The following is a 144179-nucleotide window of genomic DNA, read 5'->3' as shown; positions in this document are numbered from 1 at the left end:
TCCTACAGCCTGCGACCTGATCCTGTCTGCTATGACATTCACGAATATGATTTTTCAGTTTATAATGATTTCTAATGGTCTCATGTTTTATGTAGTCTTAAACATGATGATCCCGAAAGGATTATTTTTATATGATTTTGTCATGTGTTTTTTTCTCATGGACACAAGTTTCTGGCAAACCGCTCTCCTCTCAACTTATTACTGTGCAAAACTGCTCAACTTTTCCCACCATTTATTCCAATGGGTAAAAAAAATTATATCAACTTCTGCAAACCTGCTTTTGTTGGTGTCGGCAGGTTTCTGCTTTGTAATAAGCCTTCCTTTTATTTGGACCATTCATTTTGACAGTCAAGTAAATGTGACGCAGCCTTTAGGAGGCATGGATTATATTGTTGGTTTTAATGACCTCTTTAATATCTTGAACATAGTGTTGGGTTGCTGTTTGCCCTTTACTTTGACTTTCACCTGCATCACGCTCAGCGTAGGATCACTTGTGAAACACGTCTGGAGTATCAGGAGGAATGCTCTCCAGGTCAGCTCCCCTCCGCAGATCGGTGGTCTAGTGCGGGCAGCCAGTACCATGGTGCTCTGTGCATTGCTGGATTTGGTTTGCTGTGTGGAAATTGTTGATCATGTTTTAGCAAACTTTAACACTGGACACCTTGCGGACACAATTAGGTGGGTGCTTATAGCATTACATCCTACAGTTCGTTCCATTGTTCTAATATTTGGAAACCCCCAGCTGAAACAACAGCTGGGCGACATGTGTGTGTGTTTCCCCTTGTGCCGGTGAAAGTCTATTGGTAAAATAAGTAAAAATACATTTACAGCACACACTGGCAACATTCTGCTGGAAACCATGACTTTTACAGTGAAGTGCATTAGAAACCCCCTGTTTTTTAAGCCATCTGTCCGTGTTTTAAAGGCCAGGAAGGGCAGCATTGGGCATTAGTTTAACTGAAGATATGTCCCATTCACCACCCATCAATGCAGATATGTTTGTAAGAAGGTAAATGGCAGTATCAGCCTGGGCTCCCACCAGCCCGCGCCCTCAATGCATTTTGTTACTCCCTTTGGACTAAGCTCTGAGGGGCAGAGTAAAATGGGTTGGGGCGTGGCCTAGTGGGATCCTAGGCTGAGACTGCCATTTATCTTCATACAAGCAGGTCTGCATTGATGTGAGGCAAATGGGACATATCTTCTGGATGTCTGGAGCCGAGACAAGTTGATCCCCTGGCCGGCACTCATAGTGGTGGCTGAAGGATTACTATCCCTTGTAGTCTGAGTGGCACACAATTCCTTTTATCAGTTCGCATTGGGTGCTAGTTGTATGGTGATACTTGGTCTGTGAAATGTGAAGAGCTTTGTTCACTTCAAACTCATGCTGACCCAAACATTATATAATAAATAAAAAAACACTGAATTTAAAAATTCAGAATACTTTATTTTTCCAAATGGGAAATTAATACATTTATATAGAGATATATTTAGAGAGAGAGAAATTCAATCTTTATTGCTACAGCACAGATCAAATGTCAGCCCATAGATGATTCAATTTTTTTCCTTCCACCATGAGTAGAAGGAAAGAAAATTGCTTGACTCTCCCATCAACATAGTCAGTGTTGATGGGGGAATGCCTCCCACAGGTCTATTGTGTTCTACTGCCATGGATCTTTCCCGAATTGGGCCAGATCAAGGCTATCCGATCTGGGGGTGCAGTAAAAAAAAAATCAGGAGTATAATGTCAGCAGTGTGACGGAGATGCTATGAATCGTTATTTCCTGTTCACTCAGTGTTCTTCTGTACCATGAATCAAAACCTGGAAGTAATGACTAACAGCTAGTGCAGAGATTCAGGAGTGAACAGGGAATGCTAGTATGTACAAGGCTCTCATCGACTTAGAATGAAAAACAGAACCTGTGCTCCCTTATACCAGGCATCCTTATCAAGTTTCCCCTTACATTAGGAGTCCTCATCAGAGTCCCTCTTACATCAGCTCCCTCAGCAGCACCTTCCCTTACACCAGGGTCCTCATCTGAGTCCCCCCTTACATCAACTATCACCATCAGAGTGCCCCCTTATATCTACTATCCCCTTCCAAGTTCCCCCTTACATCAACTATCACCATCAGAGTGCACCCTTATATCTACTATCCCCATCTGAGTGCACTCTTATATCTACTATCCCCATCCGAGTGCACCCTTATATCTACTATCCCCTTCAGAGTGCACCCTTACATCAACTATCCCCATTAGAGATCTCTCTTATATCTTCTATCCCCATCAGAGTGCCCCCTTACATCAACTATCGCCATCAGAGTGCCCCCTTATATCTACTATCCCCATCTGAGTGCACCCTTATATCTACTATCCCCTTCAGAGTGCACCCCCTTACATCAACTATCCCCATTAGAGATCTCTCTTATATCTTCTATCCCCATCAGAGTGCCCCCTTACATCAACTATCGCCATCAGAGTGCCCCCTTATATCTACTATCCCCATACGAGTGCACCCTTACATCAACTATCACAATCAGAGTGCACCCTTATATCTACTATCCCCATCAGAGTGCACCCTTATATCTACTATCCCCATCAGAGTGCCCCCTTATATCTACTATCCCCATTAGAGATCTCCCTTATATCTACTATCCCCATCAGATTGCCCCCTTATATCTACTATCCCCATCAGAGTGCCCCCTTATATCTACTATCCTCATCGGAGTGCTCGCTTATATCTACTATCCCCATCAGAGTGCTCCCTTATATCTACTATCCCCATCAGAGTGCCCCCTTATATCTACTATCCCCATCAGAGTGCTCCCTTATATCTACTATCCCCATCAGAGTGCCCCCTTATATCAACTATCCCCATTAGAGATCTCCCTTATATCTACAATCCCCATCAGAGTGCCCCCTTATATCTACTATCCCCATCAAAGTGCTCCCTTATATCTACTATCCCCATCAGAGTGCTCCCTTATATCTACTATCCCCATCGGAGTGCTCCCTTATATCTACTATCCCCATCAGAGTGCTCCCTTATATCTACTATCCCCATCAGAGTGCTCCCTTATATCTACTATCCCCATCAGAGTGCCCCCTTATATCTACTATCCCCATCAGAGTGCTCCCTTATATCTACTATCCCCATCAGAGTGCTCCCTTATATCTACTATCCCCATCAGAGTGCTCCCTTATATCTACTATCCCCATCAGAGTGCACCCTTATATCTATTATCCCCATCAGATTGCCCCCTTATATCTACTATCCCCATCAGAGTGCTCCCTTATATCTACTATCCCCTTCGGAGTGCACCCTTATATCTACTATCCCTTTCAGAGTGCTCCCTTATATCTATTATCCCCATCAGAGTGCCCCCTTATATCTACTATCCCCTTCAGAGTGCCCCCTTATATCTACTATCCCCATCCGAGTGCCCCTTTATATCTACTATCCCCATCAGAGTGCTCCCTTATCTACTATCCCCATCAGAGTGCTCCCTTATATCTACTATCCCTTTCAGAGTGCTCCCTTATATCTACAATCCCCTTCGGAGTGCACCCTTATATCTACAATCCCCTTCGGAGTGTACTCTTATATCTACTATCCCCTTCAGAGTGCTCCCTTATATCTACTATCCCTTTCAGAGTGCTCCCTTATATCTACAATCCCCATCGGAGTGCTCCCTTATATCTACAATCCCCTTCGGAGTGCACCCTTATATCTACTATCCCCATTAGAGTGCTCCCTTATATCTTTTATCGCCATCAGAGTGCCCCCTTATATCTACTATCCCCTTCAGAGTGCTCCATTATATCTACTATCCCCTTCAGAGTGCTCCCTTATATCTACAATCCCCTTCGGAGTGCCCCCTTATATCTACAATCCCTTTGGAGTGCCCCCTAATATCTACTATTCCCATTAGAGTGCTCCCTTATATCTATTATCGCCATCAGAGTGCCCCCTTACATCTACTATCCCCATCCGAGTGCCCCCTTATATCTACTATCCCCTTCAGAGTGCTCCATTATATCTACAATCTCCTTCGGAGTGCCCCCTAATATCTACTATCCCCATCGGAGTGCTCCCTTATATCAATTGCCGCATCAGAATGACCCTTACATCAAATGAGCCCATTACAGTCCCCCCTTACATCAACTGTCCCCCTTCCTCATGGATCAGTGGATGCACTCTTAGTGACCTGGGGGGGCACAACAGAAATCTGTGTGTGTGTGTGTGGGGGGGGGGTACCCCACTCCTGGATCCGGGCCTGTTCCCGGATGTTAGAATACAATGATTACAGCTTGCAACTATAGCTGCTGGCAGTGACCGCATGTAAAGCAATCCAACAGGCTAGTTATATCTAAGTCAAGTGATAAATTCAGCCTGTCTATACATGGATCGAAATTCATCCGGACCCGCTGAACTGGCCGAATTGTGATTCATCTATGGGCGGCTTTAGTAAAATCAACATCATGTTTTCTTTTTCATATTGAACATAAACCCATCATGATGTGAATGCTGTGATGCTAATGATTTGAATCTGAGATACACAATTTGTTTGGAGATGTCATGACCAGGGGCGGACTGACCATTTGGAAACTCGAGCACTGCCCGAGGGCCCGGGGTCAGTAGGGGGCCCCATGAGATGCCCCTGGTACCTTTTTCATAGGCTTTTTTGAGTTTGGGCAAGGACACAGGGGCCCCATGATCCCCTATTGCCCGGGGGCCCCATGAGTTGTCAGTCCGCCCCTGGTCATGACAGGTGGAAGCAAAATCATAAACCTTGATGATGTGAACTGTACAGTATTGATCTACAATAAGAGGCTTTAAGTTGGGTCAATGGCATCTTTAATTTTTTAAATGTATATAATTAATAAACATAAATAATATCATTGTTTAGTGTTAAACTTCAGCTATAACTGACCTAAAGATAGTGCAATAAGGATGATGTGTTAAGCTAAACTCAGCAGAGAAAGTAAATAAAAAGCCTTAGTTTAATTGAATTTGGAAAATTTTGTTTTACATAACAGCCTAGGTCAGTGATGGCGAACCCGTGGCATGCGTGCCACAGCCGGCACGCCGAGCCTTATCTGTGGGCACGCCAGGAGAATACCATATTTTTCGCTCCATAAGACGCACTTTTTTTCCCCCAAAAAAGGGGGGAAAATGTCAGTGCGTCTTATGGAGCGAATATAGAGCGGCCGGTCCGGTATTTCCACTGCCGCCGTGTCAGAATACCGGGCCGGCCGCTCAGCTCTGCAGTGGGACCGTACCTGTCCCTCTATCCAGCGGCGCGCTGTCTTCCCGGCTTCTGTAGTGTGCGTGACAGCCGGGTGCCAAGTGCGCATGCGCAAGAAGCGGTGCTCTTTGTGAATGGTAAGGCGGTACCTGGGACACATGACAGATCCCAGAAGCCGCCGGACCAATCACAAAGCGCAGTGCTTCTCGCGCATGCGCACTGGGCATCCGGCTGTCCGACGAGCGCCATTACAGAAGCCGGGAAGACAGCGCGCGGCTGGATAAAGGAACAGGTAAGATCAAAGAACAACTCCGCGGAAGTAAGAGCGGTTACCTGTCAAATTCAGGTACCCGCTCCCCCCCCCTCCCCAAAGGTCAGCATTCATCTGTACTGTCCGCAGTCTCTGGTCATCCCTGTGCTTTCCGCAGTCTCTGGTCATCCCTGTGCTGTCCGCAGTCTCTGGTCATCCCTGTGCTTTCCGCAGTCTCTGGTCATCCCTGTGCTGTCCGCAGTCTCTGGTCATCCCTGTGCTGTCCTCAGTCTCTGGTCATCTCCTGTACTGTGTCCGCAGTCTCTGGTCATCCCTGTACTGTGTCCGCAGTCTCTGGTCATCTCCTGTACTATGTCCGCAGTCTCTGGTCATCCCTGTACTGTCCGCAGTCTCTGGTCATCTCCTGTACTATGTCCGCAGTCTCTGGTCATCTCCTGTACTGTGTCCGCAGTCTCTGGTCATCCCTGTACTGTCCGCAGTCTCTGGTCATCCCTGTACTGTCCGCAGTCTCTGGTCATCCCTGTACTGTGTCCGCAGTCTCTGGTCATACCCTGTACTGTGTCCGCAGTCTCTGGTCATCCCTGTACTGTGTCCGCAGTCTCCGGTCATCCCTGTACTGTCCGCAGTCTCTGGTCATACCCTGTACTGTGTCCGCAGTCTCTGGTCATCCCTGTACTGTCCGCAGTCTCTGGTCATCCCCTGTACTGTGTCCGCAGTCTCTGGTCATCCCTGTACTGTGTCCGCAGTCTCTGGTCATCCCTGTACTGTGTCTGCAATCTCTGGTCATCCCTGTACTGTGTCCGCAGTCTCTGGTCATCCCTGTACTATGTCCGCAGTCTCTGGTTATCTCCTGTACTGTGTCTGCAATCTCTGGTCATCCCTGTACTGTGTCCGCAGTCTCTGGTCATCCCTGTACTGTGTCTGCAATCTCTGGTCATCCCTGTACTGTGTCCGCAGTCTCTGGTCATCCCTGTACTATGTCCGCAGTCTCTGGTCATCTCCTGTACTGTGTCTGCAATCTCTGGTCATCCCTGTACTGTGTCCGCAGTCTCTGGTCATCCCTGTACTGTGTCCGCAGTCTCTGGTCATCCCTGTACTGTTAATTAGTTTGCACTACTGTACGAGTTGTTTTTTCTAAACCAAAAGCTTGATATTCAGGTTTCATTCCAGTGTTGGCACTTTGAAAGAAATAAGTTGGTTTTGGGTTGCAGTTTGGGCACTCGGGCTCAAATAGGTTCGCCATCACTGGCCTAGGTGAAAAAAAGGAACAAGTCAAATGAGTTAACTTGCTAAAAATGATTCATATTATTATTATTATTATTATTATTATTTGCGAAATTGCTACCCTGCACTGTGAAGCTTGTTAACAATAATTAACAAAATTGATGCTAATTAAAGTACAATTGATGTCCTTGGTGCAGCAAATATCAGTCATGTTATACTGCTACATTGTGTCCACAATCCTAGGATATTTGGATTTTTTTTTTACTAGTGAAATATTTTACAGGTCTTTAAATTTGAGCAAGATGTGTTACCGTATCAAATTCATTTATGCTAATAGTCATTTTTTAAATACATTTTGTCATTTGCTAATAATATTAGTAAATTATTATGATAATATAATAATAATAATTGATAATATTTCATTATTCCAAGTCTCAGAGGATTAGTTGGATTAGTCAGATTTGATTAGATTGATTACAGAGCTGCCGACCAATCAGTACCACATCATGTAATGCAGGCCATAGATTGGGCGAAAATCGGCCGATTTTTCCTTTAAAAAAATTGAAAAATCGGTCGTTTAAGCGGCCGACGTTACCAGCAACGGTAAAAAAAAATCGGCCGATTTTCATCCCATCTACAGCCGGCAAAAAGTGTCCCTGCAGAGAGCTCTGCTATTTCTTTGACAGTTCCTTGACATTTATAGTGGTTGCAACATTGTATCTATTTGTATCCATTTAGGATACAGATGTTTTTATTCGGAAACAAATAGATACAATGTTGCAACCGCTATAAATGTCAAGGAACTGTCAAAGAAATAGCGGAGCTCTCTGCAGGGACACTTTTTGCCGGACTGGAATTCCTCTTCTTCTTCATCCTCTTCTTCTTCATCCTCTTCTTCTTCTTCCTCTTCTTCTTCTTCTCATCCTCTTCTTCATCTTCCTCTTCTTCTTCATCCTCTTCTTCTTCATCCTCTTCTTCATCCTCTTCTTCTTCATCCTCTTCTTCTATCCTCTTCTTCTTCTTCTTCTTCATCATCCTCTTCTTCTTCTTCCTCTTCTTCCTCTTCCTCTTCTTCTTCATCCTCTTCTTCCTCTTCTTCTTCCTCTTCTTCTTCTTCATCCTTTTCTTCTCCATCCTCTTCTTCTTCATCATCCTCTTCTTCTCTTCCCCTTCTCCTTCTTCCACTTCTTCTTCATCCTCTTCTTCATCCTCTTCCTCTTCATCCTCTTCTTCCTCTTCTTCTTCTTCTTCTTCATCCTCTTCTTCTTTTTTTCTTCTTCTTTTTGTCTTCCTCTTGCAGGTCACTGCTCATGCGCAGATTTTTTTATCGGTAAAAGATCGGCCGATTTGCCCACCATTGCCGCGAAAATCAGCCGATCGGCAAAATCGGACGATTTTTTTCCAACTTTACCGATAAAAAAAATCTGCCAAAATACCGAAAAACGGCTGAACATTTAGCCTACTAACGATCCAAAAATCGGCCGATTTTCGACCCATCTATGGCCTGCATAAGTCTCCTAGATTGTAAGCTCCCAGGATCAGGGCCCTCCTATCCCTCTTGTATTGAACTATCTCGTTGCTGTATATTATATTGTAAAGTGCTGAGCAAACTGTTGGCGCCATAAATCCTGTATAATAATAATGTAAGTCTATTGATTCTAAGTCTATGACAATCCAGACAATTGAAGGGAAAGACGTTAGGAGTCTTTGAACCACTGAAATGCCAGGATGGGGCCGCCATGTGCACTACTATATATACCCCCTGCACTTATATACTGTATGCCTGTCCCATGCCTCATCTATTCTGTTTTTGCATTTCATACTATGTGACGCATGCTTAATAATTTGTCTGCATTTACAGTAAATGGATTGCTGGTTTGTTAGATTTAGACCTTTTACTAATATCAATAAATTCTGGCTGTGTTGAGTTTATTAATTTTCTTTACCAGTTGATATTACTACCTATATTAACCACTTGCCCTCCAGAGGATTTTCCCCCCCTTCCTGACCAGGCCATTTTTTGTGTTACGGCGCTGCGTTACTGTAACTGACAGTTGCGCTGTTATGCAACGCTGTACCCAAATTAAATTTACGTCCTTTTTTCCCCACAAATGGAGCTTTCTTTCTGTTGTATTTGATCACCTGTGCGATTTTTATTTTTTGTGCTATAAACAAAAAAAAGACTGACAATTTTGAATTAAAAAACTATATTTTTTACTTTTTGCTATTAAACATGTCCAGTAAAAAAATTTAAAAATCAAATTTCGTCATAAATTAGGCTGAAATGTATTCTGCTTTCTGTCTTTGCTGAAAAAAATTCCCAATATGTGTAAATTATTTGGTTTACGTGAAAGTTATAGCATCCACAAATGGTGGTATACAGTATACATTGGCATTTTTTTTAAAACTAGTCAGCGACTTATAGCGGGACTGCGGGACTGTGGCAGGCATTCTGGCGCTGGGGGGGAAACTGACTAACTGCCACTGACATCCTAATGACACTAATACAGTGATCAGTGCTAATAAAAAGCACTGACACTGTATTAATGGCACTGGGCAGGAAGGGGTTAACATCTGGGGTGATCAAAGGGTTAACTGTGTGCTGCTTTACTAGAGAGCCATGCTGTGCAGAGAAATACACAGCAGAATGTCCTTGCTGGCAGGATAGAGACCTTTGCTGTTTACAAACAGTTCTCTGCCCTGTCAGTGTTCCTCGGCTATTGCCACGTGCCAGAAGGGAATCTCATTTTGGACCCAGTGATTGACATCTGTATCTGCCAATGGCGGCAGGGGTAGGGCAGCGAATGAACTCACCCCCTACCCGGAAGTGCAAATCACGTATATATACATGAGTTTACGCAGCCCTGCCGCCCTGTAGCAGTATTTCTGCTATAGGACGGCGGGCAACTTAAATTGTGAAATAAATTGATTTGGGGTTACACTACAGACATCAACAACTGTTGAACTTTAACCTTGGAGCCTATGATAAAACTGTTGCTGTCATGACCATGTCAAAGTCTTCCTCCAGTTCCTGATAACTTACAATGGCACCTTATAGTGCACAAGATTCTTCAGATTGCTTTCCATGGACACCTACTAGAATCCTACTTACCATAGACATCAGTAGACACCTACTAGAATCTTACTTACCATAGACATCAGTAGACACCTACTAGAATCCTACTTACCATAGACATCAGTAGACACCTACTAGAATCCTACTTACCATAGACATCAGTAGACACCTACTAGAATCCTACTTACCATAGACATCAGTAGACACCTACTATTTAGGTCTACAGCATCTTTATTTATTATTCTTACTAAACCCTGAACCCTGCATTCACTATATCCGCTCTCCCCGAACCCTGCATTCACTATATCCGCTCTCCCCGAACCCTGCATTCAGTATATCCGCTCTCCCCGGACCCCGCATTCACTATATCCGCTCTCCCTGGACCCTGGATTCACTATATCCACTCTCCCCGGACTCTGCATTCACTATATCCGCTCTCCCCGAACCCTGCATTCAGTATATCCGCTCTCCCCGGACCCCGCATTCACTATATCCGCTCTCCCCGGACCCTGGATTCACTATATCCACTCTCCCCGGACCCCGCATTCACTATATCCGCTCTCCCCGGACCCTGCATTCACTATATCCGCTCTCCCCGAACCCTGCATTCACTATATCCGCTCTCCCCAGACCCCGCTTTCACTATATCCGCTCTCCCCGAACCGTGCATTCAGCATATCCGCTCTCCCCGGACCCCGCATTCACTATATCCGCTCTCCCCGGACCCCGCATTCACTATATCCGCTCTCCCCGGACCCCGCATTCACTATATCTGGTCTCCCCGTACCCCGCATTCACTATATCCGCTCTCCCCAGACCCCGCATTCACTATATCCGCTCTCCCCGGACCCTACATTCACTATATCCGCTCTCCCCGAACCCTGCATTCACTATATCCGCTCTCCCCGGACCCTGCATTCACTATATCCGTTCTCCCCGGACCCCGCATTCACTATATCCACTCTCCCCGGACCCCGCATTCACTATATCCGCTCTCCCCAGACCCTGCATTCACTATATCCGCTCTCCCCAGACCCCGCATTCACTATATCCGCCCTCCCCGGACCCCGCATTCACTATATCCGCTCTCCCCAGACCCCGCATTCACTATATCCGCTCTCCCCAGACCCCGCATTCACTATATCTGCTCTCCCCGGACCCCGCATTCACTATATCCACTCCCCCGGACCCCGCATTCACTATATCCGCTCTCCCCAGACCCCGCATTCACTATATCCGCTCTCCCTGGACCCTGCATTCACTATATCCGCTCTCCCCGGACCCTGCATTCACTATATCTGGTTTCCCACAGATCACAGACCATGGAAATGCAATTACACAGGTCTGCAAAAAAATTTTTTTTCAAGATCTGTTTTGGTTATTTCACGTAATCTTTATGTTTTTTGGTGAAATGACCTCCATTTTGTCATAGGACATCACGTTTGCTGACAATTTAGGTAACTGTTAAATAAGGCAATACCTCAAAATAAATGGAAATAGACTTTAAAAATTAAAGTTTTATTACAATTTTTTCATGAAAATCCTTTTTTGAACTGAAATGAGCTCACCTACACACACTAAACTCCATTCTTCTTCCCTGTGAGGCTCCTCTCGGTGCATTTACGCTTGTGAGTAGCATCTGGAATGTCTCTCTGAAGCATCCAACAGTAGTCTGCCATCATTGTAAGGCTCCATTTTCCCTGGTATCTCCTTTCCATCTCTTTAATGTCTTGGTGGAATCGTTCGCCTTGTTCCTCACTCACAGCTCCCAAATTTTCAGGAAAGTAGTCTAGGTGGGACTGGAGGAAATGCACTTTCAAACTCATCAGGCAACCTAAAGCTTGAAATGCTTTCAGCATTCGTCCGATGATCTTTTTGTAGTGAGGATCTTTGTTATTGCCTTGAACAGGAGCCAGGCGCGCATGCGCTTTATCAAGTCTTGATAAAGCGCATGCGCGCGAAACATGTTGTCCCGACAACCGGCCTCTTCCTTCTAAAGCTGCGGCTCCAGTGAAAGTTCCCCCCCTCCGTCTCTCCACATCGTGGTGAGGTCATTTGGGAGGCTGTGACGTCGGATACATGTGGTCCCTGCACTGACAGGCTTTCTACTCTCCACTGCTTCCCTCTGAGCGGACGGGGCGTCCATCTTGGAACCTGGCTTCTTAAAGCCACAGGCTGGTTATCTATCTATTTTTTACCATATGAATTACTAAAGGCACACCTCCATATAAGGTGTATTACTTTTATCACAAAACTACACAGCGCCTGGTTCCTGTTCATACTTTCTACAAACCGATGTGTTGTTACCATGGCAGCAGTGAGTTTTTTCCCCACTAATCACAGTTGACAAATACCATTCACTTATTTCCTTTGGGACACATCTGTGCGCTTTTATCCAGACCGCTCTTCTATGAATGTGAGTTAGGGACCTTAGATTGTAAGCTCCCTGAGGTCAGGGACTGAAATGTATGCAAAATAAATACACTATATTGCCTAAAGTATTGGGCCAGCCCTCCAAATAATTGAATTCAGGTGTTGCAATCCCCTCCATGGACACAGGTGTATACAATCAAGCCCCTACATGGTGTTGGGTTGCTGTTTGCTCTTTACGTTGACTTCTACCTGTATCACACTCAGCGTAGGATCACTTCTGAAACATGCCTGGAGCATCAGGATGAATGTTTTCCAGCTCGGCTCTCCTCCACAGATCGGTGGTCTAGTCCGGGCAGCCGGTAACATGGTGGTTTGCGCATCGCTGGATTTAGTTTTCTGTGCGGACATTGTTGATCAGGTTTTAGTAAACTTAACAGTGTAGATATGGTAGCCACAATTAGATGGGCAATTCAACCATTATATCTGACAGCTCGTTCCCTTGCTCTAATAAATGAAAAACATCAGTTAAAGAAAAGCTGAGCAAAATGCGTGTCTCCTCTTGAATTGGTAAAAGCAAGTCTAATGCTAAGATATACGAAAACTGTAAAAGAAGATCATCCATTACCATTCGCACTGCTAGTGACTCAGATGTTTGCTCTCTTGAAATGTTACATTAGTTAAAGAATCTTCAGCATCTGATACATTTTAAAAAGGGAAAAGACTGTTTACTTTGCAAGGAAATGTGTATGGCTTCAGGTGCGATCTTCATATGTAAAGTATTTCATTTGTAATGTAGACTCAACAACAAAAAGTCAGAGGAAATCTCTTGTTAGACACTTGTCATTGGAACAGGGATCTCCATTGGAAGATTTACCCTCGATTCCTGTTCTGGTCACAACTCACAATTTTGTATTTCATTCTCTGTCCAAGGGCTAATGGTCACCAGGATAAATAGAGAGGGTAACTCGTACCAAAGAGACACACACTCATTCCATATCGAGGGCAGGAAGCTCAAGATGGCGGTTTGAGCTTTCTGCCCTTGATATGGGACAGAATATAAGGAACCGCCTCTCAGACGTCTTGATCCCTTGAGAAAAAGTCCAGGAAGTGACAAAACGCGTCGGGACACGTGACGTCTGACGCACTCACGCAAACAGGAAGTGAGGTCATGGCCATTTTGAAAGTGGGAACCTGCTGGTTTTCCATACCAAGGACTACACCTGTATTGTTCTGAGCACTGGAAGTTGAGTTTCTTCAATTATAATGTAAGAAATCGTATTAAAGGTTAATATTTTGATTACATACAGATGATTATAGAATATACCTGCTGATTATAGAGTACCGCTATCCATTTGTATAAAGCCTGTCATTTTATTCATAAGGGTAATTATCCATTTTTCACCAGTTGGAGGAGATCACTTGATATTTCACTGTTATGTGTTTGAAGTATTCACTATCAATTTCCATTATGTGGAGGTGATCACGTATGCTCATCATTTTGGGAATTGTTATGTTCACTATTAGATACATTGTCACGAGTATAAAATAATTTTTTGGATATACAGATATTATTATATTAGATATATATATTTTTTTTTTCATTCTCACGTGTGAAGTCTGCACGTTACGCAGTTTGCATGATACACTTTTTGTCACGGATTATTTGTATTAATTTAAAGGGTAATACACTATCATAAGTTTTTATTTTTGAGGTTCACAAGGATTTTGTAAAGTCTGCACTGGATGATCTACACGTTCATTTGGAAATATTTGCACAGAGACATTTGGGAATACTTTTTAGGAAGTTTTATAATAATTTTTGTGACATTTTTATATTTATTTTATATTTTTTTGTTTGGACATATATTTAAAGTTTTACATTTATATTTATGTGGTTGGGATATCTATATACTGTTTGTGTATATTGGGAAGTAACTATATTTAGAAAAGGTCTTGTGAATGGACTGTTCCTGACCTCATCACACCCACAGACCAACTCTGGACATGAAGATGGAAGGAACAGTCCACCGTTGGACGTGGGGGAGCATGGTTTTCCGGGGGGATCGAAGGATCGAGTAAGTAGCCTTTCAGCGCATATATTTGTTAAAACAAGCAGTTAAACAATGCAGGGCGAGCACAGCCCCACTGCATGGGAGATATTTTTTTTTTAATGTAATTCTGTTTTAATGTTTGGAGAACACATTCGTGCAAAAATTATTTTAAGCTTAAAATGTCTAACTTGCTGATATGATAATTGATTGAGATTAGAGATGAGCGAATCGAAGTAGCCGAAGTGGAATTCGAGTCGAATATCGGAAAAATTTTGATTCGCGCCGAATCCGAAAAATAGCCTAATTCGGACGCGCGAATCGAAATTTTTCCGAAAATGGCGGCTGACATGTGCGGCGACGGAGCGGGGATGTCTGGGAAGGCGCGCAGACAAGGCGCGCTGACCCATAATGCATTCCTCAACGACATGTGATCGCATCAGCCAATCAGCAGCCAGCCAGCCAGCACTGTGTAATGGTCGAGCTATAAACCATTACTCAGGGACACAGAATTGTTAATGAGGGCCACAGAATCGTTACTTAGGGACAAAGAAACGCTAGTTAGGGCCACAGAATTGTTACTCAGGGACAGACAGAATTGTTACTGAGTGCCAGAGAATTGTTACTTAGGGCCACAGAAACGTTATTAGGGCCACAGAATTGTTACTCAGGGACAGACAGAATTGTTACTGAGTGCCAGAGAATTGTTACTTAGGGCCACAGAAACTTTAGTTAGGGACACAGAATTGTTACTCGCACAGACACAGAATTGTTACTCGCACAGACACAGAATTGTTACTGAGGGCCACAGAACTGTTACTTAGGGCCACAGAATTGTTACTCGCACAGACACAGAATTGTTACTCGCACAGACACAGAATTGTTACTGAGGGCCACAGAACTGTTACTTAGGGCCACAGAATTGTTACTCGCACAGACACAGAATTGTTACTGAGTGCCAGGGAATTGTTACTTAGGGCCACAGAAACTTTAGTTAGGGCCACAGAATTGTTACTCGCACAGACACAGAATTGTTACTCGCACAGACACAGAACTGTTACTGAGGGCCACAGAACTGTTACTTAGGGCCACAGAATTGTTACTCGCACAGACACAGAATTGTTACTTGCACAGACCCAGAATTGTTACTGAGGGCCACAGAACTGTTACTTAGGGCCACAGAATTGTTACTCGCACAGACACAGAATTGTTACTCAGGGCCACAGAACTGTTACTGAGGGCCACAGAATTGTTACTCGCACAGACACAGAATTGTTACTCGCACAGACACAGAACTGTTACTGAGGGCCACAGAACTGTTACTTAGGGCCACAGAATTGTTACTCGCACAGACACAGAATTGTTACTTGCACAGACACAGAATTGTTACTGAGGGCCACAGAACTGTTACTTAGGGCCACAGAATTGTTACTCGCACAGACACAGAATTGTTACTCAGGGCCACAGAACTGTTACTGAGGGCCACAGAATTGTTACTCGCACAGACACAGAATTGTTACTCGCACAGACACAGAACTGTTACTGAGGGCCACAGAACTGTTACTTAGGGCCACAGAATTGTTACTCGCACAGACACAGAATTGTTACTCGCACAGACACAGAATTGTTACTCAGGGCCACAGAACTGTTACTGAGGGCCACAGAATTGTTACTCGCACAGACACAGAACTGTTACTGAGGGCCACAGAACTGTTACTTAGGGCCACAGAATTGTTACTCGCACAGACACAGAATTGTTACTCGCACAGACACAGAATTGTTACTGAGGGCCACAGAACTGTTACTTAGGGCCACAGAATTGTTACTCGCACAGACACAGAATTGTTACTCAGGGCCACAGAACTGTTACTGAGGGCCACAGAACTGTTACTTAGGGCTACAGAATTGTTACTCGCACAGACACAGAATTGTTACTCGCACAGACACAGAACTGTTACTGAGGGCCACAGAACTGTTACTTAGGGCCACAGAATTGTTACTCGCACAGACACAGAATTGTTACTCAGGGACACAGAACTGTTACTGAGGGCCACAGAACTGTTACTTAGGGCCACAGAATTGTTACTCGCACAGACACAGAATTGTTACTCAGGGACACAGAATTGTTACTGAGGGCCACAGAACCATTACTTAGGGCCACATAAACGTTAATCAGGGACACAGAATTGTTACTGAGGGCCACAGAACCGTTACTTGGGGACACAGAAACGTTAATCAGGGACACAGAATTGTTACTGAGGGCCACAGAACCGTTACTTGGGGCCACAGAAACGTTAATCAGGGACACAGAATTGTTACTGAGGGCCACAGAACTGTTACTTAGGGCCACAGAATTGTTACTCGCACAGACACAGAATTGTTACTCAGGGACACAACTGTTACTGAGGGCCACAGAACTGTTACTTAGGGCCACAGAATTGTTACTCGCACAGACACAGAATTGTTACTCAGGGACACAGAACTGTTACTGAGGGCCACAGAACTGTTACTTAGGGCCACAGAATTGTTACTCGCACAGACACAGAATTGTTACTCGCACAGACACAGAATTGTTACTGAGGGCCACAGAACCATTACTTAGGGCCACATAAACGTTAATCAGGGACACAGAATTGTTACTGAGGGCCACAGAACCGTTACTTAGGGCCACAGAATTGTTACTCAGGGACACAGAATTGTTACTGAGGGCCACAGAACTGTTACTTAGGGCCACAGAATTGTTACTCGGACAGACACAGAATTGTTACTCAGGGACACAGAATTGTTACTCAGGGACACATAATCGTTGAATTAAAGAGTATGTCAGACAACATGCAGAGGAGTGGCAGAGGAGGCAATGTTTTAGGAGCGAGCAGACGTGGCAGCAGAGGAAGGGGTCGAGGCAGCACTATTCGCAGCCAGAGGCCAGTGCTCCCGGTGTCATCCAGCGGTCGTGTCTCCACCGACAACCCTGCCGTCATTGATTGGTTGGCTCGGTCGTCTTCCTCTTCCCAGGTCACCTCTGACACCTACAGCCAACGGTCGGTGGGTACGTCAGACACAACCGTTAGTTGGCATGGCCCGGGAGCAAGCCCACTGAAATCACATGTCCTCTACCTGCCCCTGTCCTTTGCTGTTCCCTCACCAAGCGAAGTATCGCATGCTGTGGGCTCAGCCCCACTGTACAGTGAGGAAGAGCTAACAGAGGGCGGTCAGGAACGGGGGGAGACATCGGCCTTTTCAGCAGCCAGGTGAACAAGTACTGGCGAGGAGAGTGGCTCGGTAGCCGGTCTAGAGACAGGTCTGTCTCCTGACCCACACGCAGCCGAGGGGGCTAGTAGTGAGGCGGAGACCGTACTTGATGATGAGGAGGTTGATCGCACTTGGCTGCCTCGTCGTCATCAGGCAATTTCTTCCGCATCATCAGGAGAAGAGGGTGCCAGCTTGGCAGCGAGCGAAACAGTCAGTGGGTTGCCCAGGAGGCAGCAGGGTCGCATCAGTGTCAGTGGAGCCAAACGTCCACGGAGTAGAGCACCAGCTCCACTGCAGCCTACCACCACGGCCAGTAGTGGTGCCGGTGCGCACGGAGGAAGTAGCAGTCAGCCAGTGAGGAGTAGCGGGGGCAAAGTTTCCTACTCGGTGGTGTGGCAATTTTTCGTCAAGCCGCCCGAGGAAGTAAACGTAGCCGTCTGTCGACTATGTGGCCAGAAAGTCAAGCGTGGCCAGGGGGCCCATGTTGGGACTACAGCGTTGCGTCAGCATATGCAGCATCACCATTCGGTGGCCTGGGAAAACCGTGATAAAGATACGGCGGTTCTGCCTGCCCCAGCCCCCGCTCCATCACCCGCTCCGTTACTTGCTCCGTCACCCGACGTCGTCAATCACCCTCTATCAGCCAGTCAAGGCTCCAACACCTCTGCTGAGGAGAGTTGTCGCTCGTTGGCATCTTCCGCTCGTTCAGATGCTCCTTCTCCTGCTACTCCTCTTCTCGGATTCCGTCAACAGTCTTTCTTGGAATCCGTTTCCAAGAGACAACAGGTTGCGAGCACGCACCCGACGGTGCAAAAGCTGAACGTCCTCCTGTCCAAGTTGCTGGTGCTGCAGTCCCTCCCTTTCCAACTGGTGGACTCAGCACCTTTCCGAGAAATGATGGCTTGTGCCGCGCCGCGGTGGAGAGTGCCAAGCCGTCATTTCTTCGCCATAAAGGCAGTGCCAGCCCTGCATTCACATGTAGAAGAGATGGTGGGCCATATACTGTCCCTGACATATACGGTCAGGGACAGTATATGTCATTTACGGCCCACTGGGTGAACGTGGTGCCGGCACAGCCGCACCAGCAACTTGGACAGGTCACGACGCTTTTGCCTCCACGTTTGCACGTCCTTGGTCCAGCAAACATGTCCGCCTCTACCACCTCTTTTTCCGCCGTGTCCTCAGCCGCCACCCCCGTGCCAAGTCCCATTACCCGACCGGCATATCACATGTGCAGGGCGCAACGGTGTCACGCTGTGCTGCACCTGGTATGCCTTGGCGAACGTAGTCACACAGGGGAGGAACTTCTGAGTGTAATGAACAGAGAAATCGACAGATGGCTGTCTCCGCGCAAACTGAAAATCGGAACCATGTTGACCGACAACGGAAAGAACATGGTGTCTGCTCTGCGTCAAGGAAGGTTGTGCCATGCGCCATGCATGGCTCACGTGTTCAATCTGGTTGTCAAGCGGTTCCTAAAATCCACCATCCCACTGCAAGACATCCTTAAAATGTCACGTAAACTGTGCATGCATTTCAGCCATTCCTACACCGCAAAGAACACCCTCATTGAGCTGCAGCGGCAGAACGGAATTCCAAAGCATCGCCTGATCTGCGACGTTGCAACAAGGTGGAATTCAACCCTACACATGTTAGACCGCCTTTACGAGCAGCGAAAGGCCATCACCGATTTCCTGATGTTACAAGCGGATAAAGGTACTCCCCTGTGTAACTTCGATGTCAGCCATTGGCAGCTCATGCGTGACACCTGCCGCTTGCTCAGGCCCTTTGAGGAGGCCACGCTATTCGTGAGTCGGCAGGACTATGGGATGAACGACGTCATTCCTCTGTTGCACGTCCTGGAAGAAATGCTGTTAACAATGGCTGGTCAGGGTGCGGTAGACGTGGCGCACAGATCTCAACGCCACATGACCCCTGTGGGGCCAGGACAGGAAGAAGAGGAGGAGGTAGAGGAGGACATTTGTGCTCAGGAATTATTGAGTGAAATGGGTGGTTTTTCCACTCAGCGGACAGGAGTGGAGGAGCAGGAGCATCTGGTAGAGGAGGAGGAGACAGAGGACCCAGACGCACCGTGGCAGTATGCTGTGGAGATGGAGGCAGGGAGTCCCTCGCATTCCTTGGCGCAAATGGCCCATAGCATGCTCGGTTGCTTGCGTAGCGACAGCCGAATAATAACCATCAGACAGAGGGATGACTTTTGGCTGTCCACCTTGTTGGACCCTCGCTATCGTTCCAAAATGGTGGCCTTTTTCACACCTGCTGAGAGGGAGGCCAAAATTACGTACTATAAAAACCACCTATGTAGTCAGTTGGTCTCTGCCTTTGTGCGCCAACGTCCATCCTCAGACACTGTGGGCCCTGTGCGCTCGCGTTCCGCTGCCATGGCAGCAGGGGAGGGGTGGGGTGGTAGGAGCAGTGGCAGCTCCACCAGCAGCGGCTGCCTCAGTCTGCAGTCGATGATGAGTAGCTTTCTTCACCAGCGCAGTGAGGAAACTACTAACCAGCCGCAGCAGCAGCAGCAGCATCAGGTGGACCTGGAGCAGGAGCTCAAACAACAGGCTTGGGCCTACTTGGACAGCACCCTGCCAACCGAGGTAGACAATCCCCTTGACTACTGGGCAACGAAACTTGACCTTTGGCCCCAACTAGCTGAATTTGCCCTTGAAAGGCTGTCATGCCCGGCTAGTAGCGTGGCATCGGAGCGCGTGTTTAGTGCGGCAGGAGGTATTGTAACTCCGCGGAGGACACGACTGTCCACCCAAAGTGTGGAGAGACTCACGTTTGTGAAAATGAATCAGGCGTGGATTAGTCTGGATTTCAAACCACCAGTTCCTGACACAACTGACTAAATCCGCCATGAATCATGCCACAAACATGTGCCACTTTCAGGTCTCCTCACACACTGCTGGTGTGTTCCATTTTTTGTCATAGGGTGCTGGCAGATTACGGGCCTCCCATAGCTGCTGCCAGGCCCCTAATATGCCATGGGCCCCTATATACCGCCTCCTCATGCTGCTGCCAAGTCCAGAGTCTCTCATGGATCCCTGTACGGCCTCCCATTGCTGCTGTCTCCATCGCCACACTCTGCCATGTGCCACTTTCAGGTCTCTTCACACTGCTGGTGTGTTGAATTTTTTGACATAGGGTGCTGGCAGATTACGGGCCTCCCATAGCTGCTGCCAGGCCCCTAATCTGCCATGGGCCAATATATACCGCCTCCTCATGCTGCTGCCAAGTCCAGAGTCTCTCATGGGTCCCTGTACGGCCTCCCATTGCTGCTGTTTCCATCGCCACAGTCTGCCATGTGCCACATTCAGGTCTCTTCACACTGCTGGTGTGTTGAATTTTTTGACATAGGGTGCTGGCAGATTACGGGCCTCCCATAGCTGCTGCCAGGCCCCTAATCTGCCATGGGCCCCTATATACCGCCTCCTCATGCTGCTGCCAAGTCCAGAGTCTCTCATGGGTCCCTGTACGGCCTCCCATTGCTGCTGTCTCCATCGCCACACTCTGCCATGTGCCACTTTCAGGTCTCCTCACACACTGCTGTTGTGTTGAATTTTTTGACATGGGGTGCTGGCAGATTACGGGCCTCCCATAGCTGCTGCCAGGCCCCTAATCTGCCATGGGCCCCTATATACCGCCTCCTCATGCTGCTGCCAAGTCCAGAGTCTCTCATGGGTCCCTGTACGGCCTCCCATTGCTGCTGTCTCCATCGCCACACTCTGCCATGTGCCACTTTCAGGTCTCTTCACACTGCTGGTGTGTTGAATTTTTTGACATAGGGTGCTGGCAGATTACGGGCCTCCCATTGCTGCTGCCAGGCCCCTAATCTGCCATGGGCCCCTGTACCGCCTCTTCATGCTGCTGCCAGGTCCAGAGTGTCTCATGGGTCCCTGTACGGCCTCCCATTGCTGCTGCCAGGAGGCAGCAGGGTCGCAGCAGTGTCAGTGGAGGCAAACGGCCACGGAGTAGAGCACCAGCTCCACTGCAGCCTACCACCACGGCCAGTAGTGGTGCCGGTGTGCACGGAGGAAGTAGCAGTCAGCCAGTGAGGAGTAGCGGAGGCAAAGTTTCCTACTCTGCGGTGTGGCAATTTTTCGTCAAGCCGCCCGAGGAAGTAAACGTAGCCTAATGTCGACTATGTGGCCAGAAAGTCAAGCGTGGCCAGGGGGGCCATGTTGGGACTACAGCGTTGCGTCAGCATATGCAGCGTCGCCATTCTGTGGCCTGGGAAAAACGTGATAAAGATACGGCGGTTCTGCCTGCCCCAGCCCAGGGTTCCATTTTGTCATAGGGTGCTGGCAGATTACGGGCCTCCCATAGGTGCCGCCAGGCCCCATATCGGCCATGGGCCCCGTACCGCCTGGTCACGCTGCTGCTGGTCCCACAGTGTGACCTGGGTCCCTGTATGGCCTCCCATTGCTTCCACTCTGCCATGTGCCACTTTGAAATGTCCTCACACTCCTGCGGTTGTCCATTTTGTCATAGGTTGCTGGCAGATTACAGGCCTCCCATAGGTGCCGCCAGGCCCCATATCGGCCATGGGCCCCCGTACCTCCTGGTCATGCTGCTGCTGGTCCCACAGTGTGACCTGGGTCCCTGTACGGCCTCCCATTGCTTCCACTCTGCCATGTGCCACTTTGAGGTCTCCTTACACTCCTGCGGTTTTCCATTTTGTCATAGGTTGCTGGCAGATTACAGGCCTTCCATAGGTGCCGCCAGGCCCCAAATCGCCAATGGGCCCCCGTACCGCCTGGTCACACTGCTGCTGAGCCCACAGTGTGACCTGGGTCCCTGTACGGCCTCCCATTGCTTCCACTCTGCCATGTGCCACTTTGAGGTCTCCTCACACTCCTGTGCTTTTCCATTTTGACATAGGTTGCTGGCAGATTACAGGCCTTCCATAGGTTCCGCCAGGCCCCATATCGGCCATGGGCCCCCGTACCGCCTGGTCACGCTGCTGCTGAGCCCACAGTGTGACCTGGGTCCCTGTACGGCCTCCCATTGCTTCCACTCTGCCATGTGCCACTTTGAGGTCTCCTTACACTCCTGCGGTATTCCATTTTGTCATAGGTTGCTGGCAGATTACAGGCCTTCCATAGGTGCCGCCAGGCCCCAAATCGCCAATGGGCCCCCGTACCGCCTGGTCACACTGCTGCTGAGCCCGCAGTGTGACCTGGGTCCCTGTACGGCCTCCCATTGCTTCCACTCTGCCATGTGCCACTTTGAAATCTCCTCACACTCCTGCGGTTGTCCATTTTGTCATAGGTTGCTGGCAGATTACAGGCCTTCCAAAGGTGCCGCCAGGACCCAAATCGGCCATGGGCCCCCGTACCGCCTGGTCACGCTGCTGCTGGTCCCACAGTGTGACCTGGGTCCCTGTACGGCCTCCCATTGCTCCCACTCTGCCATGTGCCACTTTGAGGTCTCCTTACACTCCTGCGGTTTTCCATTTTGTCATAGGTTGCTGGCAGATTACAGGCCTTCCATAGGTTCCGCCAGGCCCCAAATCGGCCATGGGCCCCCGTACCGCCTGGTCACGCTGCTGCTGAGCCCACAGTGTGACCTGGGTCCCTGTACGGCCTCCCATTGCTCCCACTATGCCATGTGCCACTTTGAGGTCTCCTTACACTCCTGCGGTTTTCCATTTTGTCATAGGTTGCTGGCAGATTACAGGCCTTCCATTGGTGCCGCCAAGCCCCATATCGGCCATGGGCCCCCGTACCTCCTGGTCACGCTGCTGCTGGTCCCACAGTGTGACCTGGGTCCCTGTACGGCCTCCCATTGCTTCCACTCTGCCATGTGCCACTTTGAGGTCTCCTTACACTCCTGCGGTTTTCCATTTTGTCATAGGTTGCTGGCAGATTACAGGCCTTCCATAGGTGCCACCAGGCCCCAAATCGCCAATGGGCCCCCGTACCGCCTGGTCACACTGCTGCTGAGCCCACAGTGTGACCTGGGTCCCTGTACGGCCTCCCATTGCTCCCACTCTGCCATGTGCCACTTTGAGGTCTCCTTACACTCCTGCGGTTTTCCATTTTGTCATAGGTTGCTGGCAGATTACAGGCCTTCCATTAGTGCCGCCAGGCCCCATATCGGCCATGGGCCCCCGTACCTCCTGGTCACACTGCTGCTGGTCCCACAGTGTGACCTGGGTCCCTGTACGGCCTCCCATTGCTTCCACTCTGCCATGTGCCACTTTGAGGTCTCCTTACACTCCTGCGGTTTTCCATTTTGTCATAGGTTGCTGGCAGACTACAGGCCTTCCATAGGTGCCGCCAGGCCCCAAATCGGCCATGGGCCCCCGTACCGCCTGGTCACGCTGCTGCTGGGCCCACAGTGTGACCTGGGTCCCTGTACGGCCTCCCATTGCTGCTGCCAGGAGGCAGCAGGGTCGCCGCTGTGTCAGTGGAGGCAAACGGCCACGGAGTAGAGCAGCAGCTCCACTGCAGCCTACCACCTCAGCCAGTAGTGGTGCTGGTGTGCACGGAGGAAGTAGCAGTCAGCCAGTGAGGAGTAGCGGGTGCAAAGTTTCCTACTCGGCGGTGTGGCAAGTTTTCGTCAAGCCGCCCGAGGAAGTAAACGTAGCCTAATGTCGACTATGTGGCCAGAAAGTCAAGCGTGGCCAGGGGGCCCATGTTGGGACTACAGCGTTGCGTCAGCATATGCAGCGTCGCCATTCTGTGGCCTGGGAAAAACGTGATAAAGATACGGCGGTTCTGCCTGCCCCAGCCCAGGGTTCCATTTTGTCATAGGGTGCTGGCAGATTAGCGGCCTTCCATAGGTTACGCCAGGCCCCATATCGGCCATGGGCCCCCGTACCTCCTGGTCACGCTGCTGCTGGTCCCACAGTGTGACCTGGGTCCCTGTACGGCCTCCCATTGCTTCCACTCTGCCATGTGCCACTTTGAGGTCTCCTTACACTCCTGCGGTTGTCCATTTTGACATAGGTTGCTGGCAGATTAGCGGCCTTCCATAGGTGCCGCCAGGCCCCATATCGGCCATGGGCCCCCGTACCGCCTGGTCACGCTGCTGCTGGTCCCACAGTGTGACCTGGGTCCCTGTACGGCCTCCCATTGCTTCCACTCTGCCATGTGCCACTTTGAAATGTCCTCACACTCCTGCGGTTGTCCATTTTGTCATAGGTTGCTGGCAGATTAGCGGCCTCCCATAGGTGCCGCCAGGCCCCATATCGGCCATGGGCCCTCGTACCTCCTGGTCATGCTGCTGCTGGTCCCACAGTGTGACCTGGGTCCCTGTACGGCCTCCCATTGCTTCCACTCTGCCATGTGCCACTTTGAGGTCTCCTCACACTCCTGTGCTTTTCCATTTTGACATAGGTTGCTGGCAGATTACAGGCCTTCCATAGGTTCCGCCAGGCCCCATATCGGCCATGGGCCCCCGTACCTCCTGGTCACGCTGCTGCTGAGCCCACAGTGTGACCTGGGTCCCTGTACGGCCTCCCATTGCTTCCACTCTGCCATGTGCCACTTTGAGGTCTCCTCACACTCCTGTGCTTTTCCATTTTGTCATAGGTTGCTGGCAGATTACAGGCCTTCCATAGGTGCCGCCAGGCCCCAAATCGCCAATGGGCCCCCGTACCACCTGGTCACACTGTTGCTGAGCCCACAGTGTGACCTGGGTCCCTGTACGGCCTCCCATTGCTTCCACTCTGCCATGTGCCACTTTGAAATCTCCTCACACTCCTGCGGTTGTCCATTTTGTCATAGGTTGCTGGCAGATTACAGGCCTTCCAAAGGTGCCGCCAGGACCCAAATCGGCCATGGGCCCCCGTACCGCCTGGTCACGCTGCTGCTGGTCCCACAGTGTGACCTGGGTCCCTGTACGGCCTCCCATTGCTCCCACTCTGCCATGTGCCACTTTGAGGTCTCCTTACACTCCTGCGGTTTTCCATTTTGTCATAGGTTGCTGGCAGATTACAGGCCTTGCATAGGTTCCGCCAGGCCCCAAATCGGCCATGGGCCCCCGTACCGCCTGGTCACGCTGCTGCTGGTCCCACAGTGTGACCTGGGTCCCTGTACGGCCTCCCATTGCTCCCACTCTGCCATGTGCCACTTTGAGGTCTCCTTACACTCCTGCGGTTTTCCATTTTGTCATAGGTTGCTGGCAGATTACAGGCCTTCCATAGGTTCCGCCAGGCCCCAAATCGGCCATGGGCCCCCGTACCGCCTGGTCACGCTGCTGCTGGTCCCACAGTGTGACCTGGGTCCCTGTACGGCCTCCCATTGCTCCCACTCTGCCATGTGCCACTTTGAGGTCTCCTTACACTCCTGTGGTTTTCCATTTTGTCATAGGTTGCTGGCAGATTACAGGCCTTCCATAGGTTCCGCCAGGCCCCATATCGGCCATGGGCCCCCGTACCGCCTGGTCACGCTGCTGCTGAGCCCACAGTGTGACCTGGGTCCCTGTACGGCCTCCCATTGCTCCCACTATGCCATGTGCCACTTTGAGGTCTCCTTACACTCCTGCGGTTTTCCATTTTGTCATAGGTTGCTGGCAGATTACAGGCCTTCCATTGGTGCCGCCAAGCCCCATATCGGCCATGGGCCCCCGTACCTCCTGGTCACGCTGCTGCTGGTCCCACAGTGTGACCTGGGTCCCTGTACGGCCTCCCATTGCTTCCACTCTGCCATGTGCCACTTTGAGGTCTCCTTACACTCCTGCGGTTTTCCATTTTGTCATAGGTTGCTGGCAGATTACAGGCCTTCCATAGGTGCCACCAGGCCCCAAATCGCCAATGGGCCCCCGTACCGCCTGGTCACACTGCTGCTGAGCCCACAGTGTGACCTGGGTCCCTGTACGGCCTCCCATTGCTCCCACTCTGCCATGTGCCACTTTGAGGTCTCCTTACACTCCTGCGGTTTTCCATTTTGTCATAGGTTGCTGGCAGATTACAGGCCTTCCATTGGTGCCGCCAGGCCCCATATCGGCCATGGGCCCCCGTACCTCCTGGTCACGCTGCTGCTGGTCCCACAGTGTGACCTGGGTCCCTGTACGGCCTCCCATTGCTTCCACTCTGCCATGTGCCACTTTGAGGTCTCCTTACACTCCTGCGGTTTTCCATTTTGTCATAGGTTGCTGGCAGATTACAGGCCTTCCATAGGTGCCGCCAGGCCCCAAATCGGCCATGGGCCCCCGTACCGCCTGGTCACACTGCTGCTGAGCCCACAGTGTGACCTGGGTCCTTGTACGGCCTCCCATTGCTTCCACTCTGCCATGTGCCACTTTGAGGTCTCCTTACACTCCTGCGGTTTTCCATTTTGTCATAGGTTGCTGGCAGATTACAGGCCTTCCATAGGTGCCGCCAGGCCCCAAATCGCCAATGGGCCCCCATACCGCCTGGTCACACTGCTGCTGAGCCCACAGTGTGACCTGGGTCCCTGTACGGCCTCCCATTGCTCCCACTCTGCCATGTGCCACTTTGAGGTCTCCTTACACTCCTGCGGTTTTCCATTTTGTCATAGGTTGCTGGCAGATTACAGGCCTTCCATTGGTGCCGCCAGGCCCCATATCGGCCATGGGCCCCCGTACCTCCTGGTCACACTGCTGCTGGTCCCACAGTGTGACCTGGGTCCCTGTACGGCCTCCCATTGCTTCCACTCTGCCATGTGCCACTTTGAGGTCTCCTTACACTCCTGCGGTTTTCCATTTTGTCATAGGTTGCTGGCAGACTACAGGCCTTCCATAGGTGCCGCCAGGCCCCAAATCGGCCATGGGCCCCCGTACCGCCTGGTCACGCTGCTGCTGGGCCCACAGTGTGACCTGGGTCCCTGTACGGCCTCCCATTGCTGCTGCCAGGAGGCAGCAGGGTCGCCGCTGTGTCAGTGGAGGCAAACGGCCACGGAGTAGAGCAGCAGCTCCACTGCAGCCTACCACCTCAGCCAGTAGTGGTGCTGGTGTGCACGGAGGAAGTAGCAGTCAGCCAGTGAGGAGTAGCGGGTGCAAAGTTTCCTACTCGGCGGTGTGGCAAGTTTTCGTCAAGCCGCCCGAGGAAGTAAACGTAGCCTAATGTCGACTATGTGGCCAGAAAGTCAAGCGTGGCCAGGGGGCCCATGTTGGGACTACAGCGTTGCGTCAGCATATGCAGCGTCGCCATTCTGTGGCCTGGGAAAAACGTGATAAAGATACGGCGGTTCTGCCTGCCCCAGCCCAGGGTTCCATTTTGTCATAGGGTGCTGGCAGATTAGCGGCCTTCCATAGGTTACGCCAGGCCCCATATCGGCCATGGGCCCCCGTACCTCCTGGTCACGCTGCTGCTGGTCCCACAGTGTGACCTGGGTCCCTGTACGGCCTCCCATTGCTTCCACTCTGCCATGTGCCACTTTGAGGTCTCCTTACACTCCTGCGGTTTTCCATTTTGTCATAGGTTGCTGGCAGATTAGCGGCCTTCCATAGGTGCCGCCAGGCCCCATATCGGCCATGGGCCCCCGTACCGCCTGGTCACGCTGCTGCTGGTCCCACAGTGTGACCTGGGTCCCTGTACGGCCTCCCATTGCTTCCACTCTGCCATGTGCCACTTTGAGGTCTCCTCACACTCCTGTGCTTTTCCATTTTGTCATAGGTTGCTGGCAGATTACAGGCCTTCCATAGGTGCCGCCAGGCCCCAAATCGCCAATGGGCCCCCGTACCACCTGGTCACACTGTTGCTGAGCCCACAGTGTGACCTGGGTCCCTGTACGGCCTCCCATTGCTTCCACTCTGCCATGTGCCACTTTGAAATCTCCTCACACTCCTGCGGTTGTCCATTTTGTCATAGGTTGCTGGCAGATTACAGGCCTTCCAAAGGTGCCGCCAGGACCCAAATCGGCCATGGGCCCCCGTACCGCCTGGTCACGCTGCTGCTGGTCCCACAGTGTGACCTGGGTCCCTGTACGGCCTCCCATTGCTCCCACTCTGCCATGTGCCACTTTGAGGTCTCCTTACACTCCTGCGGTTTTCCATTTTGTCATAGGTTGCTGGCAGATTACAGGCCTTGCATAGGTTCCGCCAGGCCCCAAATCGGCCATGGGCCCCCGTACCGCCTGGTCACGCTGCTGCTGGTCCCACAGTGTGACCTGGGTCCCTGTACGGCCTCCCATTGCTCCCACTCTGCCATGTGCCACTTTGAGGTCTCCTTACACTCCTGCGGTTTTCCATTTTGTCATAGGTTGCTGGCAGATTACAGGCCTTCCATAGGTTCCGCCAGGCCCCATATCGGCCATGGGCCCCCGTACCGCCTGGTCACGCTGCTGCTGAGCCCACAGTGTGACCTGGGTCCCTGTACGGCCTCCCATTGCTTCCACTCTGCCATGTGCCACTTTGAGGTCTCCTTACACTCCTGCCGTTTTCCATTTTGTCATAGGTTGCTGGCAGATTACAGGCCTTCCATAGGTGCCGCCAGGCCCCAAATCGCCAATGGGCCCCCGTACCGCCTGGTCACACTGCTGCTGAGCCCACAGTGTGACCTGGGTCCCTGTACGGCCTCCCATTGCTCCCACTATGCCATGTGCCACTTTGAGGTCTCCTTACACTCCTGCGGTTTTCCATTTTGTCATAGGTTGCTGGCAGATTACAGGCCTTCCATTGGTGCCGCCAGGCCCCATATCGGCCATGGGCCCCCGTACCTCCTGGTCACGCTGCTGCTGGTCCCACAGTGTGACCTGGGTCCCTGTACGGCCTCCCATTGCTTCCACTCTGCCATGTGCCACTTTGAGGTCTCCTTACACTCCTGCGGTTTTCCATTTTGTCATAGGTTGCTGGCAGATTACAGGCCTTCCATAGGTGCCGCCAGGCCCCAAATCGGCCATGGGCCCCCGTACCGCCTGGTCACGCTGCTGCTGGGCCCACAGTGTGACCTGGGTCCCTGTACGGCCTCCCATTGCTGCTGCCAGGAGGCAGCAGGGTCGCCGCTGTGTCAGTGGAGGCAAACGGCCACGGAGTAGAGCAGCAGCTCCACTGCAGCCTACCACCTCAGCCAGTAGTGGTGCTGGTGTGCACGGAGGAAGTAGCAGTCAGCCAGTGAGGAGTAGCGGGTGCAAAGTTTCCTACTCGGCGGTGTGGCAAGTTTTCGTCAAGCCGCCCGAGGAAGTAAACGTAGCCTAATGTCGACTATGTGGCCAGAAAGTCAAGCGTGGCCAGGGGGCCCATGTTGGGACTACAGCGTTGCGTCAGCATATGCAGCGTCGCCATTCTGTGGCCTGGGAAAAACGTGATAAAGATACGGCGGTTCTGCCTGCCCCAGCCCAGGGTTCCATTTTGTCATAGGGTGCTGGCAGATTAGCGGCCTTCCATAGGTTACGCCAGGCCCCATATCGGCCATGGGCCCCCGTACCTCCTGGTCACGCTGCTGCTGGTCCCACAGTGTGACCTGGGTCCCTGTACGGCCTCCCATTGCTTCCACTCTGCCATGTGCCACTTTGAGGTCTCCTTACACTCCTGCGGTTTTCCATTTTGTCATAGGTTGCTGGCAGATTAGCGGCCTTCCATAGGTGCCGCCAGGCCCCATATCGGCCATGGGCCCCCGTACCGCCTGGTCACGCTGCTGCTGGTCCCACAGTGTGACCTGGGTCCCTGTACGGCCTCCCATTGCTTCCACTCTGCCATGTGCCACTTTGAAATGTCCTCACACTCCTGCGGTTGTCCATTTTGTCATAGGTTGCTGGCAGATTAGCGGCCTCCCATAGGTGCCGCCAGGCCCCATATCGGCCATGGGCCCCCGTACCTCCTGGTCATGCTGCTGCTGGTCCCACAGTGTGACCTGGGTCCCTGTACGGCCTCCCATTGCTTCCACTCTGCCATGTGCCACTTTGAGGTCTCCCCACACTCCTGTGCTTTTCCATTTTGACATAGGTTGCTGGCAGATTACAGGCCTTCCATAGGTTCCGCCAGGCCCCATATCGGCCATGGGCCCCCGTACCTCCTGGTCACGCTGCTGCTGAGCCCACAGTGTGACCTGGGTCCCTGTACGGCCTCCCATTGCTTCCACTCTGCCATGTGCCACTTTGAGGTCTCCTCACACTCCTGTGCTTTTCCATTTTGACATAGGTTGCTGGCAGATTACAGGCCTTCCATAGGTTCCGCCAGGCCCCATATCGGCCATGGGCCCCCGTACCGCCTGGTCACGCTGCTGCTGAGCCCACAGTGTGACCTGGGTCCCTGTACGGCCTCCCATTGCTTCCACTCTGCCATGTGCCACTTTGAGGTCTCCTTACACTCCTGCGGTTTTCCATTTTGTCATAGGTTGCTGGCAGATTACAGGCCTTCCATTGGTGCCGCCAGGCCCCATATCGGCCATGGGCCCCCGTACCTCCTGGTCACGCTGCTGCTGGTCCCACTGTGTGACCTGGGTCCCTGTACGGCCTCCCATTGCTTCCACTCTGCCATGTGCCACTTTGAGGTCTCCTTACACTCCTGCGGTTTTCCATTTTGTCATAGGTTGCTGGCAGATTACAGGCCTTCCATTGGTGCCGCCAGGCCCCATATCGGCCATGGGCCCCCGTACCGCCTGGTCACGCTGCTGCTGGGCCCACAGTGTGACCTGGGTCCCTGTACGGCCTCCCATTGCTGCTGCCAGGAGGCAGCAGGGTCGCAGCTGTGTCAGTGGAGGCAAACGGCCACGGAGTAGAGCAGCAGCTCCACTGCAGCCTACCACCACAGCCAGTAGTGGTGCCGGTGTGCACGGAGGAAGTAGCAGTCAGCCAGTGAGGAGTAGCGGGTGCAAAGCTTCCTACTCGGCGGTGTGGCAAGTTTTCGTCAAGCCGCCCGAGGAAGTAAACGTAGCCTAATGTCGACTATGTGGCCAGAAAGTCAAGCGTGGCCAGGGGGCCCATGTTGGGACTACAGCGTTGCGTCAGCATATGCAGCGTCGCCATTCTGTGGCCTGGGAAAAACGTGATAAAGATACGGCGGTTCTGCCTGCCCCAGCCCAGGGTTCCATTTTGTCATAGGGTGCTGGCAGATTAGCGGCCTTCCATAGGTTACGCCAGGCCCCATATCGGCCATGGGCCCCCGTACCTCCTGGTCACGCTGCTGCTGGTCCCATAGTGTGACCTGGGTCCCTGTACGGCCTCCCATTGCTTCCACTCTGCCATGTGCCACTTTCAGGTCTCCTTACACTCCTGCGGTTTTCCATTTTGTCATAGGTTGCTGGCAGATTAACGGCCTTCCATAGGTGCCGCCAGGCCCCATATCGGCCATGGGCCCCCGTACCTCCTGGTCACGCTGCTGCTGGTCCCACAGTGTGACCTGGGTCCCTGTACGGCCTCCCATTGCTTCCACTCTGCCATGTGCCACTTTGAGGTCTCCTCACACTCCTGTGCTTTTCCATTTTGACATAGGTTGCTGGCAGATTACAGGCCTTCCATAGGTTCTGCCAGGCCCCATATCGGCCATGGGCCCCCGTACCTCCTGGTCACGCTGCTGCTGGGCCCACAGTGTGACCTGGGTCCCTGTACGGCCTCCCATTGCTTCCACTCTGCCATGTGCCACTTTGAGGTCTCCTCACACTGCTGGTGTGTTCAATTTTTTGACATAGGGTGCTGGCAGATTACGGGCCTCCCATTGCTGCTGCCAGGCACGTAATCTGCCATGGGCCCCCGTACCGACTCCTCATGCTGTGACGTTGCAACAAGGTGTAATTCAACCCTACATATGTTAGACCGCCTTTACGAACAGCGAAAGGCCATCACAGATTTCCTGATGTTAAAAGCGGATAAAGGTACTCCCTGTGTAACTTAGATGTCAGCCATTGTCAGCTCATGCGTGACACCTGCGCTTGCTCAGGCCCTTTGAGGAGGCCACGCTATTCTTGAGTCGGCAGGACTATGGGATGAACGAGGTCAAATCGGCCATGGGCCCCCGTACCGCCATAGGTACGCTGGCAGATTACAGGCCTTCCATAGGTGCCACCAGGCCCCAAATCGGCCATAGGCCCCCGTACCGCCTGGTCACGCTGCTGCTGCTGGGCCCACAGTGTGACCTGGGTCCCTGTACCGCCTCCCATTGCTCCCACTCTGCCATGTGCCACTTTCAGGTCTCCTCACACTCCTGCTGGTTTCCATTTTGTCATAGGTTGCTGTATGGCCTCCCATTGCTGCTGGCTCCACCGCCACACTGTGGCTCCAAACACTGGTTTTGGCCCCGTGACTGGCCAAATGAGTGAAGTGTGCAGTGATTCTAAGATCGACGGCACTCATCTGCATGTCATACTGACTGACAGTATTATTTCTCTTCCCCAGCAGACTCCAAGGGCATTTAAATTAAAGGTACAGTGTTCTGCACTAATATTAAGTCTCTCTGAAGCCTAGAAACACCCTTTTTTAAGTTAAATTCACAGCGAATTTATTCGACTCGAATCGAATATTGTCCACGAATTCGCCGAATCAGTCGAATCGAATTTTTCATTTCTTCGCTCATCTCTAATTGAGATCATTGCATAATATATTTGCACTGCAAGGAAAATTAATTTTAATAAAATATAATGAAAATCAATTCTGCACATTGGACAGGCCAATAACAAGAACTTAACCTGTTAATGTGAAATATTCAACACACATCAGACAAAGAAAACAAAATAGAATTTGCATCCCTGGATATCTCACACTCACCCATTAAGGCACAGAGAACAGATACAAGCACACTATGTGTTAGTGATTCAACAGACTGGAGATCGTTCTGAAAGTCTTTCAACACCATGAAGTGGTCTTTGGGGATTTCTATTACTCCTATCATCTTGGGTGCAGCAGGAATCATCCTAAATCTTTTATTATTGACTATTTACCTCAGAGATTGGTACAGAGGAAAACGTCCTACAGCCTGCGACCTGATCCTATCGGCTGTGACATTCACTAATATGATTTTTCAGTGATAATTGCCGATGGTCTCATATTTTATTTGCAGTCAAACATGATGATCCCGCAAGGATTTTATTTATATGATTTTATAATATTTTTTTTTCTCATGGACATAAGTTTCTGGCAAACCGCTCTCCTCTCAACTTATTACTGTGCAAAACTGCTCAACTTTTCCCACCATTTATTCCAGTGGATGAAAAAGATTATATCAACTTCTACAAATTTGCTTTTGTTGGTGTCGGCAGGTTTTCGTTTTCTAATAAGTCTTCCTCTTATTTGGACCATTCATTTTGACAGCCCAGTAAATGGGACACAACCTATAGGAGGCAGTGATTATATTTTTGGTTTTGGCGGCCTCTTTAATATCTTGAACATAGTGTTGGGTTGCTGTTTGCCCTTTACTTTGACTTTTACCTGTATTACACTCAGCGTAGGATCACTTGTGAAACACGCCTGGAGTATCAGGAAGAATTCTCTCCAGTTCAGCTCCCCTCCGCAGATTGGTGGTCTTGTGTGGGCAGCCAGTACCATGGTGCTCTGTGCATTGCTGGATTTGGTTTGCTGTGTGGATATTGTCAATCATGTTTTAGCTAAATTTAACAATGGAGATGCTGTGAACACAATTAGGTGGGTGCTTATAGCATTGTATCCTACAGCTCGTTCCATTGTTCTAGTATTTGGAAACCCCCAGTTAAAAAAACAGCTGGGCGAAATGTGTGCGTTTTCCCTTGTTCTGGTGAAGTCTTGTTGCTAAAATAGGAAAAGATGCATTTCCAACACACAATGACAACTTTCTGCAGACTTTTATAGTGAATGAGCTGGCACGTTAGAAAACCCCCATTTATTAAGCCACCTGACCACATTTTAATGGCCAGGAACTGTGTTATTGGTAGCTAGTTGTGAGTGGGAACAGCCCCATCTGTTTTCTGGGTCCAAGAAACGTGGGCAAGTTTGGTTTGCTTCAAACTCAAACTGATCTGAAAATGAAGCTCATCCCTATTTTTAATATAACATGCACAGATGACATAATTAGGTGGGCACTTATAGCATTATATCCTATAGTTTGTTCCATTGTTCTAATATTTGGAAACCCCCGGCTTTTGGAAATCTCCCAATTTTTAAGCCGCCTGGCCATATTTTAGGGGCCAGGAATGGCATCACTGGGTGCCAGTTATTATGATAATGAACATGTCACGAACCGCTGGTGGTGTCTCTAGCAGCCCACAGCGCGGGCTTCCTCAGGGCGTGGGGTCTAAGTACCAATCTGCTTATTCACCAGGGCCCCTGATGGTAGGGATGGACTTGGAGCAGACTGAGACCAGGTCGCGACCCCTGAGTACGTCCAGCAATGGTAGAGAGCACCGTCAGAGGTGTGCGGGGAACGGAGCCTGACGTGAAGAGGCTGGCAGAACTAGTAACAGGGACAGATCTGTGTGAGATGGATGGATGGATTGCCTGGGTAACGTAAGGCGTAGTCAGGCAGGCCAGGTCAGCAATGTGCGGGCAGCGGGGTACCAGAGGAGTAGGCAGAGAATGGTCAGGGTCACAAGTCGGGTTCAGTAACTAGCGGGCAGCGTGGTACAGAGGATCAGGCAGAAGGATGGTCAGGCAAGCCAGGGGTTAAGCAGGAGACAATCAGCAGGGTCAGGTACAATGCAGAGGTCGGCAACAGAAGATTCACAGGATCAGATATCAGGAACAGAGCAATAAGACCAAACGGCAATTTGACATACCTCTGTTCTGTTTAAATAGCCCGCCCTGTGCTGTCATTGGTGCCAGGTGCATGTCTGCGATCGCGAGTGCGCATGTGTGGCCGTTGCGATCGCCCAGGTCCCGCTGCTCGCTGGCTAGGGTGCACCGGTGTTGTGCGCATGCGCCGCCCAGCGTATTGCGGCAGAAACACCGATCCCTGACAGAACAGCTGCATCTGTTTGCTTGGTCTGTGAAATGTAACTGAGCTTGGTTCACTTCAAACCCTTCCTGACCCCAATATGAAGCTCATCCCTAGTTTGAATATGACCTTCTTAGATCTAAAATGGACATAAAGTTATGGCAACTCAAAACTGGCATGCAATATATTTTAACATTTTCTTGTTCAATGTTTTTATTGATTCATATTCATAATACAATGTTCAGGATACAAGCACAGTAACTGAAGACACATTGGACAGTACAAGGTCCATTAAATACAATTATTTAATCTAAGGTAGCCAGAGATGGAAAAAACCCCCAAAAAACTGTGGTCACTAACTTAAGTAACAAAAATGAACAAACCTAGATGGGGCAACAAAATGGTCAAGGATAACAATCTCTATGGACAGCGACTAATAATAGAGATATATGGTTGAACAGAACTAGGTATCAATGGAGTTGATGGGTGGCCAACTGGAGAGACTAAGTAGCTTAAAAGTGATCAAAAATTTCAGGAGATTTGAAAGAAAGAAGAAAAAGAGGAAGAAACAAAGAGGGAAAAGAGAAAGGAAGGATGGGGGTGGGTAAGTCTCCCAGGGATCAGGTGGCTCTTGGCTGTAAGTAGATAATACCGTGCTAATGGGTGAAGGGCCATCAGAATTGCAGCAAAAGGGTGGTGTCAAAGTGTTGGGAATGATAGTGATCAACTCATGATTGCCAGATTTTGGCATAACGTGTCAACTTGTCACATAAGACTGCCACTAGCTAAGGATGGACCATAGCTAGTGTAAATTTAGATATTTTCGCAATGCAAGCTCAGACAGAATATTTGTTTTGGGGAAAAAAAATTATAAAAAAATCATATATATTATAAAAAAATATATATATATATATTATTATTATTATACAGTATTTATAAAGCGCCAATAGTTCACTCAGCGCTGTACATTACAGAGGGGGACAGAACATGTGACAGAACAATACCAATACAATGCAAAACATGAGGGGATGGAGGGCCCTGCTCTTTCGAGCTTACAATCTAGAAGGGACGGGATAGTGGTACAGGAGGAGATAGCTGTGGGGGATGGAGTGGTAGGAAGAGTGGAGGAGGTCGGTCAAGTTAGCAGGGGGTGGGGTAGGCTTCCCTGAAGAGATGGGTTTTCAGGGTGCGCCTAAAGGAGAGGAGAGTAGGTGATAATCTGATGGGTTGGGGAAGGGAGTTCCAGAGGATGGGTGACACCCTGGAGAAGTCCTGGAGGCGGGCATGGGAGGAGGAGACCAGGGAACTAGAGAGAAGGAGGTCGTGTGAGGAGCGGAGTGTGCGTGTTGGGCGGTACTTGGATATTAGGTCAGTGATGTAGTTCGGGGCAGTATGGTGGACGGCTTTGTACGTCAGTGTTAGGATTTTAAATTTGATCTGTTGCGCAATCGGAAGCCAGTGGAGGGATTGGCAGAGGGGGGTGGCGGAAACGGAAATATATATATATATATATATATATATATATATATATATATATATTTACAGAGAGAGAGTCTTCTTCACTGCAGCACAGATCAAATGTCAACACTTAGTAAAATCAACATCATATTTTCTTTTTTTACATTGTAACATAAACCCACCAAGATTTGAATGTGGTGACACAAATGATTTGAATCTGAGATACACAATTTGACAGGTGGAAGCAAAATTACAAACCTCCATGCTGTGAACAATACTGTATTGAACTATAGTAAGAGGCTTTAAGTTAGGTCAACAGAGTCTTCATTCAATGTTTCTAATTTTCTATAATTATTCAACATAAATGACATCACTTGTCAGTTCTGTGTTGAACTCCGGCTACCACTGATATACAGATAAAGCTTTAGGAATAATAGTTTCAGCTCGCCCAACAGAGAAAATTAAAAAATGAATTAGTTTTGCATCATTTTGACATTTTTATTTTAAATAGTTACCAATCAATTAAGGTAACTTGCTAAAAATACATTATAAGGTGTTTTTTTCTGTCAGATTGGCATCCTACACTTGCTTGTGTGTTGACAATCATTACAAAGATTAACTAAAGCAAAGCTGATTAAAGTATGATTGATACCCTAAGCACAGCAAATATCAGTTGTTTTGTATCATGTTAGAAAGCTACATTGTCTCAACAATTCTAGGATATTAGGATTTTTTTAAAATGTATTTGTGAAATATTCTTTAAGTCCCTTAAAGGTAAAGTTCACCTTTTGATAAAAAAATTATAAATTATAAAAAAATGTGTATTTATTATTTTTTGCTGCAGAATCCTGTAAACCATTGCACCAGTGATCACCAGCATTTCTGCATGCCCGTACAGAATGTAAGGGCAAGCAGATATACCGACAGGAAGATTTATTGAACTACTATGGTGTAACAATCATGCACACAGGGAGAGGCGCGGTATCCGATTTTGTTCCAAACCTCTGCATTTTGGTATCTCTCCCCAAAACAAATCAGTGTCCCTCCTCCGATTTCCCCCCTCCCTCAGGAATGCAATCAGTGTATGATGCTGAGCACCTGCCTGACAATCCTTTGCCCAAATAAGGTAATTGGCTTACTGTTGTAAGAAGATACCAATTGATTTTGGGTAGAAAAGAGGCTGTTATGTTTGGTGTGTAGAGAAAGAGAGTACGAGAGATCTTATGCGTGTTAACATCTAGCAGACAGAGAAAAAGCAGAGTCTCCTGCCCTGTAACAACAAAACTAGCAGTAGAGACAAGAAGATCCTTTGTGGCTCATAAGACTGGAAACTGCTTAACCCCAGGCATCTTTGTGGGCAAGTACTTATTTACCTAAACGCCTTTCTGTTATCTGTTTGCTGTACTGATGTGCTCTGCATATATATATATATATATATATATATATATATATATATAGGTTACATCTTTTTTCTGTAAATATTTCTACTGCACCCTTTTGAACTTTTAGTAATAAATCTTACTTTCTGAAAGTGTTGAACTGTTTCTATAGCTCTTTAATGTAACTTACGAATCCCTGTTGCTGAAGAGCTCTACTATGAGTGTTTAACCCTCTGTATAACCTGTGTGTGGAGATAGCGGTATACCGACGATTAACCAATCATCCTAGTGTATTGCTGAGTTTCCTCTGTCTCTGTACAAAAAGGAGGTGGTGGCAGTGTGAAGGGTTAATTGCGTAATTAACCTGACCCAGTAACAAACGTTCCCAGGCTGCAGGTGTGTCAATTGTGATCTAATTAGCTGGAAAATCGGTGTGCAGGGTGCAGCTGGGCGTGGCATTGTTACGCATGTGACAGCGTGGTTTTAGATTGGCTAGTCCTTCAGTCATGAGTTTGGTGAGAAGGTCAGGGGTCTGACGCGTGTTCGTCACATATGAGTGATCCCAATACTAGTTAGGAAATGCAATGAGGAGCAGATAATATCTCGGTTCACATCTGTGCGGGTGGTGCCACTGTGGGACCCGCACAAATACCTGCAGCCACACCACCCTCACAGAGGAATGCGATACCCGCACTGGAAATCGCAACCGTTCTGGGATCCTCGGTTCCTGTATGGGCTGTGATTTCCCAAGTAGTGCAAGGACTTCTTCCCTGCATGTCCCGGGGCGCAGGAGTCCATTCTAATAAATGGGTTCTCGTTCCCGTGCAAATCGTGGCCCACGCGGCCACACAGATGTGAATCAGTTACAGTTATTCTAAAAAATGAATGCCGGTGTGCAAACCAAGGATGTCTTTTGTCATTAAAGTGGGATGTTGAGTTATGTCAAGTATGAAAAATCCTTTCCATCAGAATAATACAATCTCATCTGGTCATTATCTGTGAAGCAGAAACATCAGAAGATCTCCATTGAAGAACTATTGCCCGGTGTGTGGCTACGCAGATCTTACCAATGAGTTCCTCCAGAATATACGGAATAGGGGCAAAAAAAAGGTGATTAGCCATTGTTAAGGTGATTGATCTTCTTATAATCTGGGGCGACACATTGATCACTAGTAGTAGGTACTAGTTTATCACATGAGCAGAAAAATTTGAGAAAGAAATACGGGGTTGAGCAGCCACAATGTGAATGGACTCACGGAGCATGGCTCTGGAACAAGCCCACACAAATGCCCCCCTAGCAAGAGGCTTGTTAGGATGGGTACTTGGCAGGAGGAGGAGCCAGCAGGAGCATCATCAGGGGAGGAGGAGGATCTGGGCTGCTCTGTGCAAAACCATTACAGATCAGGTAAGTATAACATGTCTGTTATTTTTTTATATGGGTTTTCAATAGACATGTGCAGAACCAAAAATGTGTTTAGTTTCGGATCCATTTATTAAGTTACTAATTTTGTTTTGAATTAGTACAAAAGTTTGTTTTGTTTTATTTTATTTGTTTTGCTTTGCTTATTCGTTTTTAACCAGATTCAATTCTTTACAATGGATTTCAATCTAATCAAATTTGAATAGGATCAAATTGAATCAATCCGAATTCACTGTGCAGAATAGCTTCACATTTTGGAAGAAGGTTAAATTCTTTCTATTTTATTCAATTTGAACCTATTCTAATTTTTTTTACAATGTTATTCTTTTATTTTCTTCTCTATTGTATTCTTTTCTATTCTATTTTATTATATTGTTTTATTTTCTATTTTATTCTGTTCTGTTTTACTATATTCTTTTTTATCTTATTCTGTTTTTTGAATTTCAGAAGACAGCTATATTCTTTCTTTTTTATTCTATTCTATCTTTGCTTTTCTTTTCTTGTCTTTTCTTTATTTTTTAATATTCTAGTCTATTCATTTATTTTCTATTTTATTGTATTATTTTATTTTTTGTATTCTATTCTATTCTATTCTATTCAATTCTATTCTATTACTATGTGTTCTATTATATTTTATTTTATTCTTTAATTTTTTTTTATTATATTCTACTTTATTCTGTTCTGTTTTACTCTATTCTTTTCTATTCTAATCCATTCTATTTGTTTTATTTTCTATTCAGTTTTCCTATTCATTTTTCTCTATTCCTTTATTTTCTGTTCTATTCTTTCTAGTCTTTTCTGTTCTATTATATCCCTTTATTTTCTATTCTATTTTTTCTATTCTATTTTATTCAGTTTTATTTTATGCTTTTTGAAATTTGAATTTCAGAAGACGGCTATATTCTAATACACATGGTCTTTGAAGGAACTCAGCAATCATTAGCAATATGTTTATATTTTTAATTTGTTCGAGATTTTGTCGTGGAATTTGATTCAAATTTGTTTCAAATTGTGGACAAACTTTTGTTTCATTTTTTTTTAATTCATTTAAATTTGTTACAATTAAAATTCAGAAATTCAGATGCATATGAACCTTAACAATGAAAAATTTGTCCAAATTTTGATTCATAATGAAGTGAATCGTACATGTCTAGTTTACAATCACTTTAACATGTAAGTGCAAATTTGAATGCGCATTTAAATTGTTACACTTGTTGATATAATTATTGGCTGAAATTCTTCCATAATATATTTTCACCTCGTGGAAAATTAATTTTAATAAAACATAATCATAATCAATACTGAACATATTAAACAAATCTGTAGCGACACCTTAGCATGTTAATGTTAAATATTCAAAACTCATCAGGCAGAGGAAACAAAGTGAGAATTTGCATCCCTGGCTATTCCAGGCTCACCTATTAAGAGGCAGAGGAAAGAAACAAGAACACTTCTCAGTAGTGACTCAACAGACCGGAGGTCTTCCAGAAAGACTTTTCACATCATGTGGAATCTGGAGATTTTTACCATTTCTATCATCTTGGGTGCACCAGGGATCATCCTAAACATCTTAATATTGATCATTTATCTCAGAAGTTGGTGCAAAGGAAAGCGTCCAACAGCCTGCGACCTGATCCTGTCGGCTGTGACATTCACTAACATGATCCTTCAGTTTATAATAATTGCCGCTGGTCTCATATTTTATGTACCGTCAAACATGATGATCCCGGAGGGACTTTATTTATGTGATTTTATAATGTTTTTTTTTCTCATGGAAACAAGGTTCTGGCAAACCGCTCTCCTCTCAACTTATTACTGTGCAAAATTGTTCAACTTCTCCCACCATTTATTCCAGTGGGTGAAAAAGATGATGTCAGCTTCTACAAATCTGCTTTTGTTGGTGTCGGCAGGTTTATGTTTTCTAATAAGCCTTCCTCTTATTTGGACCATTCATTTTGGCAGTCCAGTAAACGTGACAGAACCTTTAAGAGGCATGGATTATGTGGTTGGCTTTAGTGAACTGTTCAATCTCTTGAACATGGTGTTGGGTTGCTGTTTGCCCTTTACGTTGACTTTTACCTGTATTACACTCAGCGTAGGATCACTTCTGAAACACGCCTGGAGTATCAGGAGGAATGCTCTCCAGCTCGGCTCCCCTCGGCAGATCGGTGGTCTAGTCCGGGCAGCCGGTAACATGGTGGTTTGCGCATTGCTGGATTTAATTTTCTGTGTGGATGTTGTTGATCATATTTTAGTAAATTTTAACAGTAGAGATATGGTAGCCATAATTAGATGGGCAATTATACCATTGTATCCTACAGCTCGTTCCGTTGCTCTAATAATTGGAAACCCCCAGTTAAAAAAACAGCTGGAAGACATGTGTGCCTCCTGTTACTCTGGTGAAAGCAAGTCTATAGCTAAAGCCGGCCATGGATAGTTCAAATCTTGGCTGGTTCAGCAGAGATGGGGTAAGATTCGTGCATGGGCAGGCTGGTTGTACTGAAATCAATCCATTGATCGACTTCAGTATAACCAGCCTTTCAGATTTTTGGAATGTGACTGCTGTCGGCTAAAACTGCCAGCAGTAATCATCATGCCAACGGGGAAGCCTGCCCCCGCCGGAAGAACACTCTAGCCTTGACTGTGTTGATGGGGGAATCAAGTGATTTTCTTTCCTGCAACCCGTAGTTACAGAAAAGGAAATTGAATCATCTATGGCTTACCTAAGATATATACACTCACCGGCCACTTTATTAGGTACACCTTGCTAGTATTGAGTTGGATCCTCCTTTGCCTTCAGAATGGGCTTCATTCTTCATGGCATGGATTCAACAAGGTGTTGGAAACATTCCTCAGAGATTTGGTCCATATAGACAAGAGTTACTGTTCTACACCTTTCTATCATCTCAGACCAGTCTGTCCATTCTCTTCTGACCTCTGACATCAACAAGGAATTTTCCTCCACACAGCTGCCACTGGATATTTTATCTTTTTCGGACCATTCTCTGTAAACCCTAGAGATGGTTTTACATGAAAATCCCAGTAGATCAGCAGTTTTTGAAATACTCAGAGCAGCCCATCTGGCACCAACAACCATGCCACATTCAAAGACGCTTAAATCACCTTTCTTCCCCATTCTGATGCTTGGCTTGAACTTCAGCAAATTGTCTTCACCATGTCTAGATGCCTAACTGCATTGAATTGCTGGCATGTGATTGGCTGAATACTAATTTGTGTTACCAAGCAATTGAACAGGTGTACCTAATAAAGTGGCTGGTGAGTGTATGTGGTAACAGAGCAGTTAGGCATGGGTACATTTTTTCAGTACGTGAGGGTAGCCTGGGGCAGGAAATATGTCATTCACACTATTCACAAGGTGAAAATAAATAAAAAAAATCCTGATGAATGAAAATGAATGCAGCCACCGCATGTAAAGGTGAGTAAACTGCAACATATTACATTTCTGTTTTGGGGAATTAGATATACTTTAAATACCATTTATAGATGTTTAGCTTGGTATTATCAAATGATACACTTGTATTGATCTGTATTTTGCTGACAAATATTATTTCTATATGATTTTCAAATAATTTAGTTGACCTTAGTTTAGGCCTTCTTGCAACCTATTGTTCTGTGAAGTTGTATAATCCATATCCTCATGCTATTTGCCTATGGGGTTTTTTTTTTGTTATAAATATCTATTTAATAGGTTAACACATGTAGCCAGTTTTGGAATGTCACAGAAAATAACTTTACATTTTTTGTAATCTTTTTGAATAATCAATACTTCTACTTCATAAAAAATACACCCAGCAGTACTCAAACAAACAATATTCAGAGTCGGGTCATAAATACGCAGCAATAATTGACATCTATAGTGTATATATCAATGCAGAGCGTTTTACATACAGTATGTTAGAACATAAAAAAAGAAAGAGCAAAACCATCCAAAATGTCTGGGAACAAGGAGGGGGGTGGGGGGTGGTTCCCGTCAGTGGTGTTGGGCATAATATCTCTTGGATGTTAAGACCACTGAATAGAAAACAGTGGGCTCTCTAGATCAATAAAGCCTAGACTGGTCTGAGTATAAAGAAGGAGGTTGGTCTCTATAATAAAGATGTCTAGAGGTTAGGTGCCTAGGTTTTGTATATTGGTCAAAAGTGGTTGTATGGTTGTTGGGACTTTTGCTTTGGTGGAGCATCCATATTGTCCAAATGACAAAAAAATGATCTTATTGGTCTCTCATAGAGAAGAACCGATGTTTGGTCTTCATAATGGTGTTGACCTTATTATTCCATTCAGCATTGGTTAGCAGATGGGACTTCTTCTAAACCGATGTTTGGTCTTCATAATGCTGTTGACCTTATTATTCCATTCAGCATTGGTTAGCAGATGGGACTTCTTCTAAACCGATGTTTGGTCTTCATAATGGTGTTGACCTTATTATTCCATTCAGCATTGGTTAGCAGATGGCACTTCTTCTAAAGGGTTGGAATACGGGGTTTGCCAGCATTAAATTGGAACTATAGGCAAAATGTTTATTTTCATTTTAGACAGAGTAAGGAAGGGTTACATATGGTTTTTTCCATCTGTGCCCCATTGTGGAGACTTCCCTTTACTTCCTGTCACATAGCCAAATAGAAGGTGAAAAGAAATCCCTGCAAATGAAGGGAATTCCTTGGGGCCCCCCAGATTACCAGATCTAGTGTTCCCATTGGAAGATCTATTACTTTTCTGGGGACAACCCAATATTTGGGGTTTTCTTTTACTTTTAGTGACGGTGGTAAATGGGACAAGTAGAGAGGGTGAAATCTCCTTAACGGGAGTACAGACAGCAATAAAAATCGGACAAGCATTCTAATCCATCTCCACTCTATCCAAAACTAAAAAAAACACATTTGCCTTTAGTTGTACTTTAGGTGGTATTATAACTCTCTCATTAAATGTCATTTGCCGAGATGTGTTGTGAAGTGGGTACACTGAAAGATAAGCTGAGAGTGGGCTTTCCAAGATTTGGTTTGTTTTAACCTCAGTCTAGAACTGGGTGAGTGTGGAACAGTCCCACCAAATATGTAAGACAGTACCTTGTGGACTGCTTCATCTCCAACAAAGGTCTTGTATATGTGTACACTGGGCGCTCTATACCATCGATTTATTCATTTATGACATGATTCCCAAGTTCTTGTGCTAAAAGGTCTTACATATGTATGTATATCCTTTTACATTTAATAGAGACTCTGTACCATTGGTTCATTAATTTATAACAGGATTTCTGAGTTCTTGGAATAAAGAATGTATGCTCATGTTTGACATCTGCTCTACAGAGGGTCTCGAAAAAGGGACAGTGTGTTCAAGCATCTTATAGTTGGAGAGGTTTGGTTACAAAATTGAGCAATTGTATATATCTCCAATGATCCATTGGGAATTGTCCAAACCTCTTAAGTCATTGAAAGACTGAAGTTTCCCACAACTCATGAATTTGAAAAAGCAAGTTTCTCCATTTACACCCCACAAATGAAAGAAAGCTGGGGATTTACCCAGGGTGAACTATGGGAATCCCCATAAAGGTAATAATGAGGAGGGTTGGGAGAAAGAAGTACCAGAATTTTAAGAGTGTGTTGTGTTAGAGAGGATGTGATTTCTGAGAGCTCAAGAATTGCTTTTTTAACACCATTTTCAGTCAAAAATGTAATTTTGTTATTTTCCTTGCCAATAAACATGATGTACTGATTTGCAACATATTTGTACTTTTGATTACCTTAAGCTAGGTTATGCCTGACTATATATTCTCTGTTATTATGTCCACTCTGTGTTATCTAACTGCTTCATTTACTTTGGTTATGCTGTACTCAACTGCCAAATACATTTCACAAATGCTTGTACCACATTGTTTTATGAAAAAAAAAAAAATCAATAAAATTGTATTTAATGAAAAAAAATTTTTTTTTTGTAAGACCATATATAAAAACTTTTGTTTGTCCTAAAGATATATGTATTACTTTATTGATTTAAACAGGTCCATAGCAGAAGTGAAGCAGAAGTGAAAAAATGGGCCCAAAGGTGGTTTAAAATTTTCAGAGGTGAAATGGTTAAAATGTATCCTGTTTTTTTAGGCAGTTTTACATATGCTTGTACTACATTGTTTTATGGAAAAAAAAAATCAATAAAAATGTATTTAATGAAAAAAAAAATTTTTTTTGTAAGACCATATATAAAAACTTTTGTTTGTCCTAAAATATATATGTATTATCTATTACTATTTAAACAGGTCCATAGCAGAAGTGAAAAAATGGGCCCAAAGGTGGTTTAAATGTTTCAGAGGTGAAATGGTTAAAATGTATCCAGTTTTTTTTAGGCATTTTTACATTTTTCACATATGTTAAAATTTTGCATTTTTTCCTTAAAAATGACTTATAACCCCTAAATATTGTATGCTTTTCTGGAAACAGAGGCCCTGGAGAATAAAATAGTGGCTGCTGAAATTTATCACACACAAGCTCTAAGGAAAAAATCACTAAAATGAATTTTAGTGCACATAAACGTATACACACCCATTTTTTAATAAAATAAACAGTAAAAGATAAGGTTGTGTTGAGAAAATAGATACCAAACACGCCAAGACTCAAAATTACTTGCCCCTAAGAAATGATGACAAACTACGATTCCTAAACGTTTTCATAGATAAAGCATTAATGATGGTCCTAGAATTATTTCTCTCACTCTGACATTCGTGGGGATAACATACATGTGTTGTGCAATCACTGCATACATATGAATGCAGAACCTTTGCACATGTATGCATACAGGGGAGGGCAGGGTGCTATTCAATTTTTTTTAATGACTTTTATTTATTATTAAAATCTGTTCTTCTCCACTTTTTCATTTAAAGGAGATGTACAGCCAAAGCTTCTTTGGCTGTACTTTTCCTGTGGATCATAGAGGTGCAGTTTGTTCTGCACTCCTGTGACCTATTTTCAGCTGACAGCAGGCTGGAGCTCGCTGTCGGCTGACATCACTCATTCAGTCCAGACTGGGGAAAGATCCTGACTTTAAAGCCAGAATCCACCCCAGAGTCTGGAGCGGCACCTGACTCAGCCTCTTAGCAATGTGTGAGAGCTAGCCGCTTCTTCCCCCTCCACAGCCCAGTGCTCCAGTAAGCGTGGTGGGGGGGAGAGCAGAGAGTGGTGACTGACAGTCCTACCCTTAGAGCCGGTGGGGGATAGATGCAGCATGGAACCAATGCTGCATCCACCAAGTAAATATATCTGGGCAAAAAAAAAGGCCCTACTTCTCTTTAAACTTTATTTCTATCACAAGGGAGCTAACAAACCCGCATGTGATAGCTTTGGACAGGTGACAGGTACTCTTTATGCAGAAATCAAGGGTCTGTTAGAGTCCCAATGTCTCCCCTGCCCTTTAGATCAGCTGAATTGTGCTTTATTAGGTGCCTCCCTGACTGTAACATCCATGGAATGAAAGCTTTTAAACCAGAAGTGAGGAAATTGTCATCTTCTCCAGCTTCATTCATTACAGAGAGGATCAGAGATAGGATATTACTTTCTGTCCTCTGTATTTACTGACCCTGGCAGTTTACTGTGGTCCTTGGCTCTCTGGTGGAATGGGAGAGCCTGGGAACCACTGTAACTGTCAGCAGGGAGACCTTCTCTGTAAAAGTGATCAGGTGGCTGTAGAGCTGTCCAGGTCACTTTTAGTAAACAACTAATCTCCGGCTGTAAAAATTACACCCAGATGATGGCTGTAGCCATGGTTTTAGTATCACCACTTGTTGGCAGGCCATACACCAGGTGGTCAGCAAATGGTTTTTCCTAAAGATATTTAAGAAATAGAAAAAAAACTGTGTCCATTGTGGTTTGTGTCTTTACGTTGCCTATATGACACACAACATTACAATTAGTTTGCAGGTTCTATTTAGTCATTTGATCTCTGAACCTCGGTATTCACATTTTATATGTATTCAAAGTCAGCCTAGTGATATTATTTTGAAAGATGGAATCTACAGGTGGATTTTACATGGTCAGGAAAGATATGAAAAAACTAAGATCTCGCGGTCTTATAGTGGTGGACCTTCTTCATGGAAGATATACCACCAGAACCACCAGAAGGCATTGGATTGTCCTTTCTATCGGAGGTTAGTATAGTAGCTGGAGTTGGTCTTTCTTTTTCTTTTGAGAGTTATGGAGGATCCATGCATTTTTGGCTCAAGCTTTACTTGGGCTTTAAGAAACACCAATATACTTACAACATTCATAATGAATATAGCTCAACTAAAAGAGAAGTGAATGTAGAAGATATAAAAACCCAACTGCCCATCCTCATTAACCCCATTCTTTGTCTAAAACAACACATATACAGTATATAGCCATGGCCCATCAATCCAGCAAAGAGAATTGGAAATGCCAAAATCAGCAAAGGGCACAGAGAGTAGAAGATGTTGTTGGGTCAATAAAAAGTAAATCTTTAGGATAGCAAGGAAGAGAGGAGCAGTTTGGATTATTAAACTTTATTACATATTATTATTATTATACATTAAGTACATTTAGCATTTAAATTTGTAAACAGAATAAAAATAAAACAAGTCCATAACAACTTGTCCCTTAGATTTGCCGGTGTCACACAGAGCATTACATTCAATTTGCATGTTCTATTTGAATTTGACCATTTGATCTCTGAACCTCAGTATTCATATTTTGCATAAATTCAAAGTCAGCCCATTGAAATCATTGGAGAAGATGACTCTACAGATAATGTTTACATGGTCAGGGAAATGAAGATAAAAGAGGATCCCTGTGTCATATAGAGGTAGAACGTCTCAGTGGAAGCAACTCTACTGGAAGACATTGGATTCTCCATTCTATCAGTCTTGCAGAGAACATCTCACGACAGAGCTTTCTAAAAGATAAAGTTTATGATCTTTGCAAGATGCTTAGCGTTACCACGGTGATCTGTTTAGTTGTCCTGACATTTGAAGCCATTACTGGCATCTGTTCTAACATCTTTATCATAGTTTCTCTTATCCTTTCTGGTTATAAAGAGAAATATTTTGCACCGTACACCAGCATCATGATTGCTCTCTGCATTTCCAATGTTGGCTTCACCATTGTGATGTGTGCAGGCATTTTAATAAGCTATGGTTGGCCATCGTTATTAGGTGTACCTTACATTACAAACATTCTGATCTACGTGAACTTATACAGCACCACCTCCAGCTCATGGCTTACCTGCAGTCTTTGTTTTTTTTATTTTATAAAAATTGTACAGTTTCAATCCGGATTCTTTGCTTGGGTGAAAATTAAAATTGAAACAATAATACCTTGGATGATAATAATTGTGGAACTCATCTCTTTGTCTGGGAGTTTCTTAGCCTCGTCTAATTTTATTCAAGGATCAACTAAAAATTCAACTGTGGGTATGCCTGAGGTGACTTCAGAGTATGGCAAACTGAGTTTGAAATATGCAGCGTATTTCATAACAATGTGTTCATTCCCGTTTTTCATTTCAATATTAACCATGGCTGTCAGTGCTTGGTTTCTAAAGTGGCACAGTTATCGCATTAAGACAAATGTGGGAGCATCTCAAGCCGGTGTGAAGGATTATCAGAGTGCTGTTCAGACTATGTCCTGTCTTATTATATTCTACGCATTAATATTAATTTCTTTACTAATTATTAATTTACCAATATTTAACAGTCAGAGCTTTGGGACCTGGGTGTGTTTGATGGTGCTTTTCTCTTTTGCTGTAGTTCAGTCCAGTATTCTGATTGCTGGTAATGTCAAACTCAAAGGAACTTTGAAACAAATGTTTACCTGTATGCAAACCACTAAAACAGGCACATAGGGGGTCATTTACTAAACCTGGAGAGTGTAAAATCTGGCACAGCTCTGCATAGAAACCAATCAGCTCTCAAGTTTCACTGACAAAGCTTAATTGAGCAAGTTGAAGTTAGAAGCTGCCATGCACTGCTGCACCAGACTCTGAGTGCTCCACTTTAGTGACTCTCCCCCATAGTTCCATTACATTTGTTGTGAAATATTAATATATATATATATATTATTTTTAATAATAGGAGTTTAATGTTTAGTGCACAGAATGCTGCAGCTCACATTCCATACAGAAACATGTGACCTGATGTTATGTAAATCTACTGGTTCCCATTATGATCATAGTATGCTACAATTCAGATATTATTCTTTCTCACATCCTTAAAAAACATTAAACAACTTATTACATAAATAAATAACATTTTACTGTTAAAAAATATCAGAATTCAAATAAATAAAACAAGATATTTTGAAAAAAAGCAAAGATAGACAATTAATGATTTACTAGCATATCAGATGGGTGAGCGCCAATATTTAATAAACTATGAAAACTTTGGAAAGACAATATTTAAAAACAAAACATTAGTGAGATGGAAACTTTCCTTCCCTTTCCTTTCCTTCCCTTTTCTTTCCTTTCCTTTCCTTTCCTTCCCTTTTCTTTCCTTTCCTTTCCTTTCCTTCCCTTTCCTTTCCTTTCCTTTCCTTCCCTTTCCTTTCCTTTCCTTTCCTTCCCTTTTCTTTCCTTCCCTTTCCTTTCCTTCCCTTTTCTTTCCTTCCCTTTTCTTTCCTTCCCTTTTCTTTCCTTCCCTTCCCTTTCCTTTCCTTCCCTTCCCTTTCCTTTCCTTCCCTTCCCTTTCCTTCCCTTTTCTTTCCTTTCCTTCCCTTCCCTTTCCTTCCCTTTTCTTTCCTTCCCTTCCCTTTCCTTTCCTTTCCTTTCCTTCCCTTTCCTTTCCTTTCCTTTCCTTCCCTTTCCTTTCCTTCCCTTCCCTTTCCTTTCCTTCCCTTCCCTTTCCTTCCCTTTTCTTTCCTTCCCTTCCCTTTCCTTTCCTTTCCTTTTAGATTTGTCAGTGTCACAGAGAACATTAGGATCACTTTGCATGTTCTATTTGAATTTGGCCACTCGATCTCTGATCCTCGGTATTCACATTTTGCATGCATTCAAAGTCAGCCCGCTGAAATCATTCAGGAAGACAGATTCTACAGGTGGATTTTACATGTTCAGGGATAAAGAGGATCCCTGTGCCTTATAAAGGTGGAGCTTCCCCATGTGAGATCCATCACCAGAAGGCATTGGATTCTTCTTTCTTTCAGTCTTGCAGAGAACATCTCAAGCAAAACTCTTACTACAAGCAAAGACTGTGTTTCTTCTCAATATGATCAGTCCTTCCCTAATGATCTGTGTTGGTGTCCTGGCATTTGAAGTCATTTCTGGCTTCTGTTCTAACATCTTTATAATAGTTTCTCTTATCCATTCTGGTTGTAAAGAGAAATATTTTGCACCCTACGTGAGCATTGTGGTCGCTCTCTGTGTTTCGAATGTTGGCTTCACCATGGTAATGTCTGCAGGCGTTTTAACGAGTCTTGTTTGGCCATTAATAATTTATGCGCCTTACATCTCCAGAATGTTCAGCTATCTGGCTCTGTACAGCATTGCTTCTAGCTCATGGCTTACTTGCATTCTTTGTTTCTTTTATTTTTTCAAAATTGTACAGTTTCAACCAGGATTCCTGTCTTGGATGAAGATGAAAATAGAAAAAATAATACCTTGGATGATACTTTCTGTTGAACTCATCTCTGTGTCTGGGAGTTTCCTCGCCTTGCTTGTTTATATTCAAGATTCAACGAAAAACTCAACTATGATGATGGCTGAGGTGACCTCAGAGTATGACAAACTGAGACTGCAATTTTCAATGTACGCCCTAATTATGTGTTCGCTGCCCTTGCTAATTTCTATATCAACTATGGCTGCCAGTGCTTGGTTTCTGAAGCATCACAATTATCACATAAAGAGGAATGTGGGAACATCTCAAGCCGGTGTGAAGGATCAGAGTGCTGTCCGGACTATGTCCTGCCTCATCATTTTCTATGTATTAATATTTTTTACTATGCATATTTTTAGGTTACCAATATTTAGCAGTCAGAGTTGGGGGTACTGGGTGTGTTTGATGGCAATCTTTTCTTTTGCTCTGGTTCAGTCCAGTCTTCTGATTGCTGGTAATGTCAAACTCAAAGAAGCTTTGAAACAAATGTTTACCTGTATATAAACTACTGATGCAGGCACATACTTCTATTACATTCTCTGTGACATATTAAAAAAATAACTGTTTGGTAATTCTACTATGCACCCACTGGACGCTTAAGTAGGTCCACCTTGCTAGTATCGGGTTGGACCCCCTTTTGACTTCGGAACTGCCTTCATTCTTCTTGGGATAGATTCAGCAAGGTGTTGGAATTATTATAAGCAGTATCCTGCTGCAAGTAGCCATCAGAAGATGGGTACACTTTCACCATGAAGGGATGGACATTCCCCTCTGACTCTGACATCAACAACATTAAAGAACTGGAGAAAGTACAGAGAAGGGCAAGAAACTGATAAGAGGCATGAAGGAGCTCAGGAGAATAACGGGGGCTATGATCACCATGTATAATACATAAGGAGGGATATGATCACCATGTATAATACATAAGGGGGGATATGATCTCCATGTATAATACATAAGGGGGGATATGATCTCCATGTATAATACATAAGGGGGATATGATCTCCATGTATAATACATAAGGGGGGATATGATCTCCATGTATAATACATAAGGGGGGATATGATCTCCATGTATAATACATAAGGGGGGATATGATCTCCATGTATAATACATAAGGGGGGGATATGATCACCATGTATAATACATAAGGGGGGATATGATCTCCATGTATAATACATAAGGGGGGATATGATCTCAAGGTATAATACATAAGGGGGGATATGATCTCCATGTATAATACATAAGGGGGGATATGATCTCCATGTATAATACATAAGGGGGATATGATCTCCATGTATAATACATAAGGGAGGATATGATCTCCATGTATAATACATAAGGGGGGGATATGATCTCCATGTATAATACATAAGGGGGATATGATCTCCATGTATAATACATAAGGGGGATATGATCTCCATGTATAATACATAAGGGGGGGGATATGATCTCCATGTATAATACATAAGGGGGGATATGATCTCCATGTATAATACATAAGGGGGATATGATTTCCATGTATAATACATAAGGGGGGATATGATCTACATGTATAATACATAAGGGGGATATGATCTCCATGTACAATACATAAGGGGGGATATGATCTCCATGTATAATACATAAGGGGGGGATATGATCACCATGTATAATACATAAGGGGGACATGATCTCCATGTATAATACATAAGGGGGGATATGATCTCCATGTATAATACATAAGGGGGGGATATGATCTCCATGTATAATACATAAGGGGGGATATGATCTCCATGTATAATACATAAGGGGGGATATGATCTCCATGTATAATACATAAGGGGGGGATATGATCTCCATGTATAATACATAAGGGGGATATGATCTCCATGTATAATACATGAGGGGGTATGATCTCCATGAATAATACATAAGGGGGGATATGATCTCCATGTATAATACATAAGGGGGGATATAATCTCCATGTATAATACATAAGGGGGATATGATCTCCATGTATAATACATAAGGGGGGGTATGATCACCATGTATAATACATAAGGGGGGATATGATCTCCATGTATAATACATAAGGGGGGATATGATCTCCATGTATAATACATAAGGGGGGATATGATCTCCATGTATAATACATAAGGGGGATATGATCTCCATGTATAATACATAAGGGGGGATATGATCTCCATGTATAATACATAAGGGGGGATATGATCTCCATGTATAATACATAAGGGGGGGATATGATCTCCATGTATAATACATAAGGGGGGGATATGATCTCCATGTATAATACATAAGGGGGATATGATCTCCATGTATAATACATAAGGGGGGATATGATCTCCAGGTATAATACATAAGGGGGGGATATGATCTCCATGTATAATACATAAGGGGGGATATGATCTCCATGTATAATACATCAGGGGGGATATGATCTGCATGTATAATACATAAGGGGGGATATGATCACCATGTATAATACATAAGGGGGGATATGATCTCCATGTATAATACATAAGGGGGATATGATCTCCATGTATAATACATAAGGGGGGATATGATCACCATGTATAATACATAAGTGGGGATATGATCTCCATGTATAATACATAAGGGAGGGTATGATCTCCATGTATAATACATAAGGGGGGGATATGATCTCCATGTATAATACATAAGGGGGGGATATGATCTCCATGTATAATACATAAGGGGGGATATGATCTCCATGTATAATACATAAGGGGGGATATGATCTCCATGTATAATACATAAGGGGGGATATGATCTCCATGTATAATACATAAGGGGGATATGATCTCCATGTATAATACATAAGGGGGGATATGATCTCCATGTATAATACATAAGGGGGGATATGATCTCTGTTAGAAGCTTTCCTTAACCTAATACCTAATATCTTCTTATTAACAGTACTAACATAAGTATGAATGAGTTGGATCTTAATAGAATAATTGAGTTATTATATTTATATTTGTTCTAGATTGGGAAAAGTAAGTGATTAGACTTCATAGTTTGTGAATTTATATATGAACATATATCTTGGGTTTCCTTTACATTCAAGCCACATATGGTAGCAATTGGTCTACCATCCTCCCCCATCTATGTAAGAGATAAAGTTACACTCAGACTTTGAGAGAAGTAGGCTGGAGGGTTTGTTATATATATATACATCTGTTTCCAATTATCTTTGTGGGACTACAAGTATATCAGCCCATTTTGAGGAAAAGGTGGGGGCTGGATTGCTCATTTAAGAGTTGAAACAAAGACTTTTTATGCTCACTTTGCTTGAAGCCTTGAGAGACACACACACACTACACACACATATACATATATACAATCTTATTATCAAGAACTTAACTATATTTTTTGGACATTATTTAACCATTCTGTATGCCAATATTTTATTTCTAATTTTATGCAACGTTATTATTAAATCATCTTTTTGAGTAATTGCAAGAAGTGGAAGGACTTTCTATTTGAACATTTCTCATCAATACAAGTTAATAAAATATCGAGACAATACGATATTTTACAGTGGCGAGCCTCCAGTTCGATTCGTTTCCGCCGATCGCTTATTTTTGACTTTTTTCTTCTTCATCTTGCTGAGAGGGAAGAGGTTTGCACACTCAGCAAAATATGAACTCAAGCTTTCAGGAGAAGTAAAGTCTGCAACAGATGAATCGTCAGCATAATCGAGAACCTAAAAGCAGAATTGGTGAGAATTTTGCGCAATTGCAAGCAACGCTGTTCCTTGGTGATGTCATTTCCCGCCAAGAGAGAAAAGACGCGTTATGTAAAGAAAGACCTTCTTAATCGGTAAGTAATGGATTTTATTGATGAATTATCTAGAGAGAGTAAGTTAGAATTCAAGAATCTGTCTACATTTGTTAAAGATGATGAACTTTGGCGGTACATGTATAATGAGTGCTTACAGGCTAATAGTAAGATAGAAAAATCTAAGTTTTCCTTTAAGAAACTGAGCAAACAAATTAGAAATGTAATGAAGTTAGTTAATGTTTTTAACGCCATGATTTTTGATGTTCCTAAGACTGTTGATTGTGTAATGAAGCAAGATCAGAGCAGTGTATGTGCTAATTGCCAGATTTTGACTGAGCAAATAGATGATCTGCAAAGTGCAATTCAAACACAAGACATTCAGTTATCTGACCTGCAGAATGATGTAAAAAGAATTTGTGTGAATACTAAGGCAGAGAAACAAAAATCTTTTGTACCAGAGATCCAGTCTATGGAAGGAGATCCTACCAATCAGGAAGAAATGTGTAAGAGAAAATTAAGGGATAAAGCTGCAAAACTTAATCTTAAAATCCTTGATCAGCTCATGAAAATTTTGAAGGATATGCCAGCCTATGATATGGATGCCGATGCTTTCTATAACATGGAGGTTTATGAAAATTTTTGTAATAATTTTTGTTTAAATCAGGAGCAAAGAAATTTTCTATTCTGTTTATGGCTCCCCAGTGTTATGGCATGTAGATTAATCAAAACGCCATATATTGAGGATGATGAGGAAATGCATAGCAATGCATCAGACCGACTACGTCAATTATTGAAATTTACTACTGGAGAGGAAATTCCTTCTTTGGAAATCTTAGACTCCTTAAGAGCTACGATTAATGATGATCCTTTTGAATTTAAAAATATATTTTCTAAAGTATACAAAATGATATTTAATTTAGACAATGAGACTCCTTCTATGGTAAATGCTTTTGTTAAAAAATTCAAGTATCTTGATCCAGCATCTGTTATTATTGCTACTGGAAAAAATGATTTAGATCAAGCAGCCAAAGTTATTGATACAGTTAGGAGACAACTTAAATTAAACAATCAGAAGAAGGAAAGTTTAATTGTTCAAAATGGAGAACAGAGAGAGACCATGTGCTTAGCCACACCCAGTTATGATGATGAATACGTCACAGGCAGGACGAGAGTCTCAGAGCAGACAGGAAATACTATTTGTTTCTATTGTAAACGATTTGGTCATTTGAAAAGAGATTGTATTCATTATAAATTAGATTTACAAAGAAACGCTTTGGAATTAGAAGACCAAAATATAATTTCTGAACAATCTACTCCTCCATGTTCCAACAATAGTCTGTCTGAGTTGCCTTATGCCTCAGAAGTTAAAAAGATCAGTTCACTGAGAGTCAACAACAGCTTAAATAATATGGTAAACAGTGCTGTTGTCATTAATAGGAATGGTTTACTGCCATTGCCGAAATTAGGATCAGGATCAAATCGAGATTCTTCTTTACTGTTGGAATATGTTGCTCCACATTTATTGGATGAAAATGGAAGGCCCAAATCAACATTAATTGATTCTTCCATGTACGGTAATGTTGGAAGTATTTGTACAGCAACTGCTGACACGTCTTCAGATCATAAATGGCCACATACAGGAACCAATCTTGAATTGGAACAAGTGGTTACATCACATAAAGAACTTTGGAGTCAAAGCAAAAATGATGTAGGTTTGTTTACAGATTTTGAAGTTGTCATTGAAGGTAGAGACCCTAAGCCTCAACCTCAATACAAATTGCCATTAGAATCAATTAATCCAATCTCTTCCATTGTAGATGAGTTTTTACAGCAAGGAATTTTAAAGAAAGTACAATCAGTGGTGAATAATTGTATTTGGCCTATCAAAGTTGATAATTCATATTCTTTATCAGTTGATTTCAGGACATTGAACAAATGCATCACAAATAACAGATCTATTGTTCCTGATTGTAACATAATGTCACATCTGGATGCCAAGGCCAAAATATTCACTGTACTTGAAATTGCCAATAGCCATTTGTCAGTACCCTTAGCTAAGAGTTGTCAATATAAACTTGCCTTTAGCTTCAACAAAGAAACTTATACATTCACAAGATTAGCTCCAGGCTTAGATTTAAGTGATGGGATTGTTCATGAGTATTTGGGAAAAATATTATCTAAATTCTCTAGGCCAGAATGTATTGTCCAGCATGTAGACAAGCTTCTCTTGTCTACACAAAATATAACTGAGCATATCACTCTTTTGTCTGAAATATTTACGTTGTTACATACAGCAGGATTGAAATTGAATACAGAGAAAGTTCAGTTGATGAAAAGACAGGTGGAATTCCTTCATATGCAAATTAGTCATGGACAGAGACAGATGTTGCAAGAAAAAGTTAGAACTATTTCTGCTTATCCAATTCCAACAAATCGCAAGGCTTTGCATCAGTTTTTGAGCGAAGTAAATCATTGTAAAGATTTTATACCCAATTTTGCAGAGAAGTCTAGATCATTATTTGATCGTTTGAGACAAAAAGCTGGTGTGTTAGATCAATGGAATCAAACTGAGAAAGAAGCTTTTGAACTATTGAAATGGGATTTGCAGAATGCTACTACATTAAGTACTGTTGAGTTTTGTAGTAAAGTTCCTTTTGTTTTAGAAACCAATGTTTCCAATAATGCAATCTCAGCAACTTTGTCACAATTAAAAGAAGATAATAAAAAAATAATAGGTTTCTTCTCAAGAACTTTGGCAAATACGGAGAAAAACTTTGATGCACATATGAAAAACTTGTTAAGTGTTTTCTTTGCAGTCAAAATAACTGAATACATTGTGAGATCAAGTAAGATCATATTACAGACACCTGATTCATCACTGAAACTCCTACAGGAAGATGGTTCAACAGACAATTATCGTGAAAATTATCCTATATGGTACAAAACACTGTCATCCAAACACATACAGATAGAAGTAACAAAAAGACCTTTTCAGGAAAACATACCAACACATGTTTGTACAGCTGTAAGTGAGAAGTTTGTACCTCATGTTTTCAACATAGGAACTGAGAAAAGTTTGAAACCAGTATGTATTACTGCAGATCAGTCTTACACTACAAGAAGTGAGCCAATACAAAAAACAGCTACGCATATTTCCAATTTTATAGAGATAAGATCAAAGGCATAATCCTTTGTCATCTCTGGGTTGATACAAAACCTTTCTTTGGTTCTGAAACCAAGGTTTTGAATCATGACCAATAATGGAGATGTAGCGTCCTGTTATATTTATTTTTGTTTATTTCAGGTACTTATATAGCGTCGTCAATTTTACTATTTTATATGTAGTGCTTTTTACATATATAGTACATTCACATAAGTCCCTAACCCTCAAGAGGTGTATAATCTGAGGTCCCTAACTCACAGTCATACATACACATACTAGGGCCAATATAGATAGGAGCCAATTCTCCTACCAACATGACTTTGGAGTGTGGAAGGAAACCGGAGTACCCGAAGGAAACCCACGCAAGCACAGGGAGAACATACAAACTCCAGGCAGGTGATGCCATGGTTGGGATTTACATCAGCAACCCTAGTACTGTCAGGCAGAAGTGCTGCATTCTAAAAAGAACACTACAAGTCAATAAGAAGTGTTATAATCAAAATATGTCTTCCATGTCATAACTAGAAATGTTTGTGATTATGATATGTAATATTAACAGATAAATGTAAGAGGATTAATCAATGTAAAATTATCAATGCCAAAATAATGATACTGCATTTCTGTTACAGGAAATGACCTAAGAGTAACTGTTAAAGGAAGAAAGTTCCAATATTTCTAAACCTTTCAGATGATAATACATTTTCCAAGAAGGAAATTTATTCTGGAAGAAGCTTTGCAACAAGAATTTCATTCATCATTGTTTTTGTTGTTCTTTTTATGTTCAATAAAGTTATTTTAACTTTACAGAGTGCTAGAAGAAGACAAGACATCTCAAGGCATCTCATAGAGGAAGAACTTATAAAACAATTGACTTTTGACTACTGATGAAATAATTCATTCATCATCAGATATATTGGTTTTTTTGTGTGTACATTTTATTTTGACATATGTTTACTATATCAAGATGAGATCAGTTTTCACATGAACATTTGCAATCACACACTATGTATTTTCAGAAGTGAAAGGGTTAAACTTTTGTTACAACAGAGTCACGTTAATTAGTCAGAACATCTGTTGTTAATTAAGCTAGAGATAAGTTTTTTTAAGGTACATATAGAAAAATTTAGGCAAGCTTTACATGTTCTTACGTGTTATATGTATGTTTAAAAAAAAAAAAAATCATTTGATATACATGTATGGATTGAAGTTAGAGAACATATGTTATGGTTAAATGTTAATAAGGTATTTTGAAAAGATGTAGTGGATTATAGAACTATGTGCTACACACATTTTGGAGGGAAAATATGAAACATCTATTTTTTAAGTGACATATTTTAAAGTGTTGTACTATAATGTTACAGTTATACATTTATTAAGGGGATGAATTATTTGGTAAAAGGAAAATAATAAGGGTAAAAATATTTTTATGTGATACATAACAAAAGGTTTATCAAAGAATTTGTTTTCCCATTATAGAATCAAATTAAAGATATGTTCAGATCAATTATCTTAAGATCCAAAAACGCTTGAATGGATACGAAAGTGACGAGAATGTGTATAAATGGATTAAGATAAGGAAAATGATTAAGATTCAATAAAATCGATCATTTTGAGAGGGAAATGTTAGAAGCTTTCCTTAACCTAATACCTAATATCTTCTTATTAACAGTACTAACATAAGTATGAATGAGTTGGATCTTAATAGAATAATTGAGTTATTATATTTATATTTGTTCTAGATTGGGAAAAGTAAGTGATTAGACTTCATAGTTTGTGAATTTATATATGAACATATATCTTGGGTTTCCTTTACATTCAAGCCACATATGGTAGCAATTGGTCTACCATCCTCCCCCATCTATGTAAGAGATAAAGTTACACTCAGACTTTGAGAGAAGTAGGCTGGAGGGTTTGTTATATATATATACATCTGTTTCCAATTATCTTTGTGGGACTACAAGTATATCAGCCCATTTTGAGGAAAAGGTGGGGGCTGGATTGCTCATTTAAGAGTTGAAACAAAGACTTTTTATGCTCACTTTGCTTGAAGCCTTGAGAGACACACACACACTACACACACATATACATATATACAATCTTATTATCAAGAACTTAACTATATTTTTTGGACATTATTTAACCATTCTGTATGCCAATATTTTATTTCTAATTTTATGCAACGTTATTATTAAATCATCTTTTTGAGTAATTGCAAGAAGTGGAAGGACTTTCTATTTGAACATTTCTGATCAATACAAGTTAATAAAATATCGAGACAATACGATATTTTACAATCTCCATGTATAATACATAAGGGGGATATGATCTCCATGTATAATACATAAGGGGGGATATGATCTCCATGTATAATACATAAGGGGGGATATGATCTCCATGTATAATACATAAGGGGGGATATGATCTCCATGTATAATACATAAGGGGGGGTATGATCTCCATGTATAATACATAAGGGTGATATGATCTCCATGTATTATACATAAGGGGGGATATGATCTCCATGTATAATACATAAGGGGGGATATGATCTCCATGTATAATACATAAGGGGGGATATGATCTCCATGTATAATACATCAGTGGTTCATAGAGTGAACTTGGTGTAGTTATTCCCCCTGAGGTCATCACAGAGGACAAGGGGGCGCTCTTTATGTCTGGAGGAAAATAAATGTATTCTCCAAACACGGAAAGGTTTCTTCACAGTAAGAGCTGTGAGAATGTGGAATAGACTCCCTCAAGAGTTGGTTGTGGCCAGCTCCGTGGATTGCTGTAGGAAAGTCCTGGATTCTTTCTTGGATACACAGAATATAACTGGATATAACATTATAAGGGAAAGTTGATCCAGGGAATATCTGATTGCCTCATGAGGGATCAGGAAGGAATTTTTTTCCCTGCAGGAGCAAATTGGATCGTGCTTTGCTGTTGTTTTTTTTTTTGCCTTCCTCTGGATCAACTGTGGGTGTAGGATTAGATCTTTTTTTATGTTTGAACTGGATGGACTTTTGTCTTTTTTCAGCCAGACTAACTATGTAACAAGGCATTTTCCTCCATGCAACTGTCACTCACTGGATATTTTCTCTTTTTTGGACCATCTGTAAACCCTAGAGATGGTTGTGTGTGAAAATCCCAGTAGATCAGCAGTTTTTTAAATATTCAGACCAGCCCGTCTGACACCAACAACCATGCCACGTTCAAAGTCATTAAACCCCCTTTCTTCCCCATTCTGATGCTCGGTTTGAACTTCAGCAAGTCGTCTTCAGCACATCTAGATGTCTAAATGCATTGAGTTGCTGCCATATAATTGGCTGATTAGCAATTTGTGTTACCAAGCAACTGAACAGGTGGACCTAATAAAGTGAGTATATATATATATACAGTCATGGCCGAAATTGTTGGCACCCTTGATATTTTTCCTGAAAATCAAGTATTTCACACAAAAAAGGTATTGCATTAACACATGTTTTGCTATACACATGTTTATTCCCTTTGTATGTATTGGAACAAATATAAAACAGAGGCAGAAAAGCAAATATGACATAATGTCACACAAAACCCCAAAAATGGGCTGGACAAAAGTATTGGCACCCTTAACTTAATATTTGGTTGCACACCCTTTGGAAAACATAACTGAAATCAGTCGCTTCCTATAACCATCAATAAGCTTCTGACACCTCTCACCCGGAATTTTGGACCACTCTTCCTTTGCAAACAGCTCCAGGTCTCTCTTATTGGAAGGACACCTTTTCCCAACAGCAATTTTAAGATCTCTCCACAGGTGTTCAATGGGATTTAGATCTGGGCTCATTGCTGGCCACTTCAGAACTCTCCAGCGCTTCTTTGCCATCCATTTCTGAGTGCTTTTTGACGTATGTTTGGGGTCATTGTCCTGCTGGAAGACCCAGGATCTTGGACGCAAACCCAGCTTTCTGACACTGGGCCCTACAGTGCGACCCAAAATCCTTTGGTAATCCTCAGATTTCATGATGCCTTGCACACAGTCAAGGCACCCAGTGCCAGAGGCAGCAAAACAACCCCAAAACATCATTGAACCTCCACCATATTTTACCGTAGGTACTGTGTTTTGTTCTTTGTAGGCCTCATTCCGTTTTCGGTAAACAGTAGAATGATGTGCTTTACCGAAAAGCTCTATCTTGGTCTCATCTGTCCACAAGACGTTTTCCCAGAAGGCTTTTGGCTTACTCAAGTACATTTTGGCAAACTGTAGTCTTGCTTTTTTATGTCTCTGTGTCAGCAGTGGGGTCCTCCTGGGTCTCCTGCCATAGCGTTTCATTTCATTTAAATGTCGACGGATAGTTCGCGCTGACACTGATGCTCCCTGAGCCTGCAGGACAGCTTGAATGTCTTTGGAACATGTTTGGGGCTGCTTATCCACCATCCGGACTATTCTGCGTTGCAATCTTTCATCAATTTTCCTCATCCGTCCACGACCAGGGAGATTAGCTACAGTGCCATGGGTTGCAAACTTCTTGATAATGTTGCGCACTGTGGACAAAGGCAAATCTAGTTCTCTGGAGATGGACTTGTAACCTTGAGATTGTTGATATTTTGCCACAATTTTGGTTCTCAGGTCCTCAGACAGTTCTCGTCTCCTCTTTCTGTTGTCCATGCTTAGTGTGGCACAGACAGACACACAATGCAAAGGTTAAGTGAACGTCTCTCCTTTTTATCTGCTTTCAGGTGTGATTTCTATATTGCCCACACCTGTTACTTGCCCCAGGTGAGTTTACAGGAGCATCACATGCTTGTAACATTCTTATTTATCCGCAGTTGTGAAAGGGTGCCAATACTTTTGTCCAGCCCATTTTTGGAGGTTTGTGTGACATTATGTCGAATTTGCTTTCTTTCCTCCCTTTTTTTGTTTTGTCCCAATACACACAAAGGGAATAAACATGTGTATAGCAAAACATGTGTTAATGCAATACGTTTCGTGAGAAATACATGATTTCCTGGAGAAATATCAAGGGTGCCAACAATTTCGGCCATGACTGTATATATATATATATATATATATCAGTAAAAGAGGCAATCTGCAGGATGGAAAGGAAGAGGAGAGCAGTTGGGATTTATGGAAAAATAATTGCATTTATCATTTAACCGCTTGCTAAACGCTTCACTTACAAGCACGGCAGCAAAGCGGACTCTCTGTGCTGGATCACGTATCTGATACATGATCCAGCACTTCTGGGTAGGGGGCACAAATGTACCCGCCACCCCGGTTGTGCTGTGATTAATTACAGCACAAGCCAATCAGAGCGTCCCAGCCAATGATTGATGACCGCGACCCACCAATCGGCAAAGTAGATGACAAGACAGAGCTTTGTGATGGTAAACAACACAGAGCTCTGTCCTGACAGCAGGGATGTGCAGAGCAGGTATTAATAAACAGGCACATCCCTTAGGAAAATCAGCACACAGTAAACACACCAAACATTGCTAATCCTTTGATTGCCACTAGATGTTAACGTCTTCCCAGCCAGTGTCATAAGTAGAGTGTTAGTGTATATTATTATTATCACTGATCACTGTATTACTGTCACTGGAGATGTCAGTGTCAGTAAATTCCCACAAAGTGTCAGTTAGTGTCAGGTTGCCCACCACACTATCACATTCTCAGTATAAGTCACTGATCACTGCCTTTACTAGCATGCATAAATAAATAAATAAATAAATAAAAATTACAGTATCTATCCCATAGTTTGTAGACACTATAACTTTCACACAAATCAATCAACATACACTTATTAGATTTTTATTTTACCAAAGACATGTAGCAGAATACTTTTTGGCCAAAACTTATGAATACATTTTATGTTTTGTATTTTTATTAGATTTGTGTTGTAACACAGTAGTAGAAGGTAGAAAATATTCAGTGTTTTTTTAAATTTTGGATCTTTTTTCAATTAGATCCCCCCAAAAAACAATAGTGATCAAATACCATCAAAAGAAAGCTCTATTTGTATAAAAAATATATATATAAATTTCAATTGTGTACAGGATTGCAAGACCATGCAATTTACAGTTAAAGTAGAGCAGTGCTGAATGGCAAAAAATGGTCAGGGGTGGGGGGGTAAAATCTTCCGGTGCTCAAGTGGTTAAATTTGAAGCAGAATAAAGATCCATAACAGCGTGTGTCTCAGATTTATGTCACACACAACATGGCATTTAGTTTGCACGCTCTATTTGAATGTTTTTTCATTTGATCTATGAGCCTCATAATTCACATTTTGCATGTATTCAAACCCATCCCACTAAGAGAATTTTAGAAGATGAATTCCACACGTGGAATTACAAATCCATAAATTCTTAATGAGAGAGACTCCACCAGAAGACATTGAATTCTCCTTTCTCTCAGTCATTCAGAGAACATCCTGAGCAAACCCTTTCCTTCTCAAGATGATTAGACCCACCACAATGATCTATCTTGGGGTTGTGGCCATGGAGACCATTGCTGGCTTGTGTTCTGACATTTTTGTAATAATTTCACTCATTGTCTCTGGTTACAAAGAAAATCATTTTGGACCCTACACCAGCATTCTGATCCCTCTCTGTGTTTCCAATGTTGGATACACCGTATTGATGTCTGCAGGCATCTTATTGAGCTTTTTTTGTCCATCATTATTCAGTGCACCTTATATCCCATACATTGTCAGCTATGTGATCCTATTCAGCACTACCTCCAGCACATGGCTCACTGGCAGTCTGTGCTTCTTCTATTTTATAAAAATTGTACAGTTTAAGCCTGGATTCCTTGCTTGGGTAAAGATGAAAATAGAAATGATAGTACCATGGATGATACTAACTGTTGAACTCATCTCTTTGTTTGGGAGTTTCCTCCCCTTGCTTGCCTGTGATGAAGAATCAGCTAAGAACTCAACTATGAGTATGACTGAGGTGATCCCAATGCAATTCAAGCTAAGCATGAAATTGATGTTTTTTGTCCTAATTCTAATTTCTTTACCTTTTTCAATTTCAATCTCATCCATGGCTGTCAGTGCTTGGTTTTTGAAGCAGCACAGTCATCACATGAAGAATGTGGAAGCATCTCATGGTGGTGTGAAAGATTATCAACGTGCTGTTCAGACCATGTCCTGCCTTATATTTTTTTATGTATTACTATACTTAGTTACAATTATTTTGGGGCTACCAATATTTGACAGTCAGAGTTGGGTGGTGTGCATATGTTTCATAGTTCTTCTTTCTTTTGCTCTGGTCCAGTGCAGTCTTCTGATCGCCGGTAATCCCAAACTCAAAGAAGCTTGGAGGCAAATGATTACATGTGCAATATTAAAATATTCGCATGATTTTAATAACTGAACTGTCTAATATTTTTTAATGTATTAATATACCTTGTTACAATTATTTTGGGACTACCAATGGATGACGGTCAGAGTTGGGTGGTGTGGATGTGTTTCATAGTTCCACTTTCTTTTGCTTTGGTTCAGTGCAGTCTTCTGATCGCCGGTAATCCCAAACTCAAAAAAGCTTGGAGGCAAATGACTACCTGTGCAAGATTAAAATAATCGCATGATTTTAATAACTGTCCTGTCATTTTTTTTATGTATTACTATACCTAGTCACAATTATTTTGGGGCTACCAGTGTTGGTGTGGATGTGTTTCATAGTTCTCCTTTCTTTTGCTTTGGTTCAGTGCAGTCTTCTGATCGCCGGTAGTCCCAACCTCAAAGAAGCTTGGAGGCAAATGACTACCTGTGCAAGATTAAAATAATCACATGATTTTAATAACTGTCCTGTAATTTTTTTATGTATTACTATACCTAGTTACAATTATTTTGGGGCTACCAATGTTGGTGTGGATGTGTTTCATAGTTTTCCTTTCTTTTGCTTTGGTTCAGTGCAGTCTTCTGATCGCCGGTTATCCCAAACTCAAAGAAGATTGGAGGCAAATGACTACCTGTGCAAGAATAAATAATCACATGATTTTAATAACTGTCCTGTAATATTTTTTTATGTATTACTATACCTTGTTACAATTATTTTGGGACTACCAATGGATGACGGTCAGAGTTGGTTGGTGTGGATGTGTTTCATAGTTCTCCTTTCTTTTGCTTTGGTTCAGTGCAGTCTTCTGATCGCTGGTAGTCCCAAACGCAAAGAAGCTTGGAGGCAAATGATTACCTGTGCAAGATTAAAATAATCACATGATTTTAATAAATGTGTTGCAAACAACATTATTTTGTAATTATGTATATAATTCAAATTAATTTGATCAATACATCTTCCCCTAATCCACAGCATGCTTTAGATATAGTCCTGTTTTACATTATCTCTTGTTTAGAAACAATTTATTTCGAAGGTCAGAGTACAAAAAGATATAAAAATAAAATACATCATGCACACAAAAGCAGCCAAAAATTTTACTTTACAAGTGAAAACTGGTTAGAGATTCCAAAGTTACTGCTGGTTGTGAAACCCCCCCCCCCCCCAAAAAAAAAACAACAAGAAAAAAGAAAAGTAAAATGGCAAAGGTGAATGGACAATGGTTTGGGACTCAAATTATTATTATTATTATACAGTATTTATATAGCGCCAAAGGGTTTGCTCAGCGCTGTACAATAGCGGGGGGGACAGAACATGTGACAATACAGTAACAATACAATACAAAAGGGGTTCGAGGGCCCTGCTCTTTCGAGCTTACAATCTAGGAGGGAGGGGATAGTGATACAGGAGGAAGTGGCTGTGGGGGATGGAGTGGTAGGAGGAGTGGAGGAGATCGGTTGTTAGGTGAGGGTGGGGTAGGCTTCCCTGAAGAGGTGGGTTTTCAGGGTGCATCTGAAGATGAGGAGGGTAGGTGATAGTCTGATGGATTGGGGTAGGGAGTTCCAGAGGATGGGGGAAGTCCTGGAGACGTCCTGCAGTCGGGCGTGGGAGGAGGAAACCAGGGAGCTGGAGAGTAGGAGGTCCTGTGAGGAGCGAAGGGCACGGGTAGGGTGGTATTTGGGTATCAGGTCAGTTAGGTAGTTTGGGGCAGTGTTGTGAATGGCTTTGCATGTCAAAGTTAGTAGTTTGAATTTAATGCGTTGGGCCATCGGGAGCCAGTGAAGGGATTGGCAGAGGGGGGTGGCGGATGTGGAGCGGTTGGTGAGGTGGATGAGTCTAGCCGTTGAGTTCAGGATAGACTGGAGTGGGGATAGCAGTTGTTGGGGTAGGCCGGTGAGGAGGGTGTTGCAGTAGTCCAGGCGTGAGATAATGAGGGAGTGTACGAGTTGTTTGGATGGATGTCAACATATTATAGTTACACCAGGATGAACATACATTACAGCTATTTTACATTTTCAGTGCATATAATGCCGTAGTTTATGTTCACTAAGAAAGCACCAAGTGCACTTGACTTAGTACTATGAGCTAATTTTTCAAAAATGAAAGTTTTTAGCTGAGTTTAATGAGATAGGAAAATTACAACATTGTGGCTGAAGATAAAGATTTTTCTGTTTTATTCTGGCAATTCTGACTTAAAAAATTAGGTTTTGTATTAGGCCTATGACACACTACAATACAAGTGTTTTTGGTTGAGGAACATGTTTATCTATGAATACAATCATTTATGAAATCATTTAGGAAAAGTTATGAAATGAGTTTAAAATGTTCCTGCTAGAAAAATTAAAATATCAAAACACTACTTTTCAAAAAAATTATTTTGACCCAGACCTAGGCTACTACCAATTCTCTAATATATTGTATGTTCAAGAGCAAACATTTCACAACATGTGCTTTGGGAAAACTGCTGAGTTATTAAAAAAAAAAAGAAAATTACAATAAATGGGACCTAGAGGAGCCTGGCCTTTGTTAATGTTTAATTTTTGTTTAAGGATTTGGTTCATTATTTATTTATTTTATTATCTTCTTTTTTTTTTTCTTTCTTTTACCTTTAATTTTCACTTTGTATAGGTGAAGAAAATCTTCAAATAAACATAATCTGTTTCTTTGGGGGGGAATGTGTAAAGTACAGGGGCGGACTGACCATTTGGAAACTCGGGCACTGCCGGAGGGCCCGGGGTCAGTAGAGGGCCCCATGAGATGCCCCTGGTACCTTTTTCATAGGCTTTTTTGAGTGTGGGCAAGGACACAGGGGCCCCATGATCCCCTATTGCCCGGGGGCCCCATGAGTTGTCAGTCCGCCCTTGGTAAAGTGACTCTTTCTGGTAAAGAATTTAAGTTTAAAATGTTTAAAATGTTGTAGCTGAGTAGAAAATGGAGCTGAATGTGAGCTGTTAGAATGATGCAACGCAACAAAAAGACTACTACTTGCACCTTGATCGGCATATGCGTTTTTGCTGTGTTTTGCCGTATTTTGCTCACATTTTTACTGCATTTTCAGGGAGTTTTTTTAAAGGACATGCAACCAAAAATGTAATGCATTTTCTATGTGTTTTTGCTGCGTTTTCCATTGATTTCAAAGGGGAGGTGCATGTTTGATGCGTTTTTTACCGCACCAAAGTTGCACCAAAAATGCTGCAAGCAGGACTTTGAAAACACATTGGACCCGCAACAAATCAGTGTGAAGAATTCCATAGAAATCCATGATCACGCAAAACGGACCAGTCTGAAAGCAGCTTAAGGGGCATATTTATAAGGTGGTAAATTTTAGGTCCACCAAACATTTCCTGGTGGTGAATCAATCACTGTCATTAAAACCAGCACACATGCACCAGGAAGATTGACCTGCAGTGAATGTCTGGTGAATGCCACATTAACTAATTTATAAACAAGCCCATGTCTGTTGAATAGTCTGATTCACAAAGAAATGAATTCCTTCTACAGTGAATGTGTCTGGTAGGGATGGGCTTCATGTTCGAGTCGAACTTAGGTTCAGCTCAATTATGGACAATTTGTGTGTTCGACAAATACACGAATGGTACAGGAGTTCGGCTGGCTTATCACCCGCCGTGCCCCACAATGCACTGCGCCCTGACAGTGCTTTGTGACTGGTTAAAGCAATGCACCTGACCACAGCTCAGGTGCAATGTTTTGACCAATCACAGCGTCTGATGATGTTACAAGGGAGCTTTGCGAACCCCCGCCCCTTTGTGATGCTATGACAGTATATAAGAACTGTCATTGGGGGTGCAGCTGTCAGATGGCGGGAGCCAGCGTCGCAAGCAGAGTGATTTTTTTTTTCTTTTGTCTTTGGCTTGCTGGGTAATAGCTGTCATACCCGCTACCCTCCAAAGTAAAATAAACAACAGCTGGGGCATCCAAACCATTTATCCAGGGCATCCAGGCTTGCCACCTCAACCTTCACAACATCTCCAAGATACACCCCTTCCTAACCAATGACACCACAAAGCTTCTAACTCACTTCCTGGTCATTCTCTGCCTTGGCTACTGCAACTCCCTCCTCACTGGCTTACCTTTGTATAGGCTATCCCCCCTCCAGTCCATCATGAATGCTGCTGTCAGACCCATCCACCTTACCCACCATTCAGTGTCTGTCACCCCTCTTTTCCAGTCCCTCTACTGGCTTCTGCTCACCCAACGAATAGAATTCAAGATACTTACAACAACTTATAAAGCCATCCACAACTCGGTCCCCAGCTACATCACTGACCTGGTCTCAAAATACAAACCAAATCGTTCTCTTCATTCCCCCCTGAGACCTCCTGCTCTCTAGCTCCCTTGTCAGCTCCTCCCATGTTCTCCTCCAGATCTTCTCCACAGCTGCTTTCATCCTCTGGAACTCCCTTCCCCAATGTGTCTGACTATCTCCATCTCTGTCCACTTTAAGATGATCCCTGAAAACTCATCTCTTCAGAGAGGCCTACCTGACAACTGTACATGTATTTTGTTCATCAACCCATCCACCACAGTTATTACTTTTTGTATCTCTCAACCTTCCCTCTTAGATTGTAAACTCTAATGAGCTGGGCCCTCTAAATCCTCCTGTATTAATTTGTACTGTAATTGTACCATCTGCCCAAAAGTTGTAAAGCTCTGCATAAACTGTTGCCGCTATATAAATCCTGTATAATAATAATAATAATACACTTAAATCAGACTTACTCTGCCTATAACAGATAAAGTTCACATCAGGTTCAACATTGTGACTAGAGATGAGCGAATCGAACCAGGCGAACCGGAATTCGATACGAATTTCAAGAAAAATTTGCGTCGAATCCGAAATTTTGCCTACTTCAGGTGCGCGAATCGAAATTTTCCCGATCAGCCGGCAAAAGTGTCCCTGCAGAGAGCTCCGCTATTTCTGACATTTCTCTGACAGTTCCTTCACATGTACAGCGGTTGAAACATTGTATCTATTAGTTTCCATTTAGGATACAGATGTTTCAACCGCTGTACATGTGAAGGAGCTGTCAGAGAACTGTCAGAAATAGAGGAACTCTGCACATACACTTTTTGCCGGCTTGGAATTATTCTTATTTTCATCCTACTTCTTCTTCTTCTTCTTCTTCTTCATCCTCATCCTCATCCTCTTCTTCTTCTGAGGATGAGGATGAGGATGAAGAAGAAGAAGAAGAAGAAGTAGGATGAAAATAAGATTAATTCCAAGCTGGCAAAAAGTGTATCTGCAGAGCTCCTCTAAGTGTATTTGCAGAATGTCATTTATGGAAACAAATAGATACAATGTTTCAACCGCTGTATGGAGTGAATGTCCCAGAACTGTCAGAAATAGCCTATTTCTGACAGTTCTGGGACATTCACTCCATACAGCGGTTGAAACATTGTATCTATTTTTTTCCATAAATGACATTCTGCAGATACACTTAGAGGAGCTCTGCAGATACACTTTTTGCCAGCTTGGAATTAATCTTATTTTCATCCTACTTCTTCTTCTTCTTCTTCATCCTCATCCTCATCCTCTTCTTCTTCTTCTGAGGATGAAGAAGAAGAAGAAGAAGAAGTAGGATGAAAATAAGATTAATTCCAAGCCAGCAAAAAGTGTATCTGCAGCGCTCCTCTAAGTGTATCTGCAGAATGTCATTTATGGAAAAAAATAGATACAATGTTTCAACCGCTGTATGGAGTGAATTAGAGATGAGCGAATCGAAGTAGCCGAAGTGGAATTCGAGTCGAATATCGGAAAAATTTCGATTCGCGCGAATCAAAATTTTTTCGAAAATGGCGGCGGACATGTGCGGCGACGGAGCGGGGATGTCTGGGAAGGCGCGCAGACAAGGCGCGCTGACCCATAATGCATTCCTCAATGACATGTGATGGCATCAGCCAATCAGCAGCCAGCCAGCCAGCACTGTGTAATGGTCGAGCTATAAATAGCGGCCATTTTGGAATTCTTCATTTGCCTGCAGTCATTGAACAGAGGCAGACCGCTCTGTATTAGGGACAGAGTTAGGGCCACAGAAACGATACTTGGGGACAGACAAACGTTACTTAGGGACAGAGAACCATTACTCAGGGACACAGAATTGTTAATGAGGGCCACAGAATCGTTACTTAGGGACAAAGAAACGCTAGTTAGGGCCACAGAATTCTTACTCAGGGACAGACAGAATTGTTACTGAGTGCCAGAGAATTGTTACTTAGGGCCACAGAAACGTTATTAGGGCCACAGAATTGTTACTCAGGGACAGACACAGAATTGTTACTGAGGGCCACAGAACTGTTACTGAGTGCCAGAGAATTGTTACTTAGGGCCACAGAAACGTTATTAGGGCCACAGAATTGTTACTCAGGGACAGACACAGAATTGTTACTGAGGGCCACAGAACTGTTACTTAGGGCCACAGAATTGTTACTCGCACAGACACAGAATTGTTACTCAGGGACACAGAATTGTTACTGAGGGCCACAGAACTGTTACTTAGGGCCACAGAATTGTTACTCGCACAGACACAGAATTGTTACACAGGGACACAGAATTGTTACTGAGGGCCACAGAACCGTTACTTAGGGCCACAGAATTGTTACTGAGGGCCACAGAACTGTTACTTAGGGCCACAGAATTGTTACTCGCACAGACACAGAATTGTTACACAGGGACACAGAATTGTTACTGAGGGCCACAGAACCGTTACTTAGGGCCACAGAATTGTTACTCAGGGACACAGAATTGTTACTGAGGGCCACAGAACTGTTACTTAGGGCCACAGAATTGATACTCGCACAGACACAGAATTGTTACTCAGGGACACAGAACTGTTACTGAGGGCCACAGAACTGTTACTTAGGGCCACAGAATTGTTACTCGCACAGACACAGAATTGTTACTCAGGGACACAGAATTGTTACTGAGGGCCACAGGACCGTTACTTAGGGCCACAGAATTGTTACTCGCACAGACACAGAATTGTTACACAGGGACACAGAATTGTTACTGAGGGCCACAGAACCGTTACTTAGGGCCACAGAATTGTTACTCAGGGACACAGAATTGTTACTGAGGGCCACAGAACTGTTACTTAGGGCCACAGAATTGTTACTCGCACAGACACAGAATTGTTACACAGGGACACAGAATTGTTACTGAGGGCCAAAGAACCGTTACTTAGGGCCACAGAATTGTTACTGAGGGCCACAGAACTGTTACTTAGGGCCACAGAATTGTTACTCGCACAGACACAGAATTGTTACACAGGGACACAGAATTGTTACGGAGGGCCACAGAACCGTTACTTAGGGCCACAGAATTGTTACTCAGGGACACAGAATTGTTACTGAGGGCCACAGAACTGTTACTTAGGGCCACAGAATTGTTACTCGCACAGACACAGAATTGTTACTCAGGGACACAGAATTGTTACTGAGGGCCACAGAACTGTTACTTAGGGCCACAGAATTGTTACTCGCACAGACACAGAATTGTTACTCAGGGACACAGAATTGTTACTGAGGGCCACAGAACCGTTACTTAGGGCCACAGAATTGTTACTCGCACAGACACAGAATTGTTACACAGGGACACAGAATTGTTACTGAGGGCCACAGAACCGTTACTTAGGGCCACAGAATTGTTACTCAGGGACACAGAATTGTTACTGAGGGCCACAGAACTGTTACTTGGGGCCACAGAATTGTTACTCGCACAGACACAGAATTGTTACTCAGGGACACAGAACTGTTACTGAGGGCCACAGAACTGTTACTTAGGGCCACAGAATTGTTACTCGCACAGACACAGAATTGTTACTCAGGGACACAGAACTGTTACTGAGGGCCACAGAACTGTTACTTAGGGCCACAGAATTGTTACTCGCACAGACACAGAATTGTTACTCAGGGACACAGAACTGTTACTGAGGGCCACAGAACTGTTACTTAGGGCCACAGAATTGTTACTCGCACAGACACAGAATTGTTACTCAGGGACACAGAATTGTTACTGAGGGCCACAGAACTGTTACTTAGGGCCACAGAATTGTTACTCGCACAGACACAGAATTGTTACTCAGGGACACAGAATTGTTACTGAGGGCCACAGAACTGTTACTTAGGGCCACAGAATTGTTACTCGCACAGACACAGAATTGTTACTCAGGGACACAGAATTGTTACTGAGGGCCACAGAACTGTTACTTAGGGCCACAGAATTGTTACTCGCACAGACACAGAATTGTTACTCGCACAGACACAGAATTGTTACTGAGGGCCACAGAACTGTTACTTAGGGCCACAGAATTGTTACTCGCACAGACACAGAATTGTTACTGAGTGCCAGAGAATTGTTACTTAGGGCCACAGAAACTTTAGTTAGGGCCACAGAATTGTTACTCGCACAGACACAGAATTGTTACTCAGGGACACAGAACTGTTACTGAGGGCCACAGAACCGTTACTTAGGGCCACAGAATTGTTACTCGCACAGACACAGAATTGTTACACAGGGACACAGAATTGTTACTGAGGGCCACAGAACCGTTACTTAGGGCCACAGAATTGTTACTCAGGGACACAGAATTGTTACTGAGGGCCACAGAACTGTTACTTAGGGCCACAGAATTGTTACTCGCACAGACACAGAATTGTTACTCAGGGACACAGAACTGTTACTGAGGGCCACAGAACTGTTACTTAGGGCCACAGAATTGTTACTCGCACAGACACAGAATTGTTACTCAGGGACACAGAACTGTTACTGAGGGCCACAGAACTGCTACTTAGGGCCACAGAATTGTTACTCGCACAGACACAGAATTGTTACTCAGGGACACAGAACTGTTACTGAGGGCCACAGAACTGATACTTAGGGCCACAGAATTGTTACTCGCACAGACACAGAATTGTTACTCAGGGACACAGAACTGTTACTGAGGGCCACAGAACTGTTACTTAGGGCCACAGAATTGTTACTCGCACAGACACAGAATTGTTACTCAGGGACACAGAATTGTTACTGAGGGCCACAGAACTGTTACTTAGGGCCACAGAATTGTTACTCGCACAGACACAGAATTGTTACTCAGGGACACAGAATTGTTACTGAGGGCCACAGAACCGTTACTTAGGGCCACATAAATGTTACTCAGGGACACAGAATTGTTACTGAGGGCCACAGAACTGTTACTTAGGGCCACAGAATTGTTACTCGCACAGACACAGAATTGTTACTCAGGGACACAGAATTGTTACTGAGGGCCACAGAACTGTTACTTAGGGCCACAGAATTGTTACTCGCACAGACACAGAATTGTTACTCGCACAGACACAGAATTGTTACTGAGGGCCACAGAACTGTTACTTAGGGCCACAGAATTGTTACTCGCACAGACACAGAATTGTTACTGAGTGCCAGAGAATTGTTACTTAGGGCCACAGAAACTTTAGTTAGGGCCACAGAATTGTTACTCGCACAGACACAGAATTGTTACTCAGGGACACAGAACTGTTACTGAGGGCCACAGAACCGTTACTTAGGGCCACAGAATTGTTACTCGCACAGACACAGAATTGTTACACAGGGACACAGAATTGTTACTGAGGGCCACAGAACCGTTACTTAGGGCCACAGAATTGTTACTCAGGGACACAGAATTGTTACTGAGGGCCACAGAACTGTTACTTAGGGCCACAGAATTGTTACTCGCACAGACACAGAATTGTTACTCAGGGACACAGAACTGTTACTGAGGGCCACAGAACTGTTACTTAGGGCCACAGAATTGTTACTCGCACAGACACAGAATTGTTACTCAGGGACACAGAACTGTTACTGAGGGCCACAGAACTGCTACTTAGGGCCACAGAATTGTTACTCGCACAGACACAGAATTGTTACTCAGGGACACAGAACTGTTACTGAGGGCCACAGAACTGATACTTAGGGCCACAGAATTGTTACTCGCACAGACACAGAATTGTTACTCAGGGACACAGAACTGTTACTGAGGGCCACAGAACTGTTACTTAGGGCCACAGAATTGTTACTCGCACAGACACAGAATTGTTACTCAGGGACACAGAATTGTTACTGAGGGCCACAGAACTGTTACTTAGGGCCACAGAATTGTTACTCGCACAGACACAGAATTGTTACTCAGGGACACAGAATTGTTACTGAGGGCCACAGAACCGTTACTTAGGGCCACATAAATGTTACTCAGGGACACAGAATTGTTACTGAGGGCCACAGAACTGTTACTTAGGGCCACAGAATTGTTACTCGCACAGACACAGAATTGTTACTCAGGGACACAGAATTGTTACTGAGGGCCACAGAACTGTTACTTAGGGCCACAGAATTGTTACTCGCACAGACACAGAATTGTTACTCGCACAGACACAGAATTGTTACTGAGGGCCACAGAACTGTTACTTAGGGCCACAGAATTGTTACTCGCACAGACACAGAATTGTTACTGAGTGCCAGAGAATTGTTACTTAGGGCCACAGAAACTTTAGTTAGGGCCACAGAATTGTTACTCGCACAGACACAGAATTGTTACTCAGGGACACAGAACTGTTACTGAGGGCCACAGAACCGTTACTTAGGGCCACAGAATTGTTACTCGCACAGACACAGAATTGTTACACAGGGACACAGAATTGTTACTGAGGGCCACAGAACCGTTACTTAGGGCCACAGAATTGTTACTCAGGCACACAGAATTGTTACTGAGGGCCACAGAACTGTTACTTAGGGCCACAGAATTGTTACTCGCACAGACACAGAATTGTTACTCAGGGACACAGAACTGTTACTGAGGGCCACAGAACTGTTACTTAGGGCCACAGAATTGTTACTCGCACAGACACAGAATTGTTACTCAGGGACACAGAACTGTTACTGAGGGCCACAGAACTGCTACTTAGGGCCACAGAATTGTTACTCGCACAGACACAGAATTGTTACTCAGGGACACAGAATTGTTACTGAGGGCCACAGAACTGATACTTAGGGCCACAGAATTGTTACTCGCACAGACACAGAATTGTTACTCAGGGACACAGAATTGTTACTGAGGGCCACAGAACTGTTACTTAGGGCCACAGAATTGTTACTCGCACAGACACAGAATTGTTACTCAGGGACACAGAATTGTTACTGAGGGCCACAGAACTGTTACTTAGGGCCACAGAATTGTTACTCGCACAGACACAGAATTGTTACTCAGGGACACAGAATTGTTACTGAGGGCCACAGAACCGTTACTTAGGGCCACATAAATGTTAATCAGGGACACAGAATTGTTACTGAGGGCCACAGAACCGTTACTTGGGGCCACAGAACCGTTACTTGGGGCCACAGAAACGTTAATCAGGGACACAGAATTGTTACTGAGGGCCACAGAACCGTTACTTAGGGCCACAGAATTGTTACTCAGGGACAGACACAGAATTGTTTCTTGAGGGACACAGAATTGTTACTGAGGGCCACAGAACCGTTACTTAGGGCCACATAAACGTTAATCAGGGACACAGAATTGTTACTGAGGGCCACAGAACCGTTACTTAGGGCCACATAAACGTTAATCAGGGACACAGAATTGTTACTGAGGGCCACAGAACCGTTACTTAGGGCCACAGAATTGTTACTCAGAGACACAGAATTGTTACTGAGGGCCACAGAACTGTTACTTAGGGCCACAGAATTGTTACTCGGACAGACACAGAATTGTTACTCAGGGACACAGAATTGTTACTCAGGGACACATAATCGTTGAATTAAAGAGTATGTCAGACAACATGCAGAGGAGTGGCAGAGGAGGCAATGTTTTAGGAGCGGGAAGACGTGGCAGCAGAGGAAGGGGTCGAGGCAGCACTATTCGCAGCCAGAGGCCAGTGCTCCCGGTGTCATCCAGCGGTCGTGTCTCCACCGACAACTCGTCATCGATTGGTTGGCTCGGTCGTCTTCCTCTTCCCAGGTCACCTCTGACACCTACAGCCAACGGTCGGTGGGTACGTCAGACACAACCGTTAGTTGGCATGGCCCGGGAGCAAGCCCACTGAAATCACATGTCCTCTACCTGCCCCTGTCCTTTGCTGTTCCCTCACCAAGAGAAGTATCGCATGCTGTGGGCTCAGCCCCACTGTACAGTGAGGAAGAGCTAACAGAGGGCGGTCAGGAACGGGGGGAGACATCGGCCTTTTCAGCAGCCAGGCGAACAAGTACTGGCGAGGAGAGTGGCTCGGTAGCCGGTCTAGAGACAGGTCTGTCTCCTGACCCAGACGCAGCCGAGGGGGCTAGTAGTGAGGCGGAGACCGTACTTGATGATGAGGAGGTTGATCGCACTTGGCTGCCTCGTCGTCATCAGGCAATTTCTTCCGCATCATCAGGAGAAGAGGGTGCCAGCTTGGCAGCGAGCGAAACAGTCGGTGGGTTGCCCAGGAGGCAGCAGGGTCGCATCAGTGTCAGTGGAGCCAAACGTCCACGGAGTAGAGCACCAGCTCCACTGCAGCCTACCACCACGGCCAGTAGTGGTGCCGGTGCGCACGGAGGAAGTAGCAGTCAGCCAGTGAGGAGTAGCGGGGGCAAAGTTTCCTACTCGGTGGTGTGGCAATTTTTCGTCAAGCCGCCCGAGGAAGTAAACGTAGCCGTATGTCGACTATGTGGCCAGAAATGCAAGCGTGGCCAGGGGGCCCATGTTGGGACTACAGCGTTGCGTCAGCATATGCAGCGTCACCATTCGGTGGCCTGGGAAAACCGTGATAAAGATACGGCGGTTCTGCCTGCCCCAGCCCCCGCTCCATCACCCGCTCCGTTACTTGCTCCGTCACCCGACGTCGTCAATCACCCTCTATCAGCCAGTCAAGGCTCCAACACCTCTGCTGAGGGGAGTTGTCGCTCGTTGGCATCTTCCGCTCGTTCAGATGCTCCTTCTCCTGCTACTCTTCTTCTCGGATTCCGTCAACAGTCTTTCTTGGAATCCGTTTCCAAGAGACAACAGTTTGCGAGCACGCACCCGACGGTGCAAAAGCTGAACGTCCTCCTGTCCAAGTTGCTGGTGCTGCAGTCCCTCCCTTTCCAACTGGTGGACTCAGCACCTTTCCGAGAAATGATGGCTTGTGCCGCGCCGCGGTGGAGAGTGCCAAGCCGTCATTTCTTCGCCATAAAGGCAGTGCCAGCCCTGCATTCACATGTAGAAGAGATGGTGGGCCAGTCTTTGAGCATGTCGGTCTCTGCCAAAGTGCACGGCAGCGCCGACGTGTGGAGCTATAACTACGGTCAGGGACAGTATATGTCATTTACGGCCCACTGGGTGAACGTGGTGCCGGCACAGCCGCACCAGCAACTTGGACAGGTCACGACGCTTTTGCCTCCACGTTTGCACGTCCTTGGTCTAGCAAACATGTCCGCCTCTACCACCTCTTTTTCCGCCGTGTCCTCAGCCGCCACCCCCGTGCCAAGTCCCATTACCCGACCGGCATATCACATGTGCAGGACGCAACGGTGTCACGCTGTGCTGCACCTGGTATGCCTTGGCGAACGTAGTCACACAGGGGAGGAACTTCTGAGTGTAATGAACAGAGAAATCGACAGATGGCTGTCTCCGCGCAAACTGAAAATCGGAACCATGTTGACCGACAACGGAAAGAACATGGTGTCTGCTCTGCGTCAAGGAAGGTTGTGCCATGCGCCATGCATGGCTCACGTGTTCAATCTGGTTGTCAAGCGGTTCCTAAAATCCACCATCCCACTGCAAGACATCCTTAAAATGTCACGTAAACTGTGCATGCATTTCAGCCATTCCTACAGCGCAAAGAACACCCTCATTGAGCTGCAGCGGCAGAACGGAATTCCACAGCATCGCCTGATCTGCGACGTTGCAACAAGGTGGAATTCAACCCTACACATGTTAGACCGCCTTTACGAACAGCGAAAGGCCATCACCGATTTCCTGATGTTAAGAGCGGATAAAGGTACTCCCTGTGTAACTTCGATGTTAGCCATTGGCAGCTGATGCGTGACACCTGCCGCTTGCTCAGGCCCTTTGAGGAGGCCACGCTATTCGTGAGTCGGCAGGACTATGGGATGAACGACGTCATTCCTCTGTTGCACGTCCTGGAACAAATGCTGTTAACAATGGCTGGTCAGGGTGCGGTAGACGTGGCGCACAGATCTCAATGCCACATGACCCCTGTGGGGCCAGGACAGGAAGAAGAGGAGGAGGTAGAGGAGGACATTTGTGCTCAGGAATTATTGAGTGAAATGGGTGGTTTTTCCACTCAGCGGACAGGAGTGGAGGAGCAGGAGCATCTGGTAGAGGAGGAGGAGACAGAGGACCCAGACGCACCGTGGCAGTATGCTGTGGAGATGGAGGCAGGGAGTCCCTCGCATTCCTTGGCGCAAATGGCCCATAGCATGCTCGGTTGCTTGCGTAGCGACAGCCGAATAATAACCATCAGACAGAGGGATGACTTTTGGCTGTCCACCTTGTTGGACCCTCGCTATCGTTCCAAAATGGTGGCCTTTTTCACACCTGCTGAGAGGGAGGCCAAAATTACGTACTATAAAAACCACCTATGTAGTCAGTTGGTCTCTGCCTTTGTGCGCCAACGTCCATCCTCAGACACTGTGGGCCCTGTGCGCTCGCGTTCCGCTGCCATGGCAGCAGGGGAGGGGTGGGGTGGTAGGAGCAGTGGCAGCTCCACCAGCAGCGGCTGCCTCAGTCTGCAGTTGATGATGAGTAGCTTTCTTCACCAGCGCAGTGAGGAAACTACTAACCAGCCGCAGCAGCAGCAGCAGCATCAGGTGGACCTGGAGCAGGAGCTCAAACAACAGGCTTGGGCCTACTTGGACAGCACCCTGCCAACCGAGGTAGACAATCCCCTTGACTACTGGGCAACGAAACTTGACCTTTGGCCCCAACTAGCTGAATTTGCCCTTGAAAGGCTGTCATGCCCGGCCAGTAGCGTGGCATCGGAGCGCGTGTTTAGTGCGGCAGGAGGTATTGTAACTCCGCGGAGGACACGACTGTCCACCCAAAGTGTGGAGAGACTCACGTTTGTGAAAATGAATCAGGCGTGGATTAGTCTGGATTTCAAACCACCAGTTCCTGACACAACTGACTAAATCCGCCATGAATCATGCCCCTGCCATGTGCCACTTTCAGGTCTCCTCACACACTGCTGGTGTGTTCCATTTTTTGTCATAGGGTGCTGGCAGATTACGGGCCTCCCATTGCTGCTGTCTCCATCGCCACACTCTGCCATGTGCCACATTCAGGTCTCTTCACACTGCTGTTGTGTTGAATTTTTTGACATAGGGTGCTGGCAGATTACGGGCCTCCCATAGCTGCTGCCAGGCCCCTAATCTGCCATGGGCCCCTATATACCGCCTCCTCATGCTGCTGCCAAGTCCAGAGTCTCTCATGGGTCCCTGTACGGCCTCCCATTGCTGCTGTCTCCATCGCCACACTCTGCCATGTGCCACTTTCAGGTCTCCTCACACACTGCTGTTGTGTTGAATTTTTTGACATAGGGTGCTGGCAGATTACGGGCCTCCCATAGCTGCTGCCAGGCCCCTAATCTGCCATGGGCCCCTATATACCACCTCCTCATGCTGCTGCCAAGTCCAGAGTCTCTCATGGGTCCCTGTACGGCCTCCCATTGCTGCTGTCTCCATCGCCACACTCTGCCATGTGCCACTTTCAGGTCTCCTCACACACTGCTGTTGTGTTGAATTTTTTGACATAGGGTGCTGGCAGATTACGGGCCTCCCATAGCTGCTGCCAGGCCCCTAATCTGCCATGGGCCCCTATATACCGCCTCCTCATGCTGCTGCCAAGTCCAGAGTCTCTCATGGGTCCCTGTACGGCCTCCCATTGCTGCTGTTTCCATCGCCACACTCTGCCATGTGCCACATTCAGGTCTCTTCACACTGCTGTTGTGTTGAATTTTTTGACATAGGGTGCTGGCAGATTACGGGCCTCCCATAGCTGCTGCCAGGCCCCTAATCTGCCATGGGCCCCTATATACCGCCTCCTCATGCTGCTGCCAAGTCCAGAGTCTCTCATGGGTCCCTGTACGGCCTCCCATTGCTGCTGTCTCCATCGCCACACTCTGCCATGTGCCACTTTCAGGTCTCCTCACACACTGCTGTTGTGTTGAATTTTTTGACATAGGGTGCTGGCAGATTACGGGCCTCCCATTGCTGCTGCCAGGCCCGTAATCTGCCATGGGCCCCTGTACCGCCTCTTCATGCTGCTGCCAGGTCCAGAGTGTCTCATGGGTCCCTGTACGGCCTCCCATTGCAGCTGCCAGGAGGCAGCAGGGTCGCAGCAGTGTCAGTGGAGGCAAACGGCCACGGAGTAGAGCACAAGCTCCACTGCAGCCTACCACCACGGCCAGTAGTGGTGCCGGTGTGCACGGAGGAAGTAGCAGTCAGCCAGTGAGGAGTAGCAGAGGCAAAGTTTCCTACTCTGCGGTGTGGCAATTTTTCGTCAAGCCGCCCGAGGAAGTAAACGTAGCCGTATGTCGACTATGTGGCCAGAAAGTCAAGCGTGGCCAGGGGGCCCATGTTGGGACTACAGCGTTGCGTCAGCATATGCAGCGTCGCCATTCGGTGGCCTGGGAAAACCGTGATAAAGATACGGCGGTTCTGCCTGCCCCAGCCCAGGGTTCCATTTTGTCATAGGGTGCTGGCAGATTACGGGCCTCCCATAGGTGCCGCCAGGCCCCAAATCGGCCATGGGCCCCCGTACCGCCTGGTCACGCTGCTGCTGAGCCCACAGTGTGACCTGGGTCCCTGTACGGCCTCCCATTGCTTCCACTCTGCCATGTGTCACTTTGAGGTCTCCTCACACTCCTGTGGTTTTCCATTTTGACATAGGTTGCTGGCAGATTACAGGCCTCCCATAGGTGCCGCTAGGCCCCAAATCGGCCATGGGCCCCCGTACCGCCTGGTCACGCTGCTGCTGAGCCCACAGTGTGACCTGGGTCCCTGTACGGCCTCCCATTGCTTCCACTCTGCCATGTGCCACTTTGAAATCTCCTCACACTCCTGTGGTTTTCCATTTTGACATAGGTTGCTGGCAGATTACAGGCCTCCCATAGGTGCCGCTAGGCCCCAAATCGGCCATGGGCCCCCGTACCGCCTGGTCACGCTGCTGCTGGGCCCACAGTGTGACCTGGGTCCCTGTACGGCCTCCCATTGCTGCTGCCAGGAGGCAGCAGGGTCGCAGCAGTGTCAGTGGAGGCAAACGGCCACGGAGTAGAGCAGCAGCTCCACTGCAGCCTACCACCACAGCCAGTAGTGGTGCCGGTGTGCACTGAGGAAGTAGCAGTCAGCCAGTGAGGAGTAGCGGGTGCAAAGTTTCCTACTCGGCGGTGTGGCAAGTTTTCGTCAAGCCGCCTGAGGAAGTAAACGTAGCCTAATGTCGACTATGTGGCCAGAAAGTCAAGCGTGGCCAGGGGGCCCATGTTGGGACTACAGCGTTGCGTCAGCATATGCAGCGTCGCCATTCGGTGGCCTGGGAAAAACGTGATAAAGATACGGCGGTTCTGCCTGCCCCAGCCCAGGGTTCCATTTTGTCATAGGGTGCTGGCAGATTACGGGCCTCCCATAGGTGCCGCCAGGCCCCAAATCGGCCATGGGCCCCCGTACCGCCTGGTCACGCTGCTGCTGGGCCCACAGTGTGACCTGGGTCCCTGTACGGCCTCCCATTGCTTCCACTCTGCCATGTGCCACTTTGAAATCTCCTCACACTCCTGCGGTTGTCCATTTTGTCATAGGTTGCTGGCAGATTACAGGCCTTCCATAGGTGCCGCCAGGCCCCATATCGGCCATGGGCCCCCGTACCGCCTGGTCACGCTGCTGCTGAGCCCACAGTGTGACCTGGGTCCCTGTACGGCCTCCCATTGCTTCCACTCTGCCATGTGCCACTTTGAAATCTCCTCACACTCCTGTGCTTTTCCATTTTGACATAGGTTGCTGGCAGATTACAGGCCTTCCATAGGTGCCGCCAGGCCCAAAATCGGCCATGGGCCCCCGTACCGTCTGGTCACGCTGCTGCTTGTCCCACAGTGTGACCTGGGTCCCTGTACGGCCTCCCATTGCTTCCACTCTGCCATGTGCCACTTTGAAATCTCCTCACACTCCTGCGGTTGTCCATTTTGTCATAGGTTGCTGGCAGATTACAGGCCTTCCATAGGTGCCGCCAGGCCCCATATCGGCCATGGGCCCCCGTACCACCTGGTCACGCTGCTGCTGAGCCCACAGTGTGACCTGGGTCCCTGTACCGCCTCCCATTGCTCCCACTCTGCCATGTGCCACTTTGAGGTCTCCTCACACTCCTGCGGTTTTCCATGTTGTCATAGGTTGCTGGCAGATTAGCGGCCTTCCATAGGTGCCGCCAGGCCCCATATCGGCCATGGGCCCCCGTACCGCCTGGTCACGCTGCTGCTGGTCCCACAGTGTGACCTGGGTCCCTGTACGGCCTCCCATTGCTTCCACTCTGCCATGTGTCACTTTGAGGTCTCCTCACACTCCTGTGGTTGTACATTTTGTCATAGGTTGCTGGCAGATTACAGGCCTTCCATAGGTGCCGCCAGGCCCCAAATCGGCCATGGGCCCCCGTACCGCCTGGTCACGCTGCTGCTGAGCCCACAGTGTGACCTGGGTCCCTGTACGGCCTCCCATTGCTTCCACTCTGCCATGTGTCACTTTGAGGTCTCCTCACACTCCTGTGGTTTTCCATTTTGACATAGGTTGCTGGCAGATTACAGGCCTCCCATAGGTGCCGCTAGGCCCCAAATCGGCCATGGGCCCCCGTACCGCCTGGTCACGCTGCTGCTGAGCCCACAGTGTGACCTGGGTCCCTGTACGGCCTCCCATTGCTTCCACTCTGCCATGTGCCACTTTGAAATCTCCTCACACTCCTGTGGTTTTCCATTTTGACATAGGTTGCTGGCAGATTACAGGCCTCCCATAGGTGCCGCTAGGCCCCAAATCGGCCATGGGCCCCCGTACCGCCTGGTCACGCTGCTGCTGGGCCCACAGTGTGACCTGGGTCCCTGTACGGCCTCCCATTGCTGCTGCCAGGAGGCAGCAGGGTCGCAGCAGTGTCAGTGGAGGCAAACGGCCACGGAGTAGAGCAGCAGCTCCACTGCAGCCTACCACCACAGCCAGTAGTGGTGCCGGTGTGCACTGAGGAAGTAGCAGTCAGCCAGTGAGGAGTAGCGGGTGCAAAGTTTCCTACTCGGCGGTGTGGCAAGTTTTCGTCAAGCCGCCCGAGGAAGTAAACGTAGCCTAATGTCGACTATGTGGCCAGAAAGTCAAGCGTGGCCAGGGGGCCCATGTTGGGACTACAGCGTTGCGTCAGCATATGCAGCGTCGCCATTCGGTGGCCTGGGAAAAACGTGATAAAGATACGGCGGTTCTGCCTGCCCCAGCCCAGGGTTCCATTTTGTCATAGGGTGCTGGCAGATTACGGGCCTCCCATAGGTGCCGCCAGGCCCCAAATCGGCCATGGGCCCCCGTACCGCCTGGTCACGCTGCTGCTGGGCCCACAGTGTGACCTGGGTCCCTGTACGGCCTCCCATTGCTTCCACTCTGCCATGTGCCACTTTGAAATCTCCTCACACTCCTGCGGTTGTCCATTTTGTCATAGGTTGCTGGCAGATTACAGGCCTTCCATAGGTGCCGCCAGGCCCCATATCGGCCATGGGCCCCCGTACCGCCTGGTCACGCTGCTGCTGAGCCCACAGTGTGACCTGGGTCCCTGTACGGCCTCCCATTGCTTCCACTCTGCCATGTGCCACTTTGAAATCTCCTCACACTCCTGTGCTTTTCCATTTTGACATAGGTTGCTGGCAGATTACAGGCCTTCCATAGGTGCGCCAGGCCCAAAATCGGCCATGGGCCCCCGTACCGTCTGGTCACGCTGCTGCTGGTCCCACAGTGTGACCTGGGTCCCTGTACGGCCTCCCATTGCTTCCACTCTGCCATGTGCCACTTTGAAATCTCCTCACACTCCTGCGGTTGTCCATTTTGTCATAGGTTGCTGGCAGATTACAGGCCTTCCATAGGTGCCGCCAGGCCCCATATCGGCCATGGGCCCCCGTACCACCTGGTCACGCTGCTGCTGAGCTCACAGTGTGACCTGGGTCCCTGTACGGCCTCCCATTGCTTCCACTCTGCCATGTGCCACTTTGAAATCTCCTCACACTCCTGCGGTTTTCCATGTTGTCATAGGTTGCTGGCAGATTAGCGGCCTTCCATAGGTGCCGCGAGGCCCCATATCGGCCATGGGCCCCCGTACCGCCTGGTCACGCTGCTGCTGAGCCCACAGTGTGACCTGGGTCCCTGTACGGCCTCCCATTGCTTCCACTCTGCCATGTGCCACTTTGAAATCTCCTCACACTCCTGCGGTTTTCCATTTTGTCATAGGTTGCTGGCAGATTACAGGCCTTCCATAGGTGCCGCCAGGCCCCATATCGGCCATGGGCCCCCGTACCGCCTGGTCACGCTGCTGCTGAGCCCACAGTGTGACCTGGGTCCCTGTACGGCCTCCCATTGCTTCCACTCTGCCATGTGTCCTCCCATTGCTTCCACTCTGCCATGTGCCACTTTGAGGTCTCCTCACACTCCTGTGGTTTTCCATTTTGACATAGGTTGCTGGCAGATTACAGGCCTCCCATAGGTGCCGCCAGGCCCCAAATCGGCCATGGGCCCCCGTACCGCCTGGTCACGCTGCTGCTGAGCCCACAGTGTGACCTGGGTCCCTGTACGGCCTCCCATTGCTTCCACTCTGCCATGTGCCACTTTGAGGTCTCCTCACACTCCTGCAGTTTTCCATTTTGACATAGGTTGCTGGCAGATTACAGGCCTTCCATAGGTGCCGCCAGGCCCCAAATCGGCCATGGGCCCCCGTACCGCCTGGTCACGCTGCTGCTGAGCCCACAGTGTGACCTGGGTCCCTGTACGGCCTCCCATTGCTTCCACTCTGCCATGTGCCACTTTGAGGTCTCCTCAAACTCCTGCGGTTTTCCATTTTGACATAGGTTGCTGGCAGATTACAGGCCTTCCATAGGTGCCGCCAGGCCCCAAATCGGCCATGGTCCCCCGTACCGCCTGGTCACGCTGCTGCTGAGCCCACAGTGTGACCTGGGTCCCTGTACGGCCTCCCATTGCTTCCACTCTGCCATGTGCCACTTTGAGGTCTCCTCACACTCCTTTGGTTTTCCATTTTGACATAGGTTGCTGGCAGATTACAGGCCTTCCATAGGTGCCGCCAGGCCCCAAATCGGCCATGGGCCCCCGTACCGCCTGGTCACGCTGCTGCTGGTCCCACAGTGTGACCTGGGTCCCTGTACGGCCTCCCATTGCTTCCACTCTGCCATGTGCCACTTTGAGGTCTCCTCACACTCCTGCGGTTTTCCATTTTGACATAGGTTGCTGGCAGATTACAGGCCTCCCATAGGTGCCGCCAGGCCCCAAATCGGCCATGGGCCCCCGTACCACCTGGTCACGCTGCTGCTGAGCCCACAGTGTGACCTGGGTCCCTGTACGGCCTCCCATTGCTCCCACTCTGCCATGTGCCACTTTGAGGTCTCCTCACACTCCTGCGGTTTTCCATTTTGACATAGGTTGCTGGCAGATTACAGGCCTTCCATAGGTGCCGCCAGGCCCCAAATCGGCCATGGGCCCCCGTACCGCCTGGTCACGCTGCTGCTGGTCCCACAGTGTGACCTGGGTCCCTGTACGGCCTCCCATTGCTTCCACTCTGCCATGTGCCACTTTGAGGTCTCCTCACACTCCTGTGGTTTTCCATTTTGACATAGGTTGCTGGCAGATTACAGGCCTTCCATAGGTGCCGCCAGGCCCCAAATCGGCCATGGGCCCCCGTACCGCCTGGTCACGCTGCTGCTGGTCCCACAGTGTGACCTGGGTCCCTGTACGGCCTCCCATTGCTTCCACTCTGCCATGTGCCACTTTGAGGTCTCCTCACACTCCTGCGGTTTTCCATTTTGACATAGGTTGCTGGCAGATTACAGGCCTCCCATAGGTGCCGCCAGGCCCCAAATCGGCCATGGGCCCCCGTACCGCCTGGTCACGCTGCTGCTGAGCCCACAGTGTGACCTGGGTCCCTGTACGGCCTCCCATTGCTCCCATTCTGCCATGTGCCACTTTGAGGTCTCCTCACACTCCTGCGGTTTTCCATTTTGACATAGGTTGCTGGCAGATTACAGGCCTTCCATAGGTGCCACCAGGCCCCAAATTGGCCATGGGCCCCCGTACCGCCTGGTCACGCTGCTGCTGGGCCCACAGTGTGACCTGGGTCCCTGTACGGCCTCCCATTGCTTCCACTCTGCCATGTGCCACTTTGAGGTCTCCTCACACTCCTGTGCTTTTCCATTTTGACATAGGTTGCTGGCAGATTACAGGCCTCCCATAGGTGCCGCCAGGCCCCAAATCGGCCATGGGCCCCCGTACCGCCTGGTCACGCTGCTGCTGAGCCCACAGTGTGACCTGGGTCCCTGTACGGCCTCCCATTGCTTCCACTCTGCCATGTGCCACTTTGAGGTCTCCTCACACTCCTGCGGTTTTCCATTTTGACATAGGTTGCTGGCAGATTACAGGCCTCCCATAGGTGCCGCCAGGCCCCAAATCGGCCATGGGCCCCCGTACCACCTGGTCACGCTGCTGCTGAGCCCACAGTGTGACCTGGGTCCCTGTACGGCCTCCCATTGCTCCCACTCTGCCATGTGCCACTTTGAGGTCTCCTCACACTCCTGCGGTTTTCCATTTTGACATAGGTTGCTGGCAGATTACAGGCCTTCCATAGGTGCCGCCAGGCCCCAAATCGGCCATGGGCCCCCGTACCGCCTGGTCACGCTGCTGCTGGTCCCACAGTGTGACCTGGGTCCCTGTACGGCCTCCCATTGCTTCCACTCTGCCATGTGCCACTTTGAGGTCTCCTCACACTCCTGTGGTTTTCCATTTTGACATAGGTTGCTGGCAGATTACAGGCCTTCCATAGGTGCCGCCAGGCCCCAAATCGGCCATGGGCCCCCGTACCGCCTGGTCACGCTGCTGCTGGTCCCACAGTGTGACCTGGGTCCCTGTACGGCCTCCCATTGCTTCCACTCTGCCATGTGCCACTTTGAGGTCTCCTCACACTCCTGCGGTTTTCCATTTTGACATAGGTTGCTGGCAGATTACAGGCCTCCCATAGGTGCCGCCAGGCCCCAAATCGGCCATGGGCCCCCGTACCGCCTGGTCACGCTGCTGCTGAGCCCACAGTGTGACCTGGGTCCCTGTACGGCCTCCCATTGCTCCCACTCTGCCATGTGCCACTTTGAGGTCTCCTCACACTCCTGCGGTTTTCCATTTTGACATAGGTTGCTGGCAGATTACAGGCCTTCCATAGGTGCCACCAGGCCCCAAATTGGCCATGGGCCCCCGTACCGCCTGGTCACGCTGCTGCTGGGCCCACAGTGTGACCTGGGTCCCTGTACGGCCTCCCATTGCTTCCACTCTGCCATGTGCCACTTTGAGGTCTCCTCACACTCCTGTGCTTTTCCATTTTGACATAGGTTGCTGGCAGATTACAGGCCTCCCATAGGTGCCGCCAGGCCCCAAATCGGCCATGGGCCCCCGTACCGCCTGGTCACGCTGCTGCTGAGCCCACAGTGTGACCTGGGTCCCTGTACCGCCTCCCATTGCTCCCACTCTGCCATGTGCCACTTTGAGGTCTCCTCACACTCCTGCTGGTTTCCATTTTGTCATAGGTTGCTGTATGGCCTCCCATTGCTGCTGCCTCCACCGCCACACTGTGGCTCCAAACACTGGTTTTGGCCCCGTGACTGGCCAAATGAGTGAAATGTGCGGTGATTCTAAGATCCACGGCACTCATCTGCATGTCATACTGACTGACAGTATTATTTCTCTTCCCCAGCAGACTCCAAGGGCATTTAAATTAAAGGTACAGTGTTCTGCACTAATATTAAGTCTCTCTGAAGCCTAGAAACACCCTTTTTTATGTTAAATTCACAGCGAATATATTCGACTCGAATCGAATATTGTCCACGAATTCGCCGAATCAGTCGAATCGAATTTTTGAATACTTCGCTCATCTCTAGTCCCAAAGATTGAGAAGAACTCCGAGTTCCTTTGTAGAGAAGCAGTATTGCTGCTTTCAGGTCCACTTCCCAAAGCCTTCTTATTAACCCCTTGCCTACCAGGCACTTATACCCCCTTATTTACCAGGCCAATTTTCAGCTTTCAGCGCTGCCGCACTTTGATTGACAATTGCGCGGTCATGCAACATTGTACCCATATGAAATTTTGATCATTTTTTTCTCACAAATAGAGCTTTCTTTTGGTGGTATTTAATCGCCACTGGGCACTTTACTTTTTGCGCTATAAATTAAAAAATGCAAAATATTTGAAAAAAAAAAAAAAGTTTCTTTGTTTCTATTATAAAATTTTTCAAACAGGTATTTTTTCTCCTTCACTGATGTGCGTTGATGAGGCAGCACTGATGGGCACTGATAGGCGGCACTGGTGGGCACTGATAGGCAGCACTAAAGGGCACTGATAGGCAGTACTAATGAGGTGGAACGGATAGGCGGCACTGATAGACAGCACTAATGAGGTGTCACGGATAGGCGGCACTAATATGCAGCACTGATAGGCGGCACTGATAGGTGACACTGATGATGGGTACTGATAGACGGCACTGACTGGCATCACTGCTGGGCACTGACTGGCGGCACTGACTGGCACAACCCCTGGGCACTGACTGGTGGCACTGACTGGCAGCACTGCTGGGCTGCACAGGTGGGTGGCACTAATGGGCACAGGTGGGTGGGCACAGGTGGGTGGCACTGCTGGGCACAGGTAGGTGGCACTTCTGGGCACAGGTGTGTGACACTGCAGAGTGGCACAGGTGGGTGCACTGCTGGGCACAGGTGGGTGCACTGCTGGGCACAGGTGGGTGATCTGCTGGGCACAGGTGGCCGGAGCTAGTGGGCGCACTGCTGGGCACAGGTGGGCGGAACTTGCGGGTGGCATTGCTGGGCACCGATCATCAGGGCACTGATCATCAGTGCCCTGATGATCGGTGCCGATCCCCGCTCTGACAACTGCCGGTTCTCGGCAGTACTTTCCTCACGATCTGACAGCGTGAGGAAAGTGCAGCCGAGAACCGGCACTTGCATTTCCCTGTGATCAACGTGTCATTGGACACCCCTGATCACGTGGTAAAAGGCTGGTATGATTGGCCTTTTACCACATCACGTGATCAGCTGTGTCCGTAGGACACAGCGATCACAGAGATCGCCGGGTGCGTGCCCCCTGGGGAGCGCAGGAGAGCGCGTTCTGGGGGGACGTCATATGACGTCCACTCAGAACTGGCTGGCCGCAGTTTAGCCGTCATTCGGCTATCTGCGGTCGGCAACTAGTTAAGAAAACTCTAATTTAACAGCCTCAACACTTGAGCAGTAAATCTGAGTAACTTGGACACGGTTGTTTTACAGGGAGACAAGAAAAATGACCTGAAAATTTTTTGCCTGTCGGTCTTGCTGAGCAGCGTCCTGGTCTACAACAGCCGAGGAACCATTGATCAAGATGCAGTTGAGAAGCTCCGGTATCCTTCACATTCCAGTGCCCTTTAAAGTCATCACAAGAGACAGCACTTATATTCAAAGCAAAATGTCCCTTGTGCTGCTGGCTACTCTCTTAGTTAAGTTCAGAATGTTTCATAGCACCAGGGGCGGACTGACCATTGGGGAACTCGGGCACTGCCCGAGGGCTCGGGGTCAGTAGGGGGCCCCAAGAGATGTCCCTGGTACCTTTCATAGGCTTTTTTGGGTGTGATTTGAGTGTGGGCGAGGACACAGGAGCCCCATGATCCCCTATTGCCCGGGGGCCCCCATGAGTTGTCAGTCCGTCCCCGCATAGCACCCACCCCCAAAGGAGCCTTTGGTTCCTTAGGTCCCCTGTTCCCAGTGCTCATGACTCTAAAAATAGTGATGGGCCAAACACCCCGCTGTTCAGTTCATGGTCAAACATTCGAATCTAAGGAAAGTTTGACCGTCAACTTCGAACACGGACAATTTACTAAGCGGTATCTCTGCTAATAAAATACGGCCTGAGTTCTATTATTAAGTCATGTGGTATTTTAGTAGTGAAAACATTCTTTAATGTTTCAGCTGTCAGCGAGGAACCCAAATGTAAAAAGAATTGCAGCATTGTCCAGTGTCATGGATGTAGCCCGTATTAAATATTTACTCATAGATTAAACATTTTATACACTAGGTAAAAGGAAAATGGAAATGCCAGTTAAAAATATATAAACTTAAAATAAAAAAAAAAACAGTTATATTTTTTTAAGATGATGGTTACAAATGTAAAGTTTATTTATGTCACCCAAACAACAAAAAAGACCACTGACACAATTTCATAATGAATATAGTAAGCATAGTAACTCCCTGCGTCACCATCCAACTTCTGCTCTGCGTCACCTCCACTTCGATGATCCAAAAAAATAAAAGGAATGTGTGGTCACCATGCAGGAGGTGCCAAGAAGATATAGGTACAATGTAGCCTCTTTGTATGGTGCTAACAGGCCTCCTGCCCATATTTTTGTTAGCATGGATCTCCTCTTCCTGAGACAGCAATATACACTCACCGGCCACTTTATTAGCTCCACCTTGTTATTGCCAAGTAAATTTCCCCCACACCATGACACCACCACCAGCCTGAACCATTGATACAAGGCAGGATGGATCCCCCACACCATGACACCACCACCAGCCTGAACCACTGATACAAGGCAGGATGGATCCCCCACACCATGACACCACCAACACCAGCCTGAACTGTTGATACAAGGCAGGATGGATCCCCCACACCATGACACCACCACCAGCCTGAACCATTGATACAAGGCAGGATGGAGCCCCCACACCATGACACCACCAGCCTGAACCATTGATACAAGGCAGGATGGAGCCCCCACACCATGACACCACCAGCCTGAACCATTGATACAAGGCAGGATGGATCCCCCACACCATGACACCACCACCACCAGCCTGAACCATTGATACAAGGCAGGATGGATCCCCCACACCATGACACCACCACCACCAGCCTGAACTGTTGATACAAGGCAGGATGGATCCCCCACACCATGACACCACCACCAGCCTGAACCATTGATACAAGGCAGGATGGATCCCCCACACCATGACACCACCAGCCTGAACTGTTGATACAAGGCAGGATGGATCCCCCACACCATGACACCACCACCAGCCTGAACCATTGATACAAGGCAGGATGGATCCATCACACCATGACACCACCACCACCAGCCTGAACTGTTGATACAAGGCAGGATGGATCCTCCACACCATGACACCACCACCACCAACCTGCACTGTTGATACAAGGCAGGATGGATCCATGCTTTCTTGTAGTTTACACCAAATTCTGACCCTATCCTCTGAATGTCGCAGCAACCAGTCTGCTCATTCTCTTCTGACCTCTGATATCAACAAGGCATCACAGGGCAGCACAGTGGCTAAATGGCTAGCACTTCCGCCTGGCAGTATTAGGATCTTGGTTCGAATCCCAGCCACGGCACCTCCTGCCTGGAGTTTGCATGTTCTCCCTGAGCCTGTGTGGGTTTCCGCTGGGTACTCTGGTCTCCCCCCACACTCCAAAGACATGCTGGTAGGTGAATTGGCTCCTTTCTAAATTAGCTCTAGTGTGTGTATGTATGAATGTAAGTTAGGAACCTTAGATTGTACACCCCTTGAGGGTTAGGGACTGATGTGATTGTACAATATATATATATATGTAAAGTGCTTTGTAAATTGATGGCGCAATATAAGTACCTGAAATAAATAAATATTTTTTGTCCACACAACTGCCGCTCACTGGATATTCTCTGGATATTCTGGATATGGTTGTGTGTGAAAATCCCAGTAGATCAGCAGTTTTTGAAATACTCAGACCAGCCCGTCTGGCACCAAAAACCACATTCATAGTCATTTAAATCCCCTTTCTTCCCCATTTTGATGCTCAGATTGAACTTCAGCAAGTCATCTTCACCACATCTAGATGCCTAAATGCAAGTTGCTGCCATGTGATTGGCTGATTATCAATTTATGCACTGCATTTGTGCACTGCATTGCTTATCACTGCACCTCTTACTTCAGGGGCTACATGTCTACCAAAAGAGCTCCACCTACTATAGTTCCAAGGGAGCTAGATCCACAACTGCCTCCTCTCCACTCTAATTCTCCACTCAGATTCCCCTCTATTTCCACACTTCTCAGGATTCCACCTGATGGCAGAACTTGGAACTGTTCTAACACCCTCTTACAAGCATTCATTGAAACTGTTTAGTAGATTCATACACTGATCGTTTGACATTCTGTCTGAACTGCCAGAGTTGTGCCAGGTTTAACGTACAGGACCTTCAAAGACAAAGACATGACTTGTACATCCTTAACTCAAAATTAGTTTTGTGGGGGAGCTGGCTGAAATGATTAAGGTAAAATCTAATGATAATGAGAATAACGAGGGGCAGTTCTCCAGACACTTTCCCGCATTCATCTGGGTGGTGAGAGATTTCACCTTGATGCTGGAGTTGAATGGAAAGGAGATCACAGAGGATGAGTACCTGGAAAACGCTCTGCTACTTGAGGAACGTGAGTAATAATTCAGCTACTGTTGCAGGTTGGGTGTCAATGGGTTTGATAAAATAAATTGTGACATACATTAATTTCTCAAAATGCCTTTGTTTTGATAAATGGTTATGTCAGCAATGGGCCCGGCGGACCTTTTAATCCGGCCCGCGGAGCTAGGCTCCCGCTAGGCTCCTCTCACAGTCCGCCAATGAAAATCTGTCTCCTATGAGGATCTGTCCCCCCCGACGTATCTGCGCATGTGCCGGAGATCGCCGATCGGCTGCTAATGCCTGAAACTAGCACATGCGCAGATACGTCGAGGGGGACAGATCCTCATAGGAGACAGATTTTCATGCTACATCGGAACACGGCGAGAGGAACGCGCGGAGCAAAGGTAAGTGAATTGACACAGGGGGGACTTGGGGACTTAATATGGGGAATGAATTACTATAGGGGGGATGAATTACTATAGGGGGGATGAATTACTATGGGGGATGAATTACTATATGGGGGAGATGAATTACTATGGGGGATGAATTACTATATGGGGGATTAATTACTATATGGGGGATGAATTACTATAGGGGGGGGTGAATTACTATAGGAGGGATGAATTACTATATGGGGGATGAATTACTATGGGGGATGAATTACTATATGGGGGATGAATTACTATATGGGGGATGAATTACTATATGGGGGATGAATTACTATGGGGGATGAATTACTATATGGGGGATGAATTACTCTATGGGGGATGAATTACTATGGGGGATGAATTACTATGGGGAATGAATTACTATGGGGGATGAATTACTATATGGGGGATGAAATACTATGGGGGATGAATTACTATATGGGGGATGAATTACTATGGGGGATGAATTACTATGGGGGATGAATTACTATATGGGGGATGAATTACTATATGGGGGATGAATTACTCTATGGGGGATGAATTACTATGGGGGATGAATTACTATGGGGGATGAATTACTATATGGGGGATGAATTACTATGGGGGATGAATTACTATATGGGGGATGAATTACTATGGGGGATGAATTACTATATGGGGGATGAATTACTATATGGGGGATGAATTACTATGGGGGATGAATTACTATATGGGGGATGAATTACTATATGGGGGATGAATTACTCTGGGGGATGAATTACTATGGGGGATGAATTACTATATGGGGGATGAATTACTACGGGGGATGAATTACTATATGGGGGATTAATTACTATGCTTACTATGGGGGAATATTACTATACTTACTATGGATGACACATACACATCATTCATCTACTCTTGGTCCGGCCCCCGGGTCCAATATATGAACCCATTGCGGCCCTCAAGTCAAAAAGTTTGCCCACCCCTGGGTTATGTCATCAGGTTTCAGTTAGAATTTGATTTGTTTTTAACTGTGAATTTAAGATATTCGTCAACCGTCAGTTTCCAGTGCAGGCTTGACTTGACTTGGCTGGCTGAAAGCTAATACATATTTTAAGTGTAGTTAAAAACACTTATTTTTTTGGAAAGAGTAGATAAGGGTTAGAAGTTAAAGAAAATCCTCCAATGGGATACATGTTCCTATGACAACTCTCCAAGATGGGAACTTCATTCGTTTTGGGGAGACATCTTCTCATTTTCTATTGTGCTACCAGGACAGGAAGTGAAGAAAAATCTCTATTTTATGATGTTTTTTCTTCTTATGACCAATATTTTTGTTGTGTTTCTGATTTTGCATTGTTCTGTTCTTTCAAGTGGAGGGTACAGAGGAGAACTCAAAGATACAAGAGCGCAATCGGAGCAGAGACGCCATTCGGATGTATTTCAACACCCGCAAATGTTTTGCGTTTGACCTTCCATCAGGAGATAAAAACGTTCTTCAGAAGATGGATGAGGAAGAGCTCACCCCTAGCTTCATGGCTCAGTGTCAGAAATTCTGTGAATACATTTATAAAAATGCTGAAGTTAAACATGTGGATGACATCATACTCGTGTCTGGAGAAAGTAAGTGTATCTGCCATAAGAGAGTAGAAGAAGAGGAAGAAAAGATGAAAAAGAGAGAGAGAAAGCAAGAAGAAGAGAAGGAACAGGGAGACAAGATGAGGGGAAAGGGGGAGGAATAGAAGGAAAAACTTAAAGAGAGATAAAGGATGAGTGAGAGGGCAATGGAGATGGAGAAGAAGGAACAAGAGGGAAGGAGAAAGAAAGAATGGGTGAGGGAAGGGGGAGAAGACTTGTCAGAAGCAGAGGGGATAGGAGGAAGGAAATGAAACAAATAGGCAGATAAGAAAAATGAGAGAAGTAGAGGGAAGGAAGGAGATGGATGTACACACATAGAGAGAGAGAACAGGAGAGGAAGAGGAAAAAGTGAAGGGGTGTGGGAAGAAGGGCCTGAAGGAAAGAGGAGAAGAATGGATCGGGGGAGAGATTGGGAAGGAGTGAGAGAGATATTGAAAAGGAGTGCAATAAGAAGAGATGGAGAAGTAGGGGAGGAGAAATGGAGAGGAATGAGGGAGAAGGGAAGAGATAGAGAAGGTGTGTGGGAGAGCATAAGAAATGAAGAAGAGAGAGGTGAAGAGATGGAGGAGTGAGGAAGAGGGGAAGACATGGAGAAGGAGTAAGGGAGAGGGGGAGAGATCAGGAAGGAGTAAGGGAGAGACTGAGAAGGAGTGGTAAAAGAAAAGATGGGGAGGGAGGAAGGGAGAGGAGGAGAGATGGGAGACAGATAAGAAAAAGTAGAGAAGTAGAAGGAAGGAAGGTGATGAATGTAAACACACAGAGAGAGGAAGAACAGGAGAGGAAGTGGAAACAACAAGGGGGTGTGGGAGGAAGGGCCCGAAGGAGAAAGGAGAATAATGGAATGAGGGAGAGAGATTGAGAAGGAGTGAGAGAGAGAGAGAGAGAGAGAGTAAAAAGGAGTGAAATAAAAAGAGGTGGAGATGGAGGAAGGGAGGGGATTAGAGATGGAGAAGGAGGAAGGGAAGGGATTAGAGATGGAGAAGGAATGAGGGAGAGGGGAGAGATGGAGAAAAGAGAGACAGAGTGATGGAGGAATGAGGGAGATATGGAGAAGGAATGAAAGAAGAAGATAGGGAGAGTAGGAGAGATGGAGAAGGAGTGAGGGAGAGGGGAAGAGATGGAAAAGGAGTGAGGGAGAGGGGGAAAGATTGAGAAGAAGTGATAGAAGAAGAGATGGAGAAGAAGGGAGGGAGAGGAGGAGAGATGGAGAAGAGAGAGGTTGAGAGATGGAGGAGTGAGGGAGATGGGAAGAGATGGAGAAGGAGTGAAGGAGAGGGAAAGAGATGGAGAGGGAGTGAGGGAGAGGGAGAGAGATCAGGAACGAGCAGGGGCGGACTGACAACTCATGGGGCCCCCGGGCAATAGGGGATCATGGGGCCCCTGTGTAATTGCCCAAACTCAAAAAAGCTTATGAAAAAGGTAACGGGCATCTCATGGGGCCCCCTACTGACCCCGGGCCCTCGGGCAGTGCCTGAGTTTCTAAATGGTCAGTCCGCCCCTGGGAAGGAGTGAGGGAGAGATTGAGAAGGAGCAAAAGAATAAAAGATGGAGAGGGAGGAAGGGACAAGAAGATAGATGGAGAAGATAGAGATGGAGAAGAGAGAGGTGGAGAGATGAAGAAGGAGTGAGAGTTAGGGGGAGAGATGGAGAAGGAGTGGAATAGAGGGGGAGAGAGGGAAAGGAGGGTAAGGGAGTGAGAGATGTAGTGTAGAAAGGAGAAATGGAGAAGGATTGGAATAGAGAAAAGATCGAAAGGAATGAGAGGTGGAGAAGGGAGGGAGAGGTTGAGGGAGAGGAAGGAAAGGAAGGAAGGCATGAAAAAAAAGAAGGATGGAGGAAGAGAGGCTTTTACTTTTTTAACCTTTGAACAATGCTGCACATTGTTTATGATAGGAAACGAGGATACTGTGCATGAACTATGTGTTTATAGAGGAACTTAGGTACTGTTTTGAAAAAAATGAAAAGTCAGCAACTTAAATATTGTAGCTGCTGACTTTTAAACAACAGTTAACAGCCCATGGAGTTTAGTGCTGCCTTCACTGAAAATGATCCTTAACTGCACTGTGGATCCAGCCCCAGCTTCAATATGGGGTCTGGGTTTTACTTCCTGATGTCTCATGGCCGGCTCCCCCCAGACTGGAAACCACAGCCTCCTAGGACTTGTGGCATATCCCAGGAGGCTGTGGGCGGACAGGGGGAAGGCCAAGCTTGCATAATTCTAAGGCAAGGTAAGAATTGCGGATGTAGGCGCAGGTAACTTTCAGAAAAAAAAATACAGTAAAGGTGGAGTAAGGATAAGAGAAGCTTTCAGTTTTAAGTGAAGGTCCACTTTAATGGAACTATATTCTAATACAGTATAATGTTAGGCCATGCCTTAAAGATCTTTTTTAAGACGTGTGCAGTATGCATGGGAGAGCTAAGCCACTAAAGAGGGGTGTTTTTATATAATATTGGTTGAGATTTTACTCAAGTAAACTCACACATATTCTCTTTTATATATTTCCTATGTATAGTACTGGGGCAGCTAGTGTATAAGTACACAGAAGCCATCACTTCTTCCACTGCTATGTGTATGGAGGATGCTGTGATGAGTATATCAGAGATGAAGAACAGGGCAGCTGTCCGGGAGGCAACTGAGCACTATGAGAAGATGATGAGAGAGAGAGGACAATTCCCCACTGAGACACTGGAGGAGTTTATAGAGCTGAGCGCTAAATTTGAGGAAGAAGCTCTTCAGATGTTTACAGACAAGTCCTTCAATGATCTTGAACTTAATTTCCATGCACAGTTTATGGTGAGTATGCCTTTCATTTATGGCTGTTATACTGTATATATTCTATTGTCCAGGATGCTAGGGATAGGTCTTGGATGGGGAACATGCTGTATGTCCCCATTATTTGGGTTGTAGTCTCTTTAAGGTGGACAACAATAAGCAGTTGGGTGTACACAGGGATTCTCACCCATGCAGAGTGAGGGGTTTCAAGCTGATCTGACAAAAGGGGAAAACGGACTTACAGTCTTCATAGGATTGTCAGGTCCTGGTATGAGACCCAGAATTCAGAGGCTCAGAGAGTTTTGGGTGCGAGAGAGCCTCTAACCCAGACTACAGGGAGTGTGTTCCTGAAGGACCAGCAGGTGCTTGTGAGATGTTGAGTGGAGCAGGACATGTTTGTATGATGCAGTCTTGTTACAGGGTGCTTTAGCTTTTTCAATGTTTCTAGATCCAGAGAACTTTAAAATCCCTGTAGTGGGAGAAGCTTGTGATGGTGGTGAGTCTTATTTTGTGTACCAGAAATGTGGACTGTTTTCTCCATGCTGAAGTAAACTGTTTTCATTTAACTTTTGGAAAATAAAGACTGCTGCTATTACCAACATGGCTAGCTGGTGATCCCCCCCCCCCAAATATCACAAAATATTTCTAAAATCTAAAGCCAAAATTGCTTTTTGTTTTGAATAGTGTAGATAACTATTGTAGCTCTTACAGATTTGCATTGCTGTCTGGATCATGGTGGAGAGATTAAAGGATAAGTTCACAAAAAAAATAAAAATAAATGCACATTTTTCTTTGTAGGAGCCTGGAAAGATCTGCTGATCACGCGTGCCATGCAGGACTCCTACAGACTGTCAGAGTAAGCCGTCTGCCCATACATCATATGGGCAGGCAGCTTCACACTAACAGGTAGAAACAATGATCTACCAGAGTGCTCAAAAGCCCCATGGTAGTTCATTGAGAACTACAGGCTGACAGCAGCAAAGGCTGTTGGTACTTGTAGTTTTTCCATTCACAGAACACTGTTGAATGAATGAATGTCTATGTTAGTGTAGCACTATCCCCTTAGGAGTTGACACACACAAAATGAATTTATCCTTTAGCTTGACCTATTTTTCCAGGTGACCATTGTCTTTAGCACAGAAAGTGAAGGGGAGTTCAACATTTTCAGCTGTACAGGAAGGAACATCCTCCAATAGGAACAATTGTTCCAGTGAGAACTGTCCAAAGAAAAAAAAAGTTTTTGTTTTAGATGCTGTATACTTTATATAAAATCAAGTTAAATGATGTTCTCTTTGGTTCCTTGTGGTAGCCGGACACAATGGCTGTGTAAATGGTACTGGTGAACAGCAAGAGATCCATTTATTTGACTGGCAGTAGATGTTTCCTGAATTTTGAAACTCATATCACCCACCATCCTCATCTCTCACCATTTTACACCCAAACAGCGGAATATAGAGGAGAGAAAGAAAGAATTTTCTAAAATGAATGAAGTGACATCTCTGAATTACTGTGATCATCTCATCAAAAAGTATTCTAAAAGCCTTGAGCAAGCCTTGCAACAAGACTTGTACTCCAAACCAGGCGGGTACCAGAAGTTTCAGGAGGAAATGGCGATGATAGAGGAGAAATACAACAGTGAACCAAGAAAAGGTGTAGAGGTGGGTATTGGTGTCCATGGCCGTGGATATGGGGGTACCACCAGTCCTCCTGTATGGGGCCCAGGCCAGCAAGGGGGCCCAGGCAGCTGGGTGAATCAGATGTGGGCAGGGGAGGTGATTGGCATGGGGGGGGGGGCAATTGCTGTAACCGATCCCTTGTCTGGCTTTCTCTGAAGCAGATGAAAGCTGCCTTCTTCTCCTCTCCCTCTTGCTGGCTATCAACTGCTGCAACGGGAGCCATACAGGGGATCAGTTCCAGTAATTGCCCCCCAGTATCACTCCCCCCCAACCCCGCAGTGCTGCCAAATTCCCTCTTTTCCTTCTTACCAGCATCTGCAAGGGCACAATATGTCACATTTATCAGCACCTTTCTTTTCTGAATAAACACAATGACTGATTGGTACCGATCACTCACCATGTTCATTCATAACTGAAGCATAGTAAACTGTGTTTTTTATTGTTTGCTTATTTTTTTGAGGGGGGGGGGCTCTGTCAGGTTGGCTGTATGGGGCTCCATGGTTTCTAACAGCAGCCCTGTTGGTGTCACAAACCTAAAAGTTTTTTTTTTTTTTTGGGGGGGGGGGTTGCAATAAAAAGAACTTCACTTGGCACTATTTACATTTAAACCCATATTCGTAAACGAAAAGAAAAAAATCCATGTTTATAACATGCTCATGTCTCCAAAAGTTAGACAAAGGGTTATGTGTGGCTCCTATCAAATCTCAGCCCGCCATACTTGTCATTAGTGGCTCCACTGCTGACCTTTAATTATTTCAAAAGTAGTGATTTTAAAACTAGGATTATCTGAGAAATATTGTGGGATTCACTTCAAATGGCGGGAGCATTAAGGACTCAGCCACCCGCTAATGTCTTTTTTGTAAGGCTTCCTAGCCAGTTTTCATTAGGGCTCATTCTCATGGGTGCCAAGGCCCGCTGTGTGCAAGAACTGTGTGTTTTTATGTATACCAGGCACCATGGAGCTGGGAGCCTATTTGAGGCAATGGAAATAGAGCAGCTGTAGAGACTCACTTGCATTGCTGAGTTTGACAAGCGAGCAGGAACAGGCGCTCAGCTCCGAATGCAGACAGAAAATTGAAGGTAAAAGTACAGAAAGTTTAAAGTGGTTGTAAACAATTACATGTATCCAGTGAAGTGACCGGCCTCAGGTGATACACAGAGATGAAACAAATCCTCTTACACACGTTGTACCTGTTTTCTGCAGTCTTCTCTTCAGCCATCTAAACACACATATAAGGCTATTTCTCAGATCCAGAAGGCATGGGGTGGGGATCTGATGTCACACATTGCACAGTACAGAGAGAGCTGAGTGTAATCTGAGATCTGAGTGAGGGGAATGCACACACCCAATTTGCACGGTCTCAATAGCTAACCCATAGAAAATATAGGTCTGCAGGGGCTCATCATTAATCCTACTGTATCCTCGGCTTTCACAGGTCTCTCCAGGCAAACTCAGGAACAATCCTGTACATCCCCAGTCCAATAGATAGGTACTCAAGAGATAAGGAATAAGGAACTCCTCATAGTGTATTAAGGCTTTATTACCATAAAATGTATAAAAAATGTCCCTCACATAGATAAAAGGTTCACAGAACCTAGTTCAAGCATTTAAAGGAAAAGCAGGGTGAACACGGGTGGCGACTCCCGCACACACCAGAAAAGATGTCACAATCTTCCATCCTACACGTTACGCCATGAGTCATGTGACTTCTTCAGGGATAGGAAGCTACTGACAAATGTTTACTATAGACAATGATAATTGATATGCAAACAAAAAACTAATACAATAGCAGTGGTCGTTTTTGTGTACACCAACCAATGTACTTAGTAGGGAAAGGGTATATCCACATTAAGTGGCAAAAATTGTAGGCAAAAAGATATTAAAAACTATTAAAAATAGCGGTGGCCATTTTTGTGCACTTAATAGGAAAAGGAAATATAAACATTATGTGGCAAAAATTCTATACAAAAAAAATTACAAACTAATACACAATAGCAGAAGACATTTTAGTGAAAAAAAGTGCAAACATTATGTGACAGCATGCTAGGCTATAATTGTCAAAATGCATCCTGCCTCAATAAAGATTGTTCAGACGATCCATATTAGGAAGGCCAAATATGTAATATAAGACCGAAGACCTTTATTAATAAAACATTGGTCTATGAGAGCAGCTTGGTTTAGGACTTTTTATCAACCAGGGTGAATAGTGGCAGCTGTCGAAAGGGATATATTCATTGCGATCCACCATTTTATAGAAATTTGTGTTGACAATCTTACCTCTTTAAAACAAATCTCTAATTCCAAGAAATGAAGTCCAACAGGATCACATTCCTAAGAAAAGCTGATATTTCTATCATTCTGATTCAAACTAATCAAATAGACTTCCAAGCATCTCAGATCTCCTTGCCATCATATCACCACATCATCAATGAAGCACTTACTGTATATAATTTCAACTGTTCTGGTGGATCAGAATAAACAGACTCTTCTTCCCACAAAGGCATAAAGAGCTTGGCTAAATGAATGATGGATTTGTAATTATTGGTTATCGATCTTTTCCAACATCTTACAGGCAGAGTCTGTTCTTATGGAATTTATACAGTCCAAAGAAGCTGTCAGAATTTCCATTTTTAGGACCACCCAGGCCCTGGCTGAGCCACAGTTGAAACAAGAAGGTAAATTATCATGAAAAATGATACACTGTGAAATAAAGTAACAAAAATAATATAGTAAAAAACTTGCCTTTGTCCAATCATGTCTTGATATTGGCTTCAACCATTTTTAAGCCTCTTTTTACCATCAGTGGCCAATGTCCCTGGCCAACTATCTATTCAAAGGAAGGTTGTCTTACAGCTAAGTAACATATGTTACAGAGATATGGAAACCTTTTAAAAAATATTGATTCCCAATGCTTATACAACAATAAATAATGATGCACTGTGTAGTATGGTCAAGAATCCATATATTTTTTTAAAGTTACCTGTAGAGTGGGTGCTTGGGTCTAGCTTAATACATCAAATTCTAGTGACTGTTTTTGATTCCTTTCACCTAACAGAAGACGATCGGAGCACACAACTTAGGAAAAGAGAGAACAAACTAAAAGAACGCAAACTGGCAAATAATGGAGTGATTGTGGAAAGTAAGAAAAGAAGCGTTTGGATGCACCTCACTGCACTGCTGAAAAAGAAAAAGACTGACAACAGCAAACGGCAGGAAAGACTGGACCGTGTAATCCAGAGCAAGTCCAGGGTAAGTACTGGACCTAAGTTTGACTCGAAAATACTAGTTTTACTAGTACTGGTACTGTATAGCTCTTTCTCATTCATATTGCTGGGGACAGCATCTGGGGATCCTCTTACTCTAAAAGGGGCTTCCAGATTTTTAAAAAAATCCCACCGCAGAACCCCACATCCACTGGGCAAGGGGTGTGAGGAACAGGATTTTGCCCTATCAACATGGGGACAAGTTCCTATCCAAGCGGCCCTTGCTATGTTGAGGGCATAAGGCCTAGTATGCTTTGTGTGGGGGGGCACATGTTTTCATATCCAGGTTTCCAGCCTCGAATAAGGTATCAGAATGGATTTTGGGGGTTACCTCACAACTTTTGTTAAAAAAATCTGTGTGTTCCCCAACAAAATGGGACCCTACTGCTTTTTTTTCGCTGCTTTATGTCAATAGTCATATACTGGTCAACCTAAGCAAAAATGACACCCATCCAAAATAATAAATTCCTTCTAGCTTTTTCTATTGAATGAAACCTGAGCTGCAAACACGCATCTCAGCATGCATTCCCAGTATATGCTGGTCGTGCCAGAATCAATGACTCAAGCATGTGTGGGAACACATCATTCCACCGACGGTCAGTAAAGAGGCTAGAAACATGGCACCCAGAAGTAGCTGAGGAGAAGATGACAGCAACAAGCACGGGATGCAACTGCAGCATCACTGGAAAGTGGAGATATGTTTATGGGTTTAGTTCCACTTTGAAACTTTGATAACTAGGTCTGTAAGCCAATCAGTCCCTCATAGACACTGGAAGCATCTTTAGAGGAGAGCAGAATAATGATGTCATCATTCATCACTGTCCAATGACAGGCTGGGGTGAGTGCTAGACCAGCTCATATTACTTAATTGCAGTTTAGACAGTAAGAAGGTCCAGATCAGACTGTTATGTCTGAGGGGTGTTAGAATAATTAAATATTTTTCAGGTAAAACCATTTACAAATAAATATTATAACTATATATTTTTTGTTTTCCTGGTGTTCAGCTTTATAAATATATTCTTTTGTAAAATGTACTATGCTGGATGTCTGACAGATTGCTCCATGTACTCTATATGGTTTATGTTTTTATTCAGGAGCGGAACATGTGCATGTCGGGTGGCTTTACCACTTATGCCGCAACCTACGATGAGCAGATTGGCTTTCTGTCCAGAGAGAAGTTGGAATTGAAAGACCCTGTAGTACTAGAACGTGTAGCAACATTTTTCCAGGAACATGCCATAGATATTTTATGCATTTCACTTGCTGTTCTTCTGATTTTGGTTAAGATAATATTATTGAGAAGTATCTGAATCTTTCACTAACCAATAATCTACAGCAGCCATTCTTACCCTTTCCAACACAGAGGAACCCTTGAAATTACTTTCCAGTCCCAGGGAACTCCTGCTAAATATGACTATGTCTACAACTCATGACACATTAGTGTGATGGCCAGTGGGAAGAATGCTCCTCATACGTGTGGTCACTAGGAATAATTGAACTCCTTACAGATAGCTAAAAAGATTAATGTTGTTAGGGGGAACTTATCTGAGAGGAAGAAAGTTCTCATTGCTCAAGGAATTCCTAGCAACATCTTGGGGAACCCTGGGTGAGACACCTTGATCTACAGAATTGACCTACAGGACCTTCAGCAGTCCAAGAAGATGTTATGTGCCATGTGGGGTTCAGAGTCTGACAGTAGGGCCAGAAAGGGATCAGCAATCCTCTGGATCCACTGTCAGCCTTAAACCCATTTTCCTCCACAGTAATATTTTCAGCACACTCTGAATGGTAGTTATTGAATCGCTGTATGCCGATGAACCTGAAAAATTGTACTTAGGTGCTTCATACTTATAATTTGCAGCCATCAAGTGGAGTTCTGTGCAGGAATATAATCTGTTCAAGTCTTAGGGTTCTTTCAAACAGATGTGTACTGCCCTCTGAAAAGGGATCTGAAGCTACTGCCACCTCCTGAAACCTGTTTTTTCCTTTTTTTAATTGCTGAACTGCTGCTGAGTAGGCTCAATCACACTTAAAGGTTGCCCTGGCACCATGCCAAGCCTCCTGCTTGGGGACTGGCCTAGGTCCTCTAAGTGTAGCTTTCCAGGCTAGGAAAGGGTCAGTTACAATTGGGTGCCTCTTCTCATGAACCATACTAGGCCAAATGCCCTAAACAGGGGCCTCTTTGCCACATTCCTTGACCAGTGGATGTGAGGTCTGTGGATGGTGGCCTTATTGAAATCTGGAAGCCCCATTTACTCTTTCAAAATAAGGAGGCCCCAATGGACACTAGGAAAAGAGGGACAGCAGCAGCGCACAGCCTCAAGGATCTCTCGCACCAGCCTGTACTCACCAATGTCTTTGGCTAGTTGGTTTCCTCCTTCCAATATCTTCCAGACACTTTTCCCGTGATACCAGACCAGATCCCCAGAAAAAAAGCCCTCAGTCAGCTCCAGCAACTTGAAGTATAATATCATCCCCAGCTAGCCTAGCTGGGACTTCGATAAACAGCAGACACATAGCAGGCTTGTCCAGGGGGTGCAGAACCCCCCCCCCCCTTCATCCCCATGCTGTGATCTCTTCATCCTAGGACAAGACACCTCTGTTCCCAGTTTCAGAATATTTTTACACACTCCCAACCACCATCTGGGCACCTCTTCATAGAGATTGGCCAGGGCTACATAAACATGCAGCTGCAGATTTGACTCTCCCAGCCTCTATTTGCCAAAACATTTCCATACAAACAGGGGGAGGCAGCCAACCTTGCAGCCAGTGAAATACAGAACAGACCATAGCAATAACACACAGCTATACTGATTATTGTGAGCCCAGAACTAAACTTACCTAACCTAGCACCAATCTAGGAGGGTGCTGCAAGTACTTTTTTTTTTTTTAAAAGTCCCACAGTTTAAATAGATTTTTTTTTTAAAGTCCAATGGTGTATATAGTTCATCAATCCCATCACCCAGTGTTGTAGGTCCTCATCAATCACAATGAATGACTCCACCAACCTGTTAAAATAAAAATGCTAAACTGATGCTCTCCCGTCGCACTCCTAAATGTGAATGAAAGATCCCTGGGTTCACAGGTATGTTTGTAAACAAAAAGGCAGAGATGGTGGCTGAAGTCATTGACCACATATAACCATGACGATAACCAAATATGGCTGTGGCTATAACCAAATATGGCCGTGGCTATAAAACAATATGACCAAAGCTATAACCAAATATGGCCATGGAAATAACCCAATATGGCCATATTTGGTCAGTGATGTAAGCCACCATCCCTGCCTTTTTGTTTACAATTAGCTACTGGCCAGGAATCCCTGGCTGAAAGATGAAAGGGTAAAGGCTGTAATATATCACTGGTTGTTAGGACGCCAGCTGCCACTGGCTTCCTAGCAACCAATCAGAATTCAAAAATTCATCTTGCAGTGGTTTGACCTCAGCTTACTGAATTCTCAGTTAGTATTCATTACTAAATAAGATTAGTAGGGGTCAACTTATAATGTGTTTAGTAGGTCAAAGAGAACTCCAAATAAAAAATTCTTAGGAATCCAAAGTCTTTATTGTTCAACTGGTTACAACACGCAGGGCAAAAGACAGCTGACTTTGAATTTTGATAATGTGAATATCCATGTTCAGCTTTCCCCTACCACTACCTCTTGTACCTAATAGTACTTGGCACAAAATCTGCCGCCAGATGAAACTGTTATCTGACCTGCAATGATATACAGTATGTTGGCCATCACATGGTTACAAAAAATCTGGTTATTTTATATTCATTTTCAAGGCTGCCATACCAGAATTATGCAATTGGCTATTTTCTCTACCCCCAAAGTTCACACTGCAAGTACTACTACTACTACTACTACTACTACTACTATTATTACTACCACTACAACTACTATTATTACTACTGTCTTTCTGTACTACTACTGTAATTCCGTCTTTCTGTATACTGTATGTAGTACATACAATATACACAATATAGCATATGTATTATAAAAAGTTACATATCACAAATATAGTTGCAGTGCCTCAAGTTTCCTGTATATCCGTATTTTGTGTTCTAGTCTTCTGATCACATTCTGCAATGTCTAAGTGAATAAAGAATGTATGACAATCAGATGATCTTGTAGTCAGTCTGTGAACAGTTACATACAATCATGGCCTCTGATGAAGTCCAGGTGATAAAACACATCAGGTGTGGCTAGCAGACACAGCGCATGGCCGTTTCATAGATCGAGTTTCATTTATAAAAGGTATAGTACAACCTTTATGAAGAGCGGGGGGCAGGATTAGTTGTTATCTATGGGAGTTTTCCCCAAATAAGTCAGATGTAGCGTTTCCATTCAGTGGAGAGCGTAAGCTGTACTGATTGCAAAGCTATAGGAATGACTTAGCAGGTGGTGTATCAGACTCTGCAGATAGACCACTGCTTTCACACATAGAACAAGGGTTCTTCTCTGAATGCACAGAAAGAAGTGCATCAAAGAACATCAGGAGTAGATGATACATATGAGGTGTGTCCAGAAAGTAATGAGAATGAGATTTTAAAAAAATTATTTTATTGAAAAATTTTACAATTGAACATTGTCTCCTTCACAGTCCGCACCTTGTGAGTGTGCACAATGCTGCCAGCAATTTTTCCATTCCTCATCACATCACTGGAAGTCTTCAAGTGGGATGGCATTCAGAGACTGCGTAGTGGCTCTTTGGATATTATCCACACTACCAAAATTGTGTCCTTTCAAACCAACCATTCTTCATCTTTGGGAATATGAAAAAGTTGCCAGGAGTCAAGTCAGGGCTGTAGGGTGGATGGGGAAGCATGATGTGTTTTTCAGCCAAAAACTCTCTGACAGCCAATGCACTGTGACTCTGTGCATTGTCGTGATGAAGGGTCCAAGTTGAGACAATCTCAGGATGCACACAAAAAAGAACCTCCAAGTAAAATCTTTGATTCACAGTTTGACCAGTAGGTACACATTCCTTATGGACAATCCCACTTGAATTAAAAACAAACAAAAAAAAAACAATGACCATTGATTGACTTTTGATTTGCTTATTCAAGCTTTCTTGGGGTCAGGTGACCTTGGTGTGTGCCATTCTGAACTTGGTTTCTTCTTCTTAGGATTGTACCCAAACAAACAGGATTCATATCCCGTGACCACTCAACTCAAAAAATCAGGCTCTCTTTAAAATGGGTCAACAGGTCTTGGCAAACGTGTTGGTGGTGTTCCATCTGATCAGGTGACGTTCTTTGGAAGACATTCTGCACACACTTTTCTCAAGTTCAAATCCTGAGCCACGATTTCATAAACAATTGACTTGGTAATTCCCATTTCCTCTGCAATCATTTTGATAGTGAGCCATCAGTCATGGTTGAGAACAGACCTCACTGCATCCACATTCTGTTCTGTTTTTGATAAGGGGCATCCTGATAATTGTTCGTCTTCAACACCTTGTACTTCCTTGAAGGCCTTGTGCCATCGGTACACTTGTGCAGATGATAGCATGGCTTCCCCATAAGCTTTCTTCACCATTTCCAAAGTTTCTGATGCGCTGTTACCCAATTTCATGCAAAACCTTATACTGCACCGCTGTTCCAAACTTGTTTGCATTGTTCTTAATATGAGGCACTTGAACAGTATGTCACAAAAAAGAATCACTCAACTCTGACAAGGGAATGCAACTGATCAGTGTTCTAATGTATACCAGGTACCCCACCCCAAGTGACCTTGGACAGCTTCTCTCTTCACAGAGCCCTTCTTCAGCATAGGAAATTAATTCTCATTATATTCTGGACATACCTTGTATATGGTGTCTGCAAATTAAATAAAAACTGTTTCCAAAATGTTATTGTAATGCTACCTCTATAGGAGCTGCAAAAATACTGTCCAGCTTTGCCCCACAGCCAGGCACATAGGCCTACTCACACTTTTCTTCAATGACCATTCTGAGAGTATTGGGGAGTTTTTTTGTTTTTATTTTTGGAGAACTTGGATAGAGCTGAGGGAGATGAGTGGAATGAGGGGGATACACTTGAGGACTTGAGTATTCTCTTAGATAAGTTATGCCATGCTTGAAGCAAACAGTAGACTTCAGCAAAAAGGCAACAATAATAGTAGGAGCAAACTAGAGCAAAGTCCTTTTAGGTAGGAGATTAAACGAACAATGTTATTTGGAATGCCAGCCAGTGTCCCCTTTAGCTAGACCTACAGCTGACTCCCAAGCACCAGAGGGGCTTTAGTAGGCCAAAGTCTCTAAGATCCCTTAGAGGTGTCTGTACTCACAAGAATAGATGGACACCTTCCTCTGTTATACCAGACCAGATCTTCAGTAGATGGTCCCTCAGTCAGCTTTAGCAGAACCCAGGTCTCAGCATTCAGACCCTCAGGTTGCCTACTTGAGACCTATGGCAACAGCTGCCTGGGAGGGTAACGTGCCCTCCCCTAGGCTGGAACAATTTTAGGCAGAAAAGACCCAGACCCCAGCGTGCTCACATAATATACTACAGCTATCCAGTATGAAATGAGAGCATGCTTCTCTGGGATTGGCCAGGGATGTACCAGTATTACATGGTGATCATATCCCCCCTTGTGTATTTATACACGGAGATCATATCCCCCTTATGTATTATACATGGTGATCATATCTCCCTTATGTATTTATAAATGGAGATCATATCCCCCCTTAAATGAGGAAAATACATTCAGTTCCTCTAATACTGTATTTCCTGATAGCTGAGCTCCCCCATGCCTCTTATCAGTTTGGTTGCCCTTCTCTGCACTTTCTTCAGTTCTCTGGCATTCCTTTTGTGAACTGACCCAAAACTGAACTACATATTCCAGATGAGGTATTACTAATGGTTTGTACAGGAGCACAATTCTATATATATGTCACATAGAAATACTCTGATTTTGTCATCTTCTCCATATCATAACACTGTATAATATATTGCTGCATTTTAAGATCATCTTGGATGTGGGCAGTGACTCCTTTTATAGCAGATGGATTGAGGACCACCTTCCTTTGTTCTTCTCTCACAGTACACATTGTTTTCCTGGTGTTTGTAACTTAATTCTTCAGAAGGACTTCTTTAGTTATAAAGACCACCTTGATTAAAAAAAGGAGTTTTGTTATGTAAATTAAATATCTTTCTACAAAACAGAGTTAGACATAAAGCACTCTTCATATATCTTGCCTTTCAATATAGATTCCAGATGTGCCATCTTTCTCTGGAGATTTGACTTGTGCCGGAGATCAGACATTGGCATTTTTTCATTGTGATTAAACAGGAATAGATCCCTGGCGAGCCCCAAGATACTGCGCTGATTTATTAGGATCCTATTCTTCTCCAGATCACTGTCTTCATCCATATCGTCAATCACCACAATCACATTGTCCTTTCCTGTAAACACAAACCAACAGTCTTGTTAACATCGCTCACTCACTGTACTGTATCTTCTCTTTGCAATAACATAGGGGAAGGTGTTTTGTAGTCTTCAGAGATATCAGGGAACAATGATAACTGATAAGAGTTTAGGAAAGTATTAGTTGACAAGCTTTCTCAAATGTTTTATTACACTTATGTAAGATATGACAAAGTGCTTTCGATTGTATATTTAACAGACCTAAAGGGAGCAAATAAGAAAAGATCATTGTTGGGGTTTACATACGCTTTCAATATTCAATATTTTGATTCTGGCATAAGCATGATCACAGGCTGAGATAAGATCACTGAGTTTAACCAAAAGACAAGAAAAAGAAAAATTCTACATCTTCAAAAACATAACCTGCATCTGGCTCAGAGGAAGACAAGAACAATTGATAAAATGTAATCCAATTTGCTTCACCAGTAAAATAAAATCCTTATCCCCAAGGGCTATGGAACACTCCTTGAATCAATATTGTATTGTGTTATGTCTCACACATGATCGAGACTGATGATCTTGGTTTTACCAGTCTCCTTACATATGTTATGTATTGATATTCTGTATCTTGTGGTTTTAATTTAATTATGTCTATTACATTTTCTAAAACATCAAAAATATGTTAAGCACAGAAAAACAAGCTCACTATAATACAATGATGACATCTTCTCTTACCAAGTCTGTCATGAAGATATTTCAGCTCCTCATCATACAGAGAATCGGTCACATCGGTGACATTGACTCTTCCCCACTTCTTTGTGTGATACAAAATACCAAATGTGCACTGAGACACATCATGTTTGAACCTCCAGAATCCATTATTTGATATATAACACGGGATGACACTCTGAACCCAACCACTGAAATCTACAGATCTCAGCAGGTCCGCCAACCAGGAGTAATCACTCTCGCTTGATCTTGAGAATATCCCAACCTCAACTTTTCTCACATGAAACTGCAAATGTGAAATAAATGGCAAGCATGTTAACATGTGAATGCTACAGATACTGTATGTATTAAGAAAATGATCTAACCCTTCCCTACCCCATCCAAAACTAGAACAAAAAATAGTTATAAACACATTTTAGAGTGGACCTCCAATCATGTATGTTTTTGTAGCACTCTCTAGTGTGCATAGTTAGGTAAATTTAGTTTGGCTCACAGAGTAGCTGAAGTGAGCTTGTCTGTGAGGTTCAAGCTTAGGTCAAGCTGGAGGGATCTGCAGATCAGGCCTCGTTGCCTCTCCCTGGTTCTGGAGTTTTCCAGAAATGTCTAGAAGCTAGTCTACAGGGATCTGCATATTATTGGTAGTTTGACCTATCACCAGGCAGGAGGCCTGCCACATTGGTAAGATGTGACTATTAATATTGAAGAGCCTGGCCAGCAGGGTTTTGTTGCTTGTTGAGAGGAAGGAGAGCTAAGTCGATCATGAGACCTGGAGTTTGTGCTAAGAAGACTGTGTAGCCACAATGGGCTGCAAAGTTTCTACACTTTCAACCCCCCTAAAGCCTATAAGGGAGTTTGCAGCCCAGTGCAATATTAAGCTAGCGAGTCAGAGGGACATCATACTGTTATCCTTCAACCCTTGCTTGGGGAATTCTCAGGTGAAGCCAGGTGCGCTGGCAGTTTCTACTAAGGGGACATAGAGCTCCTGCATACAGTTGGAACTTAGTTATTTCCACTAGGGGACATAGAGCTCCTAAAAACGTATAAGATATTCACTACTGATCCACTAAGGGCTGACATTATTCTAGAGGGAGTATAGTCTAGGATCCATATTTGCTACAAGTTGTACATAGAGAAGTTGTCACTCAAGTCGTTGTTGAACTCAGTTTGGGCAACCCAGAATCCCTTATACCCATCCAAGTTTATATCCCCCTAATAAAATATAAAAACAAGCCCAAGTACTGGTTATTGACTTTGGATGCAAGCTGAAAATACGTGTTGCATGGCTGTGCAGGCAAAGGGGGACCAGAAATACAGTGCTTCCTTAGGGGGTATCGCTATTTTTTTTCAGTACGTAGATGGCCTCTTTCATGTTCCTCACAATCCAGGGGCTCTCTGTCAAAAGTATGCACTTCACTGTCCTCAAAGCACATTTTGGACAGAGAGGACAACAGTCCACATGCGGTATGAAAAAGGACATCTATGTCATACTGTAACAGCTGTTCCTAAACAGGAGTGGATGCCTTTCACACCATCTTCCACATATGGAGGTTTTAAAATCTCTACCCTGTCAATTGACAACAATCCACCATGTTGATCAAAAAATGAACACCTATACAGACTTCCGGCACCAAGCATAGGATGATGTAACCAGAACAAGGTGGTTCTACAACTTTTACACCTCCCATCCTGTTCTTGGAAATCAACATCTGCCATTGCACATTCCATGGAAATTGGAATAATGTTCTACCTGTGTAGATATAAATATATTTTCCATTAATTGGAACTTAAGAAGTGACTTGGAGAAGCTATGCTATGTGTAGTGCCCCTCTAAACAGCCAGGGAGAGCTTGCTACAAATTGTTAGTTAGAAAGGCTGAACAGTGGCCTGGGAATAGTCAGCAGGGTCAAATTTGGGTCAGGGCTGAGAGGCTCTGCAGATCAGTTCCTTGATACCTCCCCCTGCTCTAGAGACTTGAGAAGTTTCTAGAAAGCAGCGGGTGGGGTGAGGAGGAGCTGATCTGCATACTTAGGGGATCCCAACCAATCCCCAGGAAGGAGGCTTGGCATGTGGTCAGGACAGCCCTGAAGTATGACTGAGCCTGTTCAGCAAGGGGAGAGTTCAGGTGGAAGATGGAGTGAGAGAAAGAGATGTGGGAGCCTGGGAGGGGGCCCAGTGGGAGGAGCCTACCTACAGGCTGGGACCTTGACAAGAGAATAGCTCAGCCTCATCAGTCCCTGGGGGGAGGACTACCTGTGGAGCCAGGAAAGGAGCCAGCTCACCAGAAGACTTGAAGGCAGCCACCTACCTAAACCAGCTCACAGGAGTAAGACTGAGTGAGTAGTCCTTCACCCCCCAGGCCAGCTGAAGGGGAAAAGAGCACTTTGATGGGAAACCTGACTAACTCCTTACCCAGGATTGTTCATCTTAAAGTGGCAGGCACTGAATTCCCTTGCCCAGGGATTCCTCCAGACAGCTGGGTAAAGAAGAAGATTTGTCTGGAGTGGTACACCAAAAGAGGCTGGAGAGCTCTCCAAGAAGAGTTTTCTGTGTAAAGACTTGTACATGGCAGGCAGTTGTCCTCAGTTTCCATTTCCATTGGACATCCCATGCACCCCTTACTCCATCCAAGTTCAACCCCCTTAATAAAACTGTTCACTGTCTCTGGAATGCAAGTCTGTGAAACATTTGTGTTTCCTAGCTGTGCAAGACTATAGGGGGACCCAAAACTTCAGCAACTCCCAAGGGGGTAGTGCTATATATGAAATAACTTTAACATTACAGAACAAGTCAAGTTAAATGTGACCAACTACTCCTTCAATACCTGGACCAATGAGAACCTTCACAAATATATTTGTCTTAGTGTTAGTAGTAAAACACCTGAGAAGAAATCTCTGGGAAAGCAGCTAGGTACACAAACAGTAATAAGAACTTGGCAGAGGTTCTAATCCTTCACTGCTCTATCTCAAACTAGAAAATTAAATTCCTCTCTCACTCTCAGACAAATGACCACAGATGATTTCTTACCATTTGAAATGGTAGCAGTGCAGGACTTCTCTCTGTGAAGCAGAAAAAATAAAGTACAATCATTAACAGCAGACTGGTACACCCAAACCACATAGAGACAGACAATACAATGAGGTCCTCAACATACAGAATCAAGGAAGTGGCTTCTCCTGCATTGCTGCCCCTTCCCATCACCTGGTTAGTGCAGGCTGTAGAGCACCCAAATTACAGCATTTGCTACAGATTCTAGCATGCAGCTTAAATTATTTTTATAAAGAGATTTATAGATACTGTATATAAAATTCTAATCAATACTATATAATTTCTTGGTTTGAAACCTATAAGAGAAACATTGGCCACAGGGAAGTTCCAGGACTTTATCACCAAGTTTTGTTTTTTGTGGACTTTTATACTAGAGGACTTAGGAGTTCTACAGATCTTTGTGCAGAGAACTTGGATATGAGCTGATTGTGGGGGCCCACGTGCAGCCCAGTGTTCTTCCAGAAGAGTAAATTCTGGTACAAATGGCCTCATTGTCTGTCCTTTGTAGTAGAAGTACCTTAACCTCCCTGGCGGTATTCCCGACTGTAGCTCGGGGTAAAATTTCAGTACCAAAAGCGGTAACCCCGAGCTACACTCGGGCTTACCATGCGGCGTTGCTCAGGGAGTCCCTGCAGCGCGTACCTTGTCCTTCGCTCCCGCGATGTCTCCCTCGCAGCGTCCCCGGCCATCTCCTCCGGCCGATGCCCGACATCCGGCTTCCGTGTTCCGGTCCCTGTGACGTCGGGACGTACTGCGTCCGTAACCGGCGGCAAATTTTAATTTTTTTAAAAATTTCATTTTTTTGTAAAGGAATATTACATAGTAAAACATTGCTGTTTCAAACCATTTCACATACATTGTGTCCCGAGTGCTTTGTCTGGCGCCCTGCCTGCATTTTGACTGTTCTTTCTGCCTGGAAACTGAGAAAAGTCCATGGCGTCCAAAAAGCGTCCCTTTAGGTCAGACGCGGTTTTAGAGCGGCTAGAGAACAGCGATAGTAAATCAGAACCACTTGCAGAATTGAGTGATAATGATTCGTGGGGGAAATTCCTCATCAGACACTGAAAACGATTCTGCGACTGAGCTCAGCGATGGGCGAACTTGGCGCTCTATTTCACATTTCAGTGTTTTTGTTTTGATTATATTATTGAATTAAATTTATTATTATTATATTATTATTTTTATGATTATTTTTTAAATTAAAATGTATGATTTCGTGTTTCAAGTTTTATCATATCCGGATATCAGACTCTTGTTCGGACAGATTTCAGTGAGTTATTCCTAAAAATTACAGGCCTACAATAAAAAAGATACATATTTCCATGCAAAAAAATGTACCACTTTCAGCACCAAAAATCGGAAATAATCAGACCGCCAGGGAGGTTAAAAGAGACGTATGGGATTATGTTTTGTTTTAAAATTATACTCACCTCGGTGAATGCAGAATCAATCTGATGCTACATCTGTCCTCTGCTGGCTCTAAGGGTGAGAAGCATGCGATCAGACATTACTGACCACTCTGTTCTCCCTGCTGCTCTGAGCGGCTCTCTGTTCTGCCCACCCCACCCCCTTCCCCAGTGCTCACTGGAGCTCCAGGCTATGGAGGAGGTGGGAGCCGCTGGCTCAGGCTCTCAGAGGTTTGCTGAGAGGCTGAGCCAGGTGGCGGTCCAGGCTCCTGGGTGTATCCCAACCATACGGTCAGCATCTTTCCCCAGCCTGGACCAGCTCTGCGACGTGCGCTGTGAGCTGAAAATGGCTCCCGGGAATACGTAATGAATTGCACTCTTGTGATCCATTGAAGAAGTGCAATCTGATAACATGTGGCTGTACTTCTTCTTTAACACCTTTTTTATATTAACAAAGCAATATAGATTTTGTATATGTTAAATTTAAAGCAGACAACTTTCCTTTGCATTGTAGACGCTTTTCTGACTCTGGTCTCTCCAATACTTGCAAGTCATTATGGTGCATTGTGGACACAAATACTACAACTCCCAAGATTCCTTGATCTGCATTTGGTTGGGCAGAGCCAGGACATTCGGTTAAATGAAACAAGGAGGGCTAGGTGTGGCAAGTTATACTTTCCTATAAATGATGGCAATGCCCATGCTATAGATATTGCACACACAGCTGATGTGAGGGTGACAACACTGCTGTAAATTTGGAATTGGTAGAAAAGCAATGTTAACTACTTCCAGACCAGACACTTTTACCCCCTTCCTGACCAGGGCAATTTTCAGCTTTCAGCGCTATCACACTTTGAATGACAATTGCACGGTCATGCAACACTGTACCCAAATGAATTTTTTACCATTTTCTTGAGACAGATAAAGCTTTATTTTGGTGGTATTTATTCACCGCTGGGATTTTTTTTTTTTTGCTATGTAAATGAAAAAGTCCAAAAATTTTGAAAAAAAGTGTTTTTTTTATAAACGTTTGCAAATAAATAATATTTCATCATAAATCTTTGCCAAAATTTATTCCGTTATCTTTTTAGTAAAAAAAAAAAAATCCAAATTAGTTTATAACCAAAAATTATAATTTTTAAACTTTTTTTTTACATTTTTATTTAATTTTTTTAAATTATTATTTTTTATTATTTTTTTTTTTTACATACTGTCACCCTAGCAGTACAGTGTCACCATGGTGACACTGTACTACTTGTGGGGGGTGATGAAGATTTTTTTTTTTTTTTTACACATTGCTTTTACACCCATATAGGGTGTAAAAGCAATCATTTCTCTTTCTCTCTGTGTGCATTCTTGCACTCATTGAGAAGTACTGAGTGAGCTGTGATTGGTCACAGCTTGTCACATGGTACAATGCTGTTGTGAATAGCCTTGTACCATGTGACCTCTGTGATCATTCACAGATTTCACACGTAGTAAGCAATGATGTCACAAGTGACATCTTGCTTACTACTTTGCATGTGATCACTGATTGGCCAATCAGTGATCACATGATCGGGACCTCGTACAGAGGTCCCGTCCGACGATCAATGTTTCACTGTGTCCAGAGGGAGCGCGCACAAGCAGGGTGCGGGGAGGCCGTTTATAAGCGGCCACCCGACCCTGCACCGCCACCGTCCAGCCGTTTATATGCAACGGCCGGTCGGGAAGTGGTTAAAGGGAGTTTCAGTCTCTCTCTCTCTCTCTCTCTCTCTCTCTCTCTATATATATATATATATATATATATATATACAGTCATGGCCGAAATTGTTGGCACCCTTGATATTTTTCCTGAAAATCAAGTATTTCACACAAAAAAGGTATTGCATTAACACATGTTTTGCTATACACATGTTTATTCCCTTTGTATGTATTGGAACAAATATAAAACAGAGGCAGAAAAGCAAATATGACATAATGTCACACAAAACCCCAAAAATGGGCTGGACAAAAGTATTGGCACCCTTAACTTAATATTTGGTTGCACACCCTTTGGAAAACATAACTGAAATCAGTCGCTTCCTATAACCATCAATAAGCTTCTGACACCTCTCACCCGGAATTTTGGACCACTCTTCCTTTGCAAACAGCTCCAGGTCTCTCTTATTGGAAGGACACCTTTTCCCAACAGCAATTTTAAGATCTCTCCACAGGTGTTCAATGGGATTTAGATCTGGGCTCATTGCTGGCCACTTCAGAACTCTCCAGCGCTTCTTTGCCATCCATTTCTGAGTGCTTTTTGACGTATGTTTGGGGTCATTGTCCTGCTGGAAGACCCAGGATCTTGGACGCAAACCCAGCTTTCTGACACTGGGCCCTACAGTGCGACCCAAAATCCTTTGGTAATCCTCAGATTTCATGATGCCTTGCACACAGTCAAGGCACCCAGTGCCAGAGGCAGCAAAACAACCCCAAAACATCATTGAACCTCCACCATATTTTACCGTAGGTACTGTGTTTTGTTCTTTGTAGGCCTCATTCCGTTTTCGGTAAACAGTAGAATGATGTGCTTTACCGAAAAGCTCTATCTTGGTCTCATCTGTCCACAAGACGTTTTCCCAGAAGGCTTTTGGCTTACTCAAGTACATTTTGGCAAACTGTAGTCTTGCTTTTTTATGTCTCTGTGTCAGCAGTGGGGTCCTCCTGGGTCTCCTGCCATAGCGTTTCATTTCATTTAAATGTCGACGGATAGTTCGCGCTGACACTGATGCTCCCTGAGCCTGCAGGACAGCTTGAATGTCTTTGGAACATGTTTGGGGCTGCTTATCCACCATCCGGACTATTCTGCGTTGCAATCTTTCATCAATTTTCCTCATCCGTCCACGACCAGGGAGATTAGCTACAGTGCCATGGGTTGCAAACTTCTTGATAATGTTGCGCACTGTGGACAAAGGCAAATCTAGTTCTCTGGAGATGGACTTGTAACCTTGAGATTGTTGATATTTTGCCACAATTTTGGTTCTCAGGTCCTCAGACGGTTCTCGTCTCCTCTTTCTGTTGTCCATGCTTAGTGTGGCACAGACAGACACACAATGCAAAGGTTAAGTGAACGTCTCTCCTTTTTATCTGCTTTCAGGTGTGATTTCTATATTGCCCACACCTGTTACTTGCCCCAGGTGAGTTTACAGGAGCATCACATGCTTGTAACATTCTTATTTATCCGCAGTTGTGAAAGGGTGCCAATACTTTTGTCCAGCCCATTTTTGGAGGTTTGTGTGACATTATGTCGAATTTGCTTTCTTTCCTCCCTTTTTTTGTTTTGTCCCAATACACACAAAGGGAATAAACATGTGTATAGCAAAACATGTGTTAATGCAATACGTTTCGTGAGAAATACATGATTTCCTGGAGAAATATCAAGGGTGCCAACAATTTCGGCCATGACTGTATATATATACACTTTTTTTTCTTCTTCTTCAATCTTGACTATAATTCTACATGAACATGTAATAGATATTCACAGATGTCTGAATTCTATAGATAGGCAAATGCTAGATGCAGTAAATTTTTTTGCATTTACCTGTAGATGTTTGTAGAATTTCTTTCAGAGATTCAATCTTCTCAGTCATTGTTCTCCGTACAGGTGATCCGTATGCACTGACTGAGTCTATTTCTTTCCGTGTCAGGGTAATGAGGTCACAGACAGAGAATTTCCATTCTCTCCAATCTTCTCTCACTGTCTGCTCAACACTGTCCATCACATCCGCCATGATAACAATTACACGTTTACCTGGACATGTGAAATACTTTAAGGAGAATTACTTTTGGCTAAAACAAAATGATGCATTTCTATATCTAGGGATGAGAGAAATTGAAAGTTTATGTTTCCTCAAAACATGGATGAAAAAAATCTGAAGATTTTGGTGAAATTCTTTGATTTCCTCTGCCTCTCTTGGCCTCAGCATTCATCAGACTCTAGCAGCTGGTCCCAGTCCTTCTCTGGTCCTGCTCCAGACACTGCACTTTCAGCTCTACCCCCAGCTTCTTCCTGGGAGCAGCACAAGGTAAAGGGGGTGCACTGTGATGTAAAGGAGGGCGTAGAACTCTTGACTTCTGATGGGGGGGGGGGGGCTCTTGACATCTGATGTAAGGGGGAGTGGGGTGCTCTGGACATCTAGTCTTACAGATACACCCAGCCCTTTGAGGGCAGCTGTCATGCTGATGATGGCTACTGTGAAATTATGTTTGACACCCCTGATATACATGAATGTATTTGAAAATACTTTCATTGTTCTTGTTGGATGACAACACCAAAAATAAGCAGGCTACTATGACCATTTATCTTTTTACTTTTAGATCACTATTATTATTATAATTATGATTACCCTTTGCCTCAAATCAGAAAATGCAATTATAGAAACAGACCATGGCCCTGGACCTATATTGCACCCTTCAGCTTACCACACTCATTGCATTTAGTGCCTATGTGAGCACTAATGGTCGAAGCAGCATGGGGTGGGTCCAGTTCCCACGGTATTACTGAGGTTACACTGATCTGAAGGCACTACTTCTATTGTAGAAAGCAATGAAGAGTTGTTTTAAGTATCCAAAAATTATTCATAAGGGATAAGAGGTCCATCGCCTGAACACACGCGCAAAAAGCGTAGAACTCTGACTAAGTGATTTTGGGTTTGTTCTCCATCATCAAGATTTGGGTATTAAATCCCCAGACCTTTTTTTAATTTTATATAGAGTGGGGAAAAGAATGGATCAGAATGTCTAAACAAAGATTTCACTGCCGCTGCGGTCAAGAACCACCTGCAGTGAAGAATATAGACTGCACCTGCCTACATGTGGGATCCCCTCAGAAGGGATGACCACCTGTGTTGAGAATGCAGCAGGGCAGCCACTTGACATGGGACCTCTAAGCAGTGTCTACTACAATTATTTCCAGCTGCCATGGAGATCCCACAATGGTTGTAAACTCCAAAAATATAAATTTAGATAATCACATTACCATAATCTGCACAGCAGGACAATGTATACACCCCCAGTCTGCCTAGAAGGACCTGGCACTCTTCTGCTATTTTTCTCTTTGTCCCTCATTGAACAAAACCATCAGAGGCCATAAAATGGTATTGCTACGCTCCCTCTTCTTTGATTGACAGCCTACATAATACATCTCATGCACTAGCATGAGAAATGTCTGTGTCTTCTGTGCAGTCATGCACAGATATCTCTCTCTCCACCTCCACCTCCTACTGCACATGAATTGGCAGCTCTGTGCCTCAGTGTTATGGAAGGGGAGGAAGTCAGGTGGTGCAGATCCATGTGTCTTATTGGATAGGACTCCTCAGGGGGCATGGGCACCACTCCCACATTGTGCGCCACTATGCCAGGGATGAGCAGGGGGAAGAGCACGGGGACATCACTTCTATGCTGCCCAAGCTCTGGACTGCCGCCATGTCCACAGAAAGGAACAACTTTGGAGGGCTACATCTCAAAAATGGAGTGACAGATACATTTTACAAAGAGGTGATCACAGAGCACACAAAGGTATTTATGGAAGACAGTATTCAGCATTTGCCCAACACTGGGTTTACAACCACTTTTAGGTAAATACATAGTTACATAAATCCACACTGGACCAATGGAACTATGTCAAATTATCCATACCTGGAATTCCTCTATAGTGTTGTTAAATAAAATATAAGTATTTCATCCTGTAAATCACTTACCACATGTGTCTGTACAATGTCTAAGAAATTCCTCCACCTGAGTCCACTCGGACCGTGTAGTGAATGAGTGACAGAGAATGATGGGAGAGAATTTCTGAACTTCATATTTCCAGTAATCTCCAGAAGGATGTGAAATAAAGCAGATAGAAGCAGCTGAGATGGAGGTCCTTGGAAGGACATTTGTCAGCCATCGTATATCTTTGTCCCAGCAGAAGATCCCATGACTGTCCCTTCTTCTACCATTACTGAAACATAGAGAGAGGAAGAGGTAGTAACTGAGATATTTAAAGGAACATAAAGCAAACCTACTATCATGAAAGCTGTTATTATTGACACCCCCATACAGACCTGTAATGGTAGGATGACTGACATTCACTGAATGGGTTATCTGAATTCTGGGTGACCAGAGAATCATGCAAAGGCTGATCAACTCTTCCCAAGCCACCCAATCTTCCCATGAGAGACTAGTGTAAGGCTGGTCCAAATATGGAACAAATGTGAACATAACTAGAGATAATATCGCAGAAGAAGGACTAGTCTTATCAGTAATAAAAATGAGCATCCCTGAGAATTAAAGGTGCACATTATCAAGTGCGGAGAATTGTTGAAAAACATTTGACCATTTATTTATAATACATTAGTTCCTGTTCCATAATTAAATATTGCTAACATGTTATGTAGTAACGTACAAAGTACACAAATCCACTCTCTTTAGGAGAGCTCACAAGGGATTGCTCCTTTGGAACTCATAGGCTAGGACCAAATTGCGTAGAAGCTAACCAATCTGAGTAAACCAATCTCAGTATTTTTGGTTTTGGTGGATGCAAGCCACGGTACCTGAAGAAAATGTATATAAACACAAAGGGAACATAGGGAACATACCAACTCCATGTAGACAGAGCCCCTGAGAGGGTACACTTGCAGGCCACAGTGTGCTGGTCACTGAAAACAGTTAATGAGTTGGCAATCCATTATTTTCATCAATGACGGAATGATCTTCAATTGCATTGTCATTAAGGGATCTCTCATGATTGAGCAGCTTTATATAAACTACACACATTATAGTAATTATTGAATAGTATTTTACATTTTGGTCATATAATGAATCATATAATGAATCATAATTTTGCCACACAAGCTCATTCTCCAATTTGATTTAATTTGATTAAAAAAAAGCTGACTACACTATAACATGTCAAAGAACATTACCTTAGTGATCATTGTCCTTGTGCCCATTACATTGGTGAACACCCCTGTCACATTGGTGGGTCAGTGTTAATACCAACATTACAGTATATTGGTGGTCACTATAGATACCTACATTACTTTGAAAGTTAGTGTCAATGCCTCTGCTACGTTGGAGGTGAGTGGTACAACAGGTTACTGAAAGGAGAAGTATGGCCAAAGCTCTTTTGGGTCACAGGAATGCATTTAGTTCTGCAGTTTTGTGACCTGTTTTTAGCCACCAGGGGGCTAAAGCCTGCTGTTGGCTGATGTCACAGATTCAGTCCAGGCTCTGGAAAGATCCTGACCATATTGTTGAGATACTTGATTGGCAGCTGACTCAGCCTCTCAGCATGCTGCTGAGAGCCTGATCCAGTCTCTCCCACCCCCTCCACAGCTTGGCGCTCCAGTTAGCACTGGAGGAGCAGAGAGCCGGTGAAGACTGAGAACTGAGTGATCAGCGGTCTCTGATCACTTGGTCTGTTCTTGGTCTTAAAGGTGGTGGAGGACATCTGCAGCTTGGATAGATGCTGCAGCCATCTAGGGGAGTATGATTGTTATTTGTTTCTGTTTTTTTTTATTCCAAAACTTCTATTTTATCAGAGTCCAACTCAGAATCAGAAACAGAGTATGGAGAGCCAGTATCTCCAGCATCTCCATAGCAAGTCACAGCTTAACCAATGAGAACAGAGGCTACAGCTGATGAGAGGCTCCTACCCTATCATTGTTGTTCTACTGGCTGTGTCTGAATTATTCATCAACTTGTTAGTTCTTAGTATAACAAAAAAAATCAAGTTAGCATCTTGCTTTGGCAAGAAAGAATGGGTCCCTATTGCCATCGACCCCCAGGCTGGCTACTATGACAAAAGTTTCAGCACTAGTTTACATTTTTCTACCCATAAATTCATGTGTTTTTATCTTGTTTTTGTACTTTGTCAGATAGCATTGCATCACAATAGAACCATTACAATATTAAAGTTTAAGAAAAGGTTGCAACATGTACTATACCCAGCAACAAAGACCAAGTTACTGGATGGTTTAGTAACAATTTTTAATGGTATTTGTGCCAGATACCCAAAATTAAAGGACATTTCATGTATGCAAGATGTCCATGAGCCCCAAAAGGAGGGAAGTGGTGCTTGTCTGTGGTATACTGTATATTTCCTGTAATTTACTAATATATGTGTCCTGAAATTAAAAAAATAATATCTGTAAAAAATAAAATACCTTGGTAAAGTAGCATTATATTCCAGATCTGGAGTGTTCTGAAAATAATTGCTGCCTTGTAAAATGTTAGAAGTTTGAAAACTGGCCTCTCCATACTGTGGTGCACATGGAATCATGGAGTCTTGTGCTTGTGTGCCTGCATCTCTCTCCAAGTATTCTGATTGGGTATTTCCAGCGGTATTAGCATTGTTATGGGGTCTGTTTGACTTTTTAGAGATTTCGGTGAAGATATCAGATATTTGTTTGTTTTTAGAAGAGTTAAAGTCATCATCGAAAGCTGCAATGGTTTGTGTGAAGCCTTCAGTTGATTTGCGATTTTCAGACATTGCTGAGTCAGTCCTGGATTTCTCATCCTCAGTCATACTACTATTCCAACCCTCTCTTGTGGATAATATGGATGACACGTCATTTTCTGTATTCGGTTGATTAGTTTGATCTTCAGCTTCAGTGGAAACATTTGTCTTCAGATGTTCTGGCTTTGGTCCGTTGGGAAGATGTAAAATAAATACATTTGCTCCTAACTGTATTTTATCTTCATGCCACAACTGGGTCAATGTTTGAGACAAGCAGTCATTAACATAGATATTTGAGTTGTCAACTGGTATTAAAAAAACCTCTCCTTCTTCTGTCTTCCTGATCACACAATGTTCACACTCAGCATCAGAAATCTGTATGTCCTGAGAAGGTCCAGAGCCAATCTTGGTGATATAATTTATATTATGAATAATTAATTGTTTACCTGATTGAATAAGGTAGCATTGATTACTAAATATGACATCCTGTTTATTAAGAATGACTCCCATATTCTCTAAATTATTTTGCCATTCCTCTGTAGCAACCTCGGTTCTTTTCAGCTTTTCTTCCCACGAGGTTTCCAAATCTCTAAGAAGATTTTCTTTTTCTTCCAACTGTGACTTTAGTTCCTGTACTTCTGCCTCCTTCACTTTATCTCTTGTTGTCAGCTCCTCTCTGAGTCTTTTTATTTCCTCCTGTAGCTCCTCTATGGCTTTGGATTTCACATCCTCATTCACCACAGGTTGGTTGACTATTCGTTTGGCGCTGTCTGCATATCTTAGGGTAGAGAGCGTTTCCTGATAATTATCTGCTGCAGGACTGACCGTGGCCAACATAATCGTCTTGCTGTTTCCTCCAAGATTGTTCTTTAGTAGCCAGGTGAGTACAGAGTCTCTATAATTCACGTATTGACTCTTCCTTTTATTTTCTGAAATTTCAGCCAATGAATTTATGACTAGACCAAGAGTTGAGAGGGATTTGTTGATATTACAACTCTCCTTAAGCTGACTGCCTTGGGCTCCAGATTTGTAGGACCTTTCACTTCCTGCCAGATCTACCAGGCTGACCTTACTCACCAACTCCCTGAAGGCTCCAGTCGTGCGACCATTACATGTTTGTGTAACAGTCAGTGTTAGTATGCAATGAGAACGACTGCTCTGTTCATTCATCTTGGTTTCTGCAATGGCCCTCTGTTTATTGCCCTGGTCCAACAGCAATTTAATCTCCCCATAAGTTCGAACAGCATGACAAGATAACTCCTCGACATATGGGCCGAGTAGTTTGTCTTCTCGGACTCTAAGTTTCTTTTGTTTTTTTGCTGACTTTAGAAGATCTCTCACCTCCTCATTATATATCTCAAAATAGGAGGCCTCAATCCTGATGGTTTCCAAGTCACTGGACTCTTTTTTAAATAAAGCAGAGCAGATTCTTGGCACAATACCAGGCTGGTCATCTGTCCCCATCATTGAAAATGTTTTTCCTGATCCTGTTTGGCCATAGGCAAAGATACACAGGTTGTACCCAAGCCATATGTTCTCAAGAACTCCATCTCCGAGATGTTCAAAAACATCCTCCTGCCCAGTGTTATGCCTATCTTCTGTCCAGAAACAATTGTCAAATGTGAAGATATGAGGTTCTTTTCTGTCTTTTTCCTTGCAGGATATGGGTGGAAGAAGAGTAATTTGGTTTTCACTGACCCGAACAATACACTCTGAGCTTAGTGCTTCCTCCCTCTGATTCAGAGGACGCACCCTCACAGCCACTTTCACTTTGCTCTGATTCATTTTCCCTGTTTTAGATAATCTGTAGAAAGAAAATATAAGAAAAGTTGAGTCTCCTTATAATATTAATCTGCTGGCTCACCCAAAGTATGTTAATGGTGTACGTGTTATTTGAACTTGATGAAATATGGCATATGTGTCCCTCTGTTATAATAATGTTAGTAAATAGATTCATGATATCAAACACAGGGGTCTCCAAACTTTCTAAGCAAAGGGCCAGTTTACTGTCCTTTAGGCTTTTGGGGGGCCAAAGTGTGGCCAATGGGAGTATAAAATGCTCCAGCATCAGTGCCACATCATTGGTTATAATTGGAGGCATAGTGCCCCATTGTTAATATGAATGAAAAGAATAGTGCCCTGTTGATGGTGTCAGTAGGGGAAATGGTACTCCATTGTTGGTTGCAGTTGATGGAATAGTACCCCAAAGGCCAGATAACGGCATGCAGAGAGCCACATTCAGCCCCCCAGGCCACAGATTGAAGACAACTCTGCTAACATACAGTATGAGGAAGCATGAACAAAATGTCTGCCAAGCAATAAGAAAACTGAATTTTCCAGTGACCTGGGTATTGATTAGCATCCCAGATGCCCCTTTCTAATGCTGCTCTCCACAAACTCAACATTCCATGATCCAGCACTGGTCTTTCTTCTGAGTTTAAGGACACCCAGCTCCATTCAACCCACTTTTATAGCACAGAGCATCAAGAATTGCCCCGTCCCCCTGGGGGTTGTTGCCATCTGAATACACCTGAAAATAGATACCTATGAAAAATAAGTAATACATGACCCCCCAAGGTGCAGGACTGAAGACTTTAATAGCAGAAGGAGGGGTTATAGCCTCTTTATTACTGTGTCTACATTGGGAGATATTTCTTCAGTAGTGATCAACTAATGATTCAGTCTAAACCTAGGTTTGGACAGAACTTTGGCTTTTCAGGCATATGAATGAATGCCCTAACCTTTGCTCCTGTTTTGCCCCCATTCAGTGGAAGCAGAGCATCATATATAAAAGTGGTATTTCTACTACTTCCATATATGACAACTTCCTGCTGTAACTATTTCCTAAGGAAGAAGTGGGTGCTTGCAACCTCTACATCCTATGGGAACTCACTTCAAAGTGGTAGAGCTTTTCATTTAACGCACACAGCGACTCGCTTCTTTAAGGGCCTTTTTGCCCAATTTTATTTAAACAAATGTCTCATAACATAAAGCTTCCCACGCAGGGGTATCCACCATCAAACAAAATTCAGCCCTCTGGCTCTTTCAGCTATACCGCTTTACCATCTGTCTCCTGCAGACTTCTTCAAGAATTATGGCTCTCGCACACAGCTGGCCACTAGCACACAGCTACTACCAAGCAGCTCCTTGCCGCTTTTGGCTTCCACCTCTCCTTGGTGGAGCCCACCTGACTCCAAGGCAGTGACCTGCTGCCTGCCGGGGTGGAGCCCTCCTGACTCCTATCTGCCGGGGTGGAGCCCAGAACCCTGATCCTGATTCTATCTAAAGGCTTGCACACACCTGTGCAATCAGTCTCCTGGCCTATTCCAACACCTGGCCCCAGGATTGGAGATTTCATCCCTCCCAGATCTCTTTGAAATCTCCAGGCTCCAGATCCCAAAACAGACCTTACAAACAAAGGAGGAAAGTGAAAAGCCACTTTTCTCTGTATCAAACACTTAGCCTGGAGCCCCTCAACCTGCCTTGTTGAGAATCCTGGGTGACAGATTGCCACACTGTCACAATCCCTAGGAACTGCTAACGCCACGGCATATTGCTTTATATGGACAGACTTCCCTGGCTGAGTAAGCAAAGGGGAGGGGATAGCAGAGACATCACTGCCCAAATGTGGGCACTGATAATATTTGGGCAATGCCGAAATATCTCTACCCCTTCTTTTATAGCTGTTGATAGCCTGGGATCCTATAATGAGGCTCAATGTACTGTCGGGATCGGTTGTGTGTGCTGGTCGGCAAGCATCGGGATGAAACATTTACAATGAGGGACTGTTTTGTGGGGGTTATGTTTTAATAAAGGACTTGTCAAATATTTTGGTGTCTTTATTTGTAGGCTACATCTTTTTTTTTATTGTGATTCAGTAGGGGTACTTACAGGTGGATGCTATCTGAGGCCCCCTTATTATTAAAGACGACTGCAAGCCTCTCATAATCCACCCACCTGAAGACCCCCAAAACCAGTTGCCAGGGTTGTGGGGAAGAGACTCTTGTCCCCTGGCAAGGTACCCGCCCATGCTGAGGATATGAGGCATAGTATCGTTCCGGTGAAGTGCAAGTCTGTTAATTTTACTAAAACTACACAGCAGACCCTTGTACACTGTCTGTACATCATTGCTCCTGCCCAAATGGATTTTTTTTTGGTACATGAACCCCAGGGCAGTGCCCACCACCCCACCCCATGCCATGATATTTTTGATGCACTGTTAACATTCTTAATTGGACATATTTGTCTCTCATTGATTTCAATGAGGTTTGGTTTCAGTATTCTTTGAAGTTCGTCAAACAATACTCAAACCTATTGGAGGCGCTCCTCGCTTTCTGTTCTGGAAACAAGACAGAAGGGAACCACACAACAGCAGGTTCACACACAAGGAAGAGGGGTAAAGCATATACAATGTCACATCTATGAAATGATTGCTTTTACAGCCTTTATGGGTGTAAAAGCAATCAGTGTAAAAAAAAAAATCTTCATAACCCCCCACAAGTAGTACAGTGTCACCATGGTGACATTGTACTGCTAGGGTGACAGTGTGTTAAAAAAACAAAAATAATACTATAAAAAAAAATAAAAATGTAAAAAAAATTATACATTTTGGTTAGAAACTAATCTGGGTTATTTTTGTTTTACTAAAAGATAGCTGAATACATTTTGGCCAAGATTTATGAAGAAAGATTATTTATTTGCAAAATGTTATAAGAAAAACACTTTTTTTCAAAATGTTTGACTTTTTCATTTATATAGCAAAAAAAAAAAAATCCCAGTGGTGAATAAATACCACCAAAATAAAGTTTTATCTGTCTCAAAAAAATGCTAAAAATGTCATATGGGTGCAGTGTTGCATGACTGCGCAATTCAAAGTGTGACAGCTCTGAAAGCTGAAAATTGGCCTGGACAGGAAGGGGGTACAAGTGTCCGGACTTGAAGTGGTTAATAAAAGACTTGCCAAAGACTGTCTCCTGCCATTTTTTATACTACACTTTTTTTAGTGAATGAGTAGCGATGCCATGTACCCCATACTCATTCACATAGGGGGCTTCCAAATTCCAATAAGCCCCCTGCCTGCAGTCCACCACAACATCAACATTATTATTATTATTATTACATCGAGTTTATATAGCGCCAAAGGGTTTGCTCAGCGCTGTACAATAGAGGGGGGGGGGACAATACATGAAACAGTACAGCAACAACAAACAGCACACAAGGGGTTAGAGGTCCCTACTCTTTCGAGCTTACAATCTAGGAGGGAGGGGGTAGTGGTACAGGAGGAAGTGGCTGTGGGGGATGGAGTGGTAGGAGGAATGAAGGAGAATGGCTGTTAGGTCAGGGTGGGGTAGGCTTCCCTGAAGAGGGGGTTTTCAGGGAGCGCCTGAAGGTGAGGAGGGAAGGTGACAGTCTGATGGATTGGGGTAGTGAGTTCCAGAGGACAGGGGAGGACCTGGAGAAGTCTTGCAGTCGTGCGTGGGAGGAGGAGACCAGAGAGCAAGATAGAAGGAGGTCCTGAGAGGAGCAAAGGGTACGGGTAGGGTGGTACCTGGGAATCAGGTTGGTGAGGTAGTTAGGGGCAGTGTTGTGAACGGCTTTGTAGGTCAGAGTGAGTAGTTTGAATTTGATGCGTTGGGCAATCGGGAGCCAGTGGAGGGAGAGGCAGAGGGGGGTGGCAGAGGTAAAGTGGTTGGTGAGGTGGATGAGTCTGGCAGCTGAGTTCAGGATGGTCTGAAGCAGGGAGAGCCTGCACCGGGGTAGGCCGGTGAGGAGGGAGTTGCAGTAGTCAACATGGGGACAAGGTGCTTTGGAGGGGGAGCCCCCCTTCGCCAAAGCACCCTTCCATGTTGAGGATATTTGGCCTGGTATGGTTCAGGAGGGGGGAGGCACTCGCTCGCCCCCCCCCCCTTTCCTGACTGCATACTCGGATAAGGGTCTGGTATGGATTTTGGGGGGTCCCTCACACCATTTTTTTAAATTTTGGCTTGGGGGGTTCCCCTCAAAATCCAAATGACACCCGAAGGGCTTGCTATGGATGGGGTGGGACCCCGTGAGTTTTTTTTTTTTTGTCTAGAAATGCCATCAATTCTTTTTACATTCAGTTGTCAGAAGGAAACCCTACTGACAGCTGAAACATGAAGGAATATTTCACTACTAAAATACTACATGACTTAATAATATAACTCATGTGGTATGTTAGCAACTGAGCCGTATCTCACCACATACTCAGGTGCAGTAGGACACCCCTTAGTGAACTGTCCCTGTTTGAAGTTCACGGTCCAACTTTTGAATGTTTGACTGTGAACCGAACAGGGGGGTGTTGGGCCCATCAATAGCCTTTAATAGAAAATAATGCTCTCACCACTAAGCTGTGTTGTTTGTATTGTCACTCCTGTGTGGTAAGTTCCCTTGACGTTGATATTGTTATCTTGCTGTTCTTGTGGCGTGATCTTCCCACGCTCTCTTCTCATTGGTGAAGTTTAGGTTGTCCCATCATGTATTCCTGTGTGTAGAGGAGGTGAAGATCCAACAGAACAGATTGGGATGTTCGTATTCTGCACGTCTTCCACTTCCGTGTTGTCTGCAATAAACAACTCCCTTATGTATTTATCACCTGCTGTGTCACTCAGAGCTTTGTTCTGGAATTCCCAGAAGGTGTGACCTGATTCCCGTCCGACTGCATTGTTTGCTCTCCTGGTTGCTTAGAAGTGGCAGCTGTTTCAGTTTTGTTATCACTAGAAGTTAGTGAATGTTTAGAAATTTGCTGTACTGGTCCGGCCTTGTCATTTGTTTCCCTAGGTTTGGATATCAGGCATGTTTGTGTTCTACAGATCCACCTTTTTAATGTATTGAAAGCTTTTTTAATACTTAAAAAAAAACGTTTGTTGTCCTCCCAAAATCCAGTTTTTCAGATACATTAGCTTTAGTGCTGCAGCCCTTATACCAACCCTCCTTGAAACCCTAACAGTGAAATCTTGAACTCTGACCTGTCTTTTCAGGCCCAAATCCTATCGCTGTCCAAAGCTTGTAGACTTCACCTTCGAAAATATGCCCCTTTTTAACCATTGAAACCACTAAGCAACGTATTCACTCCCTGGTTATCTCTCACCTTGACTATTGTAACTCCCTCTTCATTGGCCGACCTCATCGCAGGCTATCCCCTCTTCAGTCTATCATGAATGCTGCTGCCAGACTCATCCACCTTACCAACCCTTCCATGTCTGCCATCCCTCTCTGACAATCCCTCCGCTGGCTTCCCCTTGCCCAACGAATAAAAACAAAAAACATTAACAAGAATGTATAAAGCCATTTACAACTCCAATCTTGTCTCCAAATATCACCCGAACTGTCCTCTCTGCTCCTCTCACGACCTCCTGATCTCAAGCTCCCTTGTCTCCTCCTCTCGTGCTCATCTTCAGGACTTCTCCAGAGCCTCACCCTTCCTCTGGAACTCTCTACCCCAATCTGTCCGACTGTCTCCTACTCTCCACTTTTAGGCGATCCCTGAAAACCTACCGTATCTCTTCAGGGAAGCCTATCCCGTCTTCAACTAATAATTGAATCTTCTATTTCTCCCATCAATTCATCTTCCACAGTTATTACCTTTATTTTATGCCAGCCCCCCCCCCCTCTTAGGTTGTAAGCTCCCAGGAACAGAGCCTTCTTCACCCTCTTGTATTTAATTGTATTGTTGCTGTATTGACCCCTATTGTAAAGCGCTGAGCAAACTGTTGGTGTTATAGAAATCCTGTATAATAATAATAATAATAACACTGTTCAACAAATTTTTATTTTTTGCCAGTTTTGGAAACAAAAGGATCCATTTCTTAATGAATTTCACAGTCTGAGTTCAAATATAACAATGTAATTTGTCAATTGGCTCTAGTTTTTCTGTAAACGGAAAGTTTTCTACTATAGGCGTAATGACTACATAATGCACAATAATTATATAGATAGATGTCTTTCCACAAATATAAAGCAAGTGATATTGACTACATAACAAAGCCTAAATGGCATAATATATTGCATAGGATTACCAAGAAAAATTATAGCCATAAGCTAAGTTGAATCATTTTAATACTTCGGATTCTCACTAGTTTTGTCTTCAGTTTGTGTCGGTTTTGCTTCTCTTGGCTTTTCTCTTGTATTCGAGGAAAGGGCTATCTCTTACAACTGCACGTGACTACACGCTTCAGGTTCTTCCTCACTTGACTCAACCACAAAGGATTCTGGTGCTTTAGGAATTGGTAGCCCCTCTCCATGAGGAACTGGACGTATTGCCGATGGAATATTTAGATAGTGCACAGATAACTTTTTCTTCTTATTTAGCCCTTTTACAATTGGAGGCACCATACAAAAGTAACAATTACTAACATGATCTGTTGGCTCTCTGCAAATCATTGGCACAGCAAAAGGCATAGATGCCTTTTTTCCATTCAACCATTGCTCCAGTGCCGTCCCACAAGAATTGCAGCATATATGTGGTGCCCAGCTCTTGTCCTGGTCTCCTATCTTGCAGCCAAAATACAAGTTGTAGGCTTTCTTAATCATTCCTGTTATCCTCCTTTTTTGTGAGATAAAAGTTATTTCACCGCAGATATAGCAGAAATTATCTGCTTTATTCACACAAGTTGGAGGCATTACTGAGTAGCCTATATAAGCATAAAACGAAATGTAAAGACGAACTCCAATCAGCTACAGATACTGCAGCTTTTATGCAGTGAAGTGATGCAATTAAAGGCTAATATTGCATCATCTCAGTATACATGACATTTTCTATTGGTCACCAGTATCAATTGCGCAATATGCAGCTGAAGTTGCATCATAATTTTGAATGGCTTACGTCATTAGATGGGTGAATATATCATAGAAACTAGAGCCAATCAACATTTTTTAGGGTCATTTTCGTTTTCAGCACCCCAAAATTATGTAATATTAGCTAATTTTATGCCCAAAACTTTTTACCTGTTGAACAGTGTAATCTGTTCTTTATTCCTAACATTAACCCTTCCTGTAACACCAACACTTACAATAACCATAAAATTATATTGTTTGTTCACATTGTTCCGAGTGTGGAGGGTAAGATAAGTGAGGAGAAATCACAGTGGTGTTGGCGAGAGTGTGGGGAAGTGGGGACAGTTTATCATATTTGGTGGGAATGTCCAAAGATTCAAATATTCTGGAAAAAAATAGTATATTTAATAGAGAACATTAGAGATGAGCGAATCGAAGTATCCGAAGTGGAATTCGAGTCGAATATCGGAAAAATTTCGATTCGTGCCGAATCCGAAAAACAGCCTAATTCGGACGCGCGAATCGAAATTTTTCCGAAAATGGCGGCTGACATGTGCGGCGACGGAGCGGGGATGTCGGGGAAGGCGCGCAGACAAGGCGCGCTGCCCCATAATGCATTCCTCAACGACATGTGATCGCATCAGCCAATCAGCAGCCAGCCAGCCAGCACTGTGTAATGGTCGAGGTATATATAGCGGCCATTTTGGAAATCTTCATTTGCCTGCAGTCATTGAACAGAGGCAGACCGCTCTGTACTAGGGACAGGGACAGAGTTAGGGCCACAGAAACGAGAATTGGGGACAGAGAGAAGTTACTTAGGGACAGAGAACCATTACTCAGGGACACAGACTTGTTAATGAGGGCCACAGAATCGTTATTTAGGGACAAAGAAACGCTAGTTAGGGCCACAGAATTCATACTCAGGGACAGACAGAATTTTCACTCAGTGCCAGAGAATTGTTACTTAGGGCCACAGAAACGTTATTAGGGCCACAGAATTTTTACTCAGGGACAGACAGAATTGTTACTGAGTGCCAGAGAATTGTTACTCAGGGACAGACAGAATTGTTACTGAGTGCCAGAGAATTCTTACTCAGGGCCACAGAATTCATTCTCAGGGACAGACAGAATTGTTACTCAGGGACAGACAGAATTGTTACTGAGTGCCAGAGAATTGTTACTCAGGGACAGACAGAATTGTTACTGAGTGCCAGAGAATTGTTACTCAGGGACAGACAGAATTGTTACTGAGTGCCAGAGAATTGTTACTCAGGGACAGACAGAATTGTTACTGAGTGCCAGAGAATTGTTACTCGCACAGACACAAAATTGTTACTTGCACAGACACAGAATTGTTACTCGCACAGACAGAATTGTTACTCAGGGCCACAGAATTCATACTCAGGGACAGACAGAATTGTTACTGAGTGCCAGAGAATTGTTACTCAGGGACAGACAGAATTGTTACTGAGTGCCAGAGAATTGTTACTCAGGGACAGACAGAATTGTTACTGAGTGCCAGAGAATTGTTACTCAGGGACAGACAGAATTGTTACTGAGTGCCAGAGAATTGTTACTCGCACAGACACAAAATTGTTACTTGCACAGACACAGAATTGTTACTCGCACAGACACAGAATTGTTACTCAGGGCCACAGAATTCATACTCAGGGACAGACAGAATTGTTACTGAGTGCCAGAGAATTGTTACTCAGGGACAGACAGAATTGTTACTGAGTGCCAGAGAATTGTTACTCAGGGACAGACAGAATTGTTACTGAGTGCCAGAGAATTGTTACTCGCACAGACACAAAATTGTTACTTGCACAGACACAGAATTGTTACTCGCACAGACACAGAATTGTTACTCAGGGCCACAGAATTCATACTCAGGGACAGACAGAATTGTTACTGAGTGCCAGAGAATTGTTACTCAGGGACAGACAGAATTGTTACTGAGTGCCAGAGAATTGTTACTCAGGGACAGACAGAATTGTTACTGAGTGCCAGAGAATTGTTACTCAGGGACAGACAGAATTGTTACTGAGTGCCAGAGAATTGTTACTCGCACAGACACAAAATTGTTACTTGCACAGACACAGAATTGTTACTCGCACAGACAGAATTGTTACTCAGGGCCACAGAATTCATACTCAGGGACAGACAGAATTGTTACTGAGTGCCAGAGAATTGTTACTCAGGGACAGACAGAATTGTTACTGAGTGCCAGAGAATTGTTACTCAGGGACAGACAGAATTGTTACTGAGTGCCAGAGAATTGTTACTCAGGGACAGACAGAATTGTTACTGAGTGCCAGAGAATTGTTACTCGCACAGACACAAAATTGTTACTTGCACAGACACAGAATTGTTACTCGCACAGACACAGAATTGTTACTCAGGGCCACAGAATTCATACTCAGGGACAGACAGAATTGTTACTGAGTGCCAGAGAATTGTTACTCAGGGACAGACAGAATTGTTACTGAGTGCCAGAGAATTGTTACTCAGGGACAGACAGAATTGTTACTGAGTGCCAGAGAATTGTTACTCGCACAGACACAAAATTGTTACTTGCACAGACACAGAATTGTTACTCGCACAGACACAGAATTGTTACTGGGTGCCAGAGAATTGTTACTCAGGGACAGACAGAATTGTTACTGAGTGCCAGAGAATTGTTACTCAGGGACAGACAGAATTGTTACTGAGTGCCAGAGAATTGTTACTCGCACAGACACAAAATTGTTACTTGCACAGACACAGAATTGTTACTCGCACAGACACAGAATTGTTACTGAGTGCCAGAGAATTGTTACTCAGGGACAGACAGAATTGTTACTGAGTGCCAGAGAATTGTTACTCAGGGACAGACAGAATTGTTACTGAGTGCCAGAGAATTGTTACTCAGGGACAGACAGAATTGTTACTGAGTGCCAGAGAATTGTTACTCGCACAGACACAAAATTGTTACTTGCACAGACACAGAATTGTTACTCGCACAGACACAGAATTGTTACTCAGGGCCACAGAATTCATACTCAGGGACAGACAGAATTGTTACTGAGTGCCAGAGAATTGTTACTCAGGGACAGACAGAATTGTTACTGAGTGCCAGAGAATTGTTACTCGCACGGACACAAAATTGTTACTTGCACAGACACAGAATTGTTACTCGCACAGACACAGAATTGTTACTCAGGGCCACAGAATTCATACTCAGGGACAGACAGAATTGTTACTGAGTGCCAGAGAATTGTTACTCAGGGACAGACAGAATTGTTACTGAGTGCCAGAGAATTGTTACTCAGGGACAGACAGAATTGTTACTGAGTGCCAGAGAATTGTTACTCGCACAGACACAAAATTGTTACTTGCACAGACACAGAATTGTTACTCGCACAGACACAGAATTGTTACTCGCACAGACACAGAATTGTTACTCAGGGCCACAGAATTCATACTCAGGGACAGACAGAATTGTTACTGAGTGCCAGAGAATTGTTACTCAGGGACACCTAATCGTTGAATTAAATAGTATGTCAGACAACATGCAGAGGAGTGGCAGAGGAGGCAATGTTTTAGGAGCGAGCAGACGTGGCAGCAGAGGAAGGGGTCGAGGCAGCAGTATTCGCAGCCAGAGGCCAGTGCTCCCGGTGTCATCCAGCGGTCGTGTCTCCACCGACAACCCTGCCGTCATTGATTGGTTGGCTCGGTCGTCTTCCTCTTCCCAGGTCACCTCTGACACCTACAGCCAACGGTCGGTGGGTACGTCAGACACAACCGTTAGTTGGCATGGCCCGGGAGCAAGCCCACTGAAATCACGTGTCCTCTACCTGCCCCTGTCCTTTGCTGTTCCCTCACCAAGCGAAGTATCGCATGCTGTGGGCTCAGCCCCACTGTACAGTGAGGAAGAGCTAACAGAGGGCGGTCAGGAACGGGGGGAGACATCGGCCTTTTCAGCAGCCAAGCGAACAAGTACTGGCGAGGAGAGTGGCTCGGTAGCCGGTCTAGAGACAGGTCTGTCTCCTGACCCAGACGCAGCCGAGGGGGCTAGTAGTGAGGCGGAGACCCTACTTGATGATGAGGAGGTTGATCGCACTTGGCAGCCTCGTCATCATCAGGCAATTTCTTCCGCATCATCAGGAGAAGAGGGTGGCAGCTTGGCAGCGAGCAAAACAGTCGGTGGGTTGCACAGGAGACAGCAGCAGGGTCGCATCAGTGTCAGTGGAGCCAAACGTCCACGGAGTAGAGCACCAGCTCCACTGCAGCCTACCACCACGGCCAGTAGTGGTGCCGGTGCGCACGGAGGAAGTAGCAGTCAGCCAGTGAAGAGTAGCGGGGGCAAAGTTTCCTACTCGGTGGTGTGGCAATTTTTCCTCAAGCCGCCCGAGGAAGTAAACGTAGCCGTATGTCGACTATGTGGCCAGAAATGCAAGCGTGGCCAGGGGGCCCATGTTGGGACTACAGCGTTGCGTCAGCATATGCAGCGTCACCATTCGGTGGCCTGGGAAAACCGTGATAAACATACGGCGGTTCTGCCTGCCCCAGCCCCCGCTCCATCACCCGCTCCGTTACTTGCTCCGTCACCCGACGTCGTCAATCGCCCTCTATCAGCCAGTCAAGGCTCCAACACCTCTGCTGAGGGGAGTTGTCGCTCGTTGGCATCTTCCGCTCGTTCAGATGCTCCTTCTCCTGCTACTCCTCTTCTCGGATTCCGTCAACAGTCTTTCTTGGAATCCGTATCCAAGAGACAACAGTTTGCGAGCACGCACCCGACGGTGCAAAAGCTGAACGTCCTCCTGTCCAAGTTGCTGGTGCTGCAGTCCCTCCCTTTCCAACTGGTGGACTCAGCACCTTTCCGAGAAATGATGGCTTGTGCCGCGCCGCGGTGGAGAGTGCCAAGCCGTCATTTCTTTGCCCAAAAGGCAGTGCCAGCCCTGCATTCACATGTAGAAGAGATGGTGGGCCAGTCTTTGAGCATGTCGGTCTCTGCCAAAGTGCACGGCAGCGCCGACGTGTGGAGCTGTAACTACGGTCAGGGACAGTACATGTCATTTACGGCCCACTGGGTGAACGTGGTGCCGGCACAGCCGCACCAGCAACTTGGACAGGTCACGACGCTTTTGCCTCCACGTTTGCACGTCCTTGGTCCAGCAAGCATGTCCGCCTCTACCACCTCTTTTTCCGCCGTGTCCTCAGCCGCCACCCCCGTGCCAAGTCCCATTACCCGACCGGCATATCACATGTGCAGGGCGCAACGGTGTCACGCTGTGCTGCACCTGGTATGCCTTGGCGAACGTAGTCACACAGGGGAGGAACTGCTGAGTGTAATGAACAGAGAAATCGACAGATGGCTGTCTCCGCGCAAACTAAAAATCGGAACCATGTTGACTGACAACGGAAAGAACATGGTGTCTGCTCTGCGTCAAGGAAGGTTGTGCCATGCGCCATGCATGGCTCACGTGTTCAATCTGGTTGTCAAGCGGTTCCTAAAATCCACCATCCCACTGCAAGACATCCTTAAAATGTCACGTAAACTGTGCATGCATTTCAGCCATTCCTACACCGCAAAGAACACCCTCATTGAGCTGCAGCGGCAGAACGGAATTCCACAGCATCGCCTGATCTGCGACGTTGCAACAAGGTGGAATTCAACCCTACACATGTTAGACCGCCTTTACGAGCAGCGAAAGGCCATCACCGATTTCCTGATGTTACAAGCGGATAAAGGTACTCCCCTGTGTAACTTAGATGTCAGCCATTGGCAGCTCATGCGTGACACCTGCCGCTTGCTCAGGCCCTTTGAGGAGGCCACGCTATTCGTGAGTCGGCAGGACTATGGGATGAACGACGTCATTCCTCTGTTGCACGTCCTGGAACAAATGCTGTTAACAATGGCTGGTCAGGGTGCGGTAGACGTGGCGCACAGATCTCAACGCCACATGACCCCTGTGGGGGCAGGACAGGAAGAAGAGGAGGAGGTAGAGGAGGACATTTGTGCTCAGGAATTATTGAGTGAAATGGGTGGTTTTTCCACTCAGCGGACAGGAGTGGAGGAGCAGGAGCATCTGGTAGAGGAGGAGGAGGAGGAGACAGAGGACCCAGACGCACCGTGGCAGTATGCTGTGGAGATGGAGGCAGGGAGTCCCTCGCATTCCTTGGCACAAATGGCCCATAGCATGCTCGGTTGCTTGCATAGCGACAGCCGAATAATAACCATCAGACAGAGGGATGACTTTTGGCTGTCCACCTTGTTGGACCCTCGCTACCGGTCCAAAATGGTGGCCTTTTTCACACCTGCTGAGAGGGAGGCCAAAATTACGTACTATAAAAACCACCTATGTAGTCAGTTGGTCTCTGCCTTTGTGCGCCAACGTCCATCCTCAGACACTGTGGGCCCTGTGCGCTCGCGTTCCGCTGGCATGGCAGCAGGGGAGGGGTGGGGTGGTAGGAGCAGTGGCAGCTCCACCAGCAGCGGCTGCCTCAGTCTGCAGTCGATGATGAGTAGCTTTCTTCACCAGCGCAGTGAGGAAACTACTAACCAGCCGCAGCAGCAGCAGCAGCATCAGGTGGACCTGGAGCAGGAGCTCAAACAACAGGCTTGGGCCTACTTGGACAGCACCCTGCCAACCGAGGTAGACAATCCCCTTGACTACTGGGCAACGAAACTTGACCTTTGGCCCCAACTAGCTGAATTTGCCCTTGAAAGGCTGTCATGCCCGGCCAGTAGCGTGGCATCGGAGCGCGTGTTTAGTGCGGCAGGAGGTATTGTAACTCCGCGGAGGACACGACTGTCCACCCAAAGTGTGGAGAGACTCACGTTTGTGAAAATGAATCAGGCGTGGATTAGTCTGGATTTCAAACCACCAGTTCCTGACACAACTGACTAAATCCGCCATGAATCATGCCTCAAACATGTGCCACTTTCAGGTCTCCTCACACTGCTGGTGTGTTTAATTTTTTCACATAGGGTGCAGGCAGATTACGGGCCTCCTATAGCTGCTGCCAGGCCCCTAATCTGCCATAGGCCCCTATATACCGCCTCCTCATGCTGCTGCTAGGTCCAGAGTCTCTCATGGGTCCCTGTACGGCCTCCCATTGCTGCTGTCTCCATCGCCACACTCTGCTGCCATGTGCCACTTTCAGGTCTCTTCACACTGCTGGTGTGTTTAATTTTTTGACATAGGGTGCAGGCAGATTACGGGCCTCACATAGCTGCTGCCAGGCCCCTAATCTGCCATGGGCCCCTATATACCGCCTCCTCATGCTGCTGCCAAGTCTAGAGTCTGTCATGGGTCCCTGTACGGCCTCCCATTGCTGCTGTCTCCATCGCCACACTCTGCTGCCATGTGCCACTTTCAGGTCTCTTCACACTGCTGGTGTGTTTAATTTTTTGACATAGGGTGCTGCAAGATAACGGGCCTCACATAGCTGCTGCCAGGCCCCTAATCTGCCATGGGCCCCTATATACCGCCTCCTCATGCTGCTGCCAAGTCCAGAGTCTCTCATGGGTCCCTGTACGGCCTCCCATTGCTGCTGTCTCCATCGCCACACTCTGCTGCCATGTGCCACTTTCAGGTCTCTTCACACTGCTGGTGTGTTTAATTTTTTGACATAGGGTGCAGGCAGATTACGGGCCTCACATAGCTGCTGCCAGGCCCCTAATCTGCCATGGGCCCCTATATACCGCCTCCTCATGCTGCTGCCAAGTCTAGAGTCTCTCATGGGTCCCTGTACGGCCTCCCATTGCTGCTGTCTCCATCGCCACACTCTGCTGCCATGTGCCACTTTCAGGTCTCTTCACACTGCTGGTGTGTTTAATTTTTTGACATAGGGTGCTGCAAGATAACGGGCCTCACATAGCTGCTGCCAGGCCCCTAATCTGCCATGGGCCCCTATATACCGCCTCCTCATGCTGCTGCCAAGTCCAGAGTCTCTCATGGGTCCCTGTACGGCCTCCCATTGCTGCTGTCTCCATCGCCACACTCTGCTGCCATGTGCCACTTTCAGGTCTCTTCACACTGCTGGTGTGTTAAATTTTTTGACATAGGGTGCAGGCAGATTACGGGCCTCACATAGCTGCTGCCAGGCCCCTAATCTGCCATGGGCCCCTATATACCGCCTCCTCATGCTGCTGCCAAGTCTAGAGTCTCTCATGGGTCCCTGTACGGCCTCCCATTGCTGCTGTCTCCATCGCCACACTCTGCTGCCATGTGCCACTTTCAGGTCTCTTCACACTGCTGGTGTGTTTAATTTTTTGACATAGGGTGCAGGCAGATTACGGGCCTCACATAGCTGCTGCCAGGCCCCTAATCTGCCATGGGCCCCTATATACCGCCTCCTCATGCTGCTGCCAAGTCCAGAGTCTCTCATGGGTCCCTGTACGGCCTCCCATTGCTGCTGTCTCCATCGCCACACTCTGCTGCCATGTGCCACTTTCAGGTCTCTTCACACTGCTGGTGTGTTTAATTTTTTGACATAGGGTGCAGGCAGATTACGGGCCTCACATAGCTGCTGCCAGGCCCCTAATCTGCCATGGGCCCCTATATACCGCCTCCTCATGCTGCTGCCAAGTCTAGAGTCTCTCATGGGTCCCTGTACGGCCTCCCATTGCTGCTGTCTCCATCGCCACACTCTGCTGCCATGTGCCACTTTCAGGTCTCTTCACACTGCTGGTGTGTTAAATTTTTTGACATAGGGTGCAGGCAGATTACGGGCCTCACATAGCTGCTGCCAGGCCCCTAATCTGCCATGGGCCCCTATATACCGCCTCCTCATGCTGCTGCCAAGTCCAGAGTCTCTCATGGGTCCCTGTACGGCCTCCCATTGCTGCTGTCTCCATCGCCACACTCTGCTGCCATGTGCCACTTTCAGGTCTCTTCACACTGCTGGTGTGTTAAATTTTTTGACATAGGGTGCAGGCAGATTACGGGCCTCACATAGCTGCTGCCAGGCCCCTAATCTGCCATGGGCCCCTATATACCGCCTCCTCATGCTGCTGCCAAGTCCAGAGTCTCTCATGGGTCCCTGTACGGCCTCCCATTGCTGCTGTCTCCATCGCCACACTCTGCTGCCATGTGCCACTTTCAGGTCTCTTCACACTGCTGGTGTGTTTAATTTTTTGACATAGGGTGCAGGCAGATTACGGGCCTCACATAGCTGCTGCCAGGCCCCTAATCTGCCATGGGCCCCTATATACCGCCTCCTCATGCTGCTGCCAAGTCCAGAGTCTCTCATGGGTCCCTGTACGGCCTCCCATTGCTGCTGTCTCCATCGCCACACTCTGCTGCCATGTGCCACTTTCAGGTCTCTTCACACTGCTGGTGTGTTAAATTTTTTGACATAGGGTGCAGGCAGATTACGGGCCTCACATAGCTGCTGCCAGGCCCCTAATCTGCCATGGGCCCCTATATACCGCCTCCTCATGCTGCTGCCAAGTCTAGAGTCTCTCATGGGTCCCTGTACGGCCTCCCATTGCTGCTGTCTCCATCGCCACACTCTGCTGCCATGTGCCACTTTCAGGTCTCTTCACACTGCTGGTGTGTTTAATTTTTTGACATAGGGTGCAGGCAGATTACGGGCCTCACATAGCTGCTGCCAGGCCCCTAATCTGCCATGGGCCCCTATATACCGCCTCCTCATGCTGCTGCCAAGTCCAGAGTCTCTCATGGGTCCCTGTACGGCCTCCCATTGCTGCTGTCTCCATCGCCACACTCTGCTGCCATGTGCCACTTTCAGGTCTCTTCACACTGCTGGTGTGTTAAATTTTTTGACATAGGGTGCAGGCAGATTACGGGCCTCACATAGCTGCTGCCAGGCCCCTAATCTGCCATGGGCCCCTATATACCGCCTCCTCATGCTGCTGCCAAGTCTAGAGTCTCTCATGGGTCCCTGTACGGCCTCCCATTGCTGCTGTCTCCATCGCCACACTCTGCTGCCATGTGCCACTTTCAGGTCTCTTCACACTGCTGGTGTGTTTAATTTTTTGACATAGGGTGCAGGCAGATTACGGGCCTCACATAGCTGCTGCCAGGCCCCTAATCTGCCATGGGCCCCTATATACCGCCTCCTCATGCTGCTGCCAAGTCTAGAGTCTGTCATGGGTCCCTGTACGGCCTCCCATTGCTGCTGTCTCCATCGCCACACTCTGCTGCCATGTGCCACTTTCAGGTCTCTTCACACTGCTGGTGTGTTTAATTTTTTGACATAGGGTGCAGGCAGATTACGGGCCTCACATAGCTGCTGCCAGGCCCCTAATCTGCCATGGGCCCCTATATACCGCCTCCTCATGCTGCTGCCAAGTCTAGAGTCTCTCATGGGTCCCTGTACGGCCTCCCATTGCTGCTGTCTCCATCGCCACACTCTGCTGCCATGTGCCACTTTCAGGTCTCTTCACACTGCTGGTGTGTTAAATTTTTTGACATAGGGTGCAGGCAGATTACGGGCCTCACATAGCTGCTGCCAGGCCCCTAATCTGC

At 45.4% G+C, this 144179-nt stretch overlaps 2 protein-coding genes and 1 long non-coding RNA gene across 3 annotated transcripts; 2 read left to right on the top strand and 1 right to left on the bottom strand.

Moving 5' to 3' along the window:
• The first annotated feature begins 54009 nt into the window (after positions 1 to 54009).
• On the top strand, positions 54010 to 60290 carry LOC149451993 (uncharacterized). The gene is made up of 2 exons (XR_016314963.1): positions 54010 to 54957; positions 58711 to 60290. It is a non-coding gene; the product is annotated as an uncharacterized LOC149451993 (long non-coding RNA).
• Positions 60291 to 90909: 30619 nt separating this feature from the next.
• On the top strand, positions 90910 to 106808 carry LOC149451992 (guanylate-binding protein 7-like). Its single transcript, XM_089689944.1, has 8 exons — positions 90910 to 91080; positions 93969 to 94156; positions 95910 to 96158; positions 98687 to 98967; positions 100392 to 100604; positions 103196 to 103298; positions 103679 to 103872; positions 104981 to 106808. The coding sequence occupies exons 2-8, from the start codon at positions 93991 to 93993 to the stop codon at positions 105194 to 105196; spliced, it is 1422 nt and encodes a 473-aa protein (XP_089546070.1). The 5' UTR covers positions 90910 to 91080; positions 93969 to 93990; the 3' UTR covers positions 105197 to 106808.
• A 3754-nt stretch (positions 106809 to 110562) lies between these two features.
• On the bottom strand, positions 110563 to 131473 carry LOC149451991 (kinesin-like protein KIF13A). Its single transcript, XM_089689940.1, has 7 exons — positions 131267 to 131473; positions 124613 to 126709; positions 122162 to 122406; positions 120004 to 120213; positions 115015 to 115046; positions 111997 to 112276; positions 110563 to 111299 (listed from the first exon to the last, which is right to left on the bottom strand). Exons 2-7 carry the CDS (start codon positions 126688 to 126690, stop codon positions 111049 to 111051), a joined length of 3096 nt encoding a protein of 1031 aa, XP_089546066.1. The 5' UTR covers positions 126691 to 126709; positions 131267 to 131473; the 3' UTR covers positions 110563 to 111048.
• Between the last annotated feature and the right edge of the window lie 12706 nt (positions 131474 to 144179).

Source organism: Staurois parvus, unplaced genomic scaffold (assembly GCF_062004578.1).
Source record: "Staurois parvus isolate SC_StPar_1 unplaced genomic scaffold, SC_StPar_1.0 ptg000503l, whole genome shotgun sequence".
NCBI lineage: Eukaryota > Metazoa > Chordata > Amphibia > Anura > Ranidae > Staurois > Staurois parvus.
Note: the sequence above shows the minus strand (reverse complement) of the source record. Positions and strands in the feature narration are given on the sequence as shown.

Excerpts from the sequence above, each read along its gene's own strand:
- LOC149451992 (XM_089689944.1), top strand. The coding sequence starts at position 93,991 with ATGATTAAGGTAAAATCTAATGATAATGAGAATAACGAGGGGCAGTTC. Across the intron at positions 98,968-100,391 it reads ATTTCCATGCACAGTTTATG|CGGAATATAGAGGAGAGAAA; the intron begins GTGAGTATGCCT and ends ACACCCAAACAG. Across the intron at positions 103,873-104,980 it reads TAATCCAGAGCAAGTCCAGG|GAGCGGAACATGTGCATGTC; the intron begins GTAAGTACTGGA and ends GTTTTTATTCAG.
- LOC149451991 (XM_089689940.1), bottom strand. The coding sequence starts at position 126,690 with ATGAATCAGAGCAAAGTGAAAGTGGCTGTGAGGGTGCGTCCTCTGAAT. Across the intron at positions 115,047-120,003 it reads AATTCTACAAACATCTACAG|AGAGAAGTCCTGCACTGCTA; the intron begins GTAAATGCAAAA and ends TCTGCTTCACAG. Across the intron at positions 111,300-111,996 it reads ATATCTTCATGACAGACTTG|GAAAGGACAATGTGATTGTG; the intron begins GTAAGAGAAGAT and ends TTGTGTTTACAG.